Source organism: Rana temporaria, chromosome 2 (genome assembly GCF_905171775.1).
Source record: "Rana temporaria chromosome 2, aRanTem1.1, whole genome shotgun sequence".
Lineage (NCBI taxonomy): Eukaryota > Metazoa > Chordata > Amphibia > Anura > Ranidae > Rana > Rana temporaria.
In genome coordinates, this window is record NC_053490.1 from 308,427,531 (window position 1) to 308,540,711 (window position 113,181).

A 113,181-nucleotide genomic window follows, 5' to 3' on the forward strand; every position below is an offset into this window, starting at 1 on the left:
ACAGAAAGGAAGCAAAAAAAATAGTAATATTGTAAAAATGACTTCCCGTAAAAGCCATTGACATTGGCCAGTTGTTCTATATGTGCAGTTGAGGTCTTTAAACGTGTAGTTAGTTTATTGACCTAGATTAGGTTACAGTTGTAAAAAAGGAACTAGAGCTCTAAGCAGCAGTATGGCCTTATTGTGGCCAATGATTGTTTAAAAAAATTAATATTTAAAAACCGCAATGTGGTTGACATATGCTCTTGGCATTCAGAGTCCCAACGCCAGTTGAGTGTTATTAAAATCACTAATGCTGGCCATACACGGGTCGAATTTCGAAAGATCTTTCTTTCGAAAATCTTATCTAAGAATTTTCGTTTGTATTTCGTACCGTTAGTGGGCTGCAGCAACAGCCGATTTTTGTGCGGCCTTTTGAATTTTATTAATACAACATGTTGGATATTTTTTGAAAAAACAAATGATTTTCTAATCAATGATGGGAGAATTATGCGAGAAATGTAATCGAAAAAGAAATGTGCAAGAAAAGAAAATTCCCGAAAAGAAGGTTCCCAGACACAAAAATTATTTTCTGTAGGAACATGAGGTAAAATTGAAGGTTTGGGCCGGTCTAATTTCGAAATCAATGGTGGCACAATCGGATCACAAAACTCTCAAATTTTCTGATTTTCAAAAGAAAGTTCTTTCGAAATTCGACCCGTGTGAGGACACTATGAGGTTGATTTATTAAAACTGGAGAGTGCAAAATCTGGTGCAGCTGTGCATGGAAGCCAATCGGCTTCTAACTTCAGCTTGTTCAATTAACCGCTTAAAGGCCGTCTACTACGGATATACTGCGGCAGGGCAACTCTATTGCGCGAAACGACTGGCCAGAGGGGGAGCCAATCGGCGGGTCTAGCGGATGCGATGTCCACTGGGACACACCGATTGTTCCTCAGAGAGGCAGAATGGCGATCTGCCTATGTAAACCAGGCAGATCGCAGTTCTAACAGGGGAGAGCACAGTGATCTTGTGTTCCTGCTAAGGAGTAACACAGATCCCTGTGTTTTTCTCCCAGTCAGTCCTTCCCCCACACAGTTGGCAAGCACCTCCTAGGGACACACTTAACCCTTTGATCGCCCCTGGTGTTAACCCCTTCCCTGCCAGTGTCATTAGTATTTTTAGCACCGATCACTGTAATAATGTCACTGGTTCCCAAAAAAGTGTCAGTTAGGTTTCCGAAAAAAAAAATGCCATAAAAATATCCCATAGTTTGTAGACGCGATAGTTTTTGCACAAACCAATCAATATATGCCTGTTGGGATTTTTGTTTTTTACCAAAAATATGTAGCAGAATACATATTGGCCTAAATTGATGAAGGCATTTTTATTGGATGTGTTTTATAGCAGAAAGTAAAAAATATATATATATATTTTTTTTTTCAAAATTTGTTTTTTCATTTTTTGTTCATAGTGCAAAAAAATAAAAACCGCAGAGGTAATCAAATACCACCAAAAGAAAGCATTTTAATTTGTGTTCAGCGTCGCAAGACCGCGCAATTTTCAAATATAAAGCAGTGCAGTACTGCAAAATATGGCATGGTCATGAAGAGGGGTAAACCTTATGAGGCTAAAGTTGTTAAAGAGGAGTTCCACCCAAATTTGGAACTTCCTCTTAACCCACTCCTCTCCCCCTTACATGCCACATTTGGCATGTAATTTTTTTTGGGGGGGAGTGGGGGCTTCAGCACGAGTGGGACTTCCTGTCCCACTTCCTCCTTCCTGTAGGCGACTAAGCTTAATCGCCTTCAGGAAGTGGCTGCTGTAGGCGATCGCGTAGGACACGTCACAGGTCCTAGGCGATCTCCTGGCCAATTACACGGCGCGGCAACGGGCCGCGCCGCTCGCGCATGCGCAGTGCCGCGCTGCTCGCGCATGCGCAGTGGGTGCCCGGCCGTGAAGCCGAAAGCTGTCACGGCCGGGTGCCCACACTGAAGATGAAGACGCCGGCCGGGGAGGGGGGGAGAGGCGCGTCGCTGGAGCAGGTAAGTGCCTGTTTATTAAAAGCCAGCAGCTACACTTTTTGTTGCTGCTGACTTTTAATAAACATACAAATGGCTGGAACTCCCCTTTAAGCTTTGACAAAAAAACAAAACTGGAAGCTCATTGGTTTCTATGCAGAGCTGCACCAGCTTTCGCACTTTCCAGTTTTAGTAAATCAACCCCTATGGGGACAGCACAGGCTGCAAACTGTAGCCTGCATTTTACAAATGGTTAACAAAATACAGACGATGGTATTGCATTACCTTGCAAAATATTGCTAGCTATCTGCTCCCCATTACAAATATTTTTTGATTGACAAATGGCTTTTGGCTTTTGAATTTCAGCCTCCATAATAGTCGAACTGTAGCTTCAATATACTCAGCAGAAGAAGGCCAGCAATTTAATTATGACAGGCAAATGAAAATGACAATATCCATCAACTAAACAAAAATGGTAAAACAATTGCAAAATCAGTCCGAAATAAAAAAACAAGAAAAGCAATCAATATAACAAGTTAGAAAAACCTGGAATAAGTCTTGTACACACAGCCAGCACAGTAAGGTTCTTTCTTGTAGACCAGGTCCATTTTAGAATTTCCCTAATGGGTATTAGAGAGTACTGTAATACAGAACAAGTGCTTACAATAAATAACGCCACACCAAAAATTCACATATGTAGCAATTTATATAGTATTGTGATGTTTTATACATGTGTGTATTAATGATTTTTTTTTGGATTAATAAATTTATTTTGTGATTGGTATTATACAGCTTTTATGAAAGGATGTTTCATAAAATTTCTTCACTAATTTCAGTTTTTAATTAAAAAATATAGAGGCTGCCATTTCTTTTACAAAGATTTTATTAAATATTCCAGAAGCATAAGTACAGGTAGGACACACTTAGTATGTACATTATATGTATTACGAGTTAACGTATGTGATACAGAAGCCATTGTTGATTTTCAATGAAATGCTAGTTTTTCTTACATTGGCTTTAATACAGTCTGAGTCTCTGACTCAGAACAAGGACCCAGATCAGAAAAAAACCTTACGGCTTTATCTACATATTGGTTACTGGCCTAAAGTATCGAAAGCAAGAGGTCCGATATGATAGCCAGGCAACTCTAATTTATAGACCGTCAGCCCATCATGCGCCCATCAGGTGATCATTTTGACAAATTTATTTGTAAAAAAAATTGAAAACCATTTATAATTTTCCTTCCACTTCACAATTATGTGCCACTTTGTGTTGGTCTATCATGTAGAATCCCAATAAAATATATTAACCTTTTTGGTTGTAACATGACAAAATGTGGAAAATTTCAAGGGGTGTGAATACTTTTTCCAGGCACTGTATATCTGTTGATTTTGCCAGAAATGTTGTGAGCAGATAAAGAGATGCAGAGAGGTCTGTATTCTTTGTAATCCATCAGAAATTAAGTAAGCGGCGCTGACACCACATGCTTAGGAATTCAGAGCTGTGTTATGTCAAAAAAGAAGGTACCGTGTTTCCCCGAAAATAAGCCCGGGTCTTATATTAATTGTGGCAACAAAAGACACAGTAAGGCTTATTTTTGGGGTAGGTCTTACCATGTAATGTGCTGTCTTTTCTCCCCCCTCTCTCTCCCTGCTTGACAGGAATCCCCAGTGTTAAAATGCTTGTAAAACCCTATAATCCACTCTATTACAGTAGTATATAATGTATAATGTGTGTGTTTCTGTAATATAATTGTGCCAAATACCTTCGTTCAGCGCTCCTGTGACCCGCCGGAGCTCTCTTCCCCGCAATTATATTACAGAAACACACACATTGTACATTATATACTACTGTAATAGAGTGGATTATAGGATGTTACAAACATTTGAAACTAGGGCTTATTTCCGGGGTAGGGCTTATATTGCAGCCCTCCTGGAAAATAAAGCTAGGTCTTATTTTCGGGGAAACGCGGTAGGAGCACAATTTATTTCTGGCATACCAACAGTTAGATAATTTATTACATGTAGTTCTATTATTTTTATTCTACATTCCCATCAGTCCCTGCCCTCAAAGAGCTTACAATCTAAGGTCCCTAACTCACATTCATACTTATACTAGCCAATTTAGACAGGAGCCAGTCAACCTACCAGCATGTCTTTGGTGTGTGGGAGGAAACTGGAGTACCCGGGAAAAAAAACACGCTGGCACAGGGAGAACATGTACTTGCAGCATGTTTAAAGGGAAACAACATGGAGATTGTGCATGCATTTCACAGATGTACCAGATATGCTTTTGTTAAAAAAAAAAAAAATTGCCTTTACATACAAGTTTAGGTTTTGAGAAAATACAAAGTTAGAGTGGAAACAAGCCACTCCTAGCCAAAAGATGGTCTCATGCCTATGGACAATGAGACTTTGAAGAAGGTTGGTGTACAACTGTCTTTTTTTTAAAGATATTTTTATTAGGTTTAAGACAAACCAACAAACAGAAAAACATACAAAAAAAACACCAGACAACCTGGTCATAAACATTAGGCAATACAGTCAAACATAGAAAAATAAACTGACATCAGTGCAAAATATAAAGTAGGCACAGTGGTAAAAGGATCAGGTATAATACATGGATATAGCAAAAGCGGAGGTCCAGACATTAGAGATCCGTGAGGCACGGCCTATCAATGGTCAAGCAAGAGTAGTACAATCAGTGCTGGGAGAGGGTTAGCGGACTAGCCAACCATCTACCCCAAATTTTGTGGAAGGTTTTGTTCCGTTTCCGGAGTTCAAAAGTAAGTTTATACAGTGGGATAGCGGGACAGAAAAATTGCTTTTTTAACATAGAAGAAGAGTATGCGGAGCAGTCTCTTGGCATGTGATGATAGGTGTAATTCGCCAAAAATGCCTAATAGGCAGTTCTTGGGGTGGATTATGTTTGGGAGGCCTAGCGCCGATGAGATGAAAGCACCCAGTTCTTCCCAGAAGTCCTGGATTACCAGGCATGTCCAGAAGCAGTGTAAGAAATCGGCCTCCCGGCCACAGCCGAGGAAACTGGCAGCTGAGGGCAGGAGACCCATCCTGTGTAACCTAGCCGGAGTGAGGTGGGTTTGATGGAACATTTTGACCTGTATGATGCGGTCCCAGGAAGCAATAACAGAGGTTTTATACGTATCACTAAATTCTGACCAGTCCTCGTCTATCAGGGAGATGTCCAGAGAGGTCCATTTTACCTGAGCTTTGTGAAACCTGGGATTAAAGTCAGTCATTAGGGCTGCATAATAGGTGGAGACAAGTTTAGTGGGATCTGGCTGTCTGAACAGTTTTTCCAATGGGGGCAGGTCAGTGGGCTCATCCAGGGAGCCAAACTGGGCACGGATAGCGTTCCTGAGCTGGTAGTAATAAAATAGGTACGATCTTGGTAAATCGAAATCTAAACATAGCTGAGAAAAAGATTTAAAGCCCTGAGCATTGTACAGGTGGCATAAATATTTAACCCCCTTGGAGTACTACAACTGTCTTTAGGTTGGGAAATCTGTTGCAGTAGGGTGAGCTATTTTACTTTGTTTTTCTCCAAATATAGATATTGTGATCGATGGGCAGTCTGCCACTGTGTAAAGATTTAGGTAATGCCTATTCCAGCAGGTAAAGGGTCGCTGAACAAGGACTGAAGTCGGGTAGGTGTTACAAAAGAGAGAATTCTGTAGTCGATGATTGCTCCTATGTGTTGTGTGAGCAGCTGGAAGCCTGACACAGTGTCCAGACCTGTCTTGCCTGTGCAGACAAGTTGCTGAGCCAGACTGACGTACAAGAGAGTTGAAGAGTGTGAAGGGACAGAGCTAGTCCATGTCCAAAGAGACCAGTGTGTCTGAGCCAACAAGTAGCAGTCTGTATGTGAGCAGACAAGAGGTCCAGTCTGGTGGCTGAAGGAACCAGGTAAGCAGAGAATGGGGCAGCCCTGTTCCTAGAGGGAAAGGCAGAGCTGTTTGACAAAATTGCCAGAAGGGTGAAATACATTTGTGTTCGTTATTATGCTAAACAACCCTTGTGTGGGGAGAACGCTACGTTACTTTAACGTGTAGATAAATAAAAGTAAGCAAAAAGCCCTAAAACATGTTTTGCTGAGTTGACTTGAAAAATCTTTATTTGGAACTGAATCTAAGAAAATGGCTGTGTGTATACACAGTATATTTTATATATTAATTTCTTACTTAAATTTGTATTTTATGGTTGGGGCAGCAAAAATGTAATTTAATATTATGTAGCCTTCTAGTCATCAAGTGGAGCTTTAGGCCCCTTTCACAATGGCCAGATCCGTTGAATCTGGATTTGCGTACAGATCCCCTGCTGGGCTGAGCTGAGCAGAGCAAGCAGATGACATGTCCGTGTCTGCTTCACTTATGCTCTATGCCAGTTGGATGTAAATGGACCGGCTGTCCGATTACACCAGACTGCTCTCCGATCCAGCCAGGCGGAGGGGAGCAAATCCCCTTCCGTTTGTTTTTGCCAGATCGGATTGGTGCCAGGTGGGTGTAAACAGACACAAGTCTGTTTACATCCGCAGCTCCATAGAGGAGAACGGAAGGTCCAATTGGGTTTGCATGAAAAATGGACAGGTGGACCTGATCTGACCGCTTGTGGGAAAGGGGCTTTAGTCTCTTTTGCATGTGAACTATTATATCATTCTCAGCTATGCTAAAAGAAATGGGCTGTTTACAGAGCTCCATAAGTCATCAGGGCAGTGACCCTTATCAGAGGGCTAAGTTCAGGTTTCCAACAGACAAACCACAACCTCTAAGGCCGGGTACACACGGGCAAACATGTACGATGAAACCGGTCCGTCGGACCGTTTTCACCGTACATGTCTGCCCGGGGACTTCTGTACGATGGCTGTACTAACCATCGTACAGAAGTCTGCGCGTAAACAATACGCGGGGCGTGTCCGCGCCGTCGCCGCAACGATGACGCGGCGACGTGGGCGGGCCTGCCTTTTAAATGCTTCCACGCATGCGTCAAAGTCATTCGACGCATGCGAGGGACGGCGGGCGCTCGGACATGTACGGTAGGTCTGTACTGACGACCATACATGTCCGAGCGGGCAGGATTCCAGCGGACAGTTTTAAAACAAGTCCAGGAATATTTTCCCGCTGGGAAAAGGCCCGGCGGGCAAATGTTTGCTGGAATTCTGCCCGCTCCCGCCTACACATGACCGAACATGTCTGCTGAAACTGGCCCGCGGACCAGTTTCAGCATACATGTTTGGTCGTGTACGGGGCCTAAGCAAGCTTTTGTCTGCTGTATGGCTTCTTAGCTTTTCCAGAATGCTCTGGGAATTATTTCAGGAGAATTCAGTAAAGCACATAAGATTACCCGTAAGGTAGGTATTATTGTGCAGAGTATTGCAATAGGCGCTGGAAGCTTCTTGGATGCAGTAATACAGCTTTACTTTCATGGAATAATATATTACATGTCTTACAGGAAGCAGGAATATACATGCACTGAGATAGACAATACATCCTCTTATATCATACAAAACATGAACTATACACAATAATACTACAGCACCACCTGCTGCATAGATGGTATAATACAGTATTGTCAGTTTACGAACAACTTTATATTACATGCTGCTGTTCTTTTCCAACACCATGAGTTTTGTAAAATTATATTCAGCTTCTTCTGGAAATAACTATGACATTCCTTAAACAAAGGTTTGGTGCGTGCATTAGCAGTCATCTCCTCTGATGGGCAGTATTGAATGTCAATAACGCCTTGCTGTTGATTATACATCAGTAGGTGATACTTGACGTTGATGTGTTTGGTCCTAGGGTTGACCCTTTCTGATTATGCAGGCTCCCTGGTTGTCTTTGATGTCTTCTCCAATGGCACGCAGCTGCTCTATGATCTCTAGCATAGCATCCACATGGTCACACATTTGATTACCTTCTTGTAGTCTCATCTTGTATAACTTTCTTAGGAAAAACTGTTTTCTGTTTAGACTTGCACACTTATGCAGCTTTTTTTTAAAAAGTCCACATACCTTTGGCCATTTTCTCTGCTCTTATGTGGATAAGCTGGTCATCTTCCACTAGTAAGCTTATAATTGATTTTGCCTGTCTGCCCTTCCTATCCCAGTCCTCTGTCTCTCCAACTGCGGGTCTGTCTGTATTCAGCACTTGCCACAAGTCATCCTTGGTAAGAAACACTTCCAGTTTAAACTTCCACAGCTGAACCAATTGCAATGTTTCAGTAGTTTGTATACAGGATTCACTGACTTGCTGTACTCAGTGAGTATTCTTTCCAGTGCCTCTGGGTGCCTGGGACCCATAACCTATTGTGCATAGTATTGCAATAAGCGCTGGAAGCTTCTTGGATACAGTAATATAGCTTTACTTTCATGGAGAAATATATTACATGTCTTACAGCATGGAGAAGCAGGAATATACAAGTACATGCACTGAGCTAGACAATACAACTTGTTATATCATACAAAACATGAGCTATACACTATAATACTACAGCATCACCTTTTGCATAGATAGGTATAATGCATACAGTATTGTCAGTTTATTAGCAACTTTATATTACATGCTGTTGTTCTTTTCCAACAGGTATAACTACCACCACTTTAGGAGCCTGCTGTTATGGCAGCAACAGATTCTTAAAGAAGTACTGCCAGTTTGCAGATTAGGAAACTGATGGTAATTAAGACCAGCTCTAAACTGACATGCTTAATGTTTGTAACCCTACAAAAAAATTATAAAAATGTATCCTGTTCCTTTAAAGCATGGACAACAGCACAGTGCTGTGTCATTTGGCCCCTTGTATCATCAAAAATACTTGGCTAATCCTGCCTGGTTCTTGCCTTCCCCTGTAAAGTGACCATGATATATAATGAGCCCTGACGCTGTGGTCAGTTTACGTGCCTTTGTCATCCACAGCTCTCCTCTGTCCTCTTTCCCTCCCCTCCCTGCCTGTCAGCTCCGTCTGCTCCCCGGCCTTCCCCTTTTGCTGCTATCATAACTTGGTGTTCTTTCTACAATCTCCTCCTGTTATAGTAAATGATGTGCCCCATTGTATGTGTTATAAAAAAAATAAGCCACTGTATACCTTTTTTATAGCAGCGCTTGCGTAACCGGTCACCTCTCTTCTCCCCTCCTCCTCTCAGCTGACGTTAGCGGGGGATTCTCAGCCCCTTCCACTGTAGCTGTTGGATAAGGAGAGGAGAAAGGCGGCCAGTCACGTGAGCATTGAGCGGCACTATAAAATAAGGTATATAATGGCTTATTTTAAAAAAAAAAACACATACACTGGGGCACATCATACTATAACAGAGGAGATAGGAGCACGAACGCTCAGTGGCTTAACAACCACTTTAAGTGCAAATGTGCCCAATCTATGGATAATAAATTCTTTACATATTCCTAAACTGTAAAACAGCTTTAACCCTTTTATAGCCACTGACTTATGTAACACGTTGGTCACTTCAGCGTGTTTTACACACACTCCTGGCAGCTGCAGCCACTGGAAATGTGTGTAAATCTGAAAAACCATCTGTTTGCTGTCAGATGGAAATGATCCGGTGCTGTGCAGTCGCCAAATTGCTTTCACATTCTGTGGTAACAGCCATTTTCTTACCCCTGCATGCCTCCACCCTGTTTTCCGAGCTCTGCGTGCCCATCGGTTGACCTAGGAGCGGCATTACAGATGCTGACGGGTAGAGGGTAGGGAGATCAGCAAACATCTGTTTGCTGACCTCTCCTTCCTGTTACGGACCAGGAAGCAATGTGTAAAATGAAACTTCTGGGTCCTGGTGTCACTGTCCTTGGCTGGGGAAAGAAGCTAATGGCGTGCGATCTGCAGTCCACCAGATTCAATGCAGGGCAGGTGAGAATTCATGGGTCTTCTGAACCCTTGGCATAGTTCACACCAGTGCTTGCAGTTCCAGTTTCAGAAAAGTATAGTATGCTGCATTTTTTCTGGACTGTACTGGAATGCTGTAAAACGCATTTAAACGCACTGGAACACACATTTCCCTATTTAGGTTTAAGAAAAAGAGGGGCGAAAAAAAGCACTGGACTACAAAAAAAACACACTGCAATACATCAAAAAAGCGCATTCAGAAAAGCATCTGGAACGCATTCAGACTGTGTTTCTATGGTGTGAACTGGCCCTTAACCTGTACATTCTGTAGGCACTTTCCTGCCGTGTTGGTTGAGGGCTCAAGGGCTGGAGCACTAAGCAGAGAGTGCGGGCCTAGTGGTACTAGTACGGATCAGATTTTTTGACTAGTTTGTGCCAATAAGATTAGGTTCTTGATCACACAATTGATAAAAATTATATTAGAAAGGGACGCATACAGTATTTGATTCAGTAACCAAGTTATTTCAAGTAGTCTGAATAGTTGCTACTAGCTAAATAATTGTATGAGAAATAATTGGCATGAAATGCATGTTATTGTTCAGTAGATGGCACTGTTCCATGTGAATACTTGTCCCTGTCCCTAAGCATCAGTTTTGCTCCAGGAAAAAAAAAAATAGTTCATATTTTTTTTTACAGAGGATATTGCTATGGGAGTACAGAGGACAGTACAATTGGGGGTAGGTGATGTGAAGGGTGGACAGAGGACACTGTTTTGGGGCCACAGGACACTTCTTTAGGAGAGGGGGCAAGGAACACTACAGTGGGGGAAGGGGGTGGTATGAAGGGGGTCAGAGGACACTATATGGGGGGGGGGGGTTTGATGTAAGGGACACGTGCAGAAATTGTGTGTTGGTTTTTCAAAACTTTAAACGTACATGATATTGGCACCTGTTATGGGTTATCGGCCTGAAAGGCAGACAGTAGTCGGTATTGGTCCTGAAAAAACTATATCAGTCTATCACTAGTTCGGAAGCTATCTTTCTTTCCCACTGCATCCATTACAGATCCTGTCTACTGGAAAATTGATTAAGCTTTGCTGCTGATTATGTTATGGAGGGTGAGGAGACAGCTGGGGGAGGGAAACGGCCGTTGATTCTGGACCTATACCTTAATGCAGCAATGTCGGTCTTTGCATACCTCCCAACTTTTTGAGATGGGAATGAGGGACACCTATCAGCAAAAGTATGCAGGCATAGAACACATCCCATTGCCACGCCCCTTTAAAGGAGAATTGTACAAAAAACAAGATTGGTTAAACTCATAAGTGCTTTTTTTTACCATCATTATTCCTTTTCATTGGCTATTGGAATTTACAAATGCAGCAATTTAGAAATCCGATGAAAGGTTTAGCACTGGGAAACACTTTTTGATAGATAAAAAGTGCATTTTATATACAACTATATAGATCAGACCAAAATGAGGGACAAAAGAGGAGAATGAGGGACAGAGGGACATTGCTCCAAATCAGGGACAGTCCCTCGAAATCAGGGACAGTTGGGAGCTATGGTCTTTGGGATACTTTGCGAACATGTACAAGGAGCTGCATAATTATTCAGATGAATTCTTTACCTTTACACTGACGTCCGTTACTTCATAGTTGGTAAACTTGAATAAAGACACCAGTTGGGATGAGCCGAACACCCCCCCCCCCCCCACACACACGTTCGGTTCGCACCAGAACCTTCGAACGGGGACCGACCGTTTGCCCGAACATTTAGAACCCCATTGTCGTCTATGGGACTCGATCGTTCAAATTCAAAAGTGCTCATTTTAAAGCCTAATATGCAAGTTATTGTCGTAAAACGTCTGAGAACCCAGGTCTTGCCCCAGGGAACATGTATCAATGGAAAAAATGTTTTAAAAACGGTTGTTTTTTCTGGAGCAGTGATTTTAATTATGCCTAAAATAAAAAAAATGAAAAATTCCTTTAAATATCGTACCTGCTGGGTGTCTATAGTATGCCTGTGAAGTGGCACATGTTTAGAAATGTCCCTGCACAAAATGAGATTGCTATAAGAAAAAAGTTATTTAAAACTGCTTGCGGCTTTAATGTAATGTCTGGTCCCTGCAATAAGGATGAAAATCATTGAGAAAAATAGCACAGACACAGACAGTACACACACCACGTAGCTTTAGGTGCACATTGCAGAGGACACGGGCAGTACACACCACGTAGTTTAGGTGCACACTGCAGAGGACACAGGCAGTACACACCACGTAGCTTTAGGTGCACACTGCAGAGGACAAAGGCAGTACACACCACGTAGCTTTAGGTGCACACTGCAGAGGAAACAGGCAGTACACCACGTGAGAATACTGCAGCTAGCACAATCACCTGCCTGCCAGTAAATTAGGAAATGCAGATCTAGCTAAACTATACAGTGTATAAATATATATACAACACCTGGGATGCATATGTATCCTCTACACACTGTAATTTTAACTGACTAGCCTGCCTGCCTGCTCTATCTACCTACTTAAAATGACACTCTCTCTCTCTCTATCTCTCTGTCTTCTCTCTTTTAACCACCGCAACACTAAAACAAGGCTGACCTGCAGGCGGCCTTTTATAGTGTGGGGCATGTACTAAACCTCCTGAGCCATAATTGGCCAAAGCCACCCTGGCTTTGGCCAATTATGGCTCTCCGTTTATTGCAAGCTGTGATTGGCCAAGCATGCGGGTCATAGTGCATGCTTGGCCAATCATCAGCCAGCAATGCACTGCGATGCCGCAGTGAATTATGGGCCGTGAAACGCAACTCGAATTTGGCGCAACGGCCCAAAACTTTCGTAATTAGACGAACTATCGAACATACGATGTTCGAGTCGAACATGAGTTCGACTTGACTACGAAGCTCATCCCTAGACACCAGTCCATTCAGTTCAACCTCTTCTCCTCCAATTTTAATAAGTGGCCACGTGCCTTCTTAAAGTCCCTAAAACTGAATAGTTTTTTCCCTATGCTAGAATTACCATTGAGACATTTGTATATCTGTATCATATCTCCTATTAAGTGTCTTTTGTTTCTCCAGCAGAATAAGTTTAATGCTTGTAGTGGTTCCTTCCTTGTAACTGAGGTCCTCCAGCCCCCTCATTAGCTTTGCTTCTCTGGATTTGCTCCAGTTCCAGCACATTCTTCCTGTGGACTGGTGACCAGAACTTAAAAGCATACTCAAGAGTCGTGTAAAGTGGTAGAATTTATAGTTTTATCTCTGGAGTAAATGCCCTGTTTAATGCATGCTAATATTCGGCTTGCTTTACATGCTGCAGCTTGGCATTGCATGCCTTTGCTGAGCCTGTGATCTACTAGGACATACAGATATTTTTGCATTATAGAATCCCCCCTAGGATCTCACCCAAGCGAGTAGCTTGTGTTCATATTTTTGGCTCCAAATGCAATACTATACATTTTTCAACATTAAGCTTAATTTGCCATGTAGTTGCCCATCCTTTTTGTTATTGAGGTCTTCTTGTATAGTTTCAGTATCCTGCTGTGAAGTTATTGCCCTGTTTAGCCTTGTATCATCTGCAAACACTGCTGATTGCCAAGCTGTTGGGACTTGATTAGCCGCCTACCAGGAAGTGACCAGCTAAACTGTACATCCTAAACGCCTGCCATCCACTGTTAGTCCAAATGGAGACTGTTCCTACTTGGTGACCTATCTCCTATTATCCAACCATTTTCTTAAAGGGACAGTGCACCACCTAAAGAAAGGCTCCATCGAAAGCTGGCCAATGTTAGTTAATAGGTGCCAGGTATTTTCTACTACCTTAAGTACCCCCCATACTAGGCATGTATACACCCGCCTGCTATTCGGGTTGTACAGTGCCTTGAAAAAGTATTCATACCCCTTTACATTGTCATGTTGCAACCAAAAATTTTAAAGTGGCACATAATTGTGAAGTGGAAGTAAAATGATAAATGGTTTTCCAAATTTTTACAAATAAATATTTAAAAGGTGTGGCGTGCATTTTACCCCGCCCCCTTATGTCGTCACCACCCGAAGCATACTGTGACGTCATAAGAGGCCTATATAAATCGTTGCACACTGCACACCCGGCATTACAGCGGGAGGGAGCGTCGAGTCAACATCGGAGGAAAAGAAGAGGGAAGAAGGCAACGAGGAAGACCAACAGCCAGGGTTGTCGGGAAGGGGCCCATCATCAACATGGGAGCAAGGTGCTTTGGGGTGGGGGGTGCATGGCCCCCCTGCCCCAATGCACCCACCCCCCCCATGTTGAGGGCATGTGGCCTGGTATGGCTCATGAGGGAGGCGCTCACTCGTCCCCACCCCCTTTCCTGACCGGCCGGGCTGGTTCTCGGATAAGGGTCTGGCATGGATTTTGGGGGGACCCCATGCCGTTTTTTCGGCGTGGGGGGTTCCCCTTAAAATCCATGCCAGACCGAAGCGCCCGGTATGCTCATGAAGGGGGAACCCATGCCGTTTGTTTTTTCCCAAAAATTAGCGTGGAGTTCCCCTTCATGCACAAGTCGTGAACAAGTCGCATGCCAAAGTCGGATATGTTAATACGGAATCCGACTTTGATCCGACTTCAGAAAAAAAGTAATGCAGGAACTACTTTGACGTCGGCACGACATAAAGTCGTGCCAGTATGAATGGTAGTCATTGAAAATCATGAAGAATGACTTGTCATACGATTTTGCTGTGTCCAAAATCGTGCTACAAGTCGTATAAGTGTGAAAGGGGACTTAATCAGAGAAGCAGCCAAGAGGCCCATAGTAACTCTGGAGGAGCTGCAGAGATCCACAGCTCAGGTGGGAGAATCTGTCCATAGGACAGCGGTGAGTGCGGGCCACATAAGAGCACTGTTTGAGGTGGTCACAGAGTGGAACATTGGAACAGAAGTGCATTAGGCATAAGCACTTTTGAATTGTGACACAGAGAGCACAGCAATTCACCTATTGATTATGGACATTCAGCACATGTATTAATTCTTGAGCACTTTGTACTACATTCTTATTTATATCTTATTTATTTATTTTTTTATTTCACATTTTATGCACATCCTTTCATCATCCATTCATTGCACAAATTGCAGGGTGGCATACTGTTTTTAGACACTATAAAGTATCATTTTTGAATGCACATTTTACCATTCACCATTTAGGCACTCTTAAGGTAGCGCCACTCCTACATTCATACCCTATTCCATTTGTGTTCATTATTTTTATCTGAGTAACTTTTTAAAAATATGTTAAGGGGGTTTGAATGGGAACATACATTGTAGTAGGATGTGTTTTTTTTTCTATTTGTGCTCACAAATGATTTCAACTGTATAAAACCTATAACTGGAAAATTCACAGCTGCAAAAAAAAATAAGCCGCAAACCCCAACGCTTAAGTCAAAAAGGGTTGATTGCTGGCAAGGCATTCTTTTTTTTCTGGCAGATCTGTATGCTGCCTTTCATTATAGTTGTAAACTTCAGAGCAGCAACAAGGAAATGAGAAGGTGTAAATGCAGTCAGTAAATTCCAGTAATATCTCATTTACTCTGTGACTTGGTTTATCTCACACCCTCCTATTCATGTCTTACAAGGTAAGTCTTTATCATACTGGTGATTAAGGAAAATGTCTTATTCCCAATAAGCTTGTTACGATTGATATAATAAGATAGCCTAGAATCTAATGCAATTCGGTGTGTAGGGAAAACTACATTGTATGCTTGACATGTTTTTGGCTTCATTTTACCTTTGGGAACACTAGTAACTGGATAATACTAACATTAAAATTGATTAATACCGGAAATCAAAATAGGGGGGTACTAGCTGTTATTTGATGATTTCATTATCGATGGACGACCAGCCTAAGGCCCCTTTCACACTACCGCTACTTCAAAGTCTTGTGATTTTTGCCGCGATTTTACTGCAATTTCAAGGAGACTTAAGGTCTATGAACCTAAACTCGCATCAAAGTGGGACCAAAGTAGTGCAGGGACTACTCTGAAGTTGGCACCACTTGAAGTCGTACTAATATGAATGGTTGTTGTTGGAAATCATGGGGAACGACTGGTCATGCGATTTTTGCAGTCCCAAGTCCTAGGACAAGTCGTGTGAAAGGGGCCTTAGTGGAATGTCTTTTTACCTTGGAATATGGACTCAACTTTGGGAAAACCATGAGCACAATTAATTTCCTTTTTCTTTACATTATCTTTACTGTGAAACACCTGAGCAAAGATGAAATATAAGTTGATATGCTTGCCTGCTTTTTACACATAATTTGGTAGCCTTAGAATTTTATTTGCGCAGTAGTGAGCATATTTCATTACTGCCTAATATATACACAGGGACTTAAAGTATTCATGCCCCTTGAAATGTTCTACATTTGGTCATGTTACAACCAAAAACATATATGTATTTTATTGGGATTTTATGTGATAGACCAACACAAAGTGGCACATATTTGTGAAGTTGAAGGAAAATAATAAATTTTTTCTATTTTTTTTACAAACAAATATGTGAAAAGTGTGGCGTGCATTTGTATTCAGCCCCCCTGAGTCAATACTTTGTAGAACCCCCTTTTACTGCAATTACAGCTGCAAGTCTTTTTTGGTATGTCTCTACCAGCTTTTCACATCTAGAGAGTGACATTTTTGCCCATTCTTATTTGCAAAATAGCTCAAGCTCTGTCAGATTGGATGGAGAGCGTCTGTGAACTACAATTATTCAAGTCTTGCCACAGATTCTCAATTGGATTTAGGTCTGGACTTTGACTGGGCTATTCTAACACATGGATATGCTTTGATCTATACCATTCCATTGTAGCTCTGGCTGTATGTTTAGGATTGTTGTCCTGGAAGGTGAACTGCCGCCCCAGTCCTAAGTCTTTTGCAGACTCTAATGCCGTGTACAGATGATCGGACATTCCGAAAACAAAACCGTGGATTTTTTTTCCGACGATTTGGCTCAAACTTGTCTTGCATACACACGGTCACACAAACGTTGTCGGAAATTCCAAACGCCAAGAACGCGGTCACGTACAACATGTACGACGGCACTATTAAAGGAAAGTTCAATACCAGTGGTGTTAGTAGAAGTTTGGTGAGAGACGATTCGCGCTTTACAGCCTCATGCTTTTCAGTCCGTTACAGCGTGACAAATGTGCTGTCTCCATTACGAACACTAGTTTTACCAGACCGAGCGCTTCTGTCTCGTACTTGATTCAGAGCATGCGTGGAATTTTGTGCATATGAATTGTCTACACACGATCGGAATTTATGAGAACGGATTTTGTTGTCGAAAAAATTGAGAACCAGTTCTCAAGTTTTTGTTGTCAGAAATTCAGACAGAAAATGTCCGATGGAGCCTTCACACGGTCGGAATTTCCAACAACAAGCTCCCATCGAACATCTGCTGTTGGAAATTACGAGCGTGTGTACGCAGCATTACAGGTTTTCTTCTAAGATTGCCCTGTATTTGGTTCCTTCCATCTTCCCATCAACTCTGACCAGCTTCCCTGTCCCTGCTAAAGAAAAGCATTCCCACAACATGATGCTGCCACCACCATGTTTCATGGTGGGGATGGTGTGTTCAGGGTGATGTGCAGTGTTAATTTTCCACAACACAGCGTTTTACTTTTAAGCCAAAAAGTTACATTTTGGTCTCATCTGACCAAAGCACCTTCTTCCACATGTTTGCTGTGTCCCCCACATGACTTCTTGCAAACTGCAAGCAGAACTTCTTAAGGCTTTCTTTCAACAATGGCTTTCTTCTTGCCACTCTTCTGTAAAGGCCAGATTTGTGGAGAGCACGACTAATAGTTGTCATGTGGAACGATTCTCCCACCTGAGCTGTGGATATCTGCAGCTCCTCCAGAGTTACCATGGGCCTCTTCATCGATTCTCTGCGCCTGGCCTGTTAGTTTAGGTGGATGACCATGTCTTGGTAGGTTTGCAGTTGTGCCATACTTTTTCTATTTTCAGGTGATGGATTGCACATTGCTCTGTGAGATGTTCAAAACTTGGGATATTTATTTTATATAATACCCCTGCTTTTAACTTCTCCACAACTTAATTCTTGGCCTGTCTGCTGTGTTTCTTGGCCTTCATAATGCTGTTTGTTCACCAAGGTTCTCTAACAAACCTCCGAGGGCTTCACAGAACAGCCATATGTATACTGAGATTAAATTGCACACAGGTGACTTCTGAAGGCAATTGGTTCCACTAGATTTTAGTTAGGGGTATCAGAGTAAAGTGGGTTAATTACAAATGCATGCCACACTTTCAGATATTTATTTGTACAAAATTTTTAAAACCATTTATCATTTTTCTTCCACTTTACAATTATGTGCCAATTTGTGTTGGTCTATCACATAAATCCCAATAAAATACATTTACGCTTTTAGTGGTAACATGACAAAATGTGGAAAATTTCAAGGGGTATGAATACATTTTCAAGGCACTCTATGTATGTATGTGTGTGTGTGTGTGTGTGTATATATATATATATATATATATATATATATATATATTGCTCTAAAACCAGCCAGTATATTATCGCTTTACCAGTGATGGACATACGGGAAGCGCCTCTGACATCTTATAACACATGTTAAATGTTCTACCATTTTGCAGACCACTTCATAGAGGTTATGTATTATTGATGCTTTTTGGATCTCTTGGATCTCATGTATACCATAGGCAGATCTCATAAGCTGTCTTTCATGACGGCTTTCTTTCTTCCATTTATTATGGTGTTATTGGTCCATATTCTGTAGCTATCCATCACGTTTGATCTTCCTACTTGTATGCGACTAAATGTTCCATCCATGTTCTCCTTTTTGTGTATCTAATGCAAGGATTACTTGAGCAAAGAGAATAGTTTAAAATGTTACTAAACCCAGGACCCTGCATTCACTATTTCTGGTCTCCCATAGTACACATAACATGGAAATGCAATTATTTTAGTAAACAAACGGCTAAATACCTTTTCTCATCAGCAGCATATAGTAGTCTTGTGACTTCTATCAGTGTCTGGCTGAGCACTGGTTAAAGCTTGTTGTAGGAGGTTTTTTTTTACTTCTCCTCTGACTGTCCTATGAGGCTGCATGACCCCTGACCCTCTGTCTGGACAGCGTTGATTGGCCCTGTGCCGATCACATGCACTCTCCCAAAAAAGAAAAACATCTCTAGCAATACACACCAAACTGAGCATGTGCAGCGTGCCCCCAAGGCTCTGTTCTATCAGGAGATGGACTGGGGATTATGGAAGAAGGGGAGGATAAGAGAAGATGGGATCAGACAGCCTTTTTACGCAATCTGGAGGAATAACCCCTTAGGTTCCACAGTGAGTAGCCTTTTTACTGCATATACAGACTGATTTTGTTGTGGGTTTAGTAACAGGTGATATTTTGAGATGAGGCTGATGATGTAACTTGGGGCAGAGCTGTGGATAGCCTTGTATATTGTAGTTAGTGTTTTGGATTTTAAAGCTTTTGCAATGTCAGTTGTTAAATTGGAGAGAATTTGGGAAATGTGGTGGAGATGAAGATGACAAGATTTGGACAGCGGGGGCCAAAAAAGAGAGGGTGGAATCCAGGATTACGTTTAATGGGAGTAGCTGATTGCAGTGCAGTTGATCTTAATGGAAAAGTTGGGGAAGGGGCGGGGGGAAGAAATATTATAAGCTTGGTTTTGGAAAGATTGAGTATGAGGAAATAGTTTGACATTCATGCATCCACGCATTTGCGGTGCTGCACCAATTCCCAAAAGTAATTTCTGTACTACTTTTGGTGACTTTGGGGTGTGATTTCAATAGACATCTGTGCAGGAACCCACACAGATGTCTCTGAACTCGCACCATGTCATTCCTGCTGTCAGTGTGAACCTGAACTCAATGCATGAAGGTAAGAAACACTTTTAGCTTTAGTATCACTTTCATTACTGTGCTAATTGAGCATTTCACATGTATACATAAACCACAAGACAAAGGATCATTTCAAAAAAATGAAACTGTTTCATTCTATATGATTTCCTGCACTGAGAAATAGACACATTATAACACCTTGTATCTGAATCTATCTTTAAGGAGAAATTTAAATAGCTGGGGACTGCTTAGTAACCATAAACTGTTATGCCGCGTACACACGATCGGTTCGTCTGATGAAAACGGTCTGATGGACCGTTTTCATCAGACTAACCGATCGTGTGTGGGCCCCATCGGTTTTTCAACCATCGGTTAAAAAACTAGGAACTTGTTTTAAAATTATCTGATGGTTAACTAACTGATAGAAAAAAAACGATCGTCTGTAGGCACGTCCATCGGTTAAAAATCCACGCGTGCTCAGACTAAATTAGGGGACTTGAGCGCTCGTTCTGGTAAAACTAGCGCTCGTTATTGAGCTAGCACATTCATCACGCTGTAACAGACAGAAAAGAGCGAACCGTCCTTTACTAGCACGATGTTGTACGTGGTTTACGTGACCGCGTTCTGACACAATCGTTTTTTTAACCGATGGTGTGTAGGCACGACTGGTCATCAGTCAGCTTCATCGGATAACTGATGAAAAAATCCATCAGTCCGTTTTTTCGAAAAGACCGATCGCATGTACAGGTCATAAAGATTATAAACAATTTGGTCAAGAGTATGTATAGCACTGCTTACAAGTACAACAGAGCATAGAGTATTCAGTGTTCAGGAGTATGTTATGTACAGCACAGCTTACAGAGTGCAGTCATCAGGACTATGTAATGACACAGCATATACAAGTGAAACTCTAAAAATTCAAATATTGTGCAAAAGTTCATTTATTTCACTAATGCAACTTAAAAGGTGAAACTAATATATGAGACAGACTCATTACATGCAAAGCAAGATAGTTCAAGCCGTGATTTGTCATAATTGTGATGAATATGGCTTACAGCTCATGGAAACCCCAAATCCACAATCTCAGAAAATTAGAATATTGTGAAAAGGTGCAATATTCTAGGCTCAAAGTGTCCCACTCTAATCGGCTAATTAAACCATAACACCTGCAAAGGGTTCCTGAGACTTTAAATTGTCTCTCAGTCTGGTTCAGTAGGAATCACAATCATGGGAAAGACTGCAGACCTGACAGTTGTGCAGAAAACCATAATTGACACCCTCCATAAGGAGGGAAAGCCTCAAAAGGTAATTGCAAAAGAAGTTGGATGTTCCCAAAGTGCTGTATCAAAGCACATTAATAGAAAGTTATGTGGAAGGGAAAAGTGTGGAAGAAAAAGGTGCACAAGTAGCAGGGATGGCCGCAGCCTGGAGAGGATTGTCAGGAAAAGGCCATTCAAAAGTGTTGGGGACTTTCACAAGGAGTGGACTGAGGCTGGAGTCAGTGCATCAAGAGCCACCACACACAGAGACGGATCCCTGACATGGGCTTCAAATGTTGTGTTCCTCTTGTCAAGCCACTCCTGAACAACAAACAACGTCAGAAGCGTCTTACCCGGGCTAAAGAAAAACAGACCTGGTCTGTTGCTCAGTGGTCCAAAGTCCTCTTTTCTGATGAGAGCAAATTTTGCATCTCATTTGGAAACCAAGGACCCAGAGTATGGAGGAAGAATGGAGAGGCACACACTGCAAGATGCTTGAAGACCAGTGTGAAGTTTCCACAGTCTGTGTTGATTTGGGGAGCCATCTTATCTGCTGGTGTTGGTCCATTGTGCTTCATTAAGTCCGGGGTCAACGCAGCCGTCTACCAGGAGATTTTGGAGCACTTCATGCTTCCTTCCGCAGACAAGCTCTATGGGGATGCTGACTTCATTTTCCAGCAGGACTTGGCACCTGCCCACACTGCTAAAAGCACCAAAACCTGGTTCAATGACCGTGGGATTACTGTGCTTGATTGGCCAGCAAACTCACCTGACCTGAACCCCATAGAGAATCAATGGGGCATTGCCAAGAGAAAGATGAGACATGAGACCGAACAATGCAGAAGAGCTTAAAGCCGTTATTGAAGCACCCTGGTCTTCCGTAACACCTCAGCAGTGCCACAGGCTGATAGCTTCCATGCCACGCCGCACTGAGGCAGTAATTGCTGTAAAAGGGGCCCAAACCAAGTACTGAGTACATATGCATGGTTATACTTTTCAGGGGTCTGATATTGTTCTATGTACAATCCTTGTTTTATTGATTGCATGTAATATTCAAATTTTGAGATTGTGGATTTGGGGTTTTCATGAGCTGTAAGCCATAATCATCACAATTATGACAAATCACATATATTAGTTTCACCTTTTAAGTTGCATTAGTGAAATAAATGAACTTTTGCACGATATTCAAATTTTTCGAGCTTCACCTGTAATGTGCAGTGGTTGGGAATATATATTTGTACAGCACTACATACAGAGCAGAATGGTCCAATGTAGAGTATGTAACATACAGCACAGCTTACAGAGTGAGGCTTTTAGGAGTATGTCTATACAGAGCCTCACACTATTGCATATAGGGTTGCCATCTGTCCAGGTTTCACCCGGACAGTTTGGGTTTTGAATCATGTGTCCGGGTTTCAGTCTACCTGGAACCCAGACATAATATGCAGACAGGAATGTGGCTCAGAACAGGGCCTGACAGAAGGGTGAGGGGGCACTGTGTGCCGCATTACTATTGTCTTTGTAGTGGCCAAAGGTGTCCTTGGTCTGTTAAAATCCTACAGTGTATGTTATAAAAAAAAAACAGCTTTCTATTGGTTTTCCTGCAAAGACTGTATCTTGGGATCACAACATGAAGCTCGCTCTGTAATCCAGGGTAACAGGTTAGGTGATTGGCGAGGGGAGAACACAAGGCATGAGGCTGGAACCTTTAGGGTGAGTCATACCTAGTACTGTGTCATGGTGATATGAGTGCAGGCGACAGCGTTGGAAGATTACAGAATCATGCACCTAGTAGCTGTACCAATCTGTACATGCTTGCTGTGCTATATCCTTAGACAACTGCAGTCTCTGTTTATTGGGTGCCTTATTGCTAGCAGTGGCAAAGAAACAGGGGAGGAGTGGGGTTATAAAGGGGGTGGTCTGCCTCTGTTGGTATACACCAGGAGTTGATCAGACCCTGAAGTGTTTTACGATATGCAATCTAAACAAATTATTACTATACAGGATTTATATAGCGCCAACAGTTTACACAGCACTTTACAACTTGAGAGTAGGTATAAATACAATACACTTTAATACAGTAGGGATCAGAGGGCCCTGCTCCTTAGAGCTTACAATCTAAGAGGCGGGGTCAAGAGATACAAGAGGTAATAACTGTGGGGGATGTGCTGATGAAGAAGTTAAATGCTCAATTGTTAGGTGGGGGCCAGATAGGCTTCTCTGAAGAGATGAGTTTTCAGGGATCATTTGAAAGTGGATAAAGTATGAGAAAATCGGACAGATTGGAGTAGAGCATTCCAGAGAATGGGAGAGGCCCGGGAGAAGTCCTCAGCATGGGATGAGGTGAAAGGGAGTTTGAGAGCAGGAGGTCTTGGGAGGAGCGAAGAGAACGATTAGGTTGGTATTTTGAGACTAGGTAAGTGATGTAGTGATGTTAGTACTAACCCCTGCACGACTTACGTATGACCTCTCATTTCTGCTTTACATACTACTGACCCCTGCACTCTGCGTTACTTCTGACCCTTGAACTGTGCACAACATACCACCAACTTCTGCACTCTGCATTTCTTACTTCTGACCCCTGCACTCTGAATTGTATACTCCTCACCCCTACACTCTGCAGTACATACTAATGACCCCTGCACTCTGTGTTACTCCTGACCATGGGCGCCCGCAGATTTTTTTTCAGGGGGGGCATAATTTTAAGGTCACCCATGCTCCGCCTCTTTTTGACAATGTCATCAAGGTAAGAGACTGCAGACATACTACGGGAGGCTGTCAGAAACTGCAGACGTGGTACAGGAGATGGTCAGAGACTGCGGACAAAATACATATACATTACACCCCCATACACCCAGATACATTACATCCCAATACACACATAATAAACCCAGATACATTATATCCCCCATCCTACACATTACACCCCCATACACACAGATATATTACATCTCCCATACACATACATTACACCCCCATACACACACATACATTACATCCAAATACACACACATTACACCCAGATACATTACATCCAAATACACACACATTACGCCCCTATACACACAGATACATTACATCCCCATACACACATATTACACCCAGATACATTACACCCCCATACACACAGATACATTATACCTTCATACACACATATTACACCCAGATACATTACACCCCCATACACACACACAATCATTAGTATGGCGAACCCCCCTCCAACAAATTTCTATATTGCAAGCTTTAGATAACATTAGAGAGAATTAAATGGATTACTAACCCCAGAAAATGCAGATTGAAGGCTCCAACAACGGCTGCACATGTCAAGCAGCTCAGATGAGACCGGGGGCCCCATGCAGTGCGTGTTCTTGGGGCCCCTATCTAGAAGGGAGTGCTTGGCCTATCACATATGTTTAGGCAGAGCACACACAGCCGGCAGTCTGAGCCGAGGAGGAGGAGAGGAGATAAATCATTAGTGATCTGGTCGGGCAGAGCATTAGCAGATGCTGTCTGCAGCATGTAAAAGGTAACAGGCATCTGCTGGCGAGGTTTGTATTTCCAGCTACTGACCGCGCTGCTTCCCCCCCCCCCCAGCTCAGGGGCCACAAACACCATCACTCCTGACACACATTCCATGTTGTGTATGTGACGGCCCTAGGACATGCAGCGAGGTGCCCCCGATTGATATGCACAATTGCCTATAGGTAACACCAGCCCTAACAGGGGAGGGTATTTGACCCCCCTTGCCCTTACCTTTGGATGCCCATGCTCCTGACTCCTATGCTCTGCATTACATACTATTGACCTTAGCTTACTCCTGACACCTGGACTCTATGTGGTTTATTCACTATCCAGCTTTAGTAAATAAACCCCTATGTTACATACTCTTGACCTCTGCACTCGTATTACTTTACTTAATTTTACTGACCTCTGAACTCTGCATTACTTACTAATGACCCCTAAACTCTTCATACATACCTTACTTTTTAATGGGACCCTGCTTGGTTATCTAGTTTAAAAAAAGTGTGCTGCATCCTGGTGATCTTTTATCTTTTTCATGTTGTTTAGGTAGATCTCTACGGTTACCTATACCTGCCCCACAGAGATACACACTCCGATTGTATCATTGCTATGATGCGTGCATGCGCCTGCTCACTCCGTTCTGCAAATATTCCTCATAAAAGAAACAGAAGGGAAGCAAAGCAAGATTGGGCAAGGCTGATAAGCCCAAAAAAGAAAGCTAGTCAACAAGATGGGTACAGAGCCAGTGGAGTGACCTGTGGTGGCACGGGCAGTGGAGAAAGGCAGCTGTAGCCAGGAGAGCTGGCAGGGCCTGAAGAGGTGATACTGGAAGCAGTAGCCATGAGGACAGCTGGCACTGGGACTTTCTACATTTTTTGCTACACCAAAGTGACTTGCGGTCCCTGCCTGCAAATGGCATTCACTTTAGACCTGGCTGAGCCAGTGTCAGGCCTGCAAATCTGTGCTAGCTGTTCCAGGAAGTGAAAGCAAGTGATGTGCTGGAGGTGTTAAGGAGAGATAGTCTGCAAGCAAATGATGTGCTGGAGAGAAGAGTTGTATATAGTCTCAAGTCCCTGAATTGTTTCCTAATTAACTGGGCATCTCATGATAATCACATCCCCATCTAAGTTTATTCCCCTCACCAAAAATACAAAGTACCCTGAAGGTGAATGAAAACTGTGTGCCTGGCTGGGCAGTGTGACAGACGGACCACAACACTTAGCAGCCCCTACGGGGGTGACGCTACATTTGATAAACACAACAGCAAAGGGTACAATATACCCAACTATACTACCGCTAGGCTCAAATCCCAGTGTACACTGTAATACAAGGAGTGTAAATGGTAGCTACGCACATGAGAAGTACTGCAAGTAACCTGAAAGGATTACAAAGAGGTGGTGCAGGCTAAGTCACTCGAGAGCTCTAAAACAAAGGGGCTAGACGTAAGCCTTAAAATCTGAACTCTGTAATACAAAACTAGTTCTGCCCTCAGGAATAGAGCATCTAGGCAAGTCTTTTGTAAAGAGTATTTGCAGGCTACGTTGGGGCCCTTTAAAACCGCTGGTGTGCAAGACAGTGAATCAAAGAGTAGCGTTAAACAGCAGTATACATTATACAGACTGGACCAAGTAGATATGGGACTCCTGTATTTCAGCATATGCGAAGAGTGGAGCATACCCACTCATGGAAGCAGCTGGGGGTAAAAGGAATTTGATTGTTATGCAGCAATAGGAGTCAAGTGGGAAGCAGAGCAAAGTCAGATTTCTGGAGTACTAACAGCCTATGTATGGTTCTGATGGCTGGCAGCCAATGTTATGGCAACTCTCCAGGGCCGGTGCTACCACTAGGCAAACTAGGCAGCCGCCTAGGGTGCCCTGCTGCCTAGGGCGCCCGGCCACTTGTGTTCCTACTCTCTTCTCTCTGCAGTAAGCAACTAAGTCTCAGCATCAGCTCTGTTCACACATAGTGTCAGTGTCTGTATCCTGACTCCCGAATGAATGGAAGCAAGCAAACAATTATTGATGGACATTGGTAGGCTACATTTGATGGGCGCCGGTGAGGGTACATTTGATGGGCGCTGGTGAGGCTGCATTTGATGGGCGCTGGTGAGGCTGCATTTGATGGGCGCTGGTGAAGCTGCATTTGATGGGCGCTGGTGAGGCTACATTTGATGGGCGCTGGTGAGGCTACATTTGATGGGCGCTGGTAAGGCTACATTTGATGGGCGCTGGTGAGGCTACATTTGATAGGCGCTGGTGAGGCTGCATTTTATGGGCTCTTCAATAAAGAGGTGGGGGTCTACATGGGCAGGGGGAAGGGGTGGAGTCAGGGGTGGAGCCAGGGAGCGACAAAAGGAGGTTTTGCCTAGAGTGTCAAAAATCCTTGCACCAGCCCTGCAACTCTCACAGCGATTCTGGATGCAGATGTCCCGGGTCACTGGCATTAAGTCCCTCTCTGGATCGCCTCCTGGTTCCAGCATCCAGCGCAGCAACCTGCTCTCTCCCTGGGCATGGCACAGCTTGGCACAGCCCAGCTCTCTCACTTCTCTGGTTGGCATGCTTCCCTTAACTGCTCAGTTCCTTCCTGGGCTTTTGCTTTTATCTTACCCCTCCTGCTATCAGATGCTTATGGGCCTTGTAGTTGCAGCCCAGGAATAGCTACAGTTGAAATCCTTTTTCAAGACTACATCTCCCAGACTGCTCCTGCGCAACCTGCACAAAACCAGTTGTGGCCAGGCAAGGCATAATTGGCAACTCCTTTTTGTGGACAAAGAAAATTCTGCAATTCAGTAACCTTGCCCAAAGTTACAATAGCCTTTCCTTTTTTTTCTTGCTTATAACCAGGTTTAGAATTTTTGCACTGATTATGAAAAAATGCAGCCAAAGATTATGGGCCAGATCCTCAAAAGGGATACGCCGGCGTATCTACTGATACGCCGTCGTATCCCTGTTTCTATCTTTGGAACTGATCCACAGAATCAGTTTCCAAGAGATAGACAGAAGATCCGGCAGGTGTAATAGTTTTACACTGCCGGATCTTAAGATGCAGTACCGCAACCGCCGCTGGGGGCATTCATCGTCGAAATTACGCGTCGGGTATGCTAATGAGGAGTTACGTCGATCCTCAAAGCTTTTTCGCGTTCACTACGTCGCCGCTACGTTAGTTTCCCGTCGCTTAGTTACACTTTTGTAAACCAGACCTACTTTTACACAGCAGGCGTACTGCTGTGTAAAGTATGGCCGTCCTTCCTGCGTCAAATTTTTTAATCTTAAGTCGATTGCGTAAGCCGTACGTTAATACGGAAATACGCTACGCGCCGATCAAAGCACGTCGGGAAAATTGCGTCACAAGCATGCGCAGTACGTACGGCGCGGGAGCGCGCCTAATTTAAATGGGACTCGCCCCATTAGATTAGGAACGCCTTGCGCCGGACGGATTTGAGTTACACCGCCGCAAATTTCCAGGTAAGTGTGTTGTGGATCGATACCTAACTTAGGAAATTTGCGGCAGTGTAACTTAAATCTGTTAAGTTACATTGCGCTGCGGGGCTGTGGATCTGGCCCTATGTGGCCAATGCAGCCTATAGGCATGTGCCTAATGGTAATCCCTGCTTTGCTAAAACCAGAATAATTACTTTCATCTCCTTTTGTTTTCCTTACAGCAGAAATGTAAAGCATTACATATGTTCTCTAGGGTTTCTTTTATGTGCTTGTCAATGCAGGCATACTTCCTTTGCAGAACTGTTCAGGAAATGCCCATTGTATACAGGTTCTTAGATAAATGTTGTACGCAGATTGCTTTGACAGTCTGCATTGAATAATGCGTTTGGATTATGCAATTGTCAAAATAAGACCCACAGGCAGGCATTTAATAACTAATCCACATTCTGTATGAATTAAAATAATGCATGCTTTTAAATAAAATGAACATTTTACACCAAGTTTAGGTATAACCTGTTTCCCTGGTACTGACTGAAAAAAATCCAATGGCTTTTTGCTGTATTTATCATTTGAATGTACAGCTAGACATAAAGTGTAGAGTGAAGCTATACAGAGAAGTACGGTTTGTAGAGGAAATAAAGGGAGGAGAGAAAATGGACCTAGTGAACTGACCCCTTCCTGTTAGCGTTTGTAGGAAGTCTTTCAAAAATGTATTACGTAGTGTTCTCCTTTTTAACTTGGCAAGTCAGTTCTTAGTCCTATTTGTCAGGACACAACATTACAGGAAGGTTGGGTAAGTGTGTATGCTGAAGTTTTGAATTCTATTATTTTATATAGTTAGGATTGGAGACAAACTGGTAGTAAACTGAAACTGAAAATCCGGCAGAACTTTAAGACAATTAGTAGTTCTTAATTGTACAATTATGAAAAAATATAGGTATATAAATAATACTATTAGAATATATAGTTATACAGATCTATAATGCCAATGTGCAGATAATCCTTAAGAGATCTCTTATTTTATTGAATAAATGTCATTTGTGTATATGTAAAACATATGAATTGTTTATTTTTTTATATATATATTTTTTTGTTCTGATAAAAGTGTGTTTATTCTATAAGTTATCTTGCTCATTTTCACTAATATTTAGGATAACATATTAACTGAATTGGTTTATTAATGTTTGAACTCATATTAACATAAAGTTTGATTACTAACTCTTGGATATATAACTAGATTTAAAATAAGGGCTAAAATACTTGGATTATTGAAAACATGGTTCTACCAGTCTATTCAGTGCTACTCAGCATATATACCACAGTAATATAATAATGCTTATTCTTTTACATTATTGGCATGCTTCAAAGGGTCACTCTAAAGTGGATATTTCAGTTTTTGGTTGATACTGAAGTAAAAAAATACATGAGCATTTTTTTAAATTCATACTTGTAAAACTCAGCTGGTGTGATATTTTTGCTTAACTTTCTGTTTTGCACATCTGCTGTGGCCAATATTAGGGGTTCTCATTTTTTTTTAATCTTTTTATTTGTGTATACAAGATATAATGTATACAACAACAGCTACTCAACAGTAGACTGTCACAGCTTCACTAAAGGACCCGCTCAGGGGTCAACTCAGGAAGGTACATTGCAAGATATCACCATTTCTTGCATAGGTGCCATGACACGGCATAACCATATAGCGAAGTTGGCTCGTTCTCAAGAGGAGGAACTCCAATATCTTGACCTGTAAATGAAGAGGGACATCAGAAGGGGACCAGAAATAATCCCATTAAGGGGTGGATGTACTCTTATCTAATAAACCACTCAAACAGATGTTGCAGTGGATGGTTCAGCTAGCCATTTAGCCCTCTGTCTTATTTCCTAGGGCAGCCTCTATTGTGACAACTGTCTTTATAACGAGGTAGTACAATGTTGACATGTGTTTTCCCTAGAGAGAGGGAAGGTGGGGCCAGTTTTTTCCAACAAAGGGTGATCATTTTCTTGGCATAGAAAATAAATAGTCTGATTAGAGTTCTCTCCGGCACCCTGGGGACTAATTCCTCCCCCAGTCCCAATAAACATATCTGCGTCGGTTGGGTTATAGCAATACCCATTATGTCCTGCACTACAGAAATTATTTGCATCCAGTATAAACTGATTACGGGGCAGGAATAAAAAATATGCATAAAGTCACCCGGGGCCTGGGCGCAGTGCCAACACTCTGAGGACAGGGAAGTTTTCCTATTATGCAGACTGTAAGGGGTGATGTAAGCCCTGTGGACAATTTTGTATTGTATGAGGCAGTCTCTTAGTGAGAAAATAATTTTAAATGGAAAGTCGCACATGTCCTCCCAATCTTCCAGCCCTGAAATATCATGCGTCCAATGCTAACGAAGTGCTGACAGTTCAGAGGAGGAGACCCTGAGGAGATGTGTGTATAAGACAGAGGTAGGTTTCTCTGTACATTCGGAAAAAAGGAGGAAAGAGCGAGGCTAAAGAGATATACCATGAATAGTGAGTTTAATTACATGTAGTTCAGTCCCCGACTGCATATAGAAAAAATATTTCAACCCTAAATGATTGAAAACAAGGGGGACTATATAACCACGCTGACTATTAAAGTTATCAAAAATATAAATATTTTATGAAATGAAATGAACAAAAAACATGGTAGGTGAATAGATATTAATGGGGAGCTGTGACGAGACCCTTTCTCGCCCGGTTCTGCTCTCCCGACACTCCTCTGCTTCTATTGGATCAGCTTGCAGATTACAACGTCTGATGGTCCAGTCATCCAAGGTTCCGGGATCCGAATTACAGCTATGTGCCATTCGGACCCATTAAGAACAAACACCAGGCAGGCTGTATGTAAGTTCAAACAGGACTCTTTATTTTCAAGTACACAGCACACTTTTATACAGAATTTTGGAACATCCCACTCCCAACAACCGCTTTCCTATTGGTCAATTGTAAAGTATATGCAGTCTTCACTCAGGTCCTCCTTGACCATGCAAATGAGGACTTGAAATAGTCAACAGGGATTGGTCCAATAGCTTGGATAGAAAGACTTGTGTATTGAGACAGAAGCCCCAGGGGGTAATCAATGTACACAATAACCAGGTCTACTTAATTACTACCTCTGAGAGGTTACATTCCTTTTAGACAATAGAATGCTAATTCAATACAGCTGACAGGAGGCTTCTGACCTTTAGAACAATACAAAGTCCCTTAGCGTAAACACATACATCTTCAAACATACATAATAGATTCAATTAACCTTCAATCCCCAATTCTAGCCAGACGGACTGTCTCCGACACCCGCTCTTAACCTGCAGAACACAATAAAAGGTATTTCACAAGCTGGTTTCACTTAGCATTTCAAAAGCCGGTGTCCTTGCATTGAATGTCTCTCTCCTGTGTAACAGATGTCAAGTAGAAACACTTTAATATCTCAAGATCCATGACAGGAGCTAAAAACTATATAGTGAGACCTGAACTGAAGAGCATTTTTTTAGGTCTACACAATAACATACACACCAAGGACAAATAACATAACAAAAAACATTCATTTTGTACATTCATAGCACACAACCCTTTCCAGATCAGGTTGTACCATTTGTGTTTCGTTGGGATGTAGTTTGCTTTTAAAAGCATGGGATAACTGCAAATACCACAATAGGTATGAAGACGGAACATTATTATAGGACATTAGATGGTCAAACGAGTATATGGAGTTATCGGAGGTAATTTCGGAAATGTATTTAATTTTGTGCTTGGCCAATAGTTTGGGTTCAGCCAGTGCATAAAAATAAGGCAGGGTGGGGTTGTTCCACAGGTGAGCGTTCAGAGGAACCGCAGATCATGGGTATTTTTCAAGACCCAGCCCTGCGTTCCAGGCCCGAAGGGACGTGAGCATTGAGGGAGTTAAATCATATGGAGCTTTGGGTCCCCGGAGGGGTACATTTGACAGTGCCTCGAAGGAGCGGACCAACAGCCACCTCCAGGACCGTAGTGGGGTTGGACGCATCTTGTACCAGCCACCAAACCACAGTGATCGGCTGGGCTGCAATAAAATATTTCTGATAATCAAAATGCCAATCCCTCTGTGATGCATAAGGGTGGTTTATTTGAATCGAGGCGGCCTCGGGCCCCAAAATAATGAAGAGAACAGTTTGTTTAGTTGCGTAAAAAAGGAATGAGGAATCCATTGTGGGGAATTCCGAAACAAATAATTCAATTTGGGGAGTATCTTCATTTTAATGAGAATTATATGGCCTAAAAGGGATAAAGGGAGGTTCAACTTAGCCTTAACACTGTGAACAACCGAGTTTAAATTTAATGGGATAAAACATGCAGCGTCTCTCAAGACTCATACCCCAAGTATGTAAATTCGTCCACCCATTGGAGCTGTAGATCCAGCGGGGCCAAACGTTTGGTGTCCAGATCAACAGCAAGCAGTTGGGACTTGGACCAGTTCACCCTTAGTCCTGTTACTCTTGAGAACTCAGTCAGAAATGTTATTGCCCCTTGTAAGGAGGAGTCCGCATTGTTCAAAAAGAGCAAGAGGTTGTCCGCATACAGGGCCACCCTCTCCTCCAGCCAAGCCAATTTTAGTCCTTTAATATGCGTCGAGACACATAGTACCTCCACCACTGGTTCCATGGCTATGGCAAAGAGTGCCGGGGAGAGAGGGCAGCCCTGCCTTGTACCCCTAGATAATGAAAAAGAGGAGGACACACGACCTCCCAATCAAATGGCAGCCTGTGGCGACCGATATAGAGTTGGCAACCATTGGATAAATATCAGAGGAAACCCATCCTCCGAAGGATCTCTCACAGGAAAGGCCATTTAATCAAACCAAATGGCTTCTCGAGATCAAGAGAGGTGACCACTATAGTGCCAAGGTTCTCATGATGTGCATGTAAATTGAGCCTGCGAAGATTAATGTCTGTGGACTTATGGGCCATAAACTCAGTTTGATCTTGGTCTATTATTGAGGGTAATAGGGGGTCAAGCCTAAAAGTGATACGTTTAGACAGAATCTTGAAATCGATGTTGAGGAGTGCGATAGGCCTATAAGAGGCACACAGTTTGGGATCTTTGTTGGGTTTAGTGATAAGAATAATATGTGCATCTGCCTTGGTGGGTGTCAGGGCGCCAACCTCCAGGCAATAGGTATAAAGGGAGGCCAGAAGAGGAGCCAGAATATCGGCGTGCACCTGTAGGGAGTTAATTATTGTATAAACCTCATCAGCAGTAAAAGGGTTGACTAGGTGGGATCTCTCCAAGTCTGAGAGACACCCAAGGGCCAGCGGGTCTAAGAGAGATGCCAACACGTCTGGGTCCATGTCTGGTGGTGGTGTATAGCTTTTGGTAGAAACACTGAAATTCTTTCAATATATCCTCCGGGGAGGAGATGGGTTCACCCGTCGGAGGTGTAAGTTCGGGGATCAAGGTAAGAGGGGTATCATGTTGGGACATTATTGCCAACAGTCTGCCATTCCTATCCCCCTGTTCAAAGAATCACTGCTTTGTATGATAAAGGTCCAGTTGTGTTAGATGTAGATGGAGGTCCCGCTTAGAGCCTTGCAGCATTTCAAAATTAGAGACAGATGGCATGACGGATGACAACGCAATCTTCTTTTCCAATAGTACTGAATTATCTTTTTGATGTGTTTTAACCACCTTAATTGCTGAAATATAATGACCCCTTGAGAATGCCTTGAAGGCATCCCAAACCATGGAAGGAGAGGATAACCCTGAGTTGGACACAAAAAAATGCGTAGAACTTGAGTAGTTTCCTCTGAGATTTCATTGTGGGAAACCCAGTGAGCTCTGAGGGGCCACATGGAACCGCTACGCGAGGTGTGGGTCCTTACTGTTACTGCCAGGGGACCATGATCCGAGAGACCGCTAGGTAGGTATGTTGCATCTACAATATCATTCAATATAGAGAGGTTGGCAAATGCGTAATCTATTCTAGAGGAGGTTTTAAATGTGGTAGAGAAACACTAATAAGCACTAGTGCTTCCACCTCCATACCTCTGTAACTCCTGCTGAAAGGGCCCAGCCTGGCAAGTCTCCAGCAAAAGACTTGGGTGGAGTGGGTCTGTGTAAATCTGTGAAAAGTATAGTATTAAAATCACCTAGCAGCAGCAGTTTTGCTGGGCAGTACGGGGTGATTCTCTCCAGAATTGTATGTAATATCTCAGATTTGAAAGGCGGCAGAATATAAATACCAGCAATAATATAATGTTGCTGCCAAATTGTTAGTACCAACAACACATATTTGCCATGGGGATCAATAGGAACTGCTTCAACAACACAGGGACGAGCTTTATGAATCTAAATTGAGACCCCCCTGGCATATGTAGAGTATAATGCATGGAAACCCAGGGTTTTTTTCTGAGCAGCTTACTGCCCATCAGCTGTGTCTCCTGCAAAATTAAAACTTGAGGGTTATACGTTTTAACATACTGAAATAAGAGTGCCCTCCTTTTGGATTTTTAATGAATTTTACATAGTGTAAAAATTATTTGCGAAGGTGGAATTTTTTTTTTTATTACATAGTTACATAGCTAGTTTGGCTGAAAAAAAGACACATGACTATCTAGTTCAACCAATAAAAGGGAGCAAAAAAAAAAAATCATACAATCTTATATACACAATCCTATACCCACAGTTGATCCAGAGGAAGGCAAAAACCCCAGCAAAGCATGGTCCAATTTTCTCCAGTGGCGGTAAAAAAAAAATCTGATTCTCCAAGAGGCCATTCCCTGGACCAACTATAAGTTGCTTAAACCTGTAAAAAGTTCTCTCGTTCAGCTCACTTGATTCCCCCATAAATTCTAAACCGCATGGGTAGACAAGTCTGCAGTGCCAGCTATTGTATTGACAACTGGAATCTGCATTTGTGAGGATACACAAACTGTGTCTGCATCTGATTGGATGGACTTGGCCAAAATTTGGTGTATGGTCAGCTTAACAGACGTTTTTCCTATTATTCTTCCTAAAGATGTTCCTCAGACAAGGATCAAGGTAGTCCAACGGAACTCCCAGAAATTGGTAATAAGCATTTTCAATGTTGGAAATGTTTTTTAGACTCTAAGATTTCCTCTACCTTTCTTTTAGGTCCTTTACTGATTTTTGTCTCTACTTATCTTTCCCATTTTACCATGGATGAGGAGTGTTATTCATGAATGCTTTGCTTTAGTTCTCCAGGAGAGTCTTTTCATAAGCAGAGGTATATTTCAGCATTACAAAATATAAGCCCATGTGTGGTTAACTTACGGTAACTTTGCAATTCTCTTACTGCTTATCTTTGTACTATGGATGGTATTGTACACTAAGGCCCCATACACACGATAGAATCCATCCGCTGAAAAATCCCAGCGAATGGGTTTCAGCGGATAGATCCTATGGTGTGTACACTCCAGCGGATCTGTTTCCGCGGATATTTATCCCCTGGGATGGATTTCCAGCAGATAAATATTTGATGACATGCTATCAAATCTATCCGCTGGAATCCATCCCAACGGATGGATCCGCTGGTCTGTATAGACTCACCGGATCCATCCGTCCGAAGGGATCCACTGCATGCGTCGTAATGATTCGACGCATGTGTGGAATTCCTTTTATGACAGCGTCGCGCACGTCGCCGCGTCATAATCGCGGCGACGGCGCGACACGTCATCGCCAGAGGATTTCGGTGCGGATTTCAATGCGATGGTGAGTACACTCCATCGCATGGAAATCCGCACAAATCCTCGAGAGGATTTATCCGCGGAAACGGTCCGCTGGACCGTATTCGCGGATAAATCCTCTCGTGTGTATGGGGCCTTAGACTAGTAAGTCATGGCTTGAGCTTCTTCCTTTCTTGGTTAGTGCCACCCATAGTCTTTAAGTGTATTTAAGTTCAAAATTATTTTTTGGTTTTGGATAGAGTGGTGAGGGGTTAGAACTTCTGTACAGTTTTTATTGACGTTTTTGTCCTGCTCTGGAGATTCATCCTTTCCAATTATCTTGGTAATCATTAACACTGAAATAGAAAAAAAATCCAAACTTTAAGCTGCTACCAGAACAGGGATGAACGAGAAATCTTCCAGTGGGAATACTTGTTATGTTGACAGCTGTTCCCTCACTTTGGAGAGATGTTTCTCAATCTCATGTCTTTATTATACATTATAATATATATTTCTGTGAAATTAAATTATTGTGCTCTGCATTGTGCAGAGCATTGTGCTCTTGGACCATGTGTCATTTATATAAAAAAAAATGTATTGCTCTAGGAATAAACACAAACAGCCATCAAAACTTAGCTTTAGGTAAATGGCAGAAAACAGTAGATTGCATTGTTTGTATGTCTGCATTTTCTTATCAGCTTTTAAATAAGCTTTGTCCAAAAATTAGGGAATTGTGTCATACTGAACTTCCCTAAAATGCTTCATTAGTAAAAACGGAAGTAATAGAGCAATATCCTTTATAGCGGTTATTTTTGGCTGTCTGCCCAGTTTCAGTAAAAAAAAAAAAAAATGTATTTATATCCAGTTGAAAAATAAATAGAATTTAATATCAATAAACTGATTTCCTTGCATTGTAATGTCGCATACACACTATCAGACATTCCGACATCAAAACCGTGGATTTTTCTCTGACGGATGTTCGCATAAACTTGTCTTGCATACACACGGTCACACAAATGTTGTCGGAAATTCCGATCGCCAAGAATGGAGTGACATACTACTTTACGATCAGCCGAGAAAAATTAAGTTCAATGATTCCGAGCATGTGTCGAATTGATTCCGAGTATGCGTAGGATTTTTGTGCGTTGAATTGCCTACACATAATTAGGATTTCCGACAAGAACTTTTGTTGTCGGAAAGTTTGAGAACCAGCTCTCAAACATTTGTTGTCGGAAATTCCGGCAGCAAATGTCCGATGGAGCATACACGCGGTTGTTCCGACAACAAGCTCACATCGAACATTTGTTGCCGGAATGTTCGATCATGTGTACTAGTGTTGCTCACGAATATTCGCATTGCGAATATTCGTTACGAATATGGCATATTCGAATATTCGCGAATAACTCGAATTTCGCGGCCAATATTCGCTATTCCGAATATTCGTATTTTTTCAATTTTATTTTTAAAACAGATCACATCCTAGTCATCTCCATCGACGTCTAAAAGCATTGCTGGTATGATTAGAGACCCTGGGCCGAGTAGCTAAGCTGAGGCGATCCTTTTATGTTGCCGAATATTCGCAATCGCGAATATTCGATTTACGAATATTCGCAAATACTTTCTCCGCCCTTCTTTTGCATCAGAGCCAATCAGAGTTCTCCTACCACAGTTGTCATAGGAGAGAGTGGAGTGTTTCTGTGCGTTTTTCCAGTGTATCACATCTTCAAAGAATTTTCCATCTTTTGTCCCGTGTCATCATTTGCATTTCACCTCTTTAATGAGAATAATAACTGTTTAACATAAAGACATTTAAGAGATGTCAAAGTAAACGGTTTACTTGTATTTTCCAAATCTATGGTTATTCAATATTTATTAAACTAATCAATATACAAATTGGTCAAAGTAAACCCTCAAATCTATATAATAATGTATTTATTTTATTAATACCTTGTTAGTTGCAGGGTCCATTACGTAAAACCACACTTTTTCCAAAGGGCAGGTGAAATTGAATGTTTCAAAATTTCGCAATCAATTTCGCATTCGCATTAGCGAAATTTCGCAATCAGTTTCGCATTCGCATTAGCGAAATTTTGCAAAAAATTTTTTTTGATAAAATATCACGAATATTCGATTTTAGCGAATATTTCACGAATATTCGGCTATATATTCGTGATATATCGCGAAATCGAATATGGCGTATTCCGCTCAACACTAATGTGTACGTGACATTAGACATTGCTTGGTGTGTCAACATGAATACATTCCTTTTACAGTGCACTGCAAAAAAGCACATCATATAATGGTGTATGCATTGTGGTGCATTGAGGTCCATATACGTTGTTTAGTGTGTGGATATGCATTGGGGGCCCATTAGAAATAAATGGATGCCCAACCAAAACATGCATGATGTGTATGAAATGGGCATCAACAAGCATGGCAGCACACACACCTAGGTATATATGGCACCTCAGTGATCTGACCAATGTAAGCTGACTGATAACTTTGGGGTATGGTATTTTTTATATGAAATTTTATTAGCTGTCCAGAAACAACGATTGTGTGATATTTATCATGGCTGATATTTATATAAGCTTTACTTCAAACTTCTAGCTTGTGAACTCTAAAATTGTAGATCCCCATAGTGGTGAAATTTAGGCAAATTGTATGATTTTGTCTAAATATAGCTGCGCCTAATACCTTTCTTGGTTTGTTCTGTCAAAAGTACTGCTAATGCGTGTGTTTAAAACAAAAAACTCCATAAAAACAACCTGATCTAAAAAATATATATAGGTGCGACTGGCTTAATGTGGGATATTGTGGATTGGCATAGTGATTAATTGTTGTCATGATTTAAGCTCTTAAAATACTGATAGATGTGTCTAACCTTCAGGCAAAAATGTAATTTTGTCTCTATTTTATTCAGGGATTCTTTGGAAGTGTATATGCTTTCCCTACTGAATTTCCCCTTTTAGAGAATGAAACTGGATCTACAACAAAGCAACAAGTCGGCACAACATTTCTGTTCGATACAAGTGACGTCTGAAAATGGAGCCCTCTGTATCATTAATCCTCTATTTCTGCATGAACACGGAGACAATTGGCTTACACATAATTCACAAACCCAAGAAAAAGAGAAAAGAAAGAGTGTACTGTGGAGGCTTGAGCAGGAACATGGAGATACTAGAATTGGACCTGCTCCGGAAGGTGAGTGAAACCCATGTTAGAAAAATATTGTAATTACAGTAAAACCTTGGATTGCGAGTATAATTTGTTCCAGAAACATGCTTGTAATCCAAAGCACTTGTATACCAAAGCAAATTTTACCATAAGAAATAATGGAAACTCAAATGATTTGTTCCACAATCATTTATTCATACGTGCTTCCGTTTATAGTCCATATAAAAAGATTATGGTAATCTTTTTATATCCATCCAAAAATGGAAGCCTTCACAATGGGATTATAAGCAAAATCCAGCAGGAGCTACAGAGTATAAAAGAGGAGAGAGGCGCCTCTAAGTGCCCTTTAACAGGTACGGATCCCGTGAGGATCCGTTCCTTTAACACTCGCTTGCTCAGCGGGGATCTCTCTGTTGATCCCCGCTGAGCCGTCAGATGACAGGGCGGTCCCTGCACACTGTGCAGGGACCGCCCTGTCAGATCGCCGCTCTCCTCTATAGGGGGTTCAGATACACACAGACCGTTCGTGTTCATCCGATCAGCATACAGATGGAAAAATAGTATTTGCTGAAACAGAGCATAGCGGAGACCGATGAGATCGGATGTCAGCGGATATTCATCCGCTGACATCCGCAATCTCATAGGGATACATGTATGTCCGTTTTTCATCCGAAAACGGACGGATGAAAAACGGACATACGGTCCGCATGTGTGAAAGAGCCCTAAGTGTATCAATATGTTGCTAAATGTTGTAAAGCAATCATATTGCTACACTTAGAGGAGCCTCTCTTCTCTTTTATACTCAGTTGTGACATGACGCTACTTGTATATCAAGACATCGCTTGTATATCAAGTCAAAATGTATTAAAAAATGTTGCTTGTCTTGCAAAGCGCTCTCAAACCAAGTTACTCTCAAACCAAGATTTAACTGTAGTTATAAAGTGTATCTAAAGCCAAAACATTTTTTAGGGTTGGATATTGTACAGAGTTTAAAGAGTTAAAACCTCTGTTAGCTTTTCATAGCTGTTTGTATCCCTTCTGGGGAAATTCATCCTCTTTGCATGTCCTGGTGTCGCCAAAAAACAAAATAGCGGGGAAGTCTTCTAATGGAGACACCAGTTCTAGTGATAACCATCTAAGAGTGGATTTCCCGTATTTTGGAGATAGGTCCTCTTTTATCGTGTTAAGTCTTTGGGACATGAAGTGAAGATAATTCCGAAAGGAACAGATTTAAAACACAATGCCTGACAGGGTTTTGTAGTAAGTAGTAGAAGTATCATGTGTGCCTGTGTATAGAACAAAAAAAAAGTGTAGCGCTAATCAAAATGAATAAATGCCTATGATCATAGGTAAACACAGTGCTCAAATGGTGAATGCACTGATGAGTACACGATTAGATGTCTATATGAAGAAAACACAATACTAGCGCACAAATACACAACTGTATGTCTTTAGGCTAGGTTCACACTGCTGCGAATTCAAAATCGCGGTAAAATCGCGATTTTACCACGATTTTGCGGCTGCGATTTTGCGGCGATTTCGGCCGCGATTTAAGAGACATCTGTGCAGGGTTCAATGTAAATCGCGGCCCGAAATCGCAAAAAGTAGTACAGGAACTACTTTTTGAAATCGGTGCAGTGCCGCAGATGCGTCGTCGCACCGATTAGGAAAGTGCCATTGCCGACAATTGCCGGCAAATGCAGACGATTTGAGATGCGATTTGACATGTCAAATCGCATCTCAAATCGTACCAAATCGTACCCAGTGTAAACCTGGGCATATAGTGACAAAACTTCAATGTTTGCAAAAGTTCAAAACTTGGTGATGTATTCAAACGAAAACAAATAGTGAAGGTGAAGGGATGATGAAGTGAAGAAAACCGCCACCGATAGGTAGAAGGCTTACCAGAACGTTTAAACCCAAGAGAACATACGTTCTATGGGTCAAACAGGCTTTGTATGGTAGAACCACAATGGAACCGAGGATACACAAACACCAGCAGGATGGAATAAACCACAAAGGAGGGTGATGTCCTTACAAGGTGATCTCATGGAGAGTAGTGGTCCAGGAAGTCCCAAATTAGTGTGGAAGGGTATGTATCATAAAATAGGAGAAAAAAAGGGCCACATAGCGTAACTCTGTATTGAGTGTAAACATTTTAATGAAGTAGGAACACTTACATTTAGGATGATAAAAAAGCGCTTTGCAAAGAGATATGGCAACAGTGGAGTCCATTCTGACGCGTTTCGTCTCCTAGGACACGGTCTGGGGTCACATGAGTGCCTGTGTATAGACACTACAAGGCCCAGGCCCAGCCATACAAGCTAAATATCTGTGAAAGGTTTTTAATATAATCATCATCATAGAATATAATACAACATGATCAATGTTATTGTATCATTCAGTCATGATCGATTTATAACTCTATTTATACAACACATTACAAGAAACATTGTGATATAGGCCTAAACTTGAAAATGAAATATTAGCACAATCAGAACGTTGCATAGCCTTGATGTTAAATTGTATCTCCTGTGATGTAAGAATGAGTGTTTATTCTCAGACTCTCAGTGTTACATTTTGTCTACAGATATACATGGCACTGATGTTTGCAGCCCAGACAAACCACCAGACATTTGTGAAGAATTATGTACGGAGGATCCTAATGTTTTAATTAATTACAATCAACACTTAAACGATTGCTGCAAGGCTCAAGAAACTACAGATTCAAAACCCAGTACTCCAAAGCTGCACAGAAAATCTGTAATACATGTACATACTGAAAAAAGAAGAGAAAGCATGATAGAATTAAATGAAACACAAACTTTGGGTAATAATTTTAATCATGGGAACACAACACTAAGGTTGTCAAAGGAAAAGAAAAGTGCTCAGTCTCCACACAGAGTGTCCTGGATGGAAGAGGAGCATGTTTTGAAAGCCGTTTTGAAAAAAACAAATTCAGACACTTCCCAACGTTCCTCTGACAGTTTCCTTCTCCCTCCTCTGCCGGAGTTGGATTCCGTATCCATAAGTAGTGTTGAAGAAGATGGAGAGGGCAACTCCTTAAGGCCAAAGAGACATCAGTCACATGGACTTGGAGATATAGTCCGACATAGTCTACTAGCAGTTAGCACTGCACTAACTGGGCTTGTTTCCCCAGAGAAACACCTGGGAAATAGAATAAAACAACTGGTAGAAGACACATCATCTTACCTGGGTGAAACCTTTCAAACATTCATGGTCCAACTACAAAAACGGTCTGTTGTGTACCATTCGTCTACAGAGATGCTACAGGCTATACGTCAACTGCTTACCAATTTGATGAACTATCTGCTGGAGAGCAATGAAACTTTGGAAATTCTGGAACGTCAAGAGATTGAAGAATTCAAAATTGGTATGACATATACACTCTTTACTAGTGTGTTAAAAAATGAATGAAAATAGTTACCTGAAATTAGTTACTGACATGCCATATAGTAAGACAGCGGAGGGAAAACAGCAGTGGACAACTAGCTACACCTTTTACAATGGCAAAGTGGCCCTCCTGTGCTGGATCGTGTACCTAGTACGCGATCCAGGACTTTTGGGTAGGGGACACGTGCATGTACCGGCTGTGCTGTGATTAGACACAACGCAAGTCGATTGGTGGGTGCTGGCCAATGGATGTCTGTCAGCACCTGCATATCGGCGAGGAGGACAACGGGACAGAGATCTGCATATATAAACAATTCAGCGCTCTGTTCTGTCAGTGGGGATGTGGGGTTTTTTGTTTCCCTGCAAAACAGGGAATGAAAACTGTTACATACCTTAGTAGGAGCACCTTACAGTAAACACATGAACACAGGTTAGGCACGCATATAACCTTTTGATCACCCTAGATCAGGGGTCCTCAAACTATGGACCTCCAGTTGTTCAGGAACTACAATTCCCATCATGCCTAGTCATGTCTGTGAATGTCAGAGTTTTACAATGCCTCATGGGATGTGTAGTTCTCTGTAGTCTGTAACAGCTGGAGGGCCTTAGTTTGAAGATCCCTGCCCTAGATGCTAACCCCTTCCCTGCCAATGTCATTATTACAGTGACAGTGCATAGTTTTAGCACTGATCACCGTATTAGTGTCACTGGTGCCCATAAAGTGTCAGATTGTCCGCCGCAAGATCGCAGTCCTGCTATAAGTCGGTGATCACCACCATTACTAGGATATAAAAATTTTAAAAATAAAATTCCAGTATATATATATATACCATCGTTTGTAGGCGCTATAATGTTTGTGTAAACCAATCAATATACACTTAGTGGCATAATCTTTACCACAAATGTAGCAGAATACATATTGGCCCAAATCTATAAAGAAATTTGATTTTTGAAATATTTATTGAATATGTTTCATAGCAGAAAGAAAAACGTTGCTTTGATCTTTATTCGTTCATAGTGTAAAAAAAATAAAACATTTAGTGATCAAATACCACCAAAAGAAAGCACTATTGGGTGGAAAAATTACATAAATTTGTTTGTGTAAAGCATTGCAAGATCCGCGCAATTGTCACTTAAAGTTACATAGTTACATAGAAGGTGAGGTTGAAAAAAGTCCATCATGCAAACAAGCAAACATGGCCTGGTCATGAAGCAGGTTTAATTGTCCTGGAGGGCAAGTGATTATACAACCCTAAAATGGAACAGAATTTTAAAGGCATGCTGGTAGACCCTTGTTCTGTGTGCATTATGGGCCAGATCCACAAAAACCTGACGTAACTTAAAAAATCCAATTTAAGTTACACTGCCTTAAAGTTTCTACCTAAGTGCCTGATCCACAAAGCACTTATCTAGAAATTTCAGGCTGTGTAACTAAAATTCCGCCGGCGCAAGGCGTTCCTATTCAAATGGGGCGAGTCCCATTTAAATGAGGCGCGCTCCCGCGCCGGCCGTACTGCGCATGCGCGAGGTTACGTTACGCCGAGTTTTGAGGATCGCGACGGCTTAAAAAAGTTGCGTCGGGGAAAAAAAAAAAAAAAAAGCGTCGCTCGGCATGCATTCCTGAGGGAGAACTCCATGCCAATTTTCAAAGAAAAAACCGGCATGGGTTCACCCCCCAGGAGCATACCAGGCCCTTAGGTCTGTTATGGGTTGTAAGGAGACCCCCCTACGCCGAAAAATCAACGTAGGGGTCCCCCTACAATCCATACCAGACCCGTATCCAAAGCACGCTACCCGGCCGGCCAGGAATGGGAGTGGGGACGAGCGAGCGCCCCCCCCCCCTGAGCCGTGCCAGGCCGCATGCCCTCAACATGGGGGGGTTGGGTGCTCTGCGGCAGGGGGGCGCACTGCGGGCCCCCCCACCCCAGAGCATCCTGTCCCCATGTTGATGAGGACAGGACCTCTTCCCGACAACCCTTGCCATTGGTTGTCGGGGTCTGCGGGCGGAGGCTTATCGGAATCTGGGAGTCCCCTTTAATAAGGGGGCCCCCAGATACCGCCCCCCCACCCTAAGTGAATGGATATGGGGTACATCGTACCCCTATCCATTCACCTGGAGGCAAAAAGTAAAAGTTAATAAACACACAACACAAGGCTTTTTAAAATATTTTATTTTTCTGCTCCGGAGGCCCCCCCTGTCTTCGTTATTAGCTCAATTAGCAGGGGGGGCTTCTTCTTCCACTCTCCGGGGGTCTTCTCCGCTCTCCGGGGGTCTTCTCCGCTCTCCGGGGGGGCTTCTCCGGACTCCGGGGGGCTTCTTCCATCTTCTCCCCTCTTCCGCTCTTGACTCGGCGAACCCCGGTTCTTCTGCAGCTCTCCGGTGCCTTCTTCTTCAGCGCTGGCTGCCTGCTATGTTTGTGTGTTAGCTCGATTTCAAACAGGCAGCCGGCGCGGTCTTCTGTGGCGTCAGGGTCTTCTCTTCCTTTCTTCCGATGTTGCCTCGTCGCCTGTTGTCGCTGTAATGATGGAAGCGCGCCTTGCATCCCATTTATATAGGCATCACCGTCCCATCATGCTCCGGTAGGTACCCACGTGGTGGGTGCACGTGGGTAGGCACCCATCACGTGGGTACCTACCGGAGCATGATGGGACGGTGATGCCTATATAAATGTGATGCAAGGCGCGCTTCCATCATTACAGCGACAACAGGCGACGAGGCAACATCGGAAGAGGGGAGAAGACCAGAAGACCCTGACGCCACAGAAGACCGCGCCGGCTGCCTGTTTGAAATCGAGCTAACACACAAACATAGCAGGCAGCCAGCGCTGAAGAAGAAGGCACCGGAGAGCTGCAGAAGAACCGGGGTTCGCCGAGTCAAGAGCGGAAGAGGGGAGAAGATGGAAGAAGCCCCCCGGAGTCCGGAGAAGCCCCCCCGGAGAGCGGAGAAGACCCCCGGAGAGCGGAGAAGACCCCCGGAGAGTGGAAGAAGAAGCCCCCCCTGCTAATTGAGCTAATAACGAAGACAGGGGGGGCCTCCGGAGCAGAAAAATAAAATATTTTAAAAAGCCTTGTGTTGTGTGTTTATTAACTTTTACTTTTTGCCTCCAGGTGAATGGATAGGGGTACGATGTACCCCATATCCATTCACTTAGGGTGGGGGGCCGGTATCTGGGGGCCCCCTTATTAAAGGGGACTCCCAGATTCCGATAAGCCTCCGCCCGCAGACCCCGACAACCAATGGCAAGGGTTGTCGGGAAGAGGTCCTGTCCTCATCAACATGGGGACAGGATGCTCTGGGGTGGGGGGGCCCGCAGTGCGCCCCCCTGCCGCAGAGCACCCAACCCCCCCATGTTGAGGGCATGCGGCCTGGCACGGCTCAGGAGGGGGGGGGGGCGCTCGCTCGTCCCCACTCCCATTCCTGGCCGGCCGGGTAGCGTGCTTTGGATACGGGTCTGGTATGGATTGTAGGGGGACCCCTACGTCGATTTTTCGGCGTAGGGGGGGTCCCCTTACAACCCATACCAGACCTAAGGGCCTGGTATGCTCCTGGGGGGGAACCCATGCCGGTTTTGTTTTTACAAATTGCCGTGGAGTTCTCCCTCGGGAAAGCATACCAAATGCCGTCGCTGGAATGGGCTTTTACAAGGTGTGACTAGTTTACACTTTGTAGAACCAGCCCTAATTTTACACTTGCAAAATAACACTTACGGCGCAAAAAGGAACCTAGAAAGCTTTGTGGATCGCCTTAAGTGCTAATTTGCATACTAGCAACGGCATTTCGACTCGAAATGCCCCCAGCGGCGGATGCGGTACTGCATCCTAAGATTCGGCAGTGTAATTCAATTACACATGCCGGATCTTCTGTCTAACTTTGGAAAAAGCCTTTTGAGGATCGTTTCCAAAGTTACACACAGACTGAACAGCAGTTAAGTCGGAGTATCTCTTTTGAGGATCTGGCCCTATATGTCTAATATTTAGAGTCTCATTATGAAGTCAAATAATCATCTGCACAATTGTGTCCCCCCCCCCCAAATGTTAGTATGATTTGTAGAAGATATGTGTTAAGAGCACTAGGACTCATGAGAAGCTCATACATCGTAATATGCAGTGTGTGTGTGTGATGTAATTTCTTGATGATATCATCATCTACTAGTTACCAAGGTATTTCTTGCATTAAGCTGGAAGTACATGTACCAGCTACATTACTAAGAAAAGTGAAGGAAATCAAAGGGAAGTGAATATGTATTTTCATGCCTATTTTGTAACATAACAATGACTAGGCTTAAATTTCTACTTTATTTGTTTCAGGTGTCATTAGAGTTTAAAGGGGTTGTAAAGGTTTGTTTCTTATTTTCTAAATAAGTTCCTTTAAGCTACTGCATTGTAGATTCACTTACCTTTTCCTTCGATTTCCCTTCTAAAAATTTGTTTTCTTTTCCTGTTTCTCCTCAGTAAGCTTGCCCCATCATCCATGGGGTTTAGTCAGCCAGAACAGCTTACTGAGGAGGAACAGGAAGTGAGAAATTCAGACAAAGAAAAACAAATTTAGAAGGAAAATCAAAGGAAAAGGTAAGTGAACCGACAATGCACTATCTTAAAATAGATGCAAGAGAAACCTTCAGCGCTACTGTGAGTAAATTGGTGTTAAAAATGTATATTAGGTGACATTCAAAGTAGCTGTATCTAGTAGTGTTCACAATACACAAAAAATTAAATTAGTAACAAAAAGTGTGGCTCAATCCTTTCCCGATTCCTCTCCTCTACGGCTGTTTCATTCGCCCAGTAATAGCTCTGATCTCAAAGGATGATGTGCCTGTAAAGTGCTCAGTGCTCCGTATATGTGAAGGGGAGAGAGGGGAAAGGAGAGAAGGATGCCTCCAATAGTAAAGTATAGTAAAAACAGGGGTAATCTTTATTATCTGGCTAAAAATGGACTCTTACATGGAAAAAATATAAAATGTGCATATATGAAACAAGACGCATCGTTCACAGCGCCGTCTTACGTCTCCTCTGATAGCCTCCGGCTTACGTCAGTCTCACGTGATCAAGGTCAGTAAAGACATGGATAAGCAAGTTTGCCTAGAGGAACTTGACTGGCCTGCACTTCAACCCGATAAGAACACCTTTCGAATGAATTAGAGCGGAGACTGTGAGCCAGGCCTTCTTGTCCACATCAGTGCCTGACCTCACAAATGCTCTTCTGGAAGAATGGTCAAACATTCCCATAGACACTCCTAAACCTTGTGGACAGCCTTCCCAGAAGAGTTGAAGCTGTGAGGCCTCGTACACACGACCGTTTTCCTCGACAAAATCCATCAAGAAACTTGGTGGCAGAGCTTTTTTGCCTAGGAAAACAGTAGTGTGTATGTTTTTCATCGAGAAAACTGTCGAGGAACTCAATGAGAAAAAAAGAAAACAAGTTCTCTTTTTCCTCGTCGGGAGTCTCAATTTCCTCGTCGGGCTGGTTTTCGATGAGAAACACATTCGTGTGTATGCTAAGAAACCCGCGAATAAAGTATGAGACGGGAGCGCATCTTCGGTAAAAGTAGCGTTTGTAATGGAGATAACACATTCGTCACGCTGTAACAGTCTGAAAAGTGCAAATCGTCTCTCATCGAACTTTTACTTAACAAGCAGTATCATGAGATTAGCAAAAGCAGCCCCAAGGGTGGTGCCAGTGGAATCAAACTTCCCCTGCCATTGTATGTGTTGAACGTCAGCGCGTTTGAGAACAAAAAGATTTGAGCTTGACAGTGTGTACGCAAAGAAAGCTTGTCAAGATTCTCGACAAGCCTAAGGCCTTGTACAGAAACTTGCTGGGGTCTTCCTTTTCCTCGACGGGAATGGAGAAACTTGCCTTGTCGAGTTCCTCGACAGCCTAACAAAGAACTCGACGAGGAAAACTATGTGTTTCGCCCGTCGAGTTTCTCGGTTGTGTGTACGAGGCTTTAACAAGGAACTCGTCGAGGAAAACGATGTTTCATTTACGACGAGTTCCTCGGTCGTGTGTACGAGGCCTCATAGCTGCAAAGGGTGGGCCAACTCAATATTGAACCCTACGTTCATGTGCGTGAAAAGGCAGGAGTCCCAAACCTTTTGGTAATATTGTGCATTTGTATTGACTCGCTAAATTAAAAATAGATCCCAAAGTTTACACAGCAGTATATAGCAGACCACAGATATATGATCATTTCCAACATGGCATATTGACAGTACTGGTAAAATGTGGGAGTGTTTACCATCAGTCTTACAGTTCTTGAAATGGATGCAAGAGGTGATGGCTTTGATTGTAAGTGTGTATACAATTGCTGTCTGTCCTGGTTACGCTTATCAAAACTTTGGTATAGGATGAGGAGACTGTTCTCAGAAATAGCATGCTTCTGTGGTTTACATTGTGAGCTGAAACTTCCGTTTCCACTTTAGCTCTTGCCCTAAAATGTATACTGTGGTACACATTAAAGTAAAAGAAGAGGTATGCTATTACTATACTTAGGAGATCATACACCTGCCTCACGCCTCTATAAAAGACACATAACTTTTCTACCTCCAGAATTTCCTATACTAATTATGAGACTAAAAGTAGATGTTCATTTACACAAGTGTCAACTTATACCAGGGTAATACACACTATCATTTTATATACAGTGTATTCAAGCAAACACACACACTGTAAAAATAAATTATATTGTTATTGGACAGTTAGAATCACTCCCTAGGGTACACTTAACCCCTACAGCGCCACCTAGTGGTTAACCCCTTCACTGCCAGTGTCATTTTCACAGAAATCAGTGTATTTTTATAGCATTAATCACTGTAAAAATGACAATGGTCCCAAAAATGTTTCAAAAGTGTCCGATGTGTCCGCCATAATGTCGCAGTCATGATAGAAATTGCTGATCGCCGCCATTACTAGTAAAAAAAAATATTAATAAAAATGCAATAAAACTATCAACTATACTGTAGACACTAGGGGCCAGATTCACAGAAGAAGTACGCCGGCGTATCTACTGATACACCGGCGTACTTTCAAATTTGCCGCGTCGTATCTTTTGGCTTCTGGCTTCGATCCGACAGGCGTACGGCTTCGTACGCCTTCGGATCGTAGGTGCAATACTTCGGCGCCCGCTGGGTGGAGTTTGCGTCTTTTTCCGCGTCAGGTATGCTAATTAGCTTTTTCCGGCGATCCACGAAGGTACGCGCGGCCGTCGCATTCTCTTACTTCGTCGCTAGTCGGCTTTTCCCGGCGTATAGTTAAAGCTGCAATTTTGTGGCGTATAGATAGACCTGCCATGTTAAAGTATGGCCGTCGTTCCCGCATCAAATTTTGAATTTTTTTTTTTGCGTAAGTCGTCCGTGAATAGGACGGTGCAACGTCATTTCGCGCAAAGCACGGCGGGAAATTTAAAAACGGAGCATGCACATTTCAATGTGTACACGCCGAGAAATACACTACGGCGCCGTAACTTACGGCGCAAAATCTTCCTGGGTTCGAAATTCCGCCAGGTAAGATACGGCGGCGTAGCGTATCTCTGATACGCTGCGCCAGGGCAAATGTCTCTGAATCTGGCCCTATAACTTTTGCGCAAACCGATCAATAAACGCTTATTGTGATTTTTTTTTTACCAAAAATATGTAAAAGAATATGTAACGGCCTAAACTGAGGAAAAAATAAATTATATATTTTTTGTGGGATATTTATTATAGCAAAAAGTAGAAAATATTTTTTTTTTTCAAAATTGTCGTTATATTTTTCTTTATAGCGCAAAAAATAAAAACCGCAGAGGTGATCAAATACCACCAAAAGAAAGCTCTATTTGTGGGAAAAAAAGGACGTCAATTTTGTTTGGGAGCGCCGTCGCACGACCACGCATTTGTCAATTAAAGCGACGCAGTGCCGAATCGCAAAAAGTGGCCTGGTCTTTGACCAGCAAAATGGTCCGGGGCTTAAGTGGTTAAACAAATATAATATTTTAATGTTGTTTTAATGATTACAGATCTGCTTTAATTGTTGTCTTCTATAGCTGCCTAGAGTTCAGATAAAACTGGGATTGTAGAAAGAAATGTTTGGACAGCCGCACTCCGGAAAAACCTTCTCGGTACATCACCATACATCACAGAAAAGACAGGGGCATACAGCTGACGTTTCGCACTATCAATCAGTGCTTACTCATAGCATAGTGTGAAACGTCAGCTGTATGCCCCTGTCTTTGCTGTGATGTGTGGTATTTGAATACTTTTACCAATAAAAGGCAACCAAGAAGGTTTTTCCAGAGTGCGGCTGTCCAAACATTTCTTTCTACAATTGCTTCGTGCATTGCCGGCACCTGGGTTTCTCTGAGAGGATACGGATTCATCCATATACCCTATTGGAGCGGTGACTATCTTCTCTCTTAACGAAACTGGGTTTTATATAGAAGTATCCAAAGTAATAATAAAAAAATAAAAAACACAATTCTATCCGTATAGTAATATATGCTTATTTACCTTCTATTTAGCCTCTGTTATTGAATCCTCTCTGTACAAGTGTGTACTAAAACCCCTCCAAAGCACAATTTATTCTCAACTTCTGGAGTTGCACAACAGAGATGGCTCTATGGAGATATTGCTGGAAAATCAAAAGAGGATGAATACATGGAGCCTTAGTGAGCAGCAGCCAAAAGCTGGAATTCCTGGGCTTGCCACCATGGAAAAGATCAAGCAGAAACTGGCACTCATGCACAAAGCTTATTCCCCAGAAAAGAAAATACGCCACTTGCTGAAAGTCTGCAAACATATTTATGAATCAATGGAAGCATCCAGTGGGAAGAAAGGTAGGTTAGATGACATATGGTTTTATGCTGTTTCATTCTATTTTAGATATATTCCAAAACTAGGGCTAGGGTTGCCTGCAGAAGCTTGGTGGTACCCTAAGGCCGGCCATACATGGTCCAAATCTCGGCCTGTTCAGCAGGAACCAGATTCGAACCATTAATGGGCAGGCTGAATGTACCAAGTTAATCAATCGATCAACTTTGGTACAACCAGCCAGCCGGATTCTCTTAAGATTATCTCTACCAGCTAGCGGTTCGGGACACTGTCTTCTCCTGGTGGGGTCGACTTCACCTGCCTGCCCTTCGCCGGGAGAAGACGATTGCTTATTCCGCTGTCAGCACTGTCTGCAGGGCCGCCATCAGGAATTATAGGGCCCCTTACACAGCTTCAGGCATGGGCCCCCTGGAACAGAGAATCTGGGGGGGGGGGTGCTGCAGCCTGAAATTGAGAAGGGGGGGCTGCCGCGAATTGAGAAGCGGGGGGTGCCACCACTAATTGAGAAGTGGGGGGGCCCTTTACAAAAAAATAAAATAAAGAAAAAAATATATATAAAAAAAAAGGGGGGTTGCCATCCGGGGCCCTGGGGACCTCTGGGCCCTTTAATAAAAATATATATATATTTCACACTGGGCCTGCCCCTTACGGGTCTGCCTAAGACATCGCAGAAACGTATGTCTTTTGTCCTTTTAGCCGCGAAAAGAGCCATCCCTAGGCTCTGGCTCTCCACTTCACCCCCCACTATTCACCAGGTTCTTTCAATTATAGTAGATAAACGTAGGATGGAACACTTAACTGCTAAGATTGAAGATACTGTGCCTTTGTTTGAGAGCATTTGGAAATTGTGGGATGATTCCGAGTTCTCATCCGGTTACCTAACTGAATCCTCTCAAGAGTCTTGATTCCCATGGTGCATATTTTATTCTTATTATTTCTTTGTTTTCATTTTCCTGTTCTTTTTATATCTTTTATCTGGTAATGGCTGATTTTTTTTAAAGTTTTGTCTGTCTTGGACTGTGGCTAGCTTACATTGCCTGGATACTTGATTATCTTGCATGATTGTGTCAGATTGTGCCTGTATCTCCATATTGTCTAAGATCTGTCTGCTATGTATTACCAAAAGTTGAATTTACTTGTTACATTGTCATACACTGTATACTGTCTTTGAAAATTTCATAAATAAACAATTTAAAAAAAAATATATATATATATATATATATATATATTAAAAAAAATACAATTTTTTTATAAAAATAAATTATAAAAAAAGGGGGGTTGCCATCCGGGACCCTGGGGACCACTGGGCCCTTTAATAAAAAGAAAAAAAAAAGAAACCTCTGGGCCCTTAATAAAATAAAAAAATATATTAAAAAAAATAAAAATGTATAAAAAAAAGGGGGGTTGCCATCTGGGGCCCTGGGGACCTCTGGGCCTCTGCGTACCTCTGGGCCCTTTAATAAAAAAAAAATACATATATAAAAAAATAAAAAATATATATATAAAAAAAGGGGGGTTGCCATCTGGGGCCCTGGGGACCTACAGGCCCCTGGGGACCTCTGGGCCCTTTAATAATAAAATATATATATAAAAAAATAAAAATAACAAAATATATTAAAAAAATAAAAATAACAAAATATATTAAAAAAATAATACATTTTTTATTATAAAAAAAGGGGGGTTGTCATCCGGGGGCCCTGGGCCCCTTACAGGTGTACTGCCTGTACCCCCTGATGGCGGCCCTGACTGTCTGTGTTGATGGGGGAATTCTACGTATTTCTTTAATTAAAAAAAATCCACCCAAAATCATGACATATGCATTTATAGGTACCTTGATTGTTTCTGAAATAGATAGGTATTCATTGTTCAATGATCTGGAAGAGTCCCAGTGTGGAACTTCTATTTTGTATGAAAAGAGTAAAGTATATGAGGTTCCAAATGAAGTGAGTATTTATGGGGAAGCTGAGGCATTTACATCCTTTATTTGGCCAATAACATAGAAAGCCTCAAGGAAGAGCTGAGTTAATCAGACTAATCAGAGCTTTTTTTCTCAGAAAATAGGTCCAGGAACTCAACCACTACCCCGTTCAGATTTCACAAACAGTAGAAGGGTCTTAAAGGAGTATTAAATACCAGGATTGCATTACATACAGAGTGCAGAGTTTAGGGGGTTACACACAGAGTGCAGAGCTGTCACTTGAAAACACAGAAACCAGACTTCTGTGTTTAGAAGTGATTGTGTTGAGCGGGCACCAAAGGGTCTGATCCAGAGGTGGTGGAACTGAGTTCCCCCAACCGTACACACAAGCGGTTTTCCTGTTGGAATTCTGCTCAAGCCTGCCTTGCATACACACGGTCACACAAAAGTTCGGTAATCTTTTGACTGGCAAGAACGCGGTAATGTAAAAGACTATGATGAGCCAAGAAAATTAAGTTCTTTGCTTCTGAGCATGCGTCGATTTGTTTCCGAGCATGCGTCTTAATTTTGCTCGTTAGGATTTGTACACGATCGAAAAATTTCCTGACGGGAAAAAATAGATCCTGCTTTCTATCTTTTTTCCAGCAGTTTTTCCATTGGAAAAAGTCTGATGGAGCATACAGACGATCGTGAGTCCCATTTAAAAGCTCTCATCAGACTTTTTCCAACAGGATCGTGTGTACGGGGCATAAGAAAATTTGGGGCTGGCATAAGAAAATTTGGGGCTGGCCAGGTTAATTTTTTTTTCTCCATCTCCCACACTGCTTCATTATAGCTTAACCACTTGCCACCCGCCCTATTACAAAATGACGACGGCAAAGTGGTTTTAATATCCTGACTGGATGTCATAAGACGTCCTCAGGATATTGAGCCGATGCGCGCCCCCGGGGGCGCGCATCGCGGCGATCGTTGTTGCAGGGTGTCAGTCTGACACCCTGCAACACCGATCTAGGTAAAGAGTCTCTGACAGAGACTCTTTACCACACGATCAGCCGCGTCCAATCACGGCTGATCACAATGTAAACAAGAAGAGCCGGTTATCAGCTTTTCCTCATTCGCGTTTGTCAGACGCGAGTAGAGGAGAGCCGATCGGCTGCTCCTCTGACAGGGGGGTTTGTGCTGATTGATTATCAGCACAGCCCCCCCAAAGATGCCCACACTAGACCACCAGGGATGCCAATAGACCACCAGGGATGCCACCAGACCACCAGGGATGCCTACCACCAGGTATGCCACCCTAGACCACCAGGGATGCCAATCAGTGCCCACAATGGATGCCAATCAGCGCCCACAATGGGCATCACTGATTGGCAGGCATTGTTTGGCACTGATTGGCATTCATAAGTACAATATAATACAGTACATCTGTGCCACCTATCAGTGCCCATCCATGCCCATCCGTGCCACCTATCAGTGCCCATCTATGCCACCTATCTATGCCCATCCGTGCTGCCTATCTGTGCCCATCCGTGCCGCCGATCTGTGCCCATCCGTCTCCGCTCTCTGTGGCCATCCGTTCTGCCTCTCAGTGCCCATCCGTGCCGCCTATCAGTGCCACCTATCAGTGCCGCCTATCAGTGCCCCATCAGTGCTGCATATTAGTGCCCATCAGTGCCCATCAATTCCACCTCATAAGTGCCACCTCATCGGTGCCCATCAGTGCCGCCTTATCAGTGCCTGTCAGTGCAGCCCCATCAGTGCCCATCAGTGAAGGAGAAAACGTACTTATTCTCAAAGTTTTGTTAACGGAAACAAAAAAAAGCATTTGTTTTTAAAAAAAAATTACTTTATTTAGCAGGAAAAAATATCACAGTGGTGATCAAATACCACCAAAATAAAGCTCTATTTGTGGGAACAAAATGATACAAATTTTGTTTGGGTACAGTGTAGCACGACCGCGCAATTGTCATTCAAAGTGCAACAGCGCTGAAAGCTGAAAATTGGTCTGGGCAGGAAGGTGTATAAGTGCCCTGTATGGAAGTGGTTAAAGTGTCACTAAACCCACTTCATAAAAAATTATCATTAAATGCCGTATTACATGCTGCTCATACTCAGTCACTATGAGATTTATTTTCTGTATTCTGCAAAAAAAAAATAGTTGCCCTCTATCTCCACCTTCTTTCTGTTCATGTCCCCAATTCAGCTAGGTATTTTGCAGCTGTGGTGGCATCTCTACACATGCTCAGTTTTCAGTGAGTTTCTATGCTGAGCATCTCCTCCCTACAGGGATGGACTGGCCATTGGGACTACAGGGAGTTTCCCGGTTGGCTGATGGCTCAGTGGGCCGGCTTCAGTGACAGCGGCCTGGGAGTTTCTCACTTCTGCCTAATCTTGTCCCATGAGGGGGGGGCACCAAACTTTGCCCCGGGAGAAATAATGTCTAGCTTCCCCACTGGTACTGCCTATAAGAGTACCAGTACCAGCCGTATTCTAATAAAGTAAAACGGCTAGTGGCTAGTGAAGGGGGAGAGGTGGCTTGGGTGGCCGGGGGGCTGCGGGAGTTGTCCAGCCGCTGTGGGAGAGACCTGTCAAAGTGGGCCAGTCTGGATGAAGTCCAGAGCCAAATTTTTGTCCCAGTCCAGCCCTGCCTCCCTATCACATGCGAGCAGCCCATGTGACTACAGAGTCTCACATGTGGGTGTATATACAGTGGTAAATGACAGTCCACTCCCTCCCTCCTCCTTCATGCCCACTAACCAGATAATCACAATGGGAGTGGCATATTACATTTAGATTAATGGTGACTTCACCTCCCACTTATTCTAAGACACAGGTTGGAGGGGCGTGACACAGCTTGTGATTGGTAGAAATTCGCCCACACCAAGTTATTTTATTTCAAATATATATTTTTATGGCATTTTAAAACAGTTTATTGATATTATTTATTTATTTTTACTGTGCATGGCAAAGGCTGTTTTTATTTTATTTTGAACATGTGATCAGTAGCAGAGGACTAGAAGTTCCTCCTGCTTATGATTCTCTACAGACAGGCTGGGAAAGATCTGGGTCACGTGACAGCTGTATATCACATAGTTAAAATGTACTTAGATTTTTTTTTTTTTATTATTATTATTAAAATATTCAGAGTGCCATCATCCACATACAGAAATAGAAGGGATAATGAAAATTAAATAGTGTGTGTTTAGTATTACTTTAAATAAACTTAGAATATTGACAACAATGTTTCATTTTTTTCTCCCAGAGGCTTTTGGTGCAGATGACTTCTTACCAGTTCTGATTAATGTGCTGCTGGGATGTGACCTCACTTCTCTTCAGGTGGATGTGGAGTATATGATGGAACTTTTGGATCCTTTACAGCTCCAAGGAGAAGGTGAGATACATTCTATTTCAGTTGATTGTCAAGAGATCACACACACATTAGCTTCTCTTTCTTTTTTTGTCTTTTTGGTTTCCCTGCATAAATTCATTCAAGTATAATTCCAGCCTTTTTTTCACTTAAGCTCCGTTCACATCTCCGCGGATGGGGGGCGAAAATTGTGGTAAAAATGCACAAATAGAATCGTGGGACACCCGTCGCCCAAAGGAAACTCCTGTATTTCTTTTGGGCAACATGCGTTTTTACCAAGATTGTTGACCCGACAAATCATGGAAAAATTGCGCCAGGTTTGGGGTGCTATTAAAATCAACTGACAACGCTATTGCAAATCACAGGCAGAATCGCTGCGATTTTGCCCACAATTCGGAACGTTGAGACGTGAACAGAGCATAAAGTTAAGAGAGATTTACCTTCACTTGTGATAAGTAATTGAGTGAGGTAGAGTGTGTAAAAGTTATAACTTTTGTTGGGTTTTAAATGCTTTAGGTGTCCCACATTGTGGTGATTTCCCCACATGATTAAGGCCCCTTTCACACATGCGGACTGTATGTCCGCTTTTTCATCCATCCATTTACGGATGAAATACGGACATACATTAATCCCTATGAGATAGTGGGTGTCAGCGGATGAATATCCACTGACACCCGATCTCATCAGTGTCCGCAATGCTCCGATTCTGCAGTCGAAAGAAAAATCCTATTTTTCCATCCGTCTGCAGAGCGGATCTGGTCAACACGGACAGACGGTCCGTGTTCATCCGATTCCCCCATAGGGGAGAGCGGAGATCTGACAGGGCGGTCCCTGCACTCTGTGGAGCGATCCCCGCTGAGCAAGTGGATACACATGTACGGATCCTCACGGGTGTGGGCAGATTTGAGCCAGTCGCATGCTGTGACCCCCCCCTCCCCTTCCAGCCTTTGTCTTATAATAAGAAGGAGGTGATTTCTCCATCAATCTATATGTAATATCCCATTCCCATTGTGGGCATGGAGGAGGAGAGAGGAAGTGGGCTGTCATTTACCACTGTGTATATGCTCACATGTGTGACTCTGTAGTCACATGGGCTGCTCGCATGTGATAGGGAGGAAATGCTCAGCATAGAAACTCACTGAAAACTGAGCATGTGCAGAGTTGCCACCACAGCTGCATAATCCCCAGCTGAATAGGGGACATGAACAGAAGGTGGAGATAGAGAACAGCAGGATTAATCATGTTTTTTTTTAAGAATACAGGAAACAAATCTCATAGTGACTCAGTATGAATAGCATGTAATACACCATTTAACGATAGTATTTCTATGATGTGGGTTTAGTGACACTTTGGGGGTTATTTACGAAAAGACAAATCCACTTTGCACTTGAAAGTGCACTTGGAAGTGCAGTCGATGTAAATCTGAGTGGTAGATCTGAAATGAGGGGAAGCTCTGCTGATTTTAAAATCCAATCATGTGCCAGCTAAAATGCTGTTGCTGTTTTTTATTTTCCTTTCAAGTGCACTTTGCACTTGTAGTTTGCAAGTGGATTTGCCTTTCGTAAATAACCCCCTTTAAGTTATAGGCCTGCAAAAGAAATGCTTACCTCTCCTTCTGTCCATGCTGATTAACATCACCCCAGTGCTGGATAATCCCCAGCTAAAGTTTCTTCCCTGGTCCCCCACAGCACCTTAGTTGCTCCCCCTGCTGACATCCCCACATTACAGGATACAGCAATGACAGGAGGTTAGCAGAAGAAAATACTGAGAACAGCGGGGGGCCCAAGAGATCGACACTCCTGGAAGTTTTAGCTGGGGATTAGCCAGTATGGTGTTATTCTTTGCAGGTTCAGAGCTTTTAAAGGACATTACCTTTAGCAAAGTTGTCCTTTAATAAATCTCCCTACCCCATTGAGTGCTGACAACTTGAGATTATACTTGCCTTCAGCCCTGGTTGAGTGATCATATCTCCAACATAGTCCTGGCAAGCTCCTCTGTATTCTGCATATGCGCACTGTGTCCCTATTGGAAACTATACTCATGGTGGCCTCCAGTTGTTGATTGGAGTATGGACTGTGTCAGAGGATACATGTTGGAGGTAAGATTGCTGGATCAGTGTCGAAGGTAAGTATATCCCAGACTGCCTTAGGGGGATTGGGCAATTTATTAAAGAACAACTTTACCTTTAGTTTTTAAAGAACTTTTTAGGGCAACTTAGTCACTATAACTGTGATAGCTGGCCAACAGACAAAAAACAAGATGGAGCAGGTAAGCCTTCAACACTTTCAGTAAGTGTCCAAACTAGCCTATTATAGTCAGAGACCCAATTTTCAGGGTTCCCCCTATGCTAGAGGGGTCGCCTAAATCAATGCAGAGGCATCACTCAGGGAGTGCATTCTGTTATTGCCTGCTTAGAACCCTAGTGTTACTGACTGGTTCCATTTAAATACATAGCTGTAAAGCATTATTTTCATAACTATGTGTCTGCATGGGCAAAGCTCCATAGCTTTCACACAGTGGCAGTGTCCGACCGTACCCAGCAACCTCCGATCCCCAATACATTCCTATTGGCTCATTTCTGTGATGGGCTGTCTAACTTGCCAAAGGGAATTTATCGGAGGGGGCCGGACAGGATTTTACACTATCAGGAAGTGCTGGAGCTTGGGTCGATCAAAAAAGCTTGGCATTCAGGCATAGCTAGGGCACTAAAGCCTATAGGTGCCTGCAATTTATACCTGTCACTTTACCGTGTTTCCCCGAAAATAAGATCTGCCCCGAAACTAACACCTAGCGTTATTTTCAAAGAGGGCTGCAATATAAGCCCTACCCCGAAAATAAGCCCTAGTTTAAAATGCTTGTAAAATCCTATAATTAACTCTATTACAGTAGTAAATGTACAATGTTTGTGTTTCTGCAATATAATTGCGGGGAAGATCTCTGGTGGGTCACAGAAGTGCAGAGCGGCGCTGTAACAAAGGTATTTGGCACAACTATATTGAAGAAATATACACATTGTACATTATATAATACTGTAATAGAGTTGTTAATAGGATTTTACAAGCATTTTAACTCAGTTCACACTGGGAATTCCTGTCAGGCAGGGAGGGAGAGGCGGAGAGAAGACAGTACATTGCATGATAAGACCTACCCCGAAAATAAGCCCTACTGTGTTTTTTGTTGCCAAAATTAATTTAAGACCCAGGCTTATTTCGGAGGAAACACGGTAGTAGATTTTTTTTTTATATTAAATTGACCAAGGTGGCTCATGCATATTGAGCTTATGTTAACAATGAACTCAGCAACACAAATTTCCCTTTTTATCTTTTTGTACCCCATTCTAAGACTCATATTTTATTTCCAGGGGGCTATTATCTGACTACTTTGTTTGGAGCTTTGTATCACATAAGCACCTTCAATACTGTATCAAGACAGCTCAGCGTGGAGGCCCAGAATTCTATCCGCCAGTGGCAACGCAGAAGGACTATTCACCACAAACAAGTGAATAAGACAATGTCAGAAAAATATGCATCTCTGTTGGCCTCAGATGGAGAATAGCCTGGAATTTGCTTTTACTTTGTAGAGTACCAAAAAGGGAACATATGTACTATTATTGTGACTGCGGTCAGGTTTCCTGTAAAAAATTACTTCTTGTATATTTAGGATTTAAAAATAGGCTGTATGAGGCTGTATGTTTGTCGCTTATGGGCTAAAAAAAAAAAAGCTCAAGTAGATCTTTGCAGAAATGAATACTTTTCACTTCTACAAGACAATAAAACGTCCTCTGTATTTGTTTATTAGGTTGGGCAAAGGATGCCAAGAGTTGCATGCCAACAGGTACCAAGTGCAGACCTGAAATGGGTCTGTTAAACTCCATGAGGGAAGACTGAACAGATACTGTTTGGCTCTGATTCAGCAGGGCATCTGTTCATAAATCCACTGCTCATCGGAACAAATGCCGCCCTTGTGAAAGGGCCCTAACAGTTTAGAAGCATCTGCTGTGTGTTTAGGCTGACAGGCTGCCAAGATTCTGGATAGGTAAACAAATAACCGGTAAAGAGCTAAATGTTTAGTGCACTTGGTGAACTTTGCAGATACATTTCCTCACAATGCCTACAGCTACAGAGGTGAATACGGGTTTGTGTTAGGGCACATTCACACAAGCAAGCTGCACTGAACCCATGGCTGCTGGTGTGTCCTGGGAAGAACCTGTCCATTTACATTATTTACATTATTTAAAGTTATTTAAAGTTTCTTTTTCTTACCACATTATATAAATGTCACATTACATATGAGTGGGGTGGTGGAGCCTTTACAGTTCTTTTATAAAATAAAAAATTACATATATGCAGTCTTTCATTAGCATTTTAGCAGCAATTTATTTTTTTTCAATTGTTTTGTATTTTATAATCGGTTGATCTTTTTTCACTTCCTGTAACTGGGTGTCAATGCTGTTCGTTCTGCAATGAAATCATATGGCAATGTTGTCATCCTGTAGACGGAGTAGTCTTAGATAATCTTGTTGTTTTAAATACTGTACATTTTAAGTAAAAGACAAACAAAAAATAAAGCCCAACTCCAAGGCAAGAGGACGTGTTACAGAAGAAAACATCTTAGGGTATCGTTCCTTAACCATGGTGTCCTAATATTGTAAGAAGTTAGAGATTTTGCTCACAGAACTGTCATCATTTTTGACCTTCCAATGTAATGTATACTCTTAAGGTGTTATATATTGTAAATAAATCCAATTTATCCGTTTTATAGACTAATGTCTGTCAAATAATTATTTTAATATTTTATTTTGTATTCGTTTTTATTTTAATGTTTATATTTTTTATATCAGTATGTGTTTGTATCAGCTGAAAAAAATACCCTGTACTTTAAAAATAAAATGGCTTCTCAGCATTTCAAGCAGGATTGCATTCTGTATTACGGTACTTAAACAGGGCATTGTTTTAGCTTGTTTTCTTATAGCAGTTAGAACCAATTTCAAAAGTTATTATAACTATTATTTTAATACATAGTAAAAATCAGCATCAAACAAAAAGCTTTCAAGGACCTAGTCCAATCATCAAGAAAACTGACTCTTTCTTGAGTGAATCCCAGGAGTTTCAGGCAAATTGAACTCCTTGGTAAACATAGGCACACCTCATCCACCATCGTTTTTGGATAATTTTTTTTTCATACTTTTCTGTAAATTTTATCAGAGACTTCCATCCCACGGCCCAACGGCAAGGTACATCACTTCCGCGGTGCCTTCCTCCACCCCCCCGTCACCTACAGGGGCTCTGCAGCCTCATACGACAGTCAGAGCGGAATGAAAACTCATCCTACAAGCTTTAACCAGACACTGATAGAAGTCACAAGACTGCTATATACTGCTGATGAGAAAAGGTATTTAGCAGTTTATATTTACTAAAATAATCGCATTTCCATGTTCTGTGTACTGTGGGAGACCAGATACAGACAGTGGACGGGTTATAAACAAGATCTGTAGGTTTGTTCTTAAGTTAAATTTGTATGTAAGTTGGAACAGGTATATTTTTTAAGTGTAGCTCCAGCCCAAAACATTTATTTAAAGATTTTTGGATAGCTTAGGGAAGGGTTACCCCCCGTAACATTTGTTTTGCTGTCTGTGCCCCTGTTCAGAAGATTTCACCTCACATTCTGTCCCAATGACAATTGGATTTTGATCATTTTGGGTATTTGTGGAAACAAGGTTTGGTGATAAAGCTCCATTTGAGAGATGTTTTCCCCATGATAACGCTTAAGGCCCCGTACACACGACCGAGTTTCTCGGCAGAATTCAGCCAGAAACTCGATCGGAGCCGTATTCTGCCGAGAAACCCGGTCGTGTGTACACTTTTGGCTGAGGAAGCCGACGAGGAACTCGTCGAGCCAAATAGAGAACATGTTCTCTATTCCCTCATTAGTCAATGGGGAAACTTGGCTCGCCGAGATCCTCGGCGGCTTCACAAGGAACTCGACAAGCAAAACGATGTGTTTTGCTCGTCGAGTTTCTCGGACGTGTGTACGGGGCCTTACAGGAGTGAATTTCCATTCCTAGGGGTAGATTTCCTCTCACTTCCTGTTGTCTCCCTCCGTTTATAAGTAGGAGTCATTTGAAGTTTGGATGTTTGTAACTCGGGAACTGCCTGTATAGTGAATGCAAGGTTCTAGGTTTAGTAGCACTCTAAATCACAGGTGTGAAACACAATGCCTGTGGGCCGAATCTGGCCCTCCAGGCTATTTCATGTGGACCTTGCACCTCATATATATATATATATGTATATATATGTATATATATATATATATATATATATATATATATATATATATATATTTCTATATAAAGTAGATGGTGCAGTGCTAAAAGAACAATCCATAATATAAACAATAAAACACCCTCCGTGGGATCTTCAGTGTAAATACTAGAACATGCAGAGATCTTCGTGTAATGTGAAAACACCTCTACCAGTATAGATCAATTGGCCGCTCACCTCACAGCGTGGACCCAACAATGAAAGGGTCAAAACAGCATTCCCTTACGGGTATATTAGGTGATATGATGAGTCCAAATCCTTTTGGCATATGTAGTGGTGTCAGAAAGATTCTGTCAGTAGGCATTTATCATGAAATGACAAATGACAGTACCATAGTGCTCTCCGAAACGACAGAACATTTAATAAATGAGAACAGTAGTAAACTTACAAACAGAGCACTCAGCCAGTGCTAGCTTGATCAGCATGTAAAAAGCAGATGAACGTTAGTCGCGGGTGACGTCACTGCGCTATCCTGAGCTCCGTACGCGTTGCGTCCCTGTGGGCGGGGACTTCTTCAGCGGATACGGGAAGCTACGTGACGCCCGCTATAAAATAGAGTGGACGGAGGATCACCATGGCAACCCGACGCAGGATCATGTGACGCCGCGCTCTATTTTTTCACAACGTTTTTAACGTTGTCGTTTTTAAGGTTGTAAAAAATGGTCGTGTGTGTGCTTTAATGACGTGAAAAAAACACGCATGCTCAGAAGCAAGTTATGAGACGGGAGCGCTTGTTCTGGTAAAACTAGCGTTAGTAATGGAGCAAAGCACATTCATCACGCAGTAACAGACTGAAAAGCGCGAATCGTCTTTTACTAACACAAAATCAGCTAAAGCAGCCCCAGGGGTGGCGCCATCCGAATGGAACTTCCCCTTTATAGTGCCGTTGTACGTGTTGTACGTCACTACGCTTTGCTAGAGCATTTTTTTTTCACGATCGTGTGTAGGCAAGGCCATTTTAATGATCGGGTTGAAAAAAACATAGTTTTTTCTAGACCCTTAAAAACGTCATTTTTTAGAACCCGAAAAATGGTTGTGTGTACGCGGCATCACTTTCTGTTTCAAACAATGCATCCAGCTTCTTCCTAGCAGCAGCATAAGAAAAGGGGGGTGCACTGTGATGTAAGGGAGAGTGGGGGACTCAACTTATGATGGTGGTTATTTATGAAAGGCAAATCCACTTTGCACTACAAGTGCAAAGTGCACTTGAAATTGCATTGAAAGTGCACTTGGAAGTGCAGTCCCTGTAAATCTGAGGGGTTAATCTGAAATGAGGGGAAACTGTGCTGATTTTATTATCCAATCATGTGCAAGCGAAACTGCTGTTTTTTACTTTCCTTGCATGTCCCCCTCGGATCTACAGCGACAGCACTTTCAAGTGTACTTTCAGTGCAATTTTAAGTGCACTTTGCACTTGTCGTTTGCACTTGTAGTACAAAGTGATAAATAACCCCCTACTGTAGGTGTGCGAAAGGCAGAAAGGTTGAAATACAGTGTGCAGGTTCTGAATCAGTACACTTAGAACTAAAAAGAGCTAAAAGTGTAGGGTGTCATTCTATACTGCCGCCGTTTAGTTCTAAATATACAGACATACGTTTCAGCAACTTGGAGTTTGGTTGACTGTTGACGTTGTTGCCCTGGGCTATATCCTACATTGACAATGCAGTAAAAAGTTTTACAACTAAAGGGCTGTTGTAGTTCCAGACATTGTTTAGGCACAACAAAGTACCTTAATTTTATAATCAGTTAAATAAACATTTGATAATCATTTGGTATTTTGAGCCAATATAAAGTAAATCCTTCTGCAAATAGTTTAAAGGTAAATGATCTCTTATCTTCTTTATAACAATTTATCTTTGTTATTGGGAAGCTGATCCTGGCACTCAGAGATATGTACCTTTCCATCATATGCTACTTGACAATCTACTGCTTTGTGTTCAGGGTGCTGTCTTCTGTAGTCAGTGACGCATCAGTTATAATTTCTATTGTTTGAGGTTGGAAAAGTGCCTTATACAAGTGGATACAGTCCAATAAAACAGTACAGAAAATTCTCTGTATTGTAAGTTAGACAGTTCACCTCCAGCAGCTTAAAGAAGCGGAACTACACTGCATCTGAGCACCACAAACAAAAAACACTATTTAATATATTTTTTTTATATTCAAAGCAAACATATCCATCTATCCATCTATCCATGTCTCTGTGATTTATTTTGCTGAGAAATCACTTTGAAAAACACTTTCTGGCCATGGCAATCTTGAGTAAAGGCATTTAGCATTTACTTCTTGGAATTCATCTGCCCTTAGCTCAGCCATGCAGGCTGGAGGGTGTGCTTAGCTGAGAAATCCCTCCTCCCCTCCTGAAGACTCCTAGGCATGGAAACCCGGAAGTAACTGAAGAAATGTAAAAAAAAAGTTTAAAACAAGTAAATCAAAGGCGTAACGAGTGGCGGGCCCGTCCAATAGGGTCACCGTAGCGCAGCCCCCCTTTATCCATGGCTGCCACCCCCATGCTCTATCCACGGCCGCCACACCCTATTCATGTGTCCGGCCCCTTTGGGGATGCCAGGCACATGAATTACAGCGGAGGGGGGGTTTTTTTTTGAAGCACCTGATTAGAGCCAGAGGCTTCAAAATAGGGTGGGAGAGTGGCACAGAGCTTTGCGCTATGAGCCCACCCAGGTGTAACAACAGCGAATGAATATTCGCAATTGATATACTGATCCTTAATCCGGCCAATCCGAAGCAGGTCTACGACCCATTTTCTGATTGGCCGCAGAGGAGGAGGGAGAAAACAGATGCCGACGCAATGCCTGTGGAGAGCAGGGGAAGTGAAAGCCATCACTGCCACCACCGAGCAAGGGAAGCTGCTGATGAAGACTGCGAGAAGCATTGCCCACCATAGATGTTAGCAAGGAAAGGCGATACCTGGGCGTGGGTATAACGCTGCACACCCCCAATGGTTGTACAAGAAGAAAAAGGAAAATTACCCCGGGGGGGGGGGGGGGGGGGCTTTGTGTTGCAGCAAAAAATAATGATAATAAATGTTGTAAAAATGTTACAAAAGTTTTATTAGTGTTTTATGCGTCTCAGGCCCCGTACTCACGACCAAACATGTCTGCTGAAACTGGTCCGCAGACCAGTTTCAGCAGACATGTTTGGCCGTGTGTTGGCCCGAGCGGACCATTTTGGGACGGATCGGACAGGTTTCCAGCGGACAACTGTTTCCCGGACTTGTTTTAAAACAGTCCGCTGGAAACCTGTCCGCCCGGACATGTACGGTCGTCTGTACAGACCTACCGTACATGTCCTGCCGCCCGCATCCCTCGCATGCGTCGAATGACTTCGACGCATGCGTGGAAGCATATTTAAGGCGGCCCGCCCACGTCGCCGCGTCATTGTCGCGGCGACACCGCGTCATCGACGCGGCGACACCGCGGACACGCCCCGCGTAATGTTTACGCGCGGGCTTCTGTTCGATGGTGTGTATAGCCATCGAACAGAAGTCCCCGGGCAGTCCCCGGCCAGACATGTCCGATGGAAACGGTCTGCAGACCGTTTTCATCGGACATGTCCTGCCGTGAGTACAAGGCCTCATAGAGAACATGTGTGTTATACTAAAATACAGAAGGTAACTGAATGGTCACAATAAAAACATGTATACATGAATTAGCAGTACATACTGTAAGTTAAGCCGCAAGGGCAAACCAGCAAGAGCATGGCATGGTCTTAATCATACAAACATGATGCACATGATACATAATATAACCCTGAAGCGTTTCGACCCTGTGGAGGGCGGTCATCTTCAGGGGGTGAACAGGAGATGCTCTAAAACTAAAATATGTTGTATAGGTGAGGTTGTTAAAAAACAAAGACACTCTCAGCAAAGAGACATCAACCGTATTAACAATATTGTAATTGATAAATATATTTACCCTTAGGCGGCTAAGGGAAAGAATAAAATAAATTTCCCATGTGCTGAGTCTGTACACTGACCATGTGCCCCACGGTTGCAGCCAAAGCACCATACTGTCCACATGGAGGCAAGGGGAGCCAGATGGGGTAAGTGCACCAGACCCAACCATCCTTTAGGGGGCCCCGTGCGGCTCCCCTGTCACATTTATCTACACCTGGATGAGATGGGTAGCATATAGGCAAACTGATGCTCTGCCTTTTGCTCCTGCAGCCGCTGAATGGCTGCGGGAGGGAGAAGAGGAGAAGCAGGCATTTAGCGGCTGCAGGAGCAAAATGCAGGGCATCAGTTCCCCTATATGTTGCTCCAGCCTCCCCTCCTATCCAGCCTGGTGCTAGGTGTTTCTGGCAGCCATCAGTTGCTAAGACCTCCAGCTCTGCCTCCCAGCACCACCCCCTGACTCCGGCTTCAGCTTCTTGCCTCCAGGTTGTTCCTGCCAGGTAAGGTAAAATTTGCTTCTCTGAGTTCGCTCACGACTGGTAGCCTAGAAAATAAATTCACTGCCTCCCTCTTATCACACTGCCCTCACTGTCACACTGCTCCCTGTCATACTGCCCCCCTCCTGTACAGAGATATTCCTGTCCATTCGTTCTGTGCTGCTGAGGCTGCAGAGATGGAGCTTGAGGGCTGTTTTATTTCATAAAAATTTGGAGCCCCCTTTGGTGAAATATCTGGGGTCTAAACAGACCTCTTTGAAAAACAACTAACCTTGTCCACTGCCCTACTGGCCACATCCACTACATTACTGACAAAGTCCACTGCCATATTGACACTGTCCACTGCTCTACTGACTGACACCATTCACAGTCCTGCTGACATCAGTAGCAGAACTACCAGGATCACAAAGGTCGCACTTACAACCGGGCCCTGGCATTCTGCCACTGTGGTGGGGGGCCAAGACAGCAGAAAGAGGGCCCAATGCAGAACATGTGAAAGGGATGTAAAAGGGATCCACTGCAGGACCATAATAAAGGGCCTTGTGATGGGACTAAAGGGCCCCTGGATCTGTGTTTTTTTGCACTGGGGCCCTGAAGATTCTAGTTACTCCTCTGAAGTAAATATAATATATGTTACTATAAATTTACTAATGCTAGCTGCCTAAGAAATAAAAATAGTCAATGTTGATTGAGAGAGTGAAGTTCAACTTCTAAAGCAACAAGGCTACCTTTGCTAATATCCTGGAAAAAAAAATATTGTTGCCTGGCTATTAAACTGAGCTACTAGTGCCCTAGAAGTGTGCAGATCAGGAAAGCCAGAGTAAATTCATAACTCCTTATGTGTATACTTGTTCTGGGTTAGTGACAGAAGGTATTAAAGCTAGAGGGTTAGCATGAGATCAAGGCAACTAACATTTTACAGAATGAGAAATTAGGTTTGGGAGATATGGATACTTGGGCAAAGGTACTTTTATTTTATAGGAAGAGGGAAGAATTATATACAAACTTCCCAACTCAACTTTTCTATGCATAGTGCAACCCCAGATATTCAAACCAAGATATAACCAACGAAAGAGAAAATCACAGCTCAAGGATACTAATCAGGAAAATCTCACCACCTGATCCGAAGCCACGGGTGCTGGCAATGCATAGGATAATGCAAAATGAGGAAATTATTTCTGGACAGCCGCTAGGTACCTGGGGTATAAGGCCTAAAACTCCTGTTTGGTCCCCAGGGGCTTTAGACACTCAGCTTGCTGTTTGGTCCCCAGGGGTCATCGACACTCAGTACATGAAACACCTCTTCTTATTTATCAGGTTAGTATCCACTGACACTAGTGCTGGGGCAGTCTTCCTTCCTCTAACACCAATGCTGAAGTAGTCTTTCTACTACTGACAACAATGTAAATGGCCAGTTTTCCTACCACTAACACCATTGTAAGGTACAGTCTTTCTACCACAGATACCAATGTAAGGGGCAGCCTTCCTCCCATCGACAGAAATGTAAGGTGCAGTCTTCTTTCTACTAACACCAATGTAAGGGTGTATAATGGGGGAAACGAATGCGCAAAACCATACTAACTAAGGCAATAAATAAACTAAAATAAATTTAAAACTAATTAAAACTAAGCAGCAGCCACAACTAAATAGTGCTCACACACTGATCATATGTTAATAAAAAGGGGGGGTAATGGCGCTTGCGAATAAATAAATTTAATATTAATATTGAATAATATTATACCACGTATATAAAAGTAGGACTAACAATCCCTGTGAGTCAGAAAAAATGTGTTTCACTCCAAATTCAATACTGCCCACCAAACATCAACCGGATAATGAGGGGGGTAACAAGAGTGATTTTAGTGAAAATATGAATAACATAGGTGGTATATAGAATACCACCCAAAATTAAGCAATAACTCACTAAATAAGATAATAATAAAAAGTATTAAAAATATTGATAAATAAATAGTGATGACAAATGAAATCTGTGTGTGGAACCACAAGGTCCACTGCAACAATCAATAATTTAAAGTGAAAATATTAGATGCAAATAAAAACATGCATAATAGAAAAAAATGTTATAATAACAAAGTGTGCATAATCGTGCAAATGGAATAATTGATTAAGTGTTCAAAATCAATTTCAACAAAGTGCTCCAATCAATAACTTGATTTCAATGTGCATAAGTGCTCCAATCAAAATACAGGAATAATGGAATCCACCAAAGTTCCCACGGTGCAAGAGTGCAGAATAAGTGCACCGTTTCCCTGAGCCTCTCACCTTAAAATAGCTAAAAGTAAGCCTATAATGCTGCTGACTTGACAAGCACAGCAGATTCTTCAGAAGATCACTGTCTCACAGCCAGCCTGTTGCTTCTTCCAGGTATAGGGTTCACAGCAGTACACACTCCCCGGATGGGTGGCGCTCAACAAACAAACAATAAAAGCTCCATAGCCTAATAAATAAATGCACTTACAGTACAATATTGAACAGTCAGCATGTATCGTGTATCGAGGGTTGTCTCTGCTCTCGTCCACGAGCGGAGATGACGTCACCAACGGCTCTCCTCCTTACGCGTTATGTGGCTGTACACGCCACGTACTCATAGGATAGATAATTTAAGGGGCAGTCTCTCTGTCACTGAAGCCAATGTAAGGGGCAGCCCCCTCCCACTGACACCGATGTAAGACAAAGTCTTCCTATGACACCAGTGTAATGAGCAATCTTCCTCCCAATGACACCAATGTAAGGGGAAATCTTCCTTCTACTGATACCAGCTGAAATGAATATGATTACAGCCCAAAACCCAATTTGACCTGTGGGCTACTGCATTTTAAATGATGCTGGTATTGAAATGCTTATGGAAAAAATGTGTATAATTTTTATATTATCACTACCATTGAGAAAGCAAGAAAAAAATAAAGCCACTAACGAGGTCAGACTAACAAAAAAACAAAAAGGTATGGGAAGCATTACAAACTTCTTCAAGCTATTGCTGCTGTTTAGGTCTCCCTGTCTCAGTGATGCTTGTTCACCTAATTTCTTGTCCTGGCATCACAGCAACAAAAATCTGATAGTTATTTAACTTTTTTCCCACTTTATCCTTACGTAAAGATACTGGGGTAGATTCAGGTAGCTGCGCTATAATTTACGGTGGCGCAGCGTAGTGTATTTACACTAAGCCTCTGCAACTTACAGGAGCAAGTGCAGAATTCACAAAGCACTTGCTCCGTAAGTCGCGGCGGCGTAGCGTAAATGGGGCCGGCGTAAGCGCGCGTAATTCAAATGGGGAAGGGGGCGTGTTTTATGGTAATATGTGATGACCTGACGTGATTGACGTGATTTACGAACGGCGCATGCACCGTCCGTGTACATATCCCAGTGTGTATTGCTTCCAAGTACGGCGTAACGACGTATTGGTTTCGACGTGAATGTAAATTACGTCCAGCCCTATTCGCGAATGACTTACGCAAACGATGTAAAAAATTCAAATTTCGAAGCGGGAACGACGTCCAAACTTAACATTGGTTGCGCCTCCTAATAGCAGGAGCAACGTAACGCCGAAAAAGCCTTAACGCAAACGACGTAAAAAACGAACGCCGGGCGCACGTACGTTTCTGAATCGGCGTAAGTAGGTAATTTGCATACTCTACGCTGAAAACTACAGGAGTGCCACCTAGCGGCCAGCGTGAGAATGCACCCTAAGATACGACGGCGTAAGAGACTTATGCCAGTCGTATCTTAGGCTAATGTCGGCGTATCTAGCTTTCTGAATACAGAAAGTAGATACGCCGGCGTAGCTTTGAATTTACGCGGCATATCTATGGATACGCCTGCGTAAATCGTTCGTGAATCTACCCCACTGTTCAATTTGGAAGACCCTTTTGTACATGGGGGCAGTTCAGTCAATTCAGCTGGGTATCTGTCAACAGATCACCTGGTGAAATGGATCGGAAAGGGAAGGATGTTACTTTTGTGGCACCTGTATCTGTTCATTGTTTAGCTCCATTAAAATTGTGCTTTCTGGACCCATATTAGATCTATGGATGGCCAAATGTAAATGGACTTTACTGTTCATTTACATTAAACTACCTCCAGACACATTTAGGTCCAGAAAATTTGAAAAGGATACTTATTATTATTATTATTTTACAGGATTTAGTGTATATAGCGCTAACAGTTTGCGCAGCGCTTTACGTTAGGGCAAACAGTACAGTTGCAATACAATTCAATATTTATTTATTTATTTATTTTATTTATTACTATTTGTTTGTGAAGCGCACATATACCACCGGTCGGTGGTGCCAAAGCGCTTTGTGACAAAATAGCCTGGATGTTCTGGCGAGGGGAGCATAAATAAAAGAGGAGGGAGAAAAAGACAAGAAATCAGCGAGTAGATGAACGAAGAAAAATTGGCCTAGGATTGAAATGCTTGTCAGAATACAGGAGGAATCAGAGGGCCCTGCTCGTTAGAGCTTACAATCTAAGAGGGAGGGTCAAGTCATACAATAGGTAATAATTGTGGGGGATAAGCTGATGGAAAAATAAAAGTACAGTTGTTAGGTGAAGAAACGTTTGCAGGGATCGCCTAAAAGTGGATAGAGTAGGAGATACTCAGACAGATTGGGGTAGCTAATTCCAAAGGATGGGAGAGGCCTGGGAGAAGTCCTGGAGGCAAGTGTGGGAAAAGATGACAAGGGAACTAGACAGCAGGAGGTCTTGGGATGCTTGAAGAGAACGATTTGGTTGGTATTTTGAGACTAGGTTAGTGATGTAGCTGGGGGCCTAGTTGTGGATGGCTTTTATTGCTAGTGTTTTGGATTTCATTTGTTGGTTGAGTGGCAGCCAATGGAGGAATTAGCAGAGAGGGGTAGTCGATACTGGGCGGTTTGGAAAGAAAGATTTTGTTGGCATTTTGAGACTGGGTTAGTGATGTAGCTGGGAGCCAAGTTGTGGATGGCTTTGTAAATTATTGTTAGTATTTTGGATTTAATTTGTTTGGTGAGTGGCACCCAATGGAGGGATTAGCAGACAGGGGTCGCCGATACTGAGTGGTTTGTAAGATGGATGAGTCTGGCAACAACCAGGGAGGAAATTAGGAGCTTTGTGGTGTCATTGGTTAGGAAGGGGCATATTTTAGAGATGTTGTAGCGGTTGAGGCAGCAAGCATGTGAGGATGAGTTGATAATTGTGCCATCCACCACCTCTGGCTCAGACCCTTGGTGCCCGCTGACCACAATCACCTGTAAACACAGCAATCTGGTTTCTGTGTTTACAGCTCTGTACTCTGTATGTAATGCAATCCTGGTATTTAACTACTTGGGGCCTGTACTATAGCCGAATAACGACTACAGTGCGGACCCAAATGCCGGGAGGACGTCAATAAATATCCTCCCCATTCGCGCACTCCCCATGCGCCCCTGCAGGGCGCGCGCTGTGATCACCCAAGTCACTGAGACTTGGGTGATCACAGATCCGAGTGAGGGGCCGGTCCCTTACCACGTGATCAGTTTTCAGCGTGAAGAGAAAAAAAAGCTGATCACCAACTTATGTGTAAAGGACATCTGTCCCGAAGAGAAAAAAGGCAATTCTGCCTCCTCTGTGCCGTCAGTACCCTCTACCAGTGGCACCTTTCATTGCCACCTGAAAGTGCCCACAGTGCCCACCAGTGCCACCTATCAATGCCCATGAGTGCCACCTATCAATACCCACAAGTTCCACCTATCAATGCCAACCAATGGTGCCAATTAGTGCCACCTAGCAGTGCTGCCTATCAGTGCCCATTACTGCCACCCATCAGTGCCCATCACTGCCACCCATGAGTGCCCATCACTGCCACCTATCAGTGCCCATCACTGCCAGATATCAGTGCCACCTATCAATGACACCTATTAGTGCCACTTCTCAGTGCGCACCAGTGCCACCTATCAATGCCCTTCAGTGCCACCTCTCAGTGCCCACAAGTGCCGCCTATCAGTGCCCACCAGTGCCATCATATCTGTGCCCATCAGTGCCTATCAGTGCAGCCCATCAGTGCGGCCTCATCAGCGTACATCAATGAAGGAGAAGAATCACCCGTTTGCAAAAAAAATTAAAAAATATATAAAAATATATATATATTTTTAATTCTGTTTTTTAAACTGCAGCTCTATTTGTGGGGAAAAAATGATAAAAATGTAATTTGGATACATTGTTGTATGACTGCGCAATTGTCATTGAAAGTGCATCAGCGCTAAAAGCTGAAAATTGGTCTGGTCAGGAGGGGGGTTTAAGTGCCCAGTAAGCAAGTGGTTAATGCCCCTTTAAGACTCTCCTACTGTTTTCGTGAAATTTGACTGAACACACACACTATTTGATGTGATTTGGAGGGTGTGTGTAGGGGGAGGGGATTTGTGGGGCTGTTGTTAAGTTCCAGCATCTATTGCACCTACAGTATTGTTTTTTAAAAAAAAGCCCTGCATAGGAGGATATCAGCTGACCCAGGGAGGAGGCATAGATTGAGAATAGGAGAGGTCCAAGAACAGAACCTTGGGGGACCCTGACAGTGAAAGGAAGAGGAAAGGAGGAAGTAGAATTGTAAGTGACACTAAAGGTAAGGTGGAATAGGTAGGATGAGAGCCAGTGAAGAGCACAGTCAAGGATACAAACCTTTCCCAATTTTTTTGCGAACCTGGAAAGACTTGAAGATAAACAAATGTAAACAGATGCTTGTTCCTTTACATCCACCTGCCTATAGACTTACATTGACTTTTCCAATCAGGTCCGCCTGAAAAACTGACAGGCGGACCTAATTGTACTGCCCGAGTCAAAGAAGTTTGAGGCTTTAAACTGAAACACTCATATAAGTTAAGGCTGAACTCCCAGATAAGCAAATATTGCCCAAATACAAAGGGCATGCGTATTCTTACTTGAATCTTGGTGTGCTTTGTGTATTTCTTCAGGATTTGTGCAGTAATCCAGTGTGAAAATGGAACTTCCTGTTATAAAAAATGGTCACTGGTGCTATTTCTCCTTGTGCAGGGTATCTGGCCTTGTCTCTGCCCACTCGTGTAGTCTGGTGTGCCTGCTGGGATCCTCCTACAGCTCTGCTCTCTGCACAGGCAAGGTACAGAACAGTTACGTTATCACTACTTCTTTTACAAGGGAATCATTGGGTTTACTGTAGCTATTTATTGGGTTTACCAAAGGCATTTGGTGCACATAAGTTGGATTTTTACCTTTTGTGGCTATTGAGTAATATATTTTCATGAAAGTTTTTGTGCATTGTGTTAAGCTATAAGTGATAAGTAAATCAAGAATGTAAACCATCTCATAATTTTCCCAGCATATTTACAGAAATTAGAAATACAAGGTGTATTCATTTTTTGAAATACCAGTTTTATTAAATTATTGTTAATGTTTGATGGACACTGATAAGTCTTACTAAAATTCATACAGATTTATCAAGAGACACACTTTATTAAGAAACCATGTTCTGTGACCTACAACAGAGTTTTCTAGATGAAATCTGAAAGATCCCATGAATATTAGCGTGCAGAAGGTCCGTTCTGCATGGATTTGTCCTTATTTTTAACATCTCCCGTAACTCTTTTCGAAACCTGGATTGGGTACAGGCATACAGATACATATTGATTGCAGTGTTTGTGAGGTCCAGCATGGTTCCAATGTCAGCAGCAACATTGATAATCTTACTGTAATCTTTTCTTTCTATTTTGTAATGCATTGTCTTGATAATGATTTGTGTGACAAATCTTGTGGTGCACAAGTAGACAAAAGTCAATGAAATGGTCACTAGAAGCACCACTGATTTCACTCTATGCTTTTTTATATGAGGAAAACTTCTCGAACTTCTGCTGTCTTGACCTTCACAGTGGATTTTGTTGTGGTGGCAAATTTGTCTTAACACTAAAGCATTAAGCGTGAAGATGATAATGTAGGGCAAGATATACACAAGCGTGTTTTGGAACCACACCAGACTTTCTACATATAGCCTTGATCGACCAGTGTGGTAGATACACTTAAAGCTTCCAGTTTCATTTATTAGCTTAGACTCATTAGCCCAATAATATGGTATAGAAAAAAGGTGACTGAGGATAAAGACAGAGCATATCACATAAAGAGTGCATTTTTTACTACATAACCTGGATTTACGCCACAGTGTCGTAATTGCAATAAAACGTTCGATGGTGAAGCAGACCACCAGCCAGACAGATGAGTTGTAAGCTCCAAAACTTAGTACATCCCTAATCATACACCAAGGAGCTCTGTTCCAAAAAGGTTCAGTTGTAAAATGTTGCAGAATTAGTTCAAGGATGACGATGTGGAAGAGGACCATTGTATCTGCTATAGACATTGCTATCATGTAACAACGGCAAGATGGTGAAAGCCCACAATCTCTTTTCCAGAAAATTAGTAGTGTGAGTACATTTGCTGTAAGGTAAGATATGTATTGATTAAAATGTGGATTAGACCTTAGTTATAACTTCATTTTAATGTGGACAAGTTATGCTAGAGCCTCCAAAATATTTACACATCTGGGCAAAGGCAGTAACCAATAAACAGGCTTTCAAAAGTTAAGAGTGGGCATAGAAGAAAGTTCCTTTACGATTGGTTGCTGTGAGTAATTGGGTTGTTTATAAAAGGAACTCTTCTTGAATTTCAAAGATGTCACCTTTGCCTTTTCCTAAAGGAAAGAGTGTGCTGTTTCCCAATGTCACCTTTTGGAGGGAGGCATCCATGTATGGCACAAACAGTATTTTCCCTCAAAGCACTGCCTGTGAATTTGCTTATTTTTTTTTTAACAAACAAGGTTGGTCTTTATTGAGTCATCAAAGGTACATGACACATCACAAACATCAAAGCAAGAAGCAGGGTGCATCGTCCATACAGAACATGAGATACATGAGATAGGGGGCAAGCCCCGTAATACAATTAGCAGGGTATACAAAAACTAGGTAGGCGTGAATTTGCTTCTTACAGAGAAGTTAGACCAGGCAATTCTTGAGCCATAGAATCCTTCTCGTGTGTACAAACATAGGGCCAGATTCACCAAAGAGATACGACGGCGTTTCTCCTGATACGCCGTCGTATCTCTGTTTCTATCTATGCGACTGATTCATAGAATCAGTTACGCATAGATATCCATAAGAACCCGACAGGTGTAATTGTTTTACACTGTCGGATCTTAGGATGCAATACCGCGGCCGCCGCTGGGTGGAGTTCGCGTCGTAAACCAGCGTCGGGTATGCAAATTAGCAGTTACGGCGGATCCCCGACGGATTTTCGCGTTCGCTACGTCGCCGCTAGTCTAGTTTCCCGTCTCAAAGTTAGTCGTCGTTTTTGGTGCCTTAACTTTACACAGCAATCGTATTGCTGTCTAAAGTATGGCTGTCGTTCCCGCGTCGAAATTTAAAATTTAACGTCGTTTGCGTAACACGTCCGGGAATACGGAAGTACGCTACGCACGTCGCCGTTCGAAAAAATGATGTCACGGCGCGAAAAGCACAGCGGGAGTTAGGAAACGGAGCATGCGCAGTAGGTCCAGCGTGGGAGCGCGCCTAATTTAAATGGCACACGCCCATTTGAATTGGCCCGCCTTGCGCCAGAGGCTGCCGGCGTAGTTTTCATTGCAAGTTCTATGTGAATCTGGCCCCTTGTGCCCATCCAAGAAAGCTGTCTTAGGCCTTGTACACACGATAGGTTAAACAGAGGACAACGGTCTGATGGACCATTTTCATCGGTCAAAACCGTTATTTAACCATCGGTTAAGAAAAAGCCAACTTTCTTTAAATTTAACCGATGGATTCCTAACCGATAGGTCAAAACCGATCGTCAGTAGGCACGACCATCGGTTAAAAATCCACACATGCTCAGAATCAAGTCGACGCATGCTTGGAATCATTGAACTTCATTTTTTTCAGCACGTCGTTGTGTTTTACGTCACCGTGTTCTGACACGATCGGTTATTTAACCGATGGTGTGTGGACGTGACGGATCATCAGTCAGCTTCATCGGTTAACCCGATGACAACGGTCCTTCAGACTGTTCTCATCGGATGGACTGATCGTGTGTACGGGGCTTTAGAGTCTTCAATGCTAACCACTGAGAAACGAAAGGCTATATAATGTCTTTCAAGAGCTGCCAAATGGCAGGATCTTCCTGGTCTGAGTCTCTGAAATGGAGCATATGCTAGCCGAGATTTTAGGGGCTTAGCAAATTCACACTATAACCCTTGCAGGCTACAGAATCAATCCTACCAGACAGAAGGATGCCTTAAAGAGGGTCTCTAGCCTCTAATTCATGTTGTCTTTAGCTACTTGACAACCAGCATGTTTAACCCCCTTCCTGTCTAGTTATTTTCAGTTTTTAGTACTTTGATACTTTGACAATTACTCGACCATGCAATGTTGTACCCAAATGAATTTTATAATAATTTTTTGGTCAGATAGAACTTTCTTTTGATGTTATTTAATGGGTTTTAGGCTTATACTATATAGATGAAAAAGACTGAAAAAAAAGGTTTCCCTTAGTTTCTGTTACCAAACTTTGCACATAAATATTCTCTCTTCATAAATCTAGGCTATAATGTATACTACTAAATTTCTATGGTTGACAAAAATAATACAAAAAAAAACCCACAATCAACTAAATGGGTGACCATTGGGGTTGGTCTCCGTTTTCAGTGGATTGTCAAAACAGAAATTACTTCATTATCTCTATTTGAGGCCTAACTATTTATTTAAAAAAAAAAATGTATATTATTTAGACATGAAATGTATCAGCTCTGATGTTTGGACTGCATATCTACCTGTAATTTCTTGAGGCCCTATATTGACAGGAAAGTAGACACTGAAATGTATTAAATAATAGGCTCTTGTGACTTTTTTTTTTGCAACACTTTTTTGGGAAATGAAGAAAGTAACACAGACATTTTTTTTTTCACAGTTGTTATTTTAGCAAGTTAATTCTCACACACAGCATAGGCATACTTACAATTACACCCAAAAGCACATTCTTCTACTCCTCCCAAAAAACGGGGTATAACATGTGAGAGACTTTTCTGTCTTACACATGGGCCACATAGAGGGGCCTAAAATCCAAGTAGTACCCTCCGGCTTTCAAGGGGCATAAATTATGCGTCTAATTTCCTGACTACCTATCATATTTATGGAAGCCCTTGAGTGCCAGGAAAGTGAAAACACCCACAAAATGTCCACATTTTGGAAAACAGGCACTGCATGGTATTTTCTATGAGGCATAAGAAGTCTTTTAAAGATTTTGTTTTCTGCTAAAAAAAATTGGGACAAATTGGGAAAAAAATAAAAATATATTTTAACACATGGTATAGGTTTTCTTAGACCCTACACCCCAAAATACATTCTGATATTCCTCTTGACTATGGGAATACCACATGTGTGGGACATCATGATAAATGGGGAGTACTTGGAATGGTTCGGGGTTGGGAAGTGGTGTCCCCCAGTGTTCCGTGCTGGGACCAATACTATTTAATTTGTTCATAAACGACCTGGAGGATGGGGTAAACCGTTCAATCTTTGTATTTGCAGATGATACTAAGGTAAGCAGGGCAATAATTTCTTTGCAGAATATGGAAACCTTGCAAGAAGATCTGAACAAATTAATGGGGTGGGCAACTACATGGCAAATGAGGTTTAATGTAGAAAAATTTAAAATAATGCATTTGGGTGGCAAAAATATGAATGCAATCTACTTACTAGAGGCAGATCCTCTGGGGGAATCTAGGATGGAAAAGGACCTAGGTATCCTAGTAGATGATAGGCTCAGCAATGGCATGCAATGCCAAGCTGCTGCTAACAAAGCAAACAGAATATTGGTGTGCATTAACCACTTAAGACCCGGACCATTATGCAGCTAAAGGACCTTGCCCCTTTTTGCGATTCGGCATTGCGTCGCTTTAACTGACAATTGCGCGGTCGTGCGACATGGCTCCCAAACAAACTTTTTTTCCCCACAAATAGAGCTTTCTTTTGGTGGTATTTGATCACCTCTGCGGTTTTTATTTTTTGCGACATTTTTGAAAAAAAATCAATATTTTTTACTTTTTGCTATAATAAATATCCCCAAAAAAGATATAAAAAAAAGTTTTTTTCCCTTAGTTTAAGCCGATACGTATTCTACTACCTATTTTTGGTAAAAATCGCAATAAGCTTTTACGATTGGTTTACGCAAAATGTATAGCTTTTACAAAATAGGGGGTAGTTTTATGGCATTTTTATTAATATTTTTTTTTTACTAGTAATGGCGGCAATCAGCGATTTTTTTTGTGATTGCGACATTATGGCGGACACATCGGACAATTTTGACACATTTTTGGGACCATTGTCATTTTCACAGTAAAAAGTGCTATAAAAATGCATTGATTACTGTGAAAATGACAATTGCAGTTTGGAGGTAACCACTAGGGGGCGCTGTAGGGGTTATGTGTGACCTCATATGTGTTTCTAACTGTAGGGGGGCGGGGCTGGACTTGTGACGTCGTTGATCGTCTTTCCCTATATCAGGGAACAGACATTCAGTGACACTGCCACTCTCCCCGTTCTTCTGCTACTGTGACCGATCGCGGGACACCAGCGGCGATCGGGTCCCGCGGTCGCGGTCATGGAGCTTCGGACCACGGCTGGGCACTTAAAGGGGACGTACCTGTGCCATTCTGGCGACGTATATGTGCAGGAGGCGGTCCTTAAGTGGTTAAAAAAGGGATTAACTCCAGAGATAAAATGATAATTCTCCTACTCTACAAGACTCTGGTCAGGCCGCACCTAGAGTATGCTGTGGTAAGAGTGAGTTTAGTGCTTTGTGACATAGTATGCCTGCCTCTTTGAGCAGAAACCCTTGATCTTCTGAATCAGAATTGGATGTTAATGAACTGCTGCTTTGCTCAGGTCCCCTACCAACTGCTCTCATCATTTATTCTCAGAATTCACTAGTGTAATTTTCTTTTTTACATGGTAGTGGCTGTACTGGTACCTGACGACACTGGTACTGGTGCTGGATGGCAATCACAATACTTGTTCCAGGTAACAATGGTACTAGATGACACTACTACTGTATGTGGCTGGTGATCAGGTTTCTGGTGCTGGTTTACCCTGGCACTGGTGACACTGTACTGGTGTGATGGAAATCAAGACACTGTGCTGGCATATACTAGCTCTGGGGACAATCTACTGGTGTGGATGATGAACACAATACTGTTGCTGGCTTCACTCGCTCTGACACTGGCATTGGTGTGGTTAGTGATCAGGAAAATGTTGCTGATCTCACTGGCTCTAGTGACACTGGCATCGATAGCGATCAGAACATTATTGCTGGTGTAGCACTACCCCCGTAGGAGCTGCTGGTTAGTTTTGGGCCTGCACGTTACCTCAACATTCGTCATGTAGGGGAAGAGGGTCTGAAAGAATTCCAGTGTCCACACAAGATGTAAAAACCTCTAACTGTCAGGTTTTATTCTTTTGCTCAAAACTTGTGAAGAATGTAGAAGGATGAAGGGGAAGGTGAAGGTTCAGGTACTCGGTACAGATCACTGGGGAAAACCCCTAAACTCCAAAGTCATTCACCACTCCCTCCTGAGTGGGTATTGCTCACCCGGTTAGACCCCTCTCACCTGGCCTAGCAGCCGGAGTGAAGCACGAACCAGTTCGATATCAGTCTCTGCCACAGACTGATTGAAAACAAATTGAATAGTCCGGAATCCTCTGCCACAGGATGTAATACCCGAACTTCCAGCCATACAGTTATAGAGCCTTTAAGCCAAACCGGCGAACTGTAGGACAACTTGAGTTGTGGATCCCTCCTTAACCACTTAAGCCCCGAGCCTGTTTTTCAGATTCGGGATTTACAAGACTAAAACAGTTTTTTTTGCTATAAAATTACTTAAAACCCCCAAAAATTATATATATATTTTTTATAACACCCTAGAGAATAAAATGGCGGTCATCGCAATACTTTTTGTCACACCGTATTTTCGCAGCGGTCTTACAAGCGCACTTTTTTTGGAAAAAATTAACTTTTTTGAATTAAAAAATAAGACAACAATAAATTTGGCCCAATTTTTTATATATTGTGAAAGATAATGTTACGCCGAGTAAAATGATACCCAACATGTCACGCTTTAAAATTGCGCCCGCTCGTGGCATGGCGTCAAACTTTTACCCTTAAAAATCTTGATAGGCGACGTTTAAAAAATTCTATAGGTTGCATTTTTTGAGCTACAGAGTAGCTCTAGGGCTATAATTATTGCTCTCGCTCTAACGATCGCGGCGATACCTCACTTGTGTGGTTTGAATACCATTTTCATATGGCGGCGCTACTCGCGTATGCGTTCGCTTCTGCACGCGAGCTCGTCGGGACGGGGGGCTTTAAAAAAAAATTTTTTTTGTTTTCTTATTTATTTTTATTAATTTTATTATTTTTTACACTGAAATAAAAAAATAAAAAAAAATTATCACTTTTATTCCTATTACAAGGAATGTAAACATCCCTTGTAATAGAAAAAAGCATGACAGGTCCTCTTAAATATGAGATCTGGGGTCAAAAAGACCTCAGATCTCATACTTAGGCTTCAATGCAAGAAAAAAAAAAAAAAGGAAAATTTGTCATTTAAAAAAATGACAACAAAAAAATTGTCTCTTTAAGAGGCTGGGCGGGACTGACGTTTTGACATCACTTCCGCCCAGCAGAGCTATGAGGACGGGTGGGGGCCATCTTGCTCCACTACAGTCCTCACTCTCCAGGCGGCAACATCCGATCTCCTCCGCCGCTACCGACGGCTCCGGTAAGCGGCGGAGGGCGCGGAAAAGCGGCGGGAGGGGGGGGGCCCTCTCCCGCCACCGATAACGTCGATCTCGCGGCGAATCCGCCGCGGAGACCGCCGTTATCGTTTACACGGCAGCCCACTGTAAAGGTGGATATCCCGGTTCTGGCAGCAGCTGCTGCCGTTACCGAGATATTCAGCTTTAAAAATAGGACGTATATATACAGTGGGCTGTCGTTAAGTGGTTAATAAGGTCACCAGGCCTATCTCGAGACATAAGCCTTCCGCTTGGTCTCCTCCAGGGCAGGTCCTCCCCTGGTTTCCTTCATTAAGTGTAGCTTGTTGTCCCGGGCTGGAAATCAAACAACACATACCTCGTGCCAAGAGAGCCACGAGGCGAAGGAACCAAAAATATGGCGTCTGGCCTTAAGTATCCCTTCCCGGCATGCACAGCGGGGCACCACTCCCACTGGGCTGCTCCCGAGGAAAGACACTCAATGACCTATGGCTTGCCTGTGTTCCAACACTGACCTGTGGGGGTATTGCCTCCTACAGGCAACATGCTATCAGGCACAGCCACAGGCTAATTCAGAATAAATCATACAGTCTGAGCCACATTATCGCTCAGACACCCACTAAATTTAACATAGCGCCCAGTCATTTGGGATCAGGGCGCTACACTGGCTTACACTGGCATGATGGTGAACAAGAACATTGTTGCTGCCTTACACTGGATATTATGACATTATGAATATTATGGTGTGGAAAATTATCAGAACACTGTTGCTGTTTTCACTTGCTCTGCTGTGGTTAGTGATTAGGACAATGTTGCTGTCTTCACTGGCTTTGGTGACACTGGTGTGGCTAACAATCAGAACACTATTGCTGGATTACACTGGCTCTGGTGACACTGTACTGGTGTGGGCGATGAAAACACTGTTGCTAGTTTACGCTGGCATTGGTGTGGCTATCGATCAGGACACTGTTGCAGGCTATATTAGAACTGGTGTGGCAGCAATCAGAAACATTGTTGCTGGCTGCGCTGGTCTGGTGACACTGTGACTGGTGTGGTGGCAATCAAGGACACTGTGGCTGGTTGCACTGGTCTATTGACACTGGTACTGGTACTGGTGTGGCTTGTGATTAGAACATCACAGAGTTGGTGGATGTAGACCTGCACTCCTCCTCCTTCCATTTGAGGATGTCCCACAGATGCTCAATAGGGTTTAGGTCTGGAGACATGCTTGACCAGTCCATCACCTTTATTCTTAGCTTCTTTAGTGGTCATTTTGGAGGTGTGTCTGGGGTCGTTGTCATGTTGGAATACTGCTCTTTGGTCCAGTCTTCGAAGGGAGGGGATAATGCTCTGCTTCAGTATATCACAGTACATGTTGGCATTTATGGTTCCCTAAATGAACTGTAGCATTCCAGGGTTGGCAGCACTCCTGTAGCCCCAGACCATGACACTCCCACCACCATGCTTTACTGTAGGCAAGACACACTTTTCTTTGTACTCCTCACATGCTTGACACCATCTGAATCAAATAAGTTTATCTTGGTCTCATCAGACCACAGGACATGGTTCCAGTAATCCATGCCCTTAGTCTGCTTGTCTTCAGAAAACTGTTTGTTCTTGTGCATCATCTTTAGAAGAGGCTTCCTTCTGGGATGACAGCTATGCAGACCAATTTGATGCAGTGTGCGGCGTATGGTCTGAGCACTGACAGGCTAACCTTCAAACTCTGCAGCAATGCTGGCAGCACTCATATGTCTATTTCCCAAAGACAACCTCTGGATATGATACTGAGCATGTGCACTCAACTCCCTTGGTCTACCATGGCGAGGCCTGTTCTGAGTGGAACCAGTCCTGTTAAACCGCTGTATGGTCTTGGCCACTGTGCTGCAGCTCAGTTTCAGGGTTTTGGCAATCTTCTTATAGCCATGCCATCTTTATGTAGAGCAACAATTATTTTTTTCAGATTCTCGGAGAGTGCTTTTCCATGTTGAACTTCCAGTGACCAGTATGAGAGAGTAAGAGCGATAACTCCAAATTTAATGAGTCACATGACACCAGGGATGGAAAATGGCTAATTGGGCCCAATTTGGAAATTTTCATTTAGAGGTGTACTCACATTTTTTTACTTTCTGCTATAAAACATATCCAGTAAAAAATAAAAAATAAATTGAATTTCTTCATTCAGGCCAACATGTATTCTTCTACATGTTTTTGGTAAAAAAAAGTCCAATAAGCGTATAATAATTGGTTTACACAAATGTTATAGTGTACAAACTATGGTACCGTATATATTTATGGAATTTTTATTTATTTTTCTTATATTAGTAGCTGTGGCTGCACAGAGAGGTGCAAGATCTGTCGGAGAGTTATGTCCTCCTCTCTCCTGCTGACTGCTGGAATGTGGGAGGCAGAAACGAGCCGCTCCACAGCTGCCAGGAGAAGCGCAGGATCTGGCGGGGGAGTTCCTTCCTCCTCTCTGCTGCCGACTGCTGAGACAAAGTGGAGGCGCAGACTAAGGGGTGCCACAGTTGCAGGAGAAGTGTGAGGACCACATAAAATGGCCTGGCATATTTGACACATGTGATCTAGAGTAGGGGTCACCAACCCATGGTCTGTGGACCACTGATGGGCCACGAGAAAATGTTGCTGGTCCCCAGGGGTTCTGCCGCAAATCAACATTGGTTTACTGGGTATATGTAAGGGTTTACAACCACTTTATTTTACCAAGAAAATGTCTTCATGTTATATATATATTATTCAGTTCCTTGATTGTGCTATGCTGTGGTGAATTATGATTTATGTAGTGTTACTATTAATTTATTTAATTGTATGTTATAAGCTGTTATTATGGGCAAATAACTACTTTTGGTGAATTGTAAATAAAGTCTTGGTTTCCTGCCAAGCAATGATTGCTTAGTTAATTAGTACAAAGATTTTCAATGTTTTCCTAATTTTCCTTGTATTAAGCCTAGCGATAATAAACAATACAAAGACTGTAAGAACATTATTTAGAGTGACTCATGAGCAAAAATCTACTGGAAAAAGACACAAAATATTCTTTACTATAAGTATAGCTATACTCTCCACATCTAATAAATCTTATTGAATGAGAGCCTTTGTTGCAGTGCAATTCTGGTTACATCAACCAATACCAATCTCTAAGGCCCCATACACACGGGAGGATTTATCCGCGGATACGGTCCAGCGGACCGTTTCCGCGGATAAATCCTCTCGAGGATTTCAGCAGATTTTAATGCGATGGAGTGTACTCACCATCGCATTGAAATCCGCGCCGAAATCCTCTGGCGATGACGTGTCGCGCCGTCGCCGCGATTATGACGCGGCGACGTGCGCGACGCTGTCATATAAGGAATTCCACGTATGCGTCGAATCATTACGACGCATGCGGGGGATCCCTTCGGACGGATGGATCCGGTGAGTCTATACAGACCAGCGGATCCATCCGTTGGGATGGATTCCAGCAGATGGATTTGTTTGGCATGTCAGCAAATATTCGATCTGCTGGAATCCATCCCAGGGGAGAAATATCCGCGGAAACAGATCCGCTGGAGTGTACACACCATAGGATCTATCCGCTGAAACCCATTTGCTGGGATTTTTCAGCGGATGGATTCTATCGTGTGTACGGGGCCTTAGGCTCGGTTCACACTGCCACGACTTGGGATCCGACTTGTGAGACCTCAGCGTGAGAATTGCTCAAACGAAATTGTGAATGTGATTGCAGGTTCCCGCTATGCATAGTGTGAACAGGGCCTAAACATTCTTAAATAGATGTCAGCAGTCAGCTAAGTTCTGTTACCGAACTGTATTTTGTAATATCCCGGAGTTCATTAAAGACAGGATTCAGAGACAACTGGGTTATACAGCCACCTACAAGAGTATTTGGACACTGGCAAACAAAAAACAATGACCACCATGGCTCATTCCACCCCTCCCACTCCTGGCATGTTTCAACTTGGTAACCAAAAGCAGACTCAATGAGCTCCAAGAAAAGTATTTTGAGGGGAGTACAGAGAGTTTGAAGTCTCTCTTGTGGAAGAAAAACTTTGGCTTGAGCTGTATCTAGGATGAGATCCAGATACTGCAAGTGATGAGTCAGCTTCAACACAAACTTCTAAAGGTTCACAATCCATCCAAACCTTTTCAAAGTCTAAACTGTCCATGCTACATTGTTGATCAGGACTTGTGCCAACTATTACCTCCAATAGGAGGTTGTCCAGATGTCCCCCAATAGGGGTGCCCTGTGGGTGTAACAAAGAAAGCACAAAGGCTAGGACCTTGGTGAACACACGGGGTGCATGAAGGCAGAATGTCAGGACTACAAATTAAAAGTGTTGGGGACCCATAGCAAAAGGGAACGAATTGCTGATGTACTGTAAAAATAGGAACATGAAACTACATATCCTTATACGTCTCCATGATGGAAGGAGGCTATGATTGATCTGGTGGATTCCATGTGGAAATACCACCTCTGAAACCCCTTCCTCCAGAATGAGGTCTGCTTATTTGTGTGGGACCTTTAGGCCAGCCACACAGGGTTCGAATCTCAGCCGAGTCTGAGATTTAAACCATTAAGGGACAGGCTGAATGTACCAAGTTGATCGATCGACCTGCCGGATTCTCTTGCTGTTGATGTTGATGGGTGGAATCGTGCAAATTTCATTCCTACAACTTGTGGTTGCATTAAAGAAAGTTGCACTGTGTGTGGCATGCCTAAGGGTTTGTATGTTGTTATTTCTTTAAAAAAAAAAAGAAGCAAGGTGAGAGATGTCATTTGTTGGCAATTTAAACCTCCTTTATCCTTTGTAAATGGCAATGCTAAAAAAAATCACTGCTCCGACTACATGGAATTTTTACTTTTTTTGTTGCATTTGTACATGTTCCCTACGGTAATGCCCACCGCCCATGCTATTTTTGACACCCCCTTGCCTATTAGCATAGAAAATTGGGATTTTAATTTGACAGATTTGGCTCTCATTGAGTTCAGCATCCAATCTTCTTTGAAGTTTGCCAAACCCTGCTCAAACCCAACTAAAATCAGTTTGGCTCAACTATAGTCTTGAGCAAAGGTGGGAAAGAGGCAACATTATTGAAACTGTGAATAAGGTACAGAAGGGTAGTATTTCAATATCGAGCTAGGATCAAGAACACAGGGACAGGACCTCAAACTATCAGGAGGAAAGTTCAAAACTAAACTTAAAAAGTGTTAGTTTATCAAAGAAGTAGTTGATGCTTGGAACAGACTTCCAGCAGAGGTAGTGAGTCAGTCAACAGTAAATTAATGTAAACATGCTTGGGACATACATAGGTTAAGAAAAAAGAAAAAAAGTGACAAATTCATTGGATCGCTTGTTTTTTTTTTTCTGCTGTCAGTCTTCTATGTTAATGTGTAAATAAGGGGATATCTCTTGTCGGGGGGAAAAAAATAGTTGATAAAATGCTGTGATAACTGAAAAGAGGCAAAGTGTTGCAAAAACTATAGCAAGCTGGAAAAAGTACATAAAGGGTATATTCATAAATGTATCACAGAAAATTCACATACATTTCCCTCTGGATTCACACATTTTCAAATTGAATTAAATTAAAAAAAAAAAAATTCTGGATGAATGTTGTGTGAAAACATACAGTAAGCAGATCCCTAATTATTACCTGTGAATATAAAGAAAAATTGAAAAAGATACATGAAGGATAACTGAAGACAATAATGTTCTTAAGCAAATGCCTATGAGCCTATGATTACAAAAGCAAAAAAAAAAAAAAAACCCACAGTAAATAACGTATACAAACTTACATGGGATTCCAATAACAGCCAAAAATGGATAGAAAATTTTCTGTAGTGTTACCATCCAATGCTCATTATTCATCATACAGCATCAAGATATCAGTTGCCGCTCAGTTAATATTATTCCAGGTTATTTTGCTAAATCCAGTTTTGATGAGAATGATACCTTCGGCTTTTTTGTATTTCATCATTAATCAAAATAAATCTTTAATTTACTTGGGCAAACAGTGAAAACCCAAACAATAAAACAGATGGTAATAATTAACTGAGACTGACGCAACCATTACAGTCGCCTTCTATCATGCATAGAAAGAAGACAAGCTGAATGCATTTTATTTAGAAAGGACTTTAATTTGTTGGCTGCTCTAGCTGGTTGGAAGCTTTACAGTGGGGATCGAAAGTTTTGGCACCCCAGGTAAAAATTTGTATTAATGTGCATAACGAAGCCAAGGAAAGATGGAAAAATCTCCAAAAGGCATCAAATTGCAGATTAGACATTCTTATAATATGTCAAAATAAGTTAGATTTTATTTCCATAATTTACACTTTCAAAATTACAGAAAACAAAAAAATGGCGTCTGCAAAAGTTTGGGCACCCTGCAGAGTTAATATCTTGTACTGCCCCCTTTGGCAAGTATCACAGCTTGTAAACACTTTTTGTAGCCAGTAAAGAGTCTTTCAATTCTTGTTTGAGGTATCTTTGCCCATTCTTCCTTACAAAAGTCTTCCAGTTCTTTGAGATTTCTGGGCTGTCTGTCACGCACTGCTCTTTTAAGGTCTATCCATAGATTTTCAATTATGTTGAGGTCAGGAGATTGTGAAGGCCATGGCAAAACCTTCAGTTTACGGCTCTTAAAGTAATCCCCCGTGGATTTTGAGGTGTGTTTAGGATCATTATCCATTTGTAGAAGCCATCCTCTCTTTAACTTCAGCTTTTTCACAGATGGCATCAAGTTACCATCCAAAATTTGCTGAAATTTTATTGAAACTGTTTTTTCTTCTACTCGTGAAATGTTCCCTGTGCCACTGGCTACAATACAACCCCAAAGCATGATTGATCCACCCCCATGCTTAACAGTTGGACATAGGTTCTTTTCATTAAATTCTGTGCCCTTTCTTCTCCAAACGTACCTTTGCTCATTCTGGCCAAAAAGTTCTATTTTAACCTCATCGGTCCACAGAACTTTTTTCCAAAAGGCATCAGGCTTGTCTATATGTTCATTTGCAAAGTTCAAATGCTGATTTTTGTGGTGAGGACGTAGAAGAGGTTTTCTTCTGATGACTCTTCCATGAAGACCATATTTGTACAAGTATCTCTTTATAGTGGAATAGTGTACCACAACTCCAGTGTCTGCCAGATCTTTCTGGAGGGATCGTGCAGTCAAACATGGGTTTTGAATTGCTTTTCTCACAATCCTGCGAGCTGTTCTGTCAGATATTTTTCTTGGTCTTATGGATCTTGCTTTAACTTCCACTGTTCCTGATGACTGCCATTTCTTAATTACATTCCGAACAGAGGATATTGACATCTGAAAACGCTTTGCTATCTTCTTATAGCCTTCTCCAGCTTTGTGAGCGTCAACTATTTTCAGTTTTAGTTTTCTAGACAACTGCTTAGAAGAACCCATGGTTCTGATTGTTGGGGCAAGGTCAGATGAGTCTGGGCATTTAAAACCTTTGAGATTGACATCACCTGGTCTTCCCAGACGATGATTGAGAACAATCCATGACACTGGCAGGTCTCAGCTTTTCAAAGGGGGCAGTGCATGCTATAAATTCTGCAGGGTGCCCAAACTTTTGCAGACGCCATTTTTTTGTTTTCTGTAATCTTGAAAGTGTAAATGATGGAAATAAAATCTAACTTTTTTTGACATATTATAAGAATGTCTTATCTGTAATTTGATGCCTTTTGGAGATTTCTCCATCTTTCCTTGGCTTCGTTATGCACATTAATACAAATGTTTAACTGGGATGCCCAAACTTTCGATTCCCACTGTATGGCTTTTCCTTGCCTTTTGTCTATAGACTGCTATATAGACCCAGGGCTATTACATATAATATATATATATATATATAGTAAGGGGTTAGCTCGGTAGCGGGGTGTGTGACCCCTTGGATGGGTTCACCACACACTGAATTTATACAGACTGGCAGTCAAAGACGGTTGAAAACCGTCACTGATTACTTTATGCAGTTTACGCAGTTCACCACCAATCTGCAGAAATTTTCTTGGATTTGGAGTCAGGTCTTCCACATCTGTCCTGCGAGATTTCTTCACAGTGTACTTGCCGTGATGCAGACCATTCTTCTGGTACATATTACTGGGAAGTGTGTCTCTGTCCCATTCAGACAGTCTCAGCATCCCTTCCTGTTGAGAAGGCATTAATTGCTCGCTATATTCCCAGAAATACCTTCGCTTTCCTCTTTTCCTCGATGACACGGCAGTTATACCTTTCAAACAGAATCATTTTCATAACCTGGCTCTGAGAAGGTTTTACTGATATCATGTTTATCATCTTCATTGTCTTCTTCTACTTCCTCTGAGTCACTGGCTCCTCCTTTCACAGGTGTATCATCATCACCACTGCCTTTTTGTCTGGTTGGCTCATCATCCGAATCACTGGCAATGTGATTTTGAGCATCTTCAATTGTCCTTTCCTGCTTTTTGGCTACAGCACCACAAAAACAAGTATTTTCCTTGGCTGCATCTCGAACTACAAATGGCTTAACTTTGAATGCCTTGCTAAGAGCAGCTGCTTGATATACAGCCCCCATAGATGCTGCTTCATCTGCATTTATGTTCTTTCCCAACTCCTCCTTGCCCACTGCTTTAAGAAGCCATTCTTGAACTTTAGGTACACAAGTGGCTCCACCCACTATGATCACCTGATCAATTTCATCCATGTTCATTTCAGCACCACTCAAAGCCTTTTGCACAGGTATGGGGACTCTTTCAAATAGGTCTTCACAAAGCTCCTCACTGTTTAGCTGAGCAAGAGTGGGGGTTTTACTGATAACTTCTTCATCCTGATAGGGACTTGAAAAGTCATCAAGACGAAGATAATCCACCTCTTTTGTTCCCAATATTTCAAAACTAGTTAGCTTTGTGTCCTTGGTCAGATCCTCGCAATATGTGTCCCACTGCTCCCAGTGAGATGTTAAGGGTGGACTGTTCCCAAGGATACCAGTAAACAAATGAAATATTTCAAAGTCTTTGCACTCCTCCAACAACAGACAATTCTCTGCTGGGCTTTGTTGCTGTGTCACGATGGCCTCCATTTGCTGCTGGTGTCTCTGTTCCAAGCCTGCAATGCTCTCTCGGTGAGCTGCAAGGCTCTCTTGGTGAGCCTGTTGTTGATCTGCAAGGCTCTGTTGTTGAGCTGCAATGCTCCGCTGCAAATCTGCATTCATCTGCTGTTGATTTGCATTTGATAAAACCAGCTGTTTCAGTATCTTCTTCATTTTGGGTTTACTTTAACTGCCCGCGGCACTCCACCATATGTAAGGGGTTAGCTCGGTAGCGGGGTGTGTGACCCCTTGGATGGGTTCACCAGACACTGAATTTATACAGACTGGCAGTCAAAGACGGTTGAAAACAACGTTTTTGGTTTATTTTTCCATCTTGCTGGAAAACAATTGCAAGCATCCAAACAGCATAAACAAAAATCAAACATAAAATAAACCCTAGCCACTCTGGGCGTCTACCTTCCACACAGGAACCTATCTATGGAGTCTGACTCAGCCTAGCGCTGGGCAGACAGTGCTGGTCGTACAGCACAAAACAATAGTCTTTTGATTTTTATCACACAGAAAAATCACTCCTCTCCTCACCTCCTCAGAAGACTTTCATTACGCTGCTCTCCTACTTACAAAGCCTTAGGAATGATGCAGCAATTAGTGGTAACCCTCTGGACTTCCTATAGAGGCCTTAATTGCCTCACTCTGAACAGCTGGTGTCCTCCAACGGCCCTTAGCCTTCCTGGCACTTTTTCCAGCTGACGCCTAATAATGATTGGTGTATTGTCTAACAAGGCAGAAATGTATGTCCCGTCTGTGACAACACCCACAGATTTACCTGACTTCCTGTCACAATATATATATATATATATATATATATATATATATATATATATATATATATATATATATATAAAAACAGGATAATAGAGACCTGTGGACGCTTTATTTTGAGGCTGTCTCCGAAAATCGTATTTTTTATTTTTGAGACATTCTTGCAAACTATGTTAAAAATGTAATAATTTGTCTAATTTATATATTTTTTTAAAACTGAACTCTAGCCTTACGCTAGTCTAGCATAATTATACTTGGACTGTATCAGAATTTTGTTTCTTACTCTGATTACACTGCACACTTTCTTCTCCACCCTGACTGTCCCCACCCCACCCCTTTCATTGTTAAGATTTCAGTTCTTTCCATCATAGAGGTTCAGTATCACATGTTAGCATGCACATACAGTTTGCCTAGGAATTATCACTCATCCACACTGACATCCACACATCAAGGCATTTTTAATTTGCATAACCCCCTCCCAAGAGCCAGCCCACTGCTTGCATCAGGACTGGGGGCTCTCAGAAAAAGTACTGAGTGAGTGAGTAACTTGTATAGCGCAGCAAATGCGAACTTAATCGCCTCAAGGCGCTTGGCATCCAGAGTTGTACAGGTCTTTCAGAAGAGGTGGGTCTTTAACTTTTTCCTGAATGCCCGATGGTTTTTCTCCAAGCGGATGGTCGTGGGTAGAGCATTCCAGAGCCGTGGTCCTTGGACTGAGAATCTTCGTTCTCCTTTCGATTTGTAGAGGGATTTAGGAATTTGAAGAAGGTTTTGGTTGGTTGACCGGAGCATGCGCTTGGTGACGTACGGTTTTATTTTCTCGCTTAGGTATTGCGGAGCTTTTCCCTGTGTACATTTGTGGGTGAGGCAGAGCGTCTTGAATGTCACCCGGTCCTGTACGGACAGCCAGTGGAGGGACCTCAAGACTGGGGAGACTGATTCCCACAGCTTTTTACCTGTTACCAGTCTGGCTGCCGTGTTCTGGACGACTTGTAGACGTGTCATCTGGTATTTTGGTAGTCCTAAGTAGAGGGAGTTTGCGTAGTCGAGTCGTGAGTTGATTATTGTTCCCACCACTACTGCCGTGTCTTCTTTCGGGATGAAGGGGATGAGTCTACGTAGCATGCGGAGCAGATGATGAGAACTGCTGACGACTGATCCTATTTGTGCATCCATCGTCATGTCTGCGTCGAAGATGACTCCGAGACTTTTGATTTTTTTGCTTGGTGTGATGGTTTGTCCGAGGATGGTGGGTGGTGTCCATGTGGTCCTAGAAATGGATTTCTTATTTGCGTGAAGGATGAGTAGTTCTGTTTTGGATCCGTTAAGTTTGAGGGAGCTTTCGGTCATCCAATTGTCGATCAGTGTGAGGCACTTTCCAAGTTCCTGAAATTGGTCTTTTTTGTTGGTGATTCGAAGGTAAAGCTGCGTGTCGTCCGCGTAGGAGTGGTAGCGCAGGTCCTGTTTGCTGATGATTTTGAGGAGCGGGCGGATGTAGATGTTGAAGAGTACAGGTGAGAGGGGTGATCCTTGCGGGACTCCGCATGTGATGATCCGTGTTTCTGATGTGAAATCTCCAAGTTTCACGGTCTGAGTGCGATTTTCAAGGAAAGATGTGAACCACGGTAGGGCTGCGTCAGAGACTCCTGCTACTTCTTTGAGTCGCGTGAGCAATATGTTGTGATCTACTGTGTCGAAGGCTGCACTAAGGTCCAGCAGCACTAGGAGACAGGATTCTCCGTCATCTGCTGCTTCAAGGGCGTGATCCCATATCTTGAGAAGAGCCGTTTCTGTGCCGTGGCCTGGGCGAAAACCCGATTGTAGAGGATCTAGGAGTTTGTGGTCGTCCAAGTGGGGCTGGAGCTGTTGCACTACTGCTTTCTCCATGATCTTGGAGATCGTGTTCAGGCTTGTTACCGGTCTGCGCTGGTTAGGGTCTTTCGGATCGAGGTTGGGCTTCTTTAAGAGGGGTTTTATTATGCCTTGTTTGAGGTTGTTCGGAACCATCCCTTCCCCGAATGATTGGTTTATGATGTGCGTTATGGTGGGTGCCAGGATGTCCGTGCATTCTTTCAAGAGTTTTGTCGGGATGATGTCGTTTGGGGATGTGTTGTCTCGGAGGCTTCCGATTATGTTTTTTGTGGTGTCGATAGTAATTGGGATCAGCTCGAAATTCATCAAAGTCTTGTTGATTTCTTCTTCTTGCTGTATCTGAGTGGGGTTTGTGTTTTTTTTCTGTTGAACTGTTTCCCGAATCTTTTCGAGGATGGGTGCTATGATGCTATGTGCAGCACAATGCTGGCCCCTCCCACAGGCCACAATTTCCCTTTATTCTATGGAGAAGCAACGATACCCAGTGATGATGTCACTGGCTGTACATTACAAGGATTTTAACAAAGGTTGTTGCAGATTCCTACCTTTGTTATTTTAAAGAATTAGCTTTTTGTTTGTCTCTTCATGTGCACAGTGAGGCTCTGTTCACACTACTGCAACCTGAAAGTCATGCAACTTACGGTACAACTTTGCCAGGCGACTTGAGTACAAATTTTATGCGACTTAGTAAGGGACTTATCAAAAATAATTTGCACTAAAATGTTTTACTAAAGTAATGGCCCTTAGATTAAACTTTCCTCCTACACTATATTCATCCAGACCAGGCAGGCTTTGTTCCAAACTGCCAGGCGTCGGAATCAGACCCTCAGGATAATAAATCTAATTTCAGCTATTCGGTCTGACTGGGACGGTAAGGGACATAGAAAGGGAATGCTGCTTTCGTTGGACATCCAGAAAGCGTTCGATTCCCTCTCCTGGGATTATTTATTTGACGTGTTATGTCGCTTTGGATTTGGGGAACGCTTTATGGCCCTCCTTCGGATGCTGTATGAAACCCCAACAGCATCTTTAATGCTTAGGGGATATTCTTCCCATCCCCTTGATATTAGGAGGGTTACTAGGCAGGGATGCCCTCTATCCACACTATTATTCGCTCTAGCAATTGAGCCCCTAGCCATAAAGATTTGCACCAGCCAGGACATCAAGGAAATGGTTTGTGGGGACGGTGAGCATAAATGCCTACTCTTTGCTGATGACCTGCTGCTGGCTTTGTCATCACCAATCACTTTCCTCCCCAATTTGTATGCAATTTTACAACCATTCTCTGAAATCCCAGGTCTAAAAATCAACCACAGCAAATCTAGGGCATTACATCTCTCTTTGCAGAGTTCCACACAGAAAACACTGGAACAGTCCTACCAATTTCTTTGGGAGCCGGAGGCTCTTCCATATCTTGGGATACATCTGACCCCATCTATTCAAATGCTGTTTAAACTAAATTACCCTGCTCTGTTCAAACGGCTGATTGATGACCTGGCGAGATGGCAGATTCACCCCCCGTCGTGGTTTGGCAGATTACAATGAACATACTACAGAAGGTCCTATACTTGTTTCGTAGCATACCTGTTTCATTAGTTAGAGCTGACCTCCGATTATTTCAAAATAAAATTCTCCAGTTTATTTGGGGCGATGAGGGGCCTAGAGTGAACAAAGGTACGATGTATACTCCAAAATAGGGATGAGCTTCGAGTTCGAGTCGAACTCATGTTTGACTCGTACATTGCCTGTTCGCCTGTTCGGCGAACAACGAATAATTAGGGGTGTAAAGAAGTGATTTTCGCGCCAAAAAAATATTACAAAAATATATATAATGTGGGATAAATAAATAAATAAATAACAAAAAGCAGCTCCCCTAAAAAAGAGAGAATTAATATCTCTGTTCAGTGAGTAGTTGGGAGTGGTAGGGGGCGCTAAAACAGTGGGCTAACTAAATAGTGTACCACAATTAGAAGAGCATAAACTCAATAGAATATATGCATAAAGGTGAGTGATTGAATGCAATTCGGGCCCTAACAGCAGGAACCGCATATGGTGATATGTGAAACTGGATCTTGATAACAAAATATAAAGTGCCAAATAGCCAAAAAAATTGGATCTACTGGTAAAACAATATAAATGTGAAACACAATAAGAAAAAAAGTGCTCTCAAAAACCAGAAAAAAACAAAAAAAGTAAAAAAAAGTCCAAAAAAAATTGTATTAACAACACTGTCCATGCACTCTTAAAGTGATAGTTGGCTTATTACAAAATCGCAGTGATTCAACTTGACGGATAGGCATGCAATCTTCTTTAAACCAAGTGTATACAATTAGAATCTTCCACCACTTATGAGTAATCACCCGAGAAGTGCTGATGAAATGGGCTCTTACCAGAGCGATAGGGCTTGCTTAGTGAAAAGAAAGCCGAAATCGCATTAGCAGAATGATGTCTGCAAACATATGGAGCGTCTTCCACTTGTATCACGGGCTATCTCACTTCAGGGAATTAGGCAGATGGGACATGAAAAGGCAGAGAACAACTCATAGTGCAACCGGTTTATTGAAATAAAAAAGTTAAAAACAAAGAGGGGCCAAGTGGCCACTTACACTAAAAAGTGCCCAACCCGGCACTAGGTCTGCAGGCTCAGATATGGAGGCACCAGCCTCTCATTCCGTGTCGGCGCGAGTCCGTCAGATGTCCTTGCTGACAGCCGAATGCGGGAGGGGGATAAAATTCAAAAGGAGTGACCAGGCTACGCCGCCGACGATCGTTTCGTTAGTACGTCTTCAGGGGGGCGTGCCTGGTCACGGGGGTCACGTTCTTTTGAGTGATAGAGCATTCGCGCTTTCCCTGCTCTATCACTCAAAAGAACGTGACCCCCGTGACCAGGCACGCCCCCCTGAAGACGTACTAACGAAATGATCGTCGGCGGCGTAGCCTGGTCACTCCTTTTGAATTTTATCCCCCTCCCGCATTCGGCTGTCAGCAAGGACATCTGACGGACTCGCGCCGACACGGAATGAGAGGCTGGTGCCTCCATATCTGAGCCTGCAGACCTAGTGCCGGGTTGGGCACTTTTTAGTGTAAGTGGCCACTTGGCCCCTCTTTGTTTTTAACTTTTTTATTTCAATAAACCGGTTGCACTATGAGTTGTTCTCTGCCTTTTCATGTCCCATCTGCCTAATTCCCTGAAGTGAGATAGCCCGTGATACAAGTGGAAGACGCTCCATATGTTTGCAGACATCATTCTGCTAATGCGATTTCGGCTTTCTTTTCACTAAGCAAGCCCTATCGCTCTGGTAAGAGCCCATTTCATCAGCACTTCTCGGGTGTTTACTCATAAGTGGTGGAAGATTCTAATTGTATACACTTGGTTTAAAGAAGATTGCATGCCTATCCGTCAAGTTGAATCACTGCGATTTTGGAATAAGCCAACTATCACTTTAAGAGTGCATGGACAGTGTTGTTAATACAATTTTTTTTGGACTTTTTTTACTTTTTTTGTTTTTTTCTGGTTTTTGAGAGCACTTTTTTTCTTATTGTGTTTCACATTTATATTGTTTTACCGGTAGATCCAATTTTTTTGGCTATTTGGCACTTTATATTTTGTTATCAAGATCCAGTTTCACATATCACCATATGCGGTTCCTGCTGTTAGGGCCCGAATTGCATTCAATCACTCACCTTTATGCATATATTCTATTGAGTTTATGCTCTTCTAATTGTGGTACACTATTTAGTTAGCGAATAATTAGGGGTGTTCGCGGCAAATTCGAAAAGCCGCAGAACACCCTGTTAAAGTCTATGGGAGAAATCTAAAGTGCTAATTTTAAAGGCTAATATGCAATTTATTGTCCTAAAAAGTGTTTGGGGACCTGGATCCTGTCCCAGGGGACATGTATCAATGCAAAAAAAAGTTTTAAAACGGCTGTTATTTTGGGAGCAGTGAATTTAATAATGCTAAAAGTGAAACAATAAAAGTGAAATATTACTTTAAATTTCGTACCTAGGGGGGAGGGGTGTGTAAAGTTAGCATGTGAAATAGCGCATGTTTCCAGTACATAGAACTGTCCCTGCACAAAGTGTAATTTCTAAAAGGAAAAAAAGTATTTTAAAACTGGACTTGCGGCTATAATGAATTGTCGGCTCTGGCAATTCAGAGAGAATTAATTCATAAAAAAAAAATAGCGTGGGGGTCCCCCCAGATTCCATTACCAGGCCCTTCAGGTCTGGAATGGATGTTAAGTTGAACCCCGCCGTCAATTTAAAAAAAAAATGACATGGGGTTCCCCCAAATATCCATTCTAGACCCTTCAGGTCTGGTGTGTATTTGAAGGGGAACTCCACCCCAAATAAAAAAAAAAATGGCGTGGAGTTCCCCCAAAAATTCACACCAGACCCCTTATCCGAGCACGTTAACCTGGCCGGCCGCAGAAAAGAGGGGGGGACAGAGTGCGCCCCCCCTCTCCTGAACCGTACCAGGCCACATGCCCTCAACATGGGGAGGATGTCCCCATGTTGATGGGGACAAGGGCCTCGTCCCCACAACCCTTGCCCGATGGTTGTGGGGGTCTGCGGGCGGGGGGCTTATCAGAATCTGGAAGACCCCTTTAACAAAGGGGACCCCCAGATCCTGCCCCCCCTATGTGAATTGATAATGGGGTACATTGTACCCCTACCATTTCATGAAGGAAGTGTAAATAGTTGGAAAAAACACACACACACAAACCGTAGAAAAAAGTCCTTTATTAATAAAAAAAAAAAGAAAAAAAATCCAGCGGTGGTAATCCACTCTCGGTCCCGGCTTCCTGCTCCAACGTTGTCTGTATCCAGCGACGGTCGGTGATCTCCGGTCCAGCGATGAGAAGATCCATCCATCCAGAGCGCAGCCATGCCGACCTCCTCTCTCGCTGGACACAGCCCAGCGAATGACGTGGCTGAAGCTGTGACATTTCTTATATAGGGGAGGCGGGGCCACCCATCACGTGACCCTGCACCCTCTGACGCACCCTCTGCTACATCACTGGGGAAGCCCAGCAAGGGGGAAGACTGGGCTTCCACAGTGACGTAGCAGAGGGTGCGTCAGAGGGGGCAGGGTCACATGACGGGTGGCCCCGCCTCCCCTATATAAGAAATGTCACAGCTTCAGCCGCGTCATTCGCTGGGCTGTGTCCAGCGGTGAGAGGAGGTCAGCGTGGCTGCGCTCTGGATGGATCTTCTCATTGCTGGACCGGAGATCACCGACCGTCGCTGGATACAGACAACGTTGGAGCAGGAAGCCGGGAACGAGTGTCACCGCTGGATTTTTTTCTTTTTTTTATTAATAAAGGACTTTTTTCTATGGTGTGTGTGTGTGTGTTTTTTCCAACTATTTACACTTCCTTCGTGAAATGGTAGGGGTACAATGTACCCCATTACCAATTCACATAGGGGGGGCCAGGATCTGGGGGTCCCCTTTGTTAAAGGGGTCTTCCAGATTCTGATAAGCCCACCACCCGCAGACCCCAACAACCACCGGGCAAGGGTTGTGGGGATGAGGCCCTTGACATCCTCCCCATGTTGAGGGCATGTGGCCTGGTACGGTTCAGGAGAGGGGGGGGGGGCCGCACTCTGTCCCCCCCTCTTTTCTGCGGCCGGCCAGGTTAACGTGCTCGGATAAGGGGTCTGGTGTGAATTCTTGGGGGAACTCCACGCCATTTTTTTTTAAAATCCACACCAGACCTGAAGGGTCTGGAATGGATATTTGGGGGGAACCCCACGTCATTTCTTTTTTAATTTGACGGCGGGGTTCCCCTTAATATCCATTCCAGACCTGAAGGGCCTGGTAATGGAATTTGGGGGGACCCCCACGCTTTTTTTTTTTTTATGAATGAATTCTCTCTGAATTGCCAGAGCCAACAATTCATTATAGCCGCAAGTCCGGTTTTAAAATACTTTTTTTCCTTTCAGAAATTACACTTTGTGCAGAGACAGGTCTAAGTACTTGAAACATGCGCTATTTCACATGCTAACTCTACACCCCCCCTAGGTAATATTTCACATTTATTGTTTCACTTTTAGCTTTATTAAATTCACTGCTCCCGAAAAAACTGACGTTTTTAAAACTTTTTTTTGCATTGATACATGTCCCCTGGAGCAGGACCCAGGTCCCCAAACACTTTTTAGGACAATAACTTGCATATTAGCCTTTAAAATTAGCACTTTAGATTTCAAATGTTCGAGTCCCATAGACTTTAAAGGGGTTCTAAAGTTCACACGAACATTTGGTGTGTTCACAAGTTCTGGTGCGAACCGAACAGGGGGGTGTTCGGCTCATCCCTACTCCAAAACAGAAAGGGGGAATTGGCCTGTCCAATCTACAGAAATACTTTTATGCGGCCCAGATGGCCCACCTCACGAGGTTCCACTCCCAGCAACCCCAAGCAATATGGATGGAATCTTATTCCTGTTGCCCTGAACCAATTTATCATATTATGTGGCTCCCAATGAAGGAGAGACCGATTATACTCTCCTTTTCACTAGAAATTTGGGATAGACTCTCAAGGACTCAGAAATTCAAGTCACCCCACAATTAAGTAGCACCTCTATTGAGAAATAGGGAATCCACCCCGGGCCTCACTCCCCCCCCCCCCCCCCCGCATTCGAATGGTGGACCAATAAGGGCTTAATACGGAAAGCTGATCTTTGCGACCATAAGGGTATGTTTTCTGAAAAATACCAAATGCCGTCCACGGAACTCTATAGATTTACCCAAATACACCATTATGTTCGAACTGTAGCTCGTAAGGGCGGTTTAGCGACAATGACTCCCATGGAACACTTGTGCGACAATATGATAACAGGGGTCACATCTCTGCTATATATACCATTTCGATGTATGTCTTGACTAAACTGAACTATATGCTCCAATGGCGCCATTTTTAAAATTTAAGCAGCAGCTCCGAGATCGCCGGCACCGCTCAGTGAGGTGAGGTATGTCTCGTCTGGCGGGTGTGCTGTGCCTCTTCCTACGTCCCCTCCCTGCAGCGTCTGTGTGGCAGTGGCAGTAGATAGAGCTGCTGCAATGATTTGGCTATTGGAATCGATATGTTGGGAATGGCTAAAGCTGCCTAGAGATATTGATTATACAGCCACTGAATGATGGAAAGTCCACCCCCTCTGCAGCCTCTGACCTCCTGTCCCCCCCCGGACAGGAGGTCAGAGGCTGCCTCTGACCTCCTGTCCGGGGGGGACAGGAGGTCAGAGGCTGCAGAGGGGGTGGACTTTCCATCATTCAGTGGCTGAATAATCAATATCTCTAGGCAGCTTTAGCCATTCCCAACATATCGATTCCAATAGCCTCTGACCTGTCCCCTCCCCGCAGCCTCTGACTTCTTGCCCCCCTCCGCAGGCTTTGACCTCCACAGCCTCTGACCTCCTGCCCCCCCCCTCTGCAGCCTCTGACCTCCTGCCCCCCCTGCAGCCTCTGACCTCCTGTTCCCCCCTCTGCAGCCTCTGACCTCCTGTTCCCCCCTCCGCAGCCTCTGACCTCCTGTTCCCCCCCTCCGCAGCCTCTAACTTCCCGTCCCCCCCTCCGCAGCCTCTGACCTCCCGTCCCCCCCACCGCAGCCTCTGACCTCCCGTCCCCCCCTCTGCAGCCTCTGACCTTTCGTCCCTCCCTCCGCAGCCTCTGACCTCCCGTCCCCCCCTCCGCAGCCTCTGACCTCCCGTCCCCCCCTCCGCAGCCTCTGACCTCCCGTCCCCCCCTCCGCAGCTTCTGACCTCCCGTCCCCCCCTGCAGCCTCTGACTTGTCCCCTCCCCGCAGCCTCTGACCTCCTGCCCCCCCTCTGCAGCCTTTGACCTCCGCAGCCTCTGACCTCCTGCCCCCCTCTGCAGCCTCTGACCTGTCCCCTCCCCGCAGCCTCTGACCTCCTGACCCCCTCCGCAGCCTTTGACCTCCACAGCCTCTGACCTCCTGTGCCCCCCTCCACAGCCTCTGACCTCCTGCCCCCCCTCTGCAGCCTCTGACCTCCTGCCCCCCCCTCTGCAGCCTCTGACCTCCGGTCCCCTCCCTGTAGCATCTGATCTCCTGTACCCCCTTCTGCAGCCTCTGACCTCCTGTCCATCCCTCTGCAGCCTCTGACCTCCCCTGTGCCATCCGCAGCCTCTGACCTCCCCTGTGCCATTCGCAGCCTCTGACCTCCCCTGTGCCATCCGCAGCCTCTAACCTCCCCTGTGCCATCCGCAGCCTCTGACCTCTCCTGTACCATCCGCAGCCTCTGACCTCTCCTGTACCATCCGCAGCCTCTGACATCTCCTGTACCATCCGCAGCCTCTGACCTCCTGTCCCCCCCTCCGCAGCCTCTGACCTCCCCTGTACCATCCGCAGCCTCTGACCTCCCCTGTACCATCCGCAGCCTCTGACCTACCCTGTACCATCCGCAGCCTCTGACCTCCCCTGTACCATCCGCAGCCTCTGACCACCCCTGTACCACCTGCAGCCTCTGACCTTTCCTGTACCATCGGCAGCCTCTGACCTCCCCTGTACCATCCGCAGCCCCTGACCCCATGTCCCCCCCTCCACAGCCTCTGACCTCCCCTGTACCATCCGCAGCCTCTGACCATCTCTTGTCTTATATCAGGTCTGGAGAGCAGTTGAGGGTGGGAGTGCCGCCAGAATGAGGGTAAAGAGAGAAGTCAGACGTGTATGGACTGTGGAATAAAACCAGAGCCACCAAGCTGGAGCCGACTGACTGAGCCCCGCACGGTGTACCTGAGAGGAGGTCAGTGACGGCACCGCCAGGTCAGTCTGGGGGGGGGGGGTCAATACAATATTGTAAGGGGGCACTGATCTAAAGGTTTCCCCCTTATATCAGTAAACCCCCTTACCTTAGTGTTCACTTTCTGCGGAAGGTGGTCTCTGGGCACCAGAGTCCTCCCCGCATTCCCAGAGTTCCCCTTTACATCATACAGTGCAAGGGGGCACTCTAATGTAAAGGGGAATGCAGTGGACTCTGATATAAGTGGGGTCTCTGGTCACCAGTGCCCCCCTTTATATCAGAGTGGCTCCTCACACTCCTCCACCGCTCCTGCCCATTGAAATGAATGGGCACCGCAGCTATACTGCCGGCAAAGCGAATAATGTTATGATGTTGGGCTGGTATAATAATGTTATAGGGCTTGTGACGGTATTGGTATGATATCCCCGTCAACGTTCCCTTCTTCCCATAACGAAAATCACCCCAATATTCCACGAGAAGGAATATCCCTGGAGTCGCCCAGAAAGCCATACATGCCAAGCTTACTGCTGGAACAACACAGACTTTAATGGTTTTTCTTCTCAGCTTTTTATACAGTCCAAGACATTGAAGCAACAATGAAATCTCCACCCCCCCTAATCACACACTAAGGCTAATTACTAAAACATTCCAGACAGGTCGGCACCGACCGACAATTATCATGTCTAATCACTGCACATTCCTTAAACAACAAACCACCTTCACACACTGAGTTTCCTAAGCAGACGTTTCGTCTGTATCCAGTTTGACACCTATTAACACCTCTGAGAATCACTAGGTTGTAGACAGGGTTATCACACAATTAAAGGCCTTTCAAAAGCTAGCCTTATTTAACATATGAACAGTGTTCACAGAGAGAGATGAATCACACATGAAAACACCTGTTACCTCTAACCCACAGCATTAAGTTAGCAGGGAGAGCATTAGACTGAAGCATATAGGCAATTGCATCACAATGGCCCCCCTTTTTCTCCCTGCTACGGCAAACCCGGTTGGACCTTCCCTGGTCCAGTAGGGTTGACGGGTTCAGAGCTTTTAGTCCGAGGTTAACTCTGTTTGGCGTAACTGACCTCCCTTGGCAACTGCTCCCGACTCAGGTATGTCACCGGGTCGTCAGATCACACGCCGGTCAGTCCCCAAGTCTTTGTGTGATCTGCAGAGTCACCAGAAGTCAGTGTGAAGACAGCGAATGGGTCTGTGCGCCGCCATCTAGGTGTCCCGCTATGGGAGGGGCAGGTTATGGCTCTGAAGTGACAGTCACAGGAGATTCATAAAAAGAAAAAGTTATATTTGTTGAAATGCTGTAGCACTGGTGCTCAGAGTCCGGGGGGGGGGAGGGGACTCAGAGCCCCATAAGGTCAGCCACCCCCTGCTCCCTCCGCAGCCGCCGGTTCTCCTCTTTGAGCTTCTCCAGCTCCATCTCCAGTTCATGGAGCCTGGGGGGGTCAGCCCGCTGTGACCTCAGGTGGTTGTTCTCCTCCTCCATGCGGCTTATGCACTCCTCCAGCTCTATGTACTCACGGATCAGATCCTGCTTGCTCATGTCCTGCAGGCTTTCCACGTGGTCCTTCATCATCAGGAACTGGGTGGTGGTGTAAGGGGCCACCGGTGGGCCCTTGGCGAACATCTCGGCCCGCATCTGGGGCGCCCGCTGCGATTCCATCTCCTCCAGTCGCTTCTTCTCCTCCCAGGTCCGCTGGTTATATGACTTCCAGGACCTCTTCTTCTTGGAGGGTAGCTGGCGGTGCCTCTTTCTGCCCAGCTCCCTCCAAGGCCCCTCCGGCTCATGGCTGTCGCCCATGACCAGCTGACAATGGTGTTCCCTGTTGTCCGTAATAACAGATTGTACCATGAGGGCTTCGTAAGGGGTGCCCAATGGTTCTTCTTGACCCAGCTCCTGGGGATCCCAAGCCGAGTCTACACAATGGGCTGCTGCTGGTGGGCGGTACCCAGGTTGAGACCAATTTGACCTGGTGTTGTCATTCATGGGGCAATTCTGCTTGAAGTGACCCAACTGTTTGCACCGGAAGCAGCGTTGTTCGTTGTCCTCCTGGCGTGGGTAGCGAGGGCTAGATGTCATCGGTCTGTTAGGCGGTTGGTATCTAGCGGCTGGTGGGTGTGAGGGCGCCGTTGGTTGTGGAGGTTGTACCCGTGGTGTGACCTGGTTTGTCTTGCGAGTATCCGCATATTCATCCGCCAACTTCGCGGCCTCTGGTAGAGTCATGGGCCTGCGATCTCTCACCCAATCCTTGATGTCCGTCTGGATGTGATTGTAAAATTGCTCCAGGAGCATTAGTTGCAAAATGTCCTCTGCGGTGGTGGCCTAGCTGCTGTTAACCCAGTTAGAGGCCGACAGGGACAACTGGCATGCCCATTCCGCGTAAGAGTCTTTCGTGGTTTTGCGTGAGTCCCTGAACTTCTGTCGGTGGGACTCTGGGGTTACTGCATAACGAGCCAGGAGCACTTCTTTAACCCTGGCGTAGCTATGGATATCCTGATCTGGCACGGTCCGGAAAGCATCAGAAGCTTTGCCTGACAGTTTGCCTGACAATATTGCAACCCACTCTCTTCTAGCTATTCGGTGCAGGTTACATTGTCGCTCAAAATCCGCCAGGTAGTTATCAATTTCACAGTCCTTTTCATCAAAAGCTTTAAAAGCGCTAAACGGAATCTTCCTTGTGTCTGCTGTGCTGTACTCACTGTTCGGAGAAGGTGCGGCTGCTTGTTGGACTGCTGCCAGTTTTAACTGTAGTTCTGCGTCCCTTATTTCTTTAGCCTTCTGTAGTTCTGCGTCCCTTATTTCTTTAGCCTCCTTCGCTAACAGGTCCATCACTCTCAGCACCACATCTGCCGTTGGGTTCGGGCCGAACCACGCTAGCTTCTCTCTCATTAGCTTGTTGGCTGGCGATTCCTCCTCCTGAATCACTGGTGTCTCCATCTCTTGTACTGCTGGCGTTGCTGCAATCCCGTCCTCCTGGTCTATCTCCATTGATTCTGCTATGATGACCCGCTTGGTTTTGTTGCTAGCAATCCTTCCACGAACTTCCAGTAGTTCTTCCAGTGTCTGCTTGGAATCCGGGTGTGAAGGGGAATAGAAGGGAAAAATCCCACCGCTGCCAACCAATTGTGACGGTATTGGTATGATATCCCCGTCAACGTTCCCTTCTTCCCATAACGAAAATCACCCCAATATTCCACAAGAAGGAATATCCCTGGAGTCGCCCAGAAAGCCACACATGCCAAGCTTACTGCTGGAACAACACAGACTTTAATGGTTTTTCTTCTCAGCTTTTTATACAGTCCAAGACATTGAAGCAACAATGAAATCTCCACCCCCCCTAATCACACACTAAGGCTAATTACTAAAACATTCCAGACAGGTCGGCACCGACCGACAATTATCATGTCTAATCACTGCATATTCCTTAAACAACAAACCACCTTCACACACTGAGTTTCCTAAGCAGACGTTTCGTCTGTATCCAGTTTGACACCTATTAACACCTCTGAGAATCACTAGGTTGTAGACAGGGTTATCACACAATTAAAGGCCTTTCAAAAGCTAGCCTTATTTAACATATGAACAGTGTTCACAGAGAGAGATGAATCACACATGAAAACACCTGTTACCTGTAACCCACAGCATTAAGTTAGCAGGGAGAGCATTAGACTGAAGCATATAGGCAATTGCATCACAGGGCTGGTATGAAATTATTTCCAGGGCTGGTTTTTATTCCCAGTCCGGCCCTGACTACAAGGTCTTATTGAGGTGGTATATGGTACCGGCCAGATTGGCCACCTTCGTACCCGGTGCCACCTCGGGCTGCTTTAGGGGTGTGGCCAGGTAGGATCCACCTAGAGTATCATATATGGTGGACATGCCCCAAGGTCAGGAGATTTTGGATCAGGGTCTACAATTTTGTATATTCCCTCACCCAGATTAACTTGACAAAATCCGCAAAACATGCACTCCTGGGTGGCAGAGTAGCTGAAGCATCCAGACTCCAAAGACAGCTTCTTACTTTTGTATTCATATCAGCTAAAATAACTATAGCCAGAAATTGGAGGTCCGCCGTCCTACCCTTCAACCAGCTTAAACACAATCTGTCATGGCTTATGTTGAACGAAAGGTTAACAGCACTGGTACAAGATAAGATGAAGTTGTTTCATAAAGTGTGGGACCCATGGATCAGATACCTGACAAATGACCCCAGAACAATTACAAATTACATTCGTTCCTAGCAGATAAGTCCTTGAGTACAGAGCCATAATCCCCCCCCACTTTCTATTTTCTCAGTATTTTTCTTGTTTTGTTTTGATATTTGTCCTTGTTTCACCCTCGTGAGACATTATTCTCTTGAGGTACCTGTGGTACCCCCCGCGACCGGAAGAGCTAGGCTCCCCCGATAGACAGATGGGGAGCTGGTTTTCCCAGCGGGTGGGACACACTCTATGGCGGATAATAGGGAGCACGCATCAGGTCATGAATAAAGTTGTACTGTGTACAGAGTAAGAACTTTGGCAAAACATGACCGGTGCATGATAAACATTTGAGCAATTACGGTACAGTCCACATTAGGATATGATGAAGCGCTATGCAGGCTATAAGTAGAGGATTCCTCGAATATATTTTATGACTCCCTAAAGATGTTATATGATACACAATACAAGCCGAGATAATTGTTTTCTGTTTATACTGTAAACTTTAATAAAAATTCACTAATGATTAAACAAAATCTGAGTGAATAATATCAACTCTTAAAGTCCATCCAATAAAAGTGACATCAATGTGGCCCCTGGATGACGTAATTTGTGACGAAACACGTATGGAGGAGCGACGTGCTGACATCACCGCGTTCACACAGGTCCCCGGAGTGACAGGCTACAATTTTGAGCTGGCCAGCTTGTTTTTATGCTCAAATTTATCTACATAACTAAGTGCCGGTTCACACAGGGGAAACTCGACTTACAGCGCGACTTTGCAAGGCGACTTTTGCGTGACTTGGAGCAACTTACAACGCGACTTAAAGTTGCCTTCAGGACAGGCGACTTTGGCTGTGGCCAATCACAGAATAATCAGCTCTGTGGAAGGGGGGGTCTGCCTGAATAAACTATTTTCTTTTCCTGTAAAGTTGCTTCAGTTAAGATGGAGATCCGACATTGGAGGCAACTTCCATTGAAATCTATGGCCTAGAAGTCGCCTTGAAGTAGTGCAGTAACCTTTTCTGAAGTCAGAGCGACTTTAGTAGTGTACATTAAGACGGCTCTCATTGACTAACATGGGATTTCTGATGTCAAGCGACTTGGAGTGACTTGAGGGCTGACAAGCCTAGAAGTCGCCTTGAAGTAGTGCAGGAACCTTTTCTGAAGTCAGAGCGACTTCAGTAGTGTACATTAAGACGGCTCTCATTGACTAACATGGGATTTCTGATGTCAAGCGACTTGGAGTGACTTGAGGGCACTAAGTGTACCTCAACTTTTTTTACTATAAAATACCCAAAGATTTTATACTATTGAAGCTTTTATTTCTTCTTGGGGATCCTGTGCAATTGTGCCCTCTGTGAGGAACGGAAGTTTGTGAAGACGCTGTTGCTGTGTCCTTCAAAGGCCCTGGCTGGGTACTAAGTCGAAAAAGTGCTTATGATCTCCCGTAATAGGAGATCAGAGGGAGTCGGTAAGCGGCAGTGAACTTACGAGGTGGAAGTTATTCCTTTAGACATCAAGTTTCCTTGGACGTACTGATATACATGCCACGTTGAAGTCACTTTATTGGATGGACTTTACGAATTGATATTACTCACTCAGATTTTGTTTAATGTTTAATCACTAGTGTAACTTATTTTTGATAAGTGTTTTCTACTGTACGTATCTCACAGAAAGTTGCTGCTAAAGAAGAAAAGTAATTACTGCGCTGTCTAAAAAATAAAATAAAAACGTGCAATAGCACGTTTTTATTTTATTTTTTAGACAGCGCAGTAATTACTTTTCTTCTTTACCAAGGGACTACTGAAGTGCCCTGATTATCAGTGCAGCTCCAACTGTGCCCATTAGTTATGCCAGTCAGTGCTGCTTTTCAGTGCGTCAGTGAGTCTCTTTCTTTTTGCGCAGTGCTGACATCCTTGCTACAATATAAACTTTCTGCCACATAACCAAGACCTCCATGTGCTCAGGTAGGGACCATCAGTTTAGTAAGAAGAGGGGGGGGGGAGTGCCTTTCCATGAGTGTGGCCTTTGTCTTCTGGTGCAACCTAGCCAGCCTTCCCTCTTGCTTAAGGTCAACCTAAAAGAACTTTGCCATATCATGAGAAGTCCAGTGTGGACAGCGGCTCACTGAACCGCAAAGGTCACCCCACGGAGGTGCAGAAAGTTATCAGTGAGTGCCGGCATTTCTCTTTTCATAAGAGCTAACAGTGACAAGAGGGTAAAACGTGCTGGACCTGAGCCCTGGAGAAATAACTCCCTCTGTTTCCCACATAGTAATCAGATTCACCATGGCCTGCCGTCTTTCTTGGTCCCTCTGCAGATGGGTAAGAAAAAACCTCTGAGGAAGGGGGCTTTTAAATTCCAACCTGTAACCTCTTTCTATCATTTGGAGTATAAAAGGATTGTTGGAAATGTATGACCATTCCTTGATAAAATGGGACAATCTCCCTCCTACCCCTGCCATGGCATCACTGAGGATTTTTGGTAGGGGCTGAAGGAGCAAAGAGTGCCCCCCCTTTTTGTTTGTCTTTGTTAAAAGGCCACTTCTTCTGTGATGGTTCAGAGCCTCAATGGGGTTCAGGATGGATTTCTGCTGCTCCTAATTTGTAAGTGAGAATGTACGTGCACGTAAGAAGTAACCACACTGAGTCAACTCAGTTCAATCGCCTCCTCAATTCTGTTTATTATCAGTAAGTGCCCTGCTTCTCATACACAGTATACGTCACTATTATGTAAATGATCAGTCTAAAAACACATCTCAATTGGCTGAAACACAAGAAGAATGCAGGAAGCCGACTTTCCTGAAGTTTGGTTGAGCGTGCCCTCTTCTGTATTTCCTCATACCTCCAGTGCGTGGGCAGTGGGGGGTAGACAATGGTAAATAGTGATCTTGCGTTTAAGAATACAAATATGTGCAAACTGCAGGAAAGTGACTCAGTCGCTTTCTACCTAGGGTATGGGCTGGAGTCTTCTCCCCCCCCCCTTCTTTTGGCTGATATAGAGCTACTATAAGGAATAGAGGAGCCCAATAGTGAATATATCGCAGTGACCACGACACTAGCAGCAGAGATGACTGACAATAAAGGAATAAGTTGATGTGCTCTAGATCCTTGGACAGTGAGTTGAGAGTTCTGAGAGACTGGTGGAGGACACAGAGTATGGTTCAATACTGCAATTTAGGAAACATATCCATCAAGACCATTGTTATATTGGAAGATTGACCCTGTTTCTTCTCATCATCCATTTTAAACAGAACTTTATTACATCCTGCATTCCCTTATTGTTCATTGTTATATTGAACCATTCTTCACACTTAGCCTAATCCATTTTTGGCTTTTTCATATATTTTTGCACGTTTTGCAATTTTGCACTTTGGACTATTGATCATATACTTATGTTGTATACTTTTGCTGTATATTTCTTTGCCGATTAGTTATTGGTTTACATATTTACACTATTCATGTTTTTATTGTAATCAGGCACAGCACTGAGTCACTTTCTTGCAGTTTGCACATATTTGTATTCTTAAGCGCAAGATCACTATTTACCATTATTTATCTTTGTGTGCAGTAAACACTATCAGATCTAGCAGCTTTTTAGCTCCAGCTTCTTCTAATGTCAAATATACTCACCAGTAGCGCGAAAGACATTTACTTTTCACCAGTGGAGGGGTAGACGCCATCTTTCAGCCACATTCTTGTCTCAATGGGAGGGAGTACTACTAGCGGCCATTTTGAGCAAGGAAGTCCATAAAAGCAGTTTTTGTATATACATACAAAGTAAAATATAGACTTTATAGTATAGAAAAGATGCATAGAAAATTAACTTTGTTTTGGAAGCCACGAAAAGGCCTCTTATTCTGTGGCTTATTCCTTTGAGAAGATGGAAACCGCTTACTCTTCTTGGAAGAACGAGCTCGGACTTACTCTAAGGAAGAACTGAATAAGCGCTTGCCCTCAAAGGGTATGCTGCAGAGTTTATTCTTGGAGGCAAGATCACCTTCCCAAGATTTCAGAAAACAAAACCATAACAGACCTCCCTGCTGTAGTAGCTCTTTAGCTACAGAAAATGGCTTGCCTTGGGGGCAGTATTGGGCTGCTACCGCTGGCTCAACTGGAGCAGGTGCTCCATCCTCAGACCTGTTCTCAAGTTCCATAGAGAAGAGAATAAAGACCAACTGGGGAGACCGTTTCCAAAGCAGCGAGTCCCCTGCATTGTACCACGCTGTGATTCCTTAGACAGCGTCCTGGAAGTGCCTCATGCAACTTTCGGTTCGGGCGCCAACTTGCCGCGTGACCGGAAGTCCTCCGACGCCATTTTGGTACACCCAACGCGGGGAGGACACAAGGAAAATGTCTCTGCAAACAGCTAGATGCTGGACATGGAAGAAAGTTGCTGCAACTAAACCACCGGGGAGGCAATTAACCCAAAACATCAGGGAGGCCTATGAAAAAAAGGGATTTTTAATACAGCTTACCTGTAAAATCCTTTTCTTGGAGTACATCACGGGACACAGAGCAGCATATTCATTACTATGTGGGTTATATGGAGTACCTTCAGGTGATGGACACTGGCAATCTCAAACAGGAAGTGCCCCTCCCTATATAACCCCCTCCCATAGGAGGAGTACCTCAGTTTTGTAGCAAGCAGTATGCCTCCCAAAATGGTCCCCAAAAGAGGGGTGGGAGCTCTGTGTCCCGTGATGTACTCCAAGAAAAGGATTTTACAGGTAAGCTGTATTAAAAATCCCTTTTTCTTTCTCGTACATCACGGGACACAGAGCAGCATATTCATTACTATGTGGGATGTCCCAAAGCAATGCTTACAATGAGGGGAGGGAGAACATCTTCCCAAGACAAAAGGATTTAATTTAGAGGTATACTCAAATCATAATAAATCCAACTTAGTTGAGAAAAAATAATTTTAAATTTTAAATTTTACTCAAAAGGGAGCCCCCGGAAATCGAGGGTCTCAAACTGCAGCCTGCAGCACTGCCTGCCCAAAGGCTGTATCAGTATTCCTTCTTACGTCCAACTGGTAGAATTTTGTAAACGTGTGGACAGAAGACCAGGTTGCCGCCTTGCAAACTTGAGCCATAGAGATCTGGTGGTGTGCTGCCCAGGAGGCGCCCATGGCCCTAGTAGAATGAGCCTTTAATGATAACGGAGGAGGCAACCCCTTCAAGCCGTAGGCTTGAGTGATTAACTGTTTAATCCACCTTGAGATGGTGGATTTTGCAGCTGCCTGCCCCCTCTTGGGCCCATCCGGTAAAATGAACAACACATCTGTTTTCCGGATCTTCTCTGTAGCCTTAAGATAGGCCTTCATGGCCCTGACAATATCCAAGGTATGCAGCAACCCTTCCTTTCTGGAAGTAGGTTTAGGGAAGAAGGATGGTAATACCAAATCCTGGTTTAGATGAAAACTGGATATAACCTTCGGTAGGAAGGAAGGATGAGGGCGGAGAACGACCTTGTCCTTATGTAAAATAAGATATGGTTCCTTACAGGATAAGGCTGCCAGTTCCGATACTCTTCTGGCGGAAACCATGGCGACCAAAAATACTAACTTCCTTGTCAGTAAAACCAAAGGAATTTCAGCCAACGGCTCAAAAGGTTGTTTCTGTAAACTTGACAGAACAAGATTGAAATCCCACGGACAAAGCGGGGATTTAACTGGAGGATTAATACGTAAGACCCCCTGCATGAAGGTCTTAACCAGCGAGTGGGTGGCCAGCGGCCGCTGAAACCATACTGACAAAGCTGAAATCTGTCCTTTGATTGTGCTTAATGCCAGTCCTCTATCCACTCCTAGCTGGAGAAAACTTAATACTCTATCGATGGTAAACTTCCGAGAAAGCCATCGCTTGGACTCACACCAGCCTACATAGGCCTTCCAGACCCTGTAATAAATCACCCTAGAGACCGGTTTCCTGGCTCTGATTAGGGTAGAGATTACTCTCTGAGACAGACCTCTACCCCTGAGAATCAGGGATTCAGCTTCCAGGCCGTCAAATTTAGATGCCGTAAGGCAGGGTGGAGGATCGGACCTTGCGATAGCAGGTCTGGCCGTAGAGGAAGAGTCCAAGGGTCTCCCACTACCATCTTCAGGATTAGTGAATACCATGCCCTTCTGGGCCATGCTGGAGCTACCAGGATAACTGGTATGTGCTCCACCCTGATCCTGCGCAGCAGGCGGGGTAGTAACTGGAGCAGGGGAAATGCATAAAGAAGTTTGAACTGATGCCAAGGGCAAACTAACGCATCGGTTCCGCCTGGGATCCCTTGTGCGGGACATGAACCTGTCTAGCTTCTTGTTCAGTCTCGATGCCATGATATCCACGTCCGGCACTCCCCATTTCTGGCAGAGTGTCTGAAAGACCTGTGGATGCAGAGACCACTCCCCCGGCAACAGAGTTTGGCGACTTAAGAAGTCCGCCTGTAGGTTGTCCACTCCGGGAATGAATATAGCCGATATGCAGGGCACATGGGCTTCTGCCCACAAGAAAATCAAGCTCACTTCTTTTTGAGCGGCTTGACTCTTGGTTCCCCCTTGGTGATTTATATATGCCACCGCCGTGGCATTGTCCGATTGT

The 113,181-nt window shown here is 43.4% G+C and overlaps 2 protein-coding genes across 3 annotated transcripts; one reads left to right on the forward strand and one right to left on the reverse strand.

Annotated features, from left to right (window-relative positions):
- The first annotated feature begins 15,344 nt into the window (after window positions 1-15,344).
- On the forward strand, window positions 15,345-61,084 carry LOC120926996 (ras and Rab interactor 3-like). 2 transcript variants are annotated; one of them, XM_040337362.1, is made up of 6 exons: window positions 15,345-15,471; window positions 38,565-38,845; window positions 41,409-42,212; window positions 50,728-51,042; window positions 56,218-56,346; window positions 59,684-61,084. In XM_040337362.1, the coding sequence occupies exons 2-6, from the start codon at window positions 38,617-38,619 to the stop codon at window positions 59,875-59,877; spliced, it is 1,671 nt and encodes a 556-aa protein (XP_040193296.1). In that variant the 5' UTR covers window positions 15,345-15,471; window positions 38,565-38,616; the 3' UTR covers window positions 59,878-61,084. The 2 variants fall into 2 exon arrangements, with proteins under 2 accessions (XP_040193296.1, XP_040193295.1); XM_040337361.1 differs by lacking the exon at window positions 15,345-15,471 and adding an exon at window positions 28,655-28,749.
- Window positions 61,085-74,430: 13,346 nt separating this feature from the next.
- On the reverse strand, window positions 74,431-87,828 carry LOC120928611 (probable G-protein coupled receptor 139). Its single transcript, XM_040339651.1, has 2 exons — window positions 87,672-87,828; window positions 74,431-75,482 (listed from the first exon to the last, which is right to left on the reverse strand). The coding sequence occupies exons 1-2, from the start codon at window positions 87,745-87,747 to the stop codon at window positions 74,512-74,514; spliced, it is 1,047 nt and encodes a 348-aa protein (XP_040195585.1). The 5' UTR covers window positions 87,748-87,828; the 3' UTR covers window positions 74,431-74,511.
- Between the last annotated feature and the right edge of the window lie 25,353 nt (window positions 87,829-113,181).

Coding starts and splice junctions, on each gene's coding strand:
- LOC120928611 (XM_040339651.1), bottom strand. CDS start 87,747: ATGATGAATAATGAGCATTGGATGGTAACACTACAGAAAATTTTCTAT. Junction 75,483..87,671: donor GGCTGTTATTGGAATCCCAT/GTAAGTTTGTAT, acceptor CTTACCTTACAG/CAAATGTACTCACACTACTA.
- LOC120926996 (XM_040337362.1), top strand. CDS start 38,617: ATGAAACTGGATCTACAACAAAGCAACAAGTCGGCACAACATTTCTGT. Junction 42,213..50,727: donor GATTGAAGAATTCAAAATTG/GTATGACATATA, acceptor CCTTCTATTTAG/CCTCTGTTATTGAATCCTCT. Junction 51,043..56,217: donor AGCATCCAGTGGGAAGAAAG/GTAGGTTAGATG, acceptor TTTTTCTCCCAG/AGGCTTTTGGTGCAGATGAC.